Source organism: Haemaphysalis longicornis, unplaced genomic scaffold (genome assembly GCF_048455015.1).
Source record: "Haemaphysalis longicornis isolate Haplotype H1 unplaced genomic scaffold, Haemaphysalis longicornis Haplotype H1 scaffold_7, whole genome shotgun sequence".
NCBI classification, from domain to species: Eukaryota; Metazoa; Arthropoda; class Arachnida; order Ixodida; family Ixodidae; genus Haemaphysalis; species Haemaphysalis longicornis.
Genome location: NW_027526422.1, coordinates 45,756,513 through 45,878,408, shown reverse-complemented (window position 1 = coordinate 45,878,408; position 121,896 = coordinate 45,756,513). Strand labels below are relative to the sequence as shown.

Genomic DNA, 121,896 nt, shown 5'->3' with positions numbered 1-121,896 from the left:
GTTGATGAAGCATCTAAGGCTGCCGCCTTAATGAAACTCGATGCTGTGCACTGCAACCGTTAAAGGTGCGCGTGCTGTCGCCCTGAGGCTTTCATTTTATCAGTGGGCTGTGCTAGCGGCCCTACAATTGGCGCAGTCGACAGTGAGATGCAACTGCGCATGCGCAACACAGCGCAGAACATATTTTGATCTTATTAAAGATTAACGGATGAAAAAGTTTATGCGGAAGTGCATTTATACTGACATGTCCCCGACTCCCCTCGAAGCCCTAGCACGCACGTCATCACAGCTACGTAATCAAATCAGCTTCAAGAGTATCCGTGACCTTCACTATATCGGCTCTATCTCATGTCGTATCACAATGGAGTGGCCTTCACATTGCTATCGCTTCCATATCAATTCCTAATACTTTTGTGTCAAATCAACATTCCACTCGTTCGAGAGCTGCGCCATTGTATCTCATTTGAATTTGTTGCATTTCACCCTTCATTGGTTTCTTCGTTAATGTATTGTCTACGATTGTTAGCCATGAGATCCCGCTAACAAATGTAAAATGAACCCGCCGCGGTGGCTCAGTGGCTAAGGCGTTGTGCTGCTGAGCACGAGGACGCGGGTTCTATTCACGACCGCGGCGGCCGCTTTTCTGGTGGAGGCGAAAAGCACCCGTGTGTACGAGGCATAGGTCGGCAAACTCACTCACGAAACATCCCCAGGTGGTCGAAATTAATCCGTAGCCCTCCACTACGGTGCGCCTCATCGCCTGCGTTGCGTCGGCGCGTTAAACCACAATCAATCAATCAATCAATCAATCAATCAATCAATCAATCAATCAATCAATCAATCAATCAATCAATCAATCAATCAAATGTAAAATGATGTTTGAACAGTTGCCTTATAAATTTCCTGTCCCATAAAGTTTCTTCGTTGTGTACACGTTGCACCTCCCCCCGCCCCCCTCCACCCCCTCTTACTTGGTGCTCCGCCTGGAGACTGTCAGATGCTTCAAAATAAACGAAGAAACAAATAAAAACTTCCAGCGTTGGCTTATCTTCTGGATGCACCAACTGCTACAGCTATGCCAGACGATGACCACCGAAATTAAACTGAAGCGCTGCTTAGCACAGCATACTTTGGTTTTTGTTTACGGTTAAAAGCACCGCCAAGATGTCGCAAAAGACCGCTCGTACGGAAGGCCCCCGCGACGAGCGAGCGCCAGCCTCGGTAAATTTAGAACTTCTTGCTCGCACAACAGATTGTGCCACCATAGCCAGGAGCTTCTTTTTAAACGCCCGTGAAACGAAGACACAAACCGCATTGCAACCGCAAGGATATGTGCACGAAGCCAATCGTCGTCCCCAGCCAGCGCGCCGTAACGACACGTTCAGATAGAGTGTACTTAATTTAATTGACATCAGGGTGCATCGGGGGGTGACTGGTGTCTTCGTTCGATCAGGCGGCTGTCAGGAACCGGCGTCTTCTGCCAGGTGAATAATTGGATGGCAGCAGCTTGCAGCCCGGAAGGGGGGGGGGGGGGGGGGCAATATAAACTTTGGAAGGGAGGGGGGGGGTTAATGCGCTGAAACGCACTGAGCAGCATTTGAGGCCGCTGTAATGGAGGACTACGGGTTAAGTTTGCCGCGTTTGGAGTTATGGTTTTTCACTTCCATCAGAAAAATGGGCGAAGCTTGCACTAAGTCGCTCAAGGCTTGAACCATAATTATGAAAGTAGAAAAAACTGCTCGTAAAAGACAGGACCGTGACAAGCAGACAGGACAAGCGCAGTCCTGCCTACTTGTCACGGTGCTATCTTTTACGCGCAGTTTTTTCTACTTTCATAATGCTGCACCAACTAGCCCAACAACATGCTGTACTAAGCTTGAACCATAGCGAAGCTGCAGGATTTCTTTCTACGCGAGCAATGAAGGACACACCACCACGCATTGCGTTAGGTTTGAAATTGTTTATTTAGACGTTCCATTGTCGCTTTTCACTGTGGTAGTAGTAGTCATCGTCATATACATCTATCGTCTTCTTCCTCATGCATGATTGGAGGGCCCGGACCATTTTGTCCGCAGGCTTTCATATTTCTCCCAAAGTGGAAAGCGTCAGCACGTGCTAGAACCAGCGGCAACCGGTTTTGCGAACTGGGCGTCTGTATCGAGCTGTCTTGTGCTCCCCCCTTTGAGGCGTGGACGCACGTGAACTGTTTTCTTAATATTTAATTGCGAGCGCCATGCGCAAGCATGGGGCCTAATGCTCAAGAAAATGGGAGTCGTGCTGAAACGGCGCGATAGCGCCATGCAAGTGCGCGTGTTCTTGGCTGGGGCGCCTCTTTGAGTTTCTGTGGAGGCGCGAGAATGGCCCGAGCAATGTAGCAAGGGCGCAAAGCGACAATCAAAACGACGGGGGGTAGTCCGCGTCGCTTTGCGCCCTTGCTACAGTGCTCCTCTGCAGGGCCATTCTCGCGCCTCGACAGAACCTCAAAGCGGCGCCCCAGCCAAGAACACGCGCACTTTCATGGGGCTGCCGCGCAGTTTCAACACGACGCCCCCTTTTTAACACGAAAGTGTTTTATTCCTGGATACACAAATATTCCACTGACGTCATATCCGTCACGGAAATGACGCCAGTACAACGAAGCAAGCTGCCTGTAAAGGGTGCACCCCTGCACACAGGGTCATCTTGCGGGGAAGCAACCTTTAGTTCTAAAGAGTACATTATACTTAGGGTTGTTCATTTTCGGGTTTTATATGTTCACAGGAAAGTGCTTTATGCCGGGGTACACCAAGATTTCACTGACGTCATATCCGTGATGGAAATGACGCCAGGGGCCCAATTCTCTAAAACGACGGGGCGTCGCTTCGAAACGACGGGGTAGCGCCATGGAAATGCATGAGTTCTGGGGTTGGGGCCGTCGCTTTGAGAAGCTGTGCACTCAGTGTGAGCCGCAGAAAAGCACTGTGGCAAGGGCGCCCTTCTCAAGTGCACAGCTTCTCAAAGCGACGGCCCCAACCCCAGAACACATGCATTTGCATGGCGCTACCCCGTAGTTTCAAAGCGACGCCCGTTTTTTAAAGAATTCGACCCCAGTGCTACTTTGACGAAGCGACCCGCCAGCAGGACGTCGCTCGCCAAGCACACCCACAAGACAGCCGCCGACCCGCTCCGCTGTTGAAACGGCCGACGCCGCCGGGATCGAAGCCGCATGCATCCCTGAGGTTTGGTAAAGAAAGAATATTGGTAACTTTAACAAAATCCTTGCGGGAAGTGGTCACTCCAACTGCGCGGTGCGGGACCATATTTGTTCCACAGCGCCCGTTTCCTTTCTGGTGTGTTATCGCGCTCTCTTTGATATTCAGCTGTGATTTTTTACTACCTCATTGGTATTCGGTTTGCAGTATAACCGCCATAGTCTGCAGTACAAACCCGGAAGACGGAAGAATGCTTTTAGAGCGAAAAGTCCCTATGGCACTTACCACTCCCTTTTCTACGCAATTAGTTAACTCCTGTCTGGTGGCAATGTACCGATGATCTTGGTGGTCTCATTAGTCCATAATCAGCGAAACGTTTATCCTAACACAACGCAATTTAAACCTTCGGTGCACTTGAGGAAAAACACACTAGACTTAAGTAGTTGCCATTCAAGCTAGTCCCGCGCGTCTGTAGGCGCCATTTTCAAAACTTCACAACCGTCCTATCTACAAATTGATAAAGCGAGGAGCGGAAAGTCTTGTGCGCCTATGTGCAAGGTGGGACGAATATACAGTTCCAGATAACCGCCTACGTACTGGGGTGCAACGCTGCAATATTCCACAATGCATCGGCCCTTCTAAGTGTATCTATAATCACACGTTGGTGACGCCACAGTTGGGTTCTCACAAAGTTTGCACATTGATTATAATGAATCAACCTTCATGATCTTCCATTCTCGACACGGCAATAACCTTCCTGCTTCCTCGTGCTGTTGGTCGCACCACATCTCTTGGCGTAAGCAGCGACCGCGCCACGTATCCTGGCGTAAACATTGACTGCATCACGTCTCTCGTAAACATTGTCCGCCACTAAAATTCCGTAAACGTAAAGCCGCCTTCACAAAACAAAAGAAAGAAAGCACGCGGCTTAAGAGCACTAAATCGTTTTTTTTTTTCGTTTTAAGAACCTTCGTTACATTGTACTACGAGTCTATATTAAATCGTACTTGCAATTGTATTTCCCAATGAAGGAACAGATGTCCTTGTAGTAAGCATAAGATGAAGCGACATATATATTTGCTTTTAGCCACTATTCAAGTACCGCATTCAGTCTTTCTGTTCGTAGTAACGTTATATCAATTTGTGACCACATAAAATTAATCACAGGAATGTGTAACTGCGTATGAACGTGTCCACGTAATCTTCCTTAACCAATAATTAGCCAGAGCTATATAACGCACTTGAGTATCCCCTTTCTTCGCCAAAACAACATCTATTACCTTAACTCAACAGGAATTGCGGAAAGCAGACAAGTAACTTTTCCGGATCACCACTACGGAACTGTCTACCTCCTAATGTCAAATAATCACCTTCTGTGACACTGTTTAAAAGGGACGTTTGTTTGTTTTTGCTTATGGCCAGGCAATGCTTTTATAGCTGTGTTTTGTATTTTCAGCTCAGGCATCATTAATGATTCCTTATGCTGCTTCCAAGGGCGTAGCACTAGGGAGGGGGGGGGGTCAGAACACCCCCCCCCCCCTCCCCGAAATTTTATGATGCATTCCATTCACTCCTATTGGACTTTTTCCGCCCATGATTTTTACCCACCTCATTTCGAAATTTAAATGTAAAAACGAGAATAAGATAGGAAAACGAAAATAAGATAGGAGAACGACAGCCTGGGCGCAGACTATCTTTTTTAAAATTTTTTTTGCGATTTTTTTTTTGGCTACGCCACTGGCTGCTTCCAGTGACACTTTTTTATTTCTTAAAGTCCCCTCTCTTCATTTCTCCATGGCGCCCCGTCCTTCTGCAAACTAATCGAAACATGATGCTATCTACTTGTTGACTTTCTCAAAGCAAACCTCGAAAACCCGTACACCGGCCCGTAAGAAGAAAAAAAAAAAAGGGGGGGGGGGGGAAGCGAAATCGGTCGCTTTATCGCGCATGTTCGTTAGCGGACTCTGCAAACTCAGCAGGTGGCTGAGCTTTCGCCCTTTGACGCGGTAGAGGGTCTTTGTTTTTATTGTCGTTTATTGGCCCGAATGGCGGGCGCACCGCTCAATTTATTGGAGGTCGTTCGCTCGGCCGTGTGCCGCTTTTATCTGACGTAGACGAGGTCCTGCTGATGCAATGGAGGAAACGCTTAATACCCGCACACTTTCCACGCGCACCAGCCTTCCTTTTGGTTAGTTCATGCTAGGGGGGAAGAGAAAAATAAAGCTTCTCTTTCCTCCACGGGTTAGAGGGTTAGATACTGCTTCCCACACCGCCGGCCAACCAACCCACTAAGCCGCCACGAAATTGGCTTGGGCCCAGTTCACTTCTTTTCTTTTTTTATCGCAACGCTTTTTCTTTTTTTTCCCGTTAGGAAACGTTCGGTTTGTTGCACCGCGCCCAGCGAGAGCCGCAATGTTTGGGGTTATTATGTTCATCCCGCAACAAACCATTAGGAACGGCGAAGGCTACTGGCCGCCGTGAACCGAAGCATAGAGAAGGAAAAAACCGGCCCGCCTTGGCTGTTTGTCGCAGTCGAGGCTTCCGCAGGTGCGCCCAGGTTGAACGTTGGCGCGCAGCTCGCGCGATTCCTGGAGGCGGGGCGCGAACGTAATAGCCCGTCGCGGAGACGCAAGTGTGGACGCAAGTGAGGCGAGGAGGAAAAGGGGGAGGAGGTGAAGCGCGCGACGCTTGTTCACGTGCTCAGCACGTGCTTCGCGCACTGCGCCAGCCGGAAACGAATAGACTCGGAGCGGACGCGCTGGCACCGATCGTGGCCTCAGCCTCAGTGCGGAGCAAAATTGCTGTCTTGCAAACGAGGAGGGAGGCAAGATGGTTATCGAAACGGGACGAAATGATTACCTACTACGCACGCGGTTTCGTGCAGCAATAAATGCCGGATAATGAAGCACGCCTCAAGGAAAAGATGTGTGTTCGTGCCCCTTCACCGCACTCTGGAGGTGAATGGTAACGCGGTACACTTTTGGGAAACGGTTTATCAACGCGCCTGTTCTTAATCTCAAACACCGTGGTCCGAGCTCACAGGGCTACTGCCGCGCATTATTAATTGCAGGTTAGTAGGGTAAATGGTACGGTTCTGCGCCAGACCAGCCTTCGTTTTTATTTCACCGTTGTCCACAATAATTATGGTGAACGTTATATTGTAAAAATATAAAAATTGTAAAAATGTTCTCTTACAATGAAAAAAAAGTATGTGACACCATTTTAACCACGCAGCATTTCTTTACTGTGTCGTTTTCTGTCGAAGTGTGTAGTGATTTTGCACAGAAATGTTCTTATAACCTGCATATAATTTTATGGATCCGGTCACTAGCCGGTTGGCTAAAGGCCAGATGGTGTCAAGACTGGAATAAACTTTCGTTATCGTTATTTCTACGTCAGTCTAAATAACCATAAATACACACTATATAAATTAGTAACACGATTCCGCTAAACCCGCACTTACAGTCGTTCCTTCCAGAAGAAAAACACGCAAAAATTGCCTTTAAACGAACAAAATAAATGTCGCGCACTGCCTGATACACTCAGCTTGGAGTAGGAATGTTAGAACGTAACGGCCGCCCAAGCCATTGGGCGCCTGTCCAAGTGCTATCCGCATTGCGTAAAATACAACAGCGCCGATGACGCCCCGCAGGTAGCAACGTTGTCGCAGGCTGTTAGCGCTCGCAGCCTTTTTCGCTTCGCAACAAGCGCGGCAGAAACAGAACGCCATCGTCTCGCCCTTGAACCTAGAGACGCCTGGCGACCGCCAAGGGCGACCGCACAGCAGGCACACGGGGGACCAACCCACCTCGTCCGTTGCGGCTTCGCGAGCCCGCCAGTGCTGTAAGGTCGGCACTACTGAAAAAGAAAGCAAATGACCGCAGAAGCGACACACCGCCGAAGCGAGGCCAAACACAGCGAGGAGAAAAACAGCAGTAAACAAAAGATCAGCAAAGACGACCGAGGAGGGAAAAAGGAGTAGTGGAAAGTTCCCAGCTGAGCGGCACATATCCACAGTATGGGAGACGAAAAAAATATCACCTGATGAGCGCGGTCGGCCGCCGCCAGGGGGAAGCGAGCGCGGAGACTGGCTGGCCAGCCGCGCACGACGAGACCTGATTGGCCGCTCGGAATCTATTTTACGCTACCGTGCCCTGATGCTCAATCTCTTTTCCAGATTCCTGGCCATCCGTGTAAGTCTGGTCAGTCTTCGTTTCGCAGCCTGTGCAGATCGCCTCGTGTACACTGCCGCCTGCATGCGACGAGCGATTTCGTCTGCTCGCCCGCACCGTCGTCTGCTAGAGTAGACGCTCGAGAGCTTTGGCCGCGCCTCCTCCTCACGCCACATCAGCTGACCGCTTTCCTCTCTCGCTGTGCGGACGCAGGCGGGTCAACAACGGCAGTTGTGGAGTCAAGTCGGCGTCAAGCTGAACAGCGCAGCCAGCCCCAGCAGCACCATGCCAGGATCCGTGCCGGAGACTAACCTGACCGAGGGTCAGACGCGCGCCATGTGGAGGGCTGCCGACTGCGTGTGCTTTGACGTCGACTCGACGGTGTGCATGGACGAGGCGATCGACGAACTGGCCAGGTTCGCCGGCAGGGACAAGGAAGTCGCCGATCTGTAAGTCTTTTCGCGAACGAGGGTTGCCTTTAGAGATTGTCGTTAAGGGCCCCTCCGCCCGCCCACGGTCTTTCTTCCCCGGCGGAACTGCATACGCTCCCCCATCTCACGCTCATCCGGCCCATAGCGACTCATCAGCTCCGGCCTCCTTCCCTCATCGCTAACAGCTGGCGCTTTAGCAGCTGGCGCGCTTTTCTGTCCCAGCTGGATGAAAGAGGCCGCGCGTTCGAGGTGATTTGTCCGGAAACCGCATTTACACCATCTTTACATCGAGGAAAGAAAATGCAAAAAAGAGAGAGATCTAAAGCTTCTAATCCAGCAGAATGAACCGTCGCGTGAAATATATCGTCAGAGGTGACTTTGCAAAAAGTGAGCCGGGTAAAAGCGACTGCGCGCATCCGATGTAATTTTCCAGAGGCCTCAGCACGAAAAAAAAAAAAAAACACCTAAGTGATATCACCAATGAATCGTAACCATTGCGCGAAAAATAATTTCGTCGGTGGCGACTTGGCAAAAAATGACTTCAAACCTTTCGCTTGCTCGGGAATAAATGTTGATAAATGGTAGATTGTTGAACACCTTTTTTTTTAAAACCGCTTGCACCTCTGAGCCGAATGTTTGCGCGAAGGTCACATTTTATGCTTATTTTTATTTTGTTTAGGGACACAGATTATTGTTTCAACCCTGGACCTGTGTGCGTGTGGTCATGCACACACACACACACAAGCACACAAATATGTATATATACACACACTGATGCACACATATTGCTATGTGATTTTGATATAGAATCACAGCTAGCTACATACATGCATGTCGAGCTCATTCTGCTTTTTGTTTGTATCCATTTCTGGCACCGATTTTTTTGCCAAGTCGATTGGGTCGCATTACAACACCAGCATAACACGCTTCCATAAAAAGCATGTGGCTAGTTTTTTCTTTGTTTTTTGTTTTTTTTTTACTTGTAAATAGCTGTCAATTAATGCACCTATACACTTGGCAATGGGGGTGGGAGTTGCATTCCAGGGTGAAGTTGTGCAATTAGTATCCATTAAAAAACTCTGACTTTTATGTGGAAGAAAGCTTGGGCAAGAACCTTAGTACCTGGCACATGGAGCGGCATTGTCGCTGGGTGCGTTGCGGCATTCATGGGTTCCAGTTCATATAGGCGTATGGGCATTGCAGGTTTATATTGCGACATATACACTGATAGCCTACGTGCCTGCCTAATGGCACAAATAGATGGCTAGAACAGTCATTATTGCTCCAATGCTTCGTTTGTGTTCGGCAATATATCCTCATGACAAAAAATTTGTTCCCATACAAGTGTCTATACTGGACCTCATCGAGTTCTTGGTGACAAACACAAATGTATTGGATCAATACAAACTTCTGTCAGGCGAGACAATACAAACTTCTGTGAAGGTAGACTTTCCGGTTTTATTTTCCATATCATCAAATAAATACAAACTAATTAAGTCCAAAACAGTCCATTATTTGGCTTGCTTTGCTGCAGACCATATACAAAATGTTGCATCTGTTTCACATTCAAACCACAGGTCGAGGGGGCAGGAAAGAAGTGGTAGCTTATACGGGTCATTAATGCCTCCACCACCACTCTTCATTGATGAACCGGTGCACTGAAATACGATGCCCCAGTTTCGCTCATGTAGAAAGGCAAATACTATATAAACGAAGTGGAATGCACCAATTAAGACTCATAAAGAGAATTAATCACCTGCAGAAAAGCCTTGTTCTTCCATTTCTGTTTATTCTTTAACTTCTTGGTAAATACTTGCACATTTTCGTGGAAGACTATGCTACAAGTGGGATAACATAGCGCCACATTCAATTTAAAATGGACACCGTGTGAGCACTGGACTTTGAGCTCTTTCTGGCCTTTTAAATCCGAATCATTCCTTCGCCAACTCTGTTCCCCACCCTCTGATTTCTGTCATTGCACACGTGTGAGAAATATCGGCATTGTTGTGGCTACTGGTAATATTTCTGTTATCCACATGAGTTGAAAAATGCCGTGTCTGTACTTGTTGCTAGTGATGGATGCAGTCTCTTCTGATAACGTGAAGCCAAGGGGACTCTACAATGTTAATCTTGGTCAATTGTTCACAAAGAAATGCTGTACATTCCAGCCAAAATGAGTTGCCTGCTATGCTAGATGTGAGGCTTGTATCAGTGAAATGCCTGGAAAAAAACACCTTGTATTGCGATGCTTACCGTTTCGCTCCTCTTTGTTGCCTTTTCCACAGGACAAACAAGGCCATGCGGGGAGGAATGACATTCAGGGAAGCGTTGGAACGGCGGCTAGAGCTCATCAAGCCGACAGCACGCATGCTTCAGGAGTACATCGAGCAGAACCCACCGAGGTTGTCCACTGGCATTGAGTGAGTGCACTGTTGTTGATAGACTCGCACAGCTGGCACTTCCCTTGGAACTGTTCTGAAACAGCCTGTTGCGGAACAGACGTAATGCTAGTTTTGTAGGTAAACTCATTGTGCATGTCGCGTGTGCGTGCAACCAAATTACAACCAAGGATATAAGTGTCCTCAACTCGCACCTACTCGTCCTCCTCCCTATTGGCCCTGCCGAAAATCACGCCGCCTCTTTACCCCTTGCTCCTCGTGGCCATGAGAAGACTCTCTTGTGTCGGGAAGGAACATTGTTCTGACCACCCACTGGGTGCAATCGCGCCGCCACGGTTGGTGCGGTGCAACGGGGAATGGCAAGCATGGCTGAACAAAGCCGGCCTTCGGATTAGGGGCTGCTATCAAACGATGTCGCCAATAGATCTCCCACACTTGCCAGGACACCTCAACCTGCTCTCGACGGAAGGCTCCAGCGTGTCTTTGCGTACCTGTAACCTATCTCACCATTTCGTGTCCGGGCACTGTTCTTGGTTGGCAACAGCGAGAAGGAATAAGCAAGGAAACACTTTTGCCACCAGCTTCAGGCACAGGACCAAAGCTATGGCCAGTTTTCTTTTCAATAGGCCTCCGCCCGAGCAAAAGTTTCAAAGGTCGAGCAATGACCCTGGCTATTGCATGCACCGCGACCCGACAACACAAGGGGAGCACAAAATACAACTTATATAAACACACCACAATTAGAGCAGCACATGAACAAGTTCAGAACATACAACCTATACAAATAAGATTCACACACAAATATATAGAACAAACAAAAACTCGTACCTCTTCTACAGTAGTTTCCCACACAGTAGCTGCATGCTTCAAACTTTCGTTACTAGAAGTTTTGAGTTTATTTGGCTTTGATGGTGAAACACAGCGACTGTGCTTTCCGATCTTGTTTGGCTTGTAAACAGCACACCAGAGCGAGCACCCAGATTATGGAACTTGTTGACTCCAGCAGCAGGGGCTGATAACACGAGACGGGCAGCACATGCAGCAAGCCCTGACTGTTTCTAGTTTGCAAAAAAGATTACGTCCTGTCAGGTTACATTGTAGTGTAAACGATGTGTCACAATTGGATATGTGACAGCGCTTTAAAGCAGAGCTTTCAACCTCTCATTGATGTCATCTGTTGTCCACCCAAAATGCATTGCAGGAAAGCCAACTTTTTGTGGTGACGATGATGATGGTGGGTGCAGTGAAGAAAAATAAAACTCTTACCGTGGCGGGAATCGAACCTGGGTCCTTTGCATCATGAGGCAGACGTCTATCTGACTTCGCCATTCCGGCGTGCTCGAAGCAGTTTGTATTGAAAGAGGGGTGCATGGACGGGCAAAATTAGACAGAAAATGCACCTGCCCATCTAACTACAACGATGGTTGAATGTTAGGAAAATCCATGGAATACCTGTATCAGTAAAGCACAATCGCAGTGCAGTAAACTGTCTGCTCACTCCTGGGTTCGTTCGTTTGGTGTTAAACTTTATTTTGATGTGCTTTGCATTCCCCCATCGTTATCGGTTCAACAGAGGGATAGTTGACTTTTAGCTTGCTCTCAATTACATTCTTTGGCACAGATTTCCCTGCCAGAATAATGCATGCTCACTTGCTTGCAAGTGCTCTTGTGTTTCCCTTTCCTATCCTTTGTCTTGTCCGCGCATCCTTCTTGTGGGCTAAAGCAGATGCATGCATGCACGTTATCTTCCACAACATGTACATTTAGTGGATGGTCTTTCTGGTGAAAAGGTAGACGTCAAGCTTGACTGGGCTAGATAACACAAGCGTCTTCTTCTTGAAACAGTCCCCAGTGTTGGCATAGCTGAAGGAGTAACGGGTTTTAATGCTGGTTTCTTGGTTTCGTAGTTGTGTGTTATTAGGAGTTCTTTTACAGCTAAAACGTTGAAGGCACAGGTAAGATTTACGACACTGTGCTTTTTTTTTTTTTTTTGCAGAGAACTGGTGGCACAATTGCAGTCTCGTGGTGTAGCTGTCTACCTCGTCTCTGGGGGCTTCCGGTCAATCATCGAGGGCGTGGCGGACGAGATCGGCATTCCCCGGAAGAACATCTTTGCAAACCAAATTAAGTTTTACTTTAATGGTGGGTATAGTTCAGTCTGTACATGCCACTGTGCACTCAATCTGACACAGTACCCTCTGTCAGGCTTCTGGCAATTAGGATGCACATGTAGGCAGTACGGCCGAATCTTGCTGCTTTGCTAAAGCAACTGTTGAGGACAGACAGAAGGTTGCCTTCAAATACTGCTTATGGGTCAGAGATGCTCGTCGTCAGAGAGCGTGTGTAGTTGAGCTAGCTTGCTGGCTTTGGGTGAATCTTTGTTACACCTGATTAGCAAGTTATATGCTTCACCTGTCAATTTTAAGAGCCATTTTAGAATGCACTTAAGCAACAGCCGAGCCTGTGCACTTATTAGTACCTTGCAATACATAAAAGTGGCGAGTAGCCCTAAACAGTACCGCATTGTACAAGTTCTTGAAATAGTAGTTAGCTTCTCACTATGATTATACCACTTTTTTCTTCCAGGTGAATATGCGGGCTTTGATGAAAAGCAGCCAACGTCGCATCAAGATGGCAAGGCACGGGTCGTGTCATTCCTCAAACAGAAGTATGGCTACCAACGAGTCGTCATGGTTGGCGATGGGGCCACAGACATGGCAGCGTGCCCTCCAGCGGTATGCAATGTCAATTGATTCTACGGGGTTAGGAGTCATCATAGGTGTCCCTGGAACGCTCTGTCAACAAAAAGGCTCGCTGACATCTTAGTTGTTTCCATTATCAGTATATTAACAAAGTTTCAGTGCTTGTGCAGGCATCCAACCGATCTTGTTAAGTCGGTTGGATACACATGCGTATCAAGGCATGAGCGAAGAGATACCAACAGCCAGTGCTGGTAAAAGTGCAGCATGTTTAAAGAAAAAGAGAAAAAGTAGTAGTTTTGGAAATATATAGAAGCATGGTGAATGCCTGCGCAACAGTCAGTTTAACATGAATGTGAAAAATTGTTACAACAGTGGTTCCCAGCCGTGAGTGTGCCCAGGATAGCTTTTGGGCTTGCAAAAATGATGGGGGATGTTATTATGTCAAACATTTTGCGCCTGCTGCTTGAAGTCCCCTGCACACCTATTCGATGCCCACCCTTTTTGGCTGGCCCTTGTGCTGGTTCATCTCATTCTGTCATATTTGCGTGTGGAGTTAAAAATTCACCCAAACACTTATAATATGCCTGCCTTTGGGGCGTCTCTGTCTGGCTTTTCCGCACAGCTGGCGCGTTGCGCAAAAAGCCTGCTTTAGAGGGCTTGCCATACGAAGGTTAGGCGTACGTCGTGGAGTGAAGAAACTTTCTTTCATTGCTGGAGAGGTTTGGCAAAGAGAAGAGTAGGGTAGGGGCATAGTCAAAAAGGGCTTTGCAGATCCCCATTCGAAAGCCACTACTTTAAAGCATCTCTGCAGGAAGTAGTCTAAAATGGAGCTGGTGAGCTGTGGAAGGCATTAGCTGATGTCAGCTAGGTTTGTGAAAAAAAGGTTTTGGGGAAATCAAAAGCTGTGAACTCGCAGAAACAACACTGCATTTCTTCAATTTGTCATGTTGAACTCCCCGCGAACTTCTCAAAACTATTGCTGACCGACAAATAAGAAGAGACCAAGTTTGTGCTGCATTTTAATGCCCATGATGCCTTCTTTTCCCCCCTTCTTTGGCTTCGCAGGACGCATTTGTTGGATACGGCGGGAACCAGGTCCGCGAGAAAGTCAAGAAGGCAGCTTCGTGGTTTGTCTACAGCTTCGACGAGCTAGTGCAAGAGCTGAATAGGAACTGAGCACCCTCCTGTTCATTGTGCCGTGTATTTATTTTAATTGTACAGTACATTTTAATTGTTCTTGTAGCTTGTCTGCAACGTTTTGCCTCTTCTTCTTGTTACCTTCTTTTTTCGATTTTTGTGCACAACCTTGGCGAAACAAATCTTCATCGCAGCTGAGCGCCACAACTTTGTTGCTAACTCTGGTGCCGTTTTGCTTCAGGCATACGATTAAGTTATGAACGTGAGGTTAACAGTTCCAGGAAGACAGGCTGTTCCTGTTAAAAATGGCTAAGAACGCACAGACTGCCTAAAGGAGTGTTGCCCAGCAAATTTTTCTCATGCATTTTTTATCTACCGTGATGACGAGGAGAGATCTGTTTTGATACAAACGTAACCCTTCCTTTTTACTTCTGTTTTTTGGCAAAACAAGAAACAATGACACTGTTAAGCACACTGGGTGCTGCTGCTGTTTTTTTTTTTTTATTCTTACAAGTCAAATGGTACCTGAAGCAGTTGAGAGCTAATTATGCACGCACGCCGACTCTCTGTTGACATGGGGGCTTCAGCCAGAAGCACAATGCCTTTGCCCTGTCGGCCACTTGAAAAGAGCAAAAAAGAAACTGGAAGGCATCTGCCGTTGGTGCCAAATAAAATCTGTACTGATTCATGGCTTTCTCTGTCTTCTGTTATGCTTGAAGTGCAATGCTGATTACAGGGACACTAAAGTCAAAATACAAGTTGCTCTAGCTTGATAGATTAGCTCACCGAAAACAAGAATATACGACTCTTACGCGTAGATACTTTTGAAATAAGGCAAAAAATAGTAAAAACGTGAAGATGGGTGCCATCGCCACTGGCTATACCATTGCAACTTGCACTGAAAAAGGTCAAAATGTCTGGCATGTGCAACGTCTTTCGTGGATGGCCCTGCTCGGTCATGCTTGGGGCAGCGGTACCACTTTTCGGGGAAGCATGCGATATGCGCACGAGTGGTTGGTTTGATGCCAATATTTTCAGGGCCTCAAAAGGACTTTTTCTTCAACAGATGTCCCACGACGGAGCATAGTGCTTCGTGGTCCGGAGCTGCAAAAGATGTGGGAGTTCGGGAACGCACGAGTAATTTGACAAACTGGATCGTTCTGTATGTGGTAGCGTTGTATTTAGTTGCTATGCATCACCGCTGCCTCGTTTGCTTCCAGTTTATTGCAACTCAAACAGTAGCTGCAATTGCTGTTTGCATCACATTTGATTTGTGATTTCTCGGCAATTAATTTTTTTCGGCACCGAATCAACACTGATGTGGCTATTGGAAGGTCAGACTTTCATTTGAAATCATGGAGGAAGAAATCTTCCTCCATGTTTGAAACCAACTTTTTTGCTGGTTGCTTCAAGTGTCCCTTTAAGTAATTGCTACTGAAGGATAAGGAATATAAGCAGTCTCATGTTTGCCAATGTACTGAAACCTTTTTAAGCCCCGCATTTCAGAGACGAAAATGTTGTCTACAAAATTTTCATACAGCTACCAGTTTGACTGAGTTCCAAATCTTGGCCATGTGATATGGTACGATTGCTATGGTACATGATATGATATGATGTGATATGGTACACTTTTATGTAAGTACATATGTTCTAACAAAATTTCACTGCGTTAAACAAAATGTTTGCATCTAAGACATCTTACGAAAGGTGTTGTAAAATGCTTAGCAATATGGCATCCACGAGGAAAACCTTTTTTTTTCTTCAAATGAATGCCTAATTGGTAAGCTGGTACCGCATTTGTTTTTTGTTTTTTTTTTTCATTTGCAATAACTAGGTCGAGCACAAGAAATCTGTGCGGCTACTCTGATGCCTCCACAATAGCAACCGAGCAATATAGCTAGTAAAGCGGGAAAGGAAGTGCACGCGTGACATGGCACGCACCGCGCATGCGCAGTGGTGGCCTCTGCTATCAGCAACACGACGCTAAGAAGAAAGAGGCACCTCGCCAATAAAGGAAATTTGGGCGAGCGTTGCTGAAAGAAGTTTGATCGAGCAAGATCCATTTGGGCCCGCCGTGACGCAAATGAACCAAGTGAGGCGTGCTTGGCATGCACGTAGAACGAATTTGCATCTGCTCACCTTCTTATTTTCTTTGAGTGATTGTTAGTTTAACGAGCCGACGCAACACAAGCAATGGCGTGCCGTAGTGGAGGGCTCCGGGTTAATTTTGACCGCCTGGAAATCTTTAATGTGCTCCGAAATCTCGTACACGCGGGCGTTTTTGCTTTTCGCCTCCATCAGAAAGGCGGCCGCCGCGGATAGGAATCGAACCAGCGTCCTCGTGCTCAGCAGCACAATGCCTTAGCCACTGAGCCACCGCGGCGGGTTTATGATTTTCTTTCTTCACGAAAGGAAATGGAAGAAACCAGACAGCAGGATACGAATTCTCTAAAACGCGGGCGGCGTTTTGAAGCGACGCTGTTTTAGCATGCAAATACACGTATCCTTGCGTTCCTGGCGTTGGGGAGTCCCTTGGAGTGGCGGGAAACATAAAATTACGAGGGGAGTCCCAGGAGGACAAGCGAGAGCATGGCGCAAAGCGGCGCGCTAAACGACGGAAATCAGTGCGCATCGCTTTGCGCCATGCTCTGCTTGTCCTGGCAGCGTCATTTTTTCCCGTTTCCCCTACTCCAAGCGACTCCCCAACCCAAGAATGCATGTATTGTATTTGCATACCAACAACACGTCACTTTAAAACGACGCCCGTGTTTAGAGAATTCGGCCCTTGGCCACGAAGTAAAACGACGCTGAGGCACCGACTCCTGGGACCCAATTCATCGGAAAAAAACTGTGGTTGATTACTCTGTCACAGGAATCAGTAAAACACGAAAGTGAAATGTGCAGCGAAATCTGCAGCTGAGCATGATTTGCGGGTCGGCGGCTGTCTTGTAAGTTGTGGGTGTGCTTGGTCCTTCTGCCGGGCCGCTTCGGCAAAGATATACTGGCGTCATTTCCGTGACGGATATGACGTCAATGAAATCTTGGGGCATCGCGGCATAAAACACTTTCGTGTTAAAATATAAAACCCGAAAACGAACAACCTAAGTATAACGTACTGATGATGATGATGATTGTTATTGGTTTCCCCTTTGTATCGGGGTGATGACATGTCATCTTACCAAAAAGGACTAATATACTTATGTTTTATACTCTTGGTTTAATACTAGCGCTGCTTAGGACAGGCACAAAAAGCTTATTAGGCATAAAATATTTTTTTTTCTGCTACAGGTGGTAACTGTTCTAGGCAATATTGCCCTCTATGCTTTTCGTCCACCAGCATTCTAATCTTCTTTTCGTCCCCTCGACAGCCTTGAAGTTAACTTCCTCTGTGCTACCTTTAAATCCTAGGGCTTCTGGAAGCCTAATATTTCCCTCGTAGATTTTGATGGATACCCTCACATTCTAACACTATGCGCCGCATAGTTTGTTTCTTTGCCGCAGACCACGCATACTCCATCATTTTGTCAATACTTCCCCACAAAGCTCTTAGTTCGCAAGCAACTTGCTCTAGCCTCAAAAAGCAAAGCACTGCTCAAGGAATTATCGTAGAAATTTTCCTTTCTGATGTTCTGTACATCTCTAACGACGTACATCTCTAACGACGTTTTAGCTTCCATTTTTCTCTCTCCATTTCTTATACCTAAAAGAAGACCTCCTCGACCACCTTACTTCTCACAATCGCTATACAATCCTGGCACTTGATACTAAAGGCGCATTTGACAATGTGTCCCATGAAGCCATACTCGCCGGACTAAATTCGGCAAACTGCGGGCAACATACATTCAACTACGTTAAAGCATTCTTGACATATCGTACAGCCACAGTGGGGTTAAGCCACCTACGCACTGCCCCTTTTCCTACACGACCACAAGGCACGCCCCAAGGATCGGTAATTTCCCGTCTTCTATTTAACCTGGCAATGAAAGACCTATCTCCGCTGCTGCAAGCCCTTCCGCACCTCAAACACGCCATCTATGCGGATGATCTCACACTGTGGACCTCCATTCCATTGGAGAACAACAAGACACCTTACAGCAAGCTGTCATGCAACAAAGATGTCTGACATGTGCACCCGAAAAATCATCGATTCTGACTCTTACAAAACGGACCTCTCATCGCGTCAAGGACAAAATTTCTCTACCGATATATAGTTACCTTGAACGGACAAGCAATCCTAATTGGTACGTGTGTTGCTGTGTGGGGGCTGCTTCGCTTGCGACTGCATGCGCAATTTTGCTGAGTTTGTCCAGAGCTGCGGCCAAGAGCAGTCGCATCAAGACTTGCACTTGTGGCAGTTTCTGGGCGCCAGAGCCCCACGAATTTCTCGCCAACCGCGCGGCGGTTCGGCACCCTTTTTGGCCCCCGGGCCCCCATCAGGGATCATGCCGCGATACCCTTTTTGTGCGCTGCGGCGCCTTTTAATTGTAATCCAGTTTTCATTGTCTTGTGTTATCTTATGTTCATGCTTCGTCGCCTCCTGTATATAAGTGTAAATAGGCTTTTTCTTCATCATCTACTTGCCTCGTCTCATCACCGGGTCCTTCACCATCCTCCACGACGACACCACCCACCTCAACAACGAACCAAACTTCACTGGCAGGTTTACGGACCCCGAGCTGCATTCCCATGAAAAGACCTCGAGAACACCGGGGTTCGGCGAGGAAGGGCACGGAGTCAAGGTGGCCAATGGTCAACATAAGAGAGACGGGTGTGCAGCGGGTGATCGGTGAAAATGAACCCGGGCCGGGCATCTCGACGGACACCAACCAGACTTCTGGCCGAGAGAAATTTCGGCTTGAAAATTGGACTGCGAACTGTGTCTTTGTATTAGAGAGGTTATAAAACGCCGTGTAGATATGATAGCTTAGTCTCGCGATGTCGAAGTATTGTCAAGGTGTCGGCAGAGAGCAACGAGTTTACTTCACCAACGGGCCGAACGAGAGGACAGAGGAGAAGCTCATTCCGCCTTGCAGGACAAGCCACGCTGCAACGCCGAGGAAGAGACAAGGCGCATCTCTGGATATAACAAGGTTCTTTACAAAACTGCCCTAGGTAAGCGCTGACACGCTGGCGCTTGTTTTTTATCTACATTTACTGCAGTCCAGTGCGTCTCGATGCTGCAGTTTCCGAGGTCTGAATTATTTGTGCTTTGAATGGCAGACCGTTAAACGTCGAACTCTGAGGGTGTTTAGGGTAATAAAACGCGGAATTAGGCGTATGACATCTAGGCGTATGACAGCATTTTGTTTCCTTCCTTCAGAACTAGTAGCCACACCTTTTGTTTGGAGAAAAATATGGAAGCGCAAGAGGTTTGCCACGGAGATCTGAACTCTCGAGTGCCTACATGCACTTCCATTTCTGCCGACTTCGATTGAATATATAACGTGTAGGATGCTCCTGAAATATGCCTTAACCTTAGCAGAGGGAAGGTATAGTTACTGTGCAGTACGCGTATTTATTCCTGTAAATATTTTTATTAGTGCCGTTCTTTTTTTAATTTTGCAAACTTTGCTCAGGGATCTTTAACGTGCGTAAAAATCTTGAACACACGAGTGTTTTCGCTTTTCGCCTCCATCACAATGCACTTTACCTCAATCCTGGAAACACGCAAAAATCACGTTTATCCCCAAACCAGGAAAACCACTCACACTTAAACATCTCCGACCGATCTCGCACACCTCCTGCCTCGGAAAGCTCATGGAGCACAGTACACACAAGCATTTACAGCGCAAACAACTCCTTCCTCACACAATGATTGGTTTCCGACCTAAACTATCCACTCAGGACATTCTTCTTCAACTGTCTCACGACATAATCACGCCACAGCATAAACATGACAACGCCGCTATACTAGCATTAGATTTAACTAAAGCCTTTGATAATGTTTCACACACAGCGATACTCAAAGGCTTGCACTCCATAGGCCCAGGACCACGCACATACAATTACATCCGAGGTTTTCTCACGAACAGGACAGCTATTGTACAAATCGCCGATACACTTCCACCACCCTGACTCTCCCTTCAAAAGGCACGCCACAAGGCGCCGTCCTTTCCCCTTTATTATTTAATCTCGCCATCTTAACCGTCCCCCAACAACTCCAACAAATCCCTAATTTTAATTTTGTTTTGTACGCCGACGACATTACACTTTGATCAACAAAGGCTGCGACGCTGAAATAGAGAGCACTCTACAAAGAGGAGTAGAAATAGTGATAGAGGAGGCTGGCGGAGCAGGTCTCACCTGTTCGCCAGCCAAATCGCAGCTGCTCATACTCCCACCAAAAACGCAAAACTCATCCCCCCCCCCCCCCCGAATATCCACATAAACATGCGAGGTGACCCCATCCCGAAGGTTGAAATAATCAAAATCTTGGGCTTAACCATTCAACATAACAGATCAAATACTCACTTCATACGCCAGCTCGAACAACACGCCACGCAAACGATAGGTTTAATTCGACGAGTTACCAATAGACACAGAGGCCTCAGGGAAGCTGAACGCCTAGCTCCGTCTCCTTCAAGCCTTTGTCCTTAGCAGGCTGACCTACTCCCTTCCCTATTTAAACCCATCTAAAACAGAGCTTAATAGAGTGAACATATCATACTCAGAAAAGCTTATAAAGCAGCGCTGCAACTGCCCCTCAGCACTTCCACTGCCAAATTCGAAGCTCTAGGTGTGCATAACACGCGGAATAGCTCATTGAGGCTCACCTCGTCAATCAAATCACCAGACTCTCAAAAACTACCACTGGCGCTCATATTATCCAGATGTTACGAATATCCCCTTTAGACCCCCCAGAATACAAAACCACACTCCCTCACGACATCCATTCTAATTTAATTATCAGGCCTATACCCAGAAACATGCACCCACAATTCAACACCAAAAGGCGTTCGCAACGCGCACAAGCATTACATAAAAAATACCGCGACAAACATGACGTTCATTACGTCGACGCAGCCGAATATCGGTGGCAGGGTGCCTTCTCAATCGTCTCCCATTGCCCTTCCAATCAAGTACAGCGGAACTTCCTGACCATCCGCACCACCAACCCAGCCACAGCGGAAGAGGCGGCGGTAGCATTAGCGCTAACGGAAAAGCCGACCCCTTCCACAATCATCACCGATTCTAAAACGGCAGTTCAAAATTTCGCCTCCGGCTATATTTCACCCCAGGCACTCAAAATTCTCCAACAAGCAACCCCAACGTCCCCCGTAGAAATCATCTGGGCTCCGGCGCATGCTGGCAGAGGAATGAAGTTGCCCACAGTATGGCTCGAGAACTCACCATCCGAGCCGGGCCCAGCTCGTTCACCTGCCATGGCGCCAGATCCGCTAGAGACCGGATGATCACCTATATACGATGAAATTACCACCAACTACCGCCTCTCTCGCCGCGTATACCCCCCGGCAAACACACAATTCACCATCCAGCAAGAACATACATGGCGTCTTTTACAGACAAACGCATTTCCCAATCCCGCTAAATTACACCTAATTCAGCCAGCGCTATACCTTTCACCTGGCTGTACTGCCTGCCAGTCCCTCGGCACACTTCAGCATCTTATGTGGGGATGCCCGAGAGATCCCTATCCAAAAATAACCTCATGTAAGCCGTGGGAGGAGGCGTTGCGCTGCCCAGACCGAGGCTCAAGCTTCACTGGTCGCCCGGGCGGCTGCGGTCGCCGCCAAAACGGCGGCCACCATCGTCAACTAACTCTACTCCCAAATAAATGTGTTTCTTCTTCTTCTTCTTCTTCTTCTTCTTCTTCTTCTTCTTCCATGGTCGGGTGGGCCGGCGGCGGCGGCGGTCTCCGACTCCGGGGCATCTCTCGTGTTTGGTTGGCGGTAACTTTTCCCCGTCCTTCCTGCATTTGTCTGCTCGGCGATCCCATGCCCGCGTGCGGGCAGGGGTGCCGCGTACGTGCAAAAGACAAAAGCCGTGGAAAAAAACAAAACATATAGCAGCCTTCGCGACAACGGGCCGCAGAGCAGTTTCGAGCATACGAAATTGAAGAGTGCGCGGCGGCCCATACGGCGGCGGAGCGGTGGGGTCACGTGGTGCAGTGACGCCTGGGCCGACTTCGATTTTACTTTTTATGTATAGGCTTCACGTTTCTCCGGTGGCGCCGTCTCCTAACTTTTTAAATGCAGAGCATTAGGATAACTCACGATGTCACCCGTGCGTCGGCGTCCACAGCAGCCAGCCTCCCCCTACACTATAAAAAGAAATAACAGTTACCGGCGCCTGGTTTCGATCCCACGACCCTGCGGGCGGAACTCAAGGTACATGGTGCTCTACCCACTGCGCCACAAAACCGACACAGAATCAAAGGCTACGAACGCGCCTTATATCCTTGACTCATTCAAACTACGTCGTCAGCGGCGTGCGTTGGCGACTCAGCGGCGTGATATCTGCATGGTGTACACGTGATAGCACCAACCCCCCAAACACTAAACGTTAACGCAATACACCCACCCCCTATGCGACACATTTACTCGAATCCCCCTCGCGGGGAAATGGGCCTATGTTTTCTTCCTCCGTGCGAGTGGCGTTGCCGGAGGCGCCGTACGAGATTTTTTGCCAGCGTTGCGCTCCCACCCTCGTATTGTGGAAGTACTGTCGCTGTTCAAAGCGACACGAGACGTAGATCCCATACTCAGGAAGCACCTTCACGAGCTGCGAGCCGAATTTGACGCTTACCGCTGGAACCACGGCCGGCTTTGCTCGAACGCGCCGCTGTAAACATTCACAAGCACGGAGCGGCCTACGGGTGCGTAGTGTTTGCCAGGTGTGCTTTGACGATTGCGTTTGGAATTCTGCTGGGAGTTATCGCGCCACCTTCCCTTTACATCATAGCGCTGTAACGAGTGTCCCATCAGCTGATAGGTGGTGCGAAAAGCTTTGGTTTCGCTCGCGTGCGCATTTGCATACATTCGCCTTATCGGTGCTCCGGCATGGTAGTTGGAGGCGATTAATGGCAACGTTGCCAAAAACGAACGAGTGCAAATAAGAAACGAAAGGACAAGCGCACTTTCTTGTCGTTTCTTCTTTGACCTTGTTTGTTTTGCGCAACTTCGCCATGTATAGAAAGCCGCTACCGCCGCACTGCGCCCTCTAGTTCCAGCTCGTCGAGTAGCTGCGAATACCTCCCGGATGAAGGGCAACTTGTCCGCTTAAAACGCCGACGTGGGGCAGTATTACTTGTTCAGGTTTCTTTCACTTCTAAGCCCGCGCACATAACCGGTTGCCGACGTGCACGGCTTGGGGGGAGGGGTGCGTGCACGCGGTCCTTACTGATGGCGCCTCCGTTGTGCTGGCGGGAGGTTTAAACGCGGACGTCAAACGGCCCAATGCGACTTGTCCGGTGTCCTCTCAGTGATCGAGCGGATTGGGTGGGTGTATTACACGAACAGTGAGATGCCTACGAAGCGGGAGTCAGCTCCTAGCTTGTCCGCGAGACTGAACCTTGGGTCCTTCCAAGTTTCATTCAGCTAATTGGCTAGGAAGTATGCTCAGTCGCTATTTACGAACAAACGTGTTTCCTTTCATGCACTCCGTGGACTGCGCCCAGCTTCGCAGGTCATTTTTCTTCACAGAGTGGAAAGGGCACTAATTTTCTTACAGCCACGACTCCTACGCACCCGCCGCGATGGCTCAGTGGCTAAGGCGTTGTGTTGTGTAGTCCCGGCCGCGGTGGCCGCTTTTCTAGTGGATGCGAACCCTAGTAGCACAGAATGTTGCCCGAACATTTCCACAACGTTTCCCCTTAACGTTGCCAAAACGTGGCTAATGTCCGCTTTTTTTAACGTTAGTGCAATGTTTCCCAGAAACATTGCGTCAACATGATATTAGCATTGCTCCAACATGGGGGCAACGTTTTAAGGGTGTTGTTTTAATGTTTGGATAACGTTGTTTCTGACGTTCGTCAACGTTGCTACACTCTTGGAGCAACCTTCCAGCCACGTGCGGGACACATTTGAACAACGTTATGAGACGTTTTCTGATGACATTGCAGCAACTTTTCAGCTACATTTTCGCAACGTGCATACCACATTTAAGCATATCCCTGTACCATTCGGACGTTGTGATAACATTGCTACAATCTTGCAGCAACTTTAGATCCACACTTTTAACATGTAGTTAGCATACAAAGAACGTTGCTGCAATGTTCAAGCAATGTTTTTATGAAGTTGCAATAACATTCCTACAATTTTGCGGTAACTTTCTAGCTATATTTTTGCAACGTGCGGGTAACATTTAGAAAACGTCGCTATCATGTTCAAGCGATGCTTCCTACAACGTTACCGCGACTTTACAGATACGTTTTTTCCCCACGAGGGCCGCATCCGCGCACTGTTGATATGACGTTCAAGCAATGTTTCTCTTACGAAGCGATGATATTGCAGCAATGTACAGGTAACTTACAGTTACATGTATCTAATATACATGCAACAATAACTAGATGAAAATATTATAAGTTAACTTTTTCCTAGACAGACGATTGTTGACTGCATGATAAGCGAGCACTTCAAACCTCGTCCTCATAAACTCCTGAAAGGTATAAACTGGCATTTTAGACTGCATGTTCATACATTTGATCCCTACACTGACCAACACACACAATTAAGGCAGTCCGGCAAAATAACAAACTAAGAAATGGCGGAATTTTAAAGCAAGGAACATGCCAGCTAGCGTAAATAACAACACTGACACTCTTTAAGATGAAAGAACATGTGCGTTTTATTTTACCATTAACAATCGATCCGAATACGTATTGTGTTAAAGCAATTGAATTTCGCAAGTACGCTGTTTCAGCCGTTGTCTTCGTTTTTCTCCTCCTGGGCTTGCTTGTTCTTCTGCCTTGACAAGTCAGTTTGATGACATACTTGACGGCCATGAACCCAGTAACATGGGGTTGTTACTGCCACGCTTGAAAAACTGCCCCGAGGGTTGTTACTGCCCCGAAATGAAAAAAAGCTGTAGTTTAGGAGAAGTTGCAAAGTTGTTACAGCACAGACAATGTCTCACCTCTCAGAACACCAGGACTTTTGGCATACAATATGGCCTCATCAATTTTCTTGTACTGGCACTTCAAATGAGGTTTGACTGCCATTCCTGGAAAACAAACAAAATGGCATTGCTCTAACACACAGGGTGCTCAGAAGCTCACCTGCAGTTTGGATGACGCTTGCTGCCAGATGAGCTTATTCGTGTGTCAATGTTGTGGTGCTGGTAAATCATAAGGTATTTCTGAAACAAAACAGAGTGTATAGAAGTGGTTCAGAAAACTGAAGTGAAGCAAATTTTAGCTAATAGAGAAAACCTTACCTTTAGGAAGGAATATTATAGCAAAACAGGCCTCTTCACTTTTCACTTTGTCTTGCTTGTTTAACTTTTTCTAATGCCCGTGCCAACTTTATGACGCACATCGCTTGAGTTGGTTTCTCAAGCATCCCTGGAAAACAGAAAAGGACAAAATACTGAATTATATAAAATACCTTACAGCTTTCTTTCCAGGCCATTGAGTAATTAAGTGAAAAGTCTTCGATCAGATCACTTGCCAGAGAATTTTCAATTAACAAGAGAAGCCGACCAACTGATGACGACGTGGTACGTCGGCAATCATTGAAAGAGGACGATAATTACCTCAATGGCCATAAACATAAAAACGCAACGAACAAAAATTAGTAAACAGGCAAATGTAAAGAAGGGAAACATTACATGTACAACTAGATGAAATTACAACCGTGTATTTTCTTGGTTGCCTAATTTTACCTTTTGCTCTCGAAAAATGTGCTAAAAACTGGCTTCAGCTGTTTTATTTTCTTATTTTTATTTATTTTTGATCATTTTATTTATTTATTTTTATTTGTCATTTATTTTCTTTATAGTTATAAGCATCCGACGTAGACCAGCCTTTCACATGGAAAATATGTGAATACTACAAAGACGTCAGGCGTTGTTTTACATCGTAAGATGGTTCGCATAAGCAGCTGATAACATATGGCTTAACTGCAACGCTAAATTGTGTTCCGTTACAGCATGCCGCCGAAACTCGCGTGAAATTAAACATAACAAAGTTATATTTATTAGTTGTATTTTTCGCGTTCGTGAGCAGCTGCGGCGAGAAGTAAATTAAAAGCCAATCGTACATATCAAGGTTCTTGCAGAACATATATACACTCGATTTCAGCATCATAACAAAAAATCTACTACTGAGCGCCCATCCTGATTTCTCATTATACTCTTTCCATAAAATTTAAGTGAATACGTGTTCCCCTTTTACAACCGTACGCATTCACAAAAGTAAGGATATGCTTAGAAGTTAGAAACGGGAGGGCAATCTTGTTCCCGCTCTTTTACGAAGTAAACTGCATTCGAAAGAACGAGGCGAGCTCAGAAAATCGAGCGCTTACCTTCACTGGTCGGTTGCTATGAACTTTCCGGCCCGCAAATATTCGCCGTAACATGCGGCCACACAACAATATTTCGTATGACATGGTTCCTTCTCCATTCCGTTTGATTGTCACTATGGCTGCTCCTTTCTGAAAAAAGCGCGCGCATTTCGTCTACTCTTCCCAACCCACCGCCGGCTGCCAGTCGCAAAGGAGCATGAGGGGAGGACCCCTCTGCGAGGGGCGCGTACGTGTGCGCGTGTGAGAGGAGGGTAGGACGCTGGCCAAGGACGAAAGCCTTTTCTTTCGGTCTTTTTTTTTTTTTTTTCGGCCATCCCCAACATCGCGCTCGGCTGCTGAAACTTCCTTCGCAGAAGGGATGGGACGGGACGGAGCGTCGACGAAAACAAAAAATAAGGCATGCAGGAAGAAAGGAATGCGCGAGACAGCGTGCCTGATTCCCAGCTGAAGTCTCGGAAAAAGGCGGGGTTCCGAGAACGCCTGGCGCCCTGCTGTATTTCGTTTCGCGCCAAGCAGAACGCGACAAGTGGTCGATGCATTGGAAGCTCTTACGAATAAAAATTACACCAGGAAAAATCTGAAGATAGTGTGTGCAATGCTATTGGAAGGGAACAAGAGCAAAAATTTTCAGGTTACTTGGAAGGTTCGTTTGTATAATGAGAAAAGATCCTTGAAATAGGCCAATGAGCTTTCGTACAGGCAGTATCTCCCGGAAAATGGGTGTCACCAGGGTTAGGTCTTTGTTTTGTTTTATTGTTTCATATATGTTACAATATCATGGTGCTCTGACTTTCGCGCTCGAGGTAGGTGAAATGTCTATGGGGAAGTTGAAATATAAAACAGCCCACTTCATGTTGTCTATTTCAAACAAAGGTGCAAGGTGTGGACTAGTTGGAACGTTCGCTGATCAGAGGGGCTATAACAGTGACTAAATGTCACAAGAAGGGGGCAATTTAAAGTACATGAACTTTGGGCTTTAATCTATTTCATAAATCAACCGTAATTACTGCGGCAATGTATATATGAAGGGAAAACACACGATTGTAATTAGCTGGCGACATGTATACGGTTCGCACACCCATATGATGCACAGAAATTTATATAGCTTGCATATAAAATTTCTCCAGTAAATTAATTTTTTCGAGCAATTATGAGGATCCAGCAACAAGGCAATGTTTGAGCCTTCTATCTAGATTATTTTTGTTTAAGTATATACAGGCGGCAACATAAAACAACCCGGCCATGCATGCTTTAAAGGGGCCATAAATAGGCTTCCGAAGGTCGCCATTGTAATCGCGCAATCGCTAGAATACCCATTCACGGCAACATTTACCAAATATTACACCTATTACACCTAACGAATAAAAACATGAAGCAAAAATTTGGTGTCAGTACTCCTTTAAGAGAGAAAGTTAACAGTGCGAGTCGCTTGTGCAAAATTAGCAAAATGGAACTGGAAATTTTCCTTGTCGATGCACGATTACCTTTTTATAATGCAACCGTTTACTACCAAAGGAAGGCGCGCAATGTTTTAACAATAGGAAAGGAAAGTTGGGAAGTCATTTCTGGATGCTGTTTTCAGGCAGTTATGAAAGAAATGTGCGCGAACTTCTTAAAGATACGGCCAACACGTCGAATGAAAAACACGGCGTATACCCGATAACTTTGTCTTTCCATATGGTGCACGTTTCCCAAAAGAACACATCTCCATTGTAAAGAGGCCGCGTTAAATTTCGGTATGATGTCATGGTGAAGTGAGCGGCTATGGAACGTAAAGGAAGCCAAGTCGGAGTAGATACCATTTGACGATGGCATAAAAAGCTATTTTCTTGTTGAAATTCCAGTTTGTTTATTTATTCAGCAAATAATGATTGCAAAATAACACACGGCAATGAAACCCAAGTTCTCATTCGTGCCTCACGACGTCGAAATGCTGCGCCGTCCGTTTCACGCGCGCGTTGGGTTAATTAGCAGGCGCTGTGCATTTGGTCAGTTTCCTGGATATATGCGGCATGCACATGGACAAAAACGCACCCGAGTGGCATTTGTAAAAGACTCACGAAAACAGCCCGATAGTTGGCCATACGTGACAACGCACAGTTGAGGGTGAAAGCTGCGCGGCTTTATCGGTGCTCAGCAGCTGTGTTTTGCTCTAAGTTTAATGATGTGTTAAAATCGCCCTAAAATATCTGATTTGACTGATTATGAGGTTTCATGCGCCGACGCTACACAGGCGATGAGGCGCACCGTAGTAGAGGGCTCCGGATTAATTTTGACTACCTGGGGATCTAATTAACGTGCACCGAAATCCCGAACACACGGGCATTTCCGCTTCTCGCCTACACACACACACACACACACACACACACACACACACACACACACACACACACACACACACACACACACACACACACACACACACACACACACGCACGCACGCACGCACGCACGCACGCACGCACACACACACACACAAAGCGGCTGCCGCGGCCTGCAATCGAGCCCGCGTCCTCGGCCTCAATCCTTGGACTCAGCGCTAGCACAACAGCCACTGTGGTGGGTTTCTAGAATAACTAAATCACACTATAAGATGAGACAATCGGTATACCAATTGCATGAGCGACACGGCCTGCAGGGGCTGGTGCGAACCGTTGAGCGCACGGATGTTCCAATAAGAGCGCATTCGCAAAATGGAAAAGTTGGTTTCGTACATCAGTGAAATTCTGCTTAAAACACGTCATTATTTGGGTGTCATTTACACGGATCTAAGTTGATTTACACTGCAGGTATTGATTTTTCAGAGCGTGACTGTCGTGCCTAATTGATTGGCTTTTTACTAGGTGTGGCACAGCGACGCTTCATTGCACACGTTCACAAATTTCGCGGGGACTGGACTTCACGGAAACGCGTCCATAGCCAACAAAAGCGGCCGCTTAGAGTTATTGTAAGTCCAATCTGTCCTCAAGAAACTCATGTGTCAGATGCACGCCGCCAAGAAATTTTTGCGTGTATACGTCGTATGCGTATATACCTTTAGGAAAAGTGAATGAAAAAAAAAACGGGTATAGAAATAAGGTGCTTCGTTGTTGAGTCATATCTTCAAATTATTGTGGGCACCTCACCGTAAAAAAGTAAAAATGTGTTCATCAACACCATAAGAAAAGTGCGACTAGCACGACGAGTATAGAAAAGTCATGATTGCTTTTGAAAGTGACTGTTTTTGAGCGATATTACAAAAGCTGAAGTTCAAATGGTACATATAAATGGAGCAGGGATAAGCAACAAGTAGGGGGCGAGGGGGAACACAAACTTCTTGTTATTGCATGTTTACTGATGAAAACAAATAACGCGCTGCAAAGATTGTCTTAAACTGAGCTTGCTATTCCGTAAAACTAAGAGGAAACATGTAGAATACAGATACAGTAATCCCTCGTTATAGCGAAGTCAGCAAGACGGCGAAAAATTTCGTTATAAGCGGTATATTGATATAAGCAACCACTCGAGAAAAGCTAAACCAGTTTAGCTTATTATACGCCACAGCTGCGAGGAATCAAACCATAATGTATTCACTGAAGCAAAACGTTATTCAGAGTAAGCTGTGGTGGCTGTTTCATGTTCTTGCCGGGCGAGAGCAACTCCTGCTACAATTTGACCATTTGGCCAAGCAATGCAGGAGGCTATGGTCGCCACCCACAAAAATTGGCAGCGGCAGTGCCCCTTTTATAGGGGGGCGTGCGGGCGTCACGAAACGCTATACAAGAGTTTTGCGCTGAAAAGCGCCGCAGATGCCGTGGCTCGAGACGGAGGTTGTTTGTTGAGCTCAAAAAATAAATAAATAGTAATAATAAAAAGATTAACCGCTCATTGGGCGTACAAAGCACAATCATGAAAACTGATCGGTTTCGCATTAGGGGCATTGCATGATCACTGGGAATTGTTTTCCCGAGTTGTGCAGCCGTGAAGTTTGCAACACAAGAGTTCTTCGGCGCCTCGTTGTCGGCGACACTGCCAATTCTACGGTTCGATTGCCAGTGTTCGCGCACCGTCGTGTCCACGCCCTTGACCAATGTGTTGCGACTAAGTTCAATGACCCTACCACGCATTTGGACCGTTTGCCCAAAATGGGGATCACCCGAATCGAGCATGACCGGCTCGAGAAAACCGCCGGCGAAGTACCAGCTTGTGTTGACCTGCCATGTTGACAGCCTGACTCGCCACTGAGTCACCGCGGCACGGCGACACCTCCGCTCGCCACTTAATTCGCTCTAAGCGGGTCAAGCTCTTCTGGCGCTTCGAGTAATGCGGCCTAAAATGCATCCGTTTGGGTTGGGACCAGAATAAATTTCGAATGAAGCGATATTTCGAATAAAGCGATTTCGTTATAACGAGTGACTACTGTATTTATATTTATTGGACGTAGTTTTTCGATGATTATAATAATTACGCCTGCGTGACTAATAATAGAAGTTCGATTTCTTACACGTGGAGGAAATCGCCGCGGGCCCATGTGCAACACAAAGAAATGCCACTGCCAACACGATCATTGCGGGGGAATTTGCGGATGACGCGAGCTCACGCACGACACTGATAACTTAGTGAGGCTAGAAAGTATTGGCTATGATCGGGAATCTGCCTGCCTGACCTGTTAAAATTCTGTTCTCCAACGTAAACGAAGCCTGTTAGTGTATTTTTTGCTTTACAAAATGATACAGCAATAAATGAGTGTTTTTGTAAGTTTTTCCTGAACAAAAAAATATTTTGTTCGCGCTCAACCTTCCATCGAAGGGGCCATATTTGTGGTATATTTTCATTAACACCAAGAACGGCGATGAGATTTACCCGCTTACTAAAAAAATGAAATAAAAACGAATTTCATTCATGGAAGAGCCGGCGGCCATCTTGAAAAAAATGACCGTCTTAGAACGGTGCAGCACCTGGCTTGTAACGCACGATGCGCGGAATGGCGGTATTATTTTATTCGAGGCTGCATCCACTCTAAGATAATATTGTGTGATCATCCAACAAATGAGGGACTAAAATAAACGGATCTGCCGCCGAGTTTGGCTACGCCATCCGTCGGACCGGCACCACGCGTTTCTTTCGTTTTGAGAAACGTTCAAACGTTCACGGTTCCTTTAAGATTTCATGGGGGAATCTACACGCTCAGCGTGACACTTCTCCACATGCATTTCTGCAGTTTTTCGAGAGCTGTGTTTCTAAATGATCACACATCGATGTAGGGTTTTTGCAGTCTGCCTCTGAACCCAGCAAACCACGAAAGTCCATAGGATATCCACAAATGGTCACACTATCCAATGTCATTTCAGGACATTCATGTGATGTCCATACAGTATGTTTCACCCAAGATCATCTGCTTGTGGACATCCATGCGATATCACTGCAAGTGTGTTATAACATCATTACGCGATATCACTAGGACGTCCACAAATTTACATTTTTCCTTACACTGAGAATTCGCATTCATAGCGTGGTGTACATATAGGGGCCCCAGCCACACAAAGTGTGTCTTAGTTCAAATCTCCCCTCATCCCCGTCTTTCCAGCTCCAAAATATTTTCTGGCCTGTTTGTAACTCATATTTTAAATGACGAGCGGGTAGTTATTTGATTTGGAATTTGAGCGAAATCTGGTTTGCCTTTATGTTTGATTCGCGAATTGGATTCTATATTTTAGGCTGCTTGATTTATGTGGATGAAGATCAAGTGGGACTGTTGATCTTCTCATTCAGTTGTAGGTGAGCACTGGTACGGAGGCTGCAGTACGGAGCCAGTTACGGAGCCTGCTGAGTAGGCAGGATTCTTGTCACCCAAATTTCATGCTTGGGATGCGAGCGGGTGCATTGCATGATGCGACCCACGCGTATGGGTATTGCTTGTTTGGTTCTTGCGCGATGGAGTGGCGGGCCTCGTCCAGTCTTGTAACGTCGGGGGAGATGAGGGTGACGGCCGAGTAATTTTGCAGCGTTTTACTGCATCGTGAATAGCCTCGTGGCGTAAGCGGTCGAAGGCTTTGCGAATGTTCAAAAGGACGACAAAGGCCACGGTTTTTGGTAGCCTTCGCGTTTTCTAGTGCAGAGACAAGGTCGGCAATTGAATCCAATGGCACTGCGCTGGCGAGGAAAACCCGTCTGCGGCCCAGGGTTCAAGTTGCAGATTCGTGCATACTTGTAATTCGAGGCGTGCGAGCGCTATGGATTCGAGAATTTTGGAGGCAACGCTCGTGAATGAAATAGGACGAAAAGAGGAGAAAAGTTTGGGAGATTTGTTCTTTTTTAGGATGGGAGGGACAAGTGGAGGCCAAATTGAGCAGGGAGGGTGCCGGAAGGCAAGTGGAAGTTGCAAAGTCAAGAAGGCGCGAGTGCTGCCTCTCGGCTACGGGCGCACTTTCCCTTTTTGCATTTTGAATGACCCGCACGGGCTCGGCCGCCATGAAAGGAGCTTCAAAAGCCGTGCTCAGGGCGAAGGAGGGAGCCGGCGCGGGGGCGTCAGATTCTTCGTTTTGGGCTGCGGCAGGGTTTGCGCGAGAAGAGAAAGCTCGGCCACGTTTTTTCCCCTTGCGATGGAGCGGGCGAGGAGAAAGGGTGGGGGGGAGGGGGGGGGGGGAGGTTGTATGTCGGGGCAGGTCGGGGTCGCGGAGATGGCGCGAAGCAAGTGCCGTGCAAGGAGGAAAGAATACTTTTCGCAGTGCCTATTCTGTGGACCAGTCCACAGGATAGTGTTCAGCTTTATTCTGTGGACCAGTCCACAGGATAGTGTTCAGCTTTATTCTGTGGACCAGACCACAGAATAATGTTCAGCTTTATCCTGTGGACCATTTGAGGCGGCGCTTGGCGGTGCTGTTCGGCGCGGTCGTGTCGTGCAACATTTTTTTTTTTTAGATACTTATTTCAGTTTCGTAACTGCGCCTTCCAGGGCGGGCGCTCCGGTCGCGTGTTGCGCGGTGTCGGCGGCAGCGCGGCAGCGTTGACGGTGTGCGCCGGTCCGCTGAGCTCTAAGTTGCGGTGTGTAGTGCATGCGTGTCTGCTCTACAAGTTTCTTCTTTTCGCGTGCGAGAACAATGCTTCTTCAGCGCGCGGTTGTGCGGCCAACTTAACTTAGCGTTTTCTGCGTGGTTTGTCCACAGGTTTGTGATCTGGTTTACAAAAAACCTAGGCTATGAACCTAGTAACACATATTTTTGATGCCGATTTTGAACGTACTGCAACATTTTTTTAGCAAGCCTGCCCCGAAGTCAACTGAAGCCACGCCAAGCTTGTTGTTCTATAATAAACATTGCGACCAGAGTTACTCAATTAACTCTGATTGCGACTACATAAGTTCGCGTGAGACAAATACGGCACAAACTGAGCGTCCTGTAGCGTTAAAACGGTCGGCATCATGTCATCGGGAGTTGAAGACGTTTCTTTGCCCGCCTAATTTTTGTGAACGTGAACTCGGCCGCATTTCGCCGCATCGTGGTCGTCGTGGTGTGGAACGTAGGGCTCGCCGCTTCGGAAGTCTTTGTTGATTTCGTGTGTTCTGTTATGCTGTGTACTAAATGCCTGACGACGACATTACGCTACCTGCATCGCTTGCTGTGCGTAAAGGGGAATGCTGTTCTGATTAACGGAGTTGAAACCGTCGGGGAAGGGGGGGGGGGGGATAGAGGTATACAGCTTTGCTGTAAAAGTCTCTTGTCTTCGAAGCACGAAGCGTTCTAGCTCGAGGCGGAAAGGAGAGTCTCTGTGTTTTTCTTTTTTTTTGTTACTATGCTTTTTTTTTCTTTATTGCATATAGAACAAACAGGCACGTGAATGACTACGACGCTGGTTTAAAACACATCAGTGTCGGTTTAAAACCCGCTCACCGAACTTTGGTGGTCAAAAACTATCATACACATCGAAAGAAGACAATTCTTCTAAAATTGGTAACCACGTAAGCTCCGGGCACTGCATATTAATTACGCGTTACGAAGCGCTCTAGCGCGAGGCGTAAACGAGTGTCCGGGTGTTGTAGCACCGTGACATGAGAGGACGATTACGACGACGGGAGATGCCAGCCCCAGCCCCTAAGCGGCTCGGCCCCTAAAAAGAAGTAGGTGCCGACAGAAGTAACTGGAGCATGGGAGCTGTGGCCGAACCGCTTAGGAGCACCGTGTAGTTGCACCGGCGGTAAACGAAAGGGGCAGAACACGCATGCGCGCCTGCCGACGGTGATAGCATTAAGAATTTTTCGATTTTTCTTCATTAGGCTGCTTGGTTTTATTAAAAGCTTTTTAGCAAGAGATTTCCTCCTCGTTCATATTGTAAAAGACATAAGCATGTGCCCCATGCACAATCTCAGCCATCTCACAAGTGGGCTGGGAAATTATATGTACTGTTCCTGTAAATAAAGATTCCTATTATTATTATCCGCTCGTACAGCCGGCTGTGAGGTAGGTCGGGGCGCCAAGACAGCACATGAAAGAAAACAGCGTGTTTACGGAGTCACGAAACGTTTTCGTCCGCGGTCGTACAACCGAATGCACTGAAGAGGCAAAGTTCTCGCACAAGGGTAAAGACAAACGCAAGCGAAAAGAAGAAACTTGTAGAGCAGACACGCAACTACACACCGCAACTTAGAGCTCAGCGGACCGGCGCACGCCGTCAACGCAGCCGCCTAAAGTCCCTCCAACTCGCGACCAGAGCGCCCACCCGGGAAGGCACAGTCGGCGCAGTTACGAAACTGAAATAAGTATCTAAAAAAAAAAAATGTTGCACGACACGACCGCGCCGAACAGCACCGCCAAGCGCCGCCTCAAATGGTCCACAGGATAAAGCTGAACATTATTCTGTGGTCTGGTCCACAGAATAAAGCTGAACACTATCCTGTGGACTGGTCCACAGAATAAAGCTGAACACTATCCTGTGGACTGGTCCACAGAATAGGCACTGCGAATACTTTTCTTTCCTGCATGGGTGAGGCCCTCGTCCTGCAGTAGACAGGCTGACGATGGGGATTTCATTTATGTGCGTGCATGTGCGTGTAAGTGCCGTATTATATGCAGCTAAAGTACAGTAATTAAAGTACACGAGGCGATGGTACAGTGAACCAACATTTTCTAAACCAACCTAATCTAAAAACGTTGCAGTGAACTGTGGCTAAGACGTCCATTGGGCATAACCATTTGAACTTTTATAGGCGACGTACTTTCTCCAAAACATGGGTTAGTGTGGTGTTTCACATAATAAATAAATGGAAAGCTGCTATACATTCAACATTCCTCAATATTGCGGCAACCTAGATAAACATGTACACAGACAATGTTAATTTGAAGGTTTTTCGTGAGCATTGCTAAATATGTAGAAACTGTACGTACGCGTTGATCACTTTTAACCACACTCCCGAAATTAACGTATCCTGTAACTATATCGCAAACATTCAAGTGTGCTGTACGGGATCATTTGAATTTTTAGGCAGCTTATGTAACTCCACGTGAAATCGTTTATCATCATAAATATGACATTTGCCAACATTCGGCAACATTGCTGCAACGCGAAAAAAGCGTGTAAATGGCAGTTTCTCATGCGTTGTTTTTAAACGTTACATGAATGTATCCAACGTTGGCCCACATTTGGCAACATTGCTGCAACGCAAGAAAATGTGCATGTGGGCAACATTGCCTATGCGTTAAACGTTGCGTGAATGTTGTTGGATGCGTCCAACACTGATTTTACGTTGGCCCACATTTGGCAACATTGCTGGAACGTGAAAAAAAGTGCATACGGGCAACGTTGCGCATCCGTTGTTTGTAAACGTTGCGTGCATGTTGTTGAATGTCTCCAAAGTTGGCCCACATTTGGCAACATTGCTGTAACGTGAAAAAACGTGCATATGGGCAACATTGCCTATACGTTGTTTGTAAACGTTGCGTGCATGTTGTTGAATGTCTCCAACGTTGGCCCACATTTGGCAACATTGCTGCAACGTGAAAAATGTGCATACGGGCAACGTTGTCTATACGTTGTTTGTAAACGTTGCGGGAATGTTGCTGAATGTGTCCAATGTTGGCCCACATTCGGCAACATTGTCACCACGTTGTGTAACGTTGCCTAACGTTACACAACATTGGCAACACGGCAGAAACGTTGCGGCAACAATTTGTGCTACTAGGGGAAAAGCCAAACCGCCTGTGTATATACGAGATTTCGGCGCATGTTAAAGATCCCCACGTAGTCAAAATCAATCCGGAGCCCTCCACTATACGGCGCGCCTCATCGCCTTCATTTTGTCGGCGCGTTGAACCTTACAATGACTCGTACGCAGTAGCATTTGTGTTCCAGCGCAGTCGACTGTTTCTTCAAGACGTGGCGTTTTTTATTCGGTTTCAAAAGCCGCGGAAGACGGTCGGTTACGGCGGCCGCATGACCGAGAGCCCATGCAATCGCGCCAGCCAAAGCCCTCTAGCACACACGCAATGACATCGCGACAGGCAGGCAGAACCACCGAGCAAGAAGGTTCTCTTGCTTCGTGACGCAGCATAAAATGCCTTGTCATGCACGCTCCAGTGCCCGCTCGGCTGCGACTTCATGCGATAACTACAAGCGGAAGTTGTCTTTTTCGGTCGTTTTGTTTTACAACTGGCAGAATGTTCTGGAATGCGATAGCGATGTGAAAGAGTGGGCGGGTAGGCGGTAGCCGGCCAGTATCAGCGCTCCGTAACGCAGGGATAAACGCGTTTTAGAACAAGGGAAGCGCCATGTTGCACGCCTGTTGCGTATCGGCGCGCTGTTGGCGTCGATGGATGGGTGAGTTTATTTCCACGCGGTATATTGGGGAAGTTTGGTTCGCGCTAAGAGTTGTTTAAACTCTATAACTGTTGTCGTTTTCTTTTTTTGCAGTCGTTTTTCTTTGTGTCTGTGCCATACACCGCTCCCGACCGGCTCGCTCGGACAAGCGCATCCCGGAGGGCCCTTCAATTGCGAACTTCCCTCACGTCCGACCTGCGTAGACAGCTTCGCCGACAACTCTTCCAAGTGGTGAGTTCCGTGGCCGAAGGCCCGGGGCGACATGCGGCGTACCCACGAAACCGGCTTTTGTCTCGTTCTCTCGCGACGCCAAACCTTCGCAAATTTGGATTAAGTTTCAAACCGGGCGCACATTCGCCTCGGAGCCGGACGTTTCGTGGGTTGTCGCGATGCAGGAACTCCGACTGTCACCAAAGCTTTGCGGTGCGCGTTAGGCTCTAGCTTTCGGGACAGCGGCGAAAGCGCGGTGGAAGCCCTTCGTCGCTGCCTCTATTCTGGGACTCTAAACGCGGTGGTCTTTAGCTCGGTGGCCCTGTTAAGCTGTGGTGATAGTCGGTCTTCCTTTCCGAACGCCGCGATAGCCGAGGCGTGACTTCCGCTCGCGCGTCCTCGGTTCGCGCGGCGTTCGGAATACAGTCGCCACCTTCAGCGAGCACCACTGAAGCACGGAACGCAGCTCTGCGGTCCGCGGCTCCAAATTGGGGTCGTGGCAAAGGCGAGTGATGGAATTGGTGTCCTTGGTTCCTTTTCAGGTTCGCGTCCCGCACTGCCTCCGCCCTCCCCTTTCCCTGACCCTTGTGTCCTGTCTAATTGCACTCGCTCCTTCACGCAAACATGCACTACTCTTCTGGCTAGGCAGGTACATGTCTCCATCTGTCCTATCTAGCTCGACAACGCGTGTTTTGTACAGAGGTGTTTTCTGGTAATAAAAGTGGTTCTGTCGCTGTTCGTCTGTTACTTTGCCTTTCAGCGTCCCTTCCCGTTCCTGCCAGGCGTAATCATGGTCTCCGCATTCGGTAAGCCGTGATTACCTTCGAAATTACATTTCTAACGTGCTCTGCCTTTTGTTCCAGACCGCCTCCTGCCTATGCGTACCGGCCACCGCCGAGCAGGACGGGGCCGTCATCGAGACGTCCAGAATGCCGTTCGAGTCGAGCTGTACATGGCTGCGCCTGTCTTGAAATCATTAAACCCTGTTTGCAATCTGTAAGCAATGGTGATCTCCCAAAACGTAACATTTTTAACGTGATTTGCCTCTTGGTGCAGACCGCCTCCTATCTATGCGTCCTGGTTACCACCTTGGAGGGCGGTGCCGTCATCGAGCCTTCACGGATGCCGTTCGAGTCGAGCTGTTCGTCGCTGCGGCTGTCTTGGAATTAAACCCTGTTCGAAACCGGAGTACTGCCTTTGTCGTTTGTACACAGTCGATGCGGCTCGCTGGCTCTGTCGGCTCGAGCGACATCAAGTACTGTGTCGGTCTCTTGTATCTCGTTTCGAACAGTATTTTAGCAAATCCTAGTTGCCATAATGGCGCTCATTAAAGTTGGGAGAGAAAGAAAAAGAGCGAACAAGTTCGCTCTCCTAGTGAGCATAATTCCAAAAAATGATTCGCTAGGAGTGCGGTTAGGGACAGCCCTTGACCCCGTGTAACCGTCGCACCGTTCATGAAAAGCGAAGTTCTTACTCGGGTACTTTGTCCTCTGGCTGGTGTGAAAGTGTTCATTCTAGGCAACGTGTCCTCCCAGGATTTGGCCCCGGACGGCGAAAAAGGTAAACGGACTGTTGTGTGTAACTTGTTCGGCGTAGCCGCCGGCAAAGTAGCATGCGGACAGAAGTCCGACCGTTCTTGTCGTCACTCGTAGAGTTGAGTGTAATACTCGGCGTACTGTTTAGTTTTCTCAGTGGCTCTAACTGAACCAATTTGTGTCCAGATTAACCATGGCGTGCCATACCAGAGTGTTATCAGATGTAGCTGCTCAAAGATTAGCGATTCAGTATCGACAAGTGTTGTACGTAAATGTGCAGTGAAGGGCTCGATTATGCATGGTGGCAATGCGAAAAACTGTCGCAAAGCGCCTCAGTGACGCTAAGCCCCAAGCAGATCGTCACAGAGGAGACTAGCAGCCCTGCCAGAGTGGTGCATTACCTGTGCGAAGGATGTGAGCCTGTGGGGAACCCCGACTGAGTTTTCACCCCCAGGGGGACGTTTGCTTCAAACTCACCGGAAATAGTGTGCGCGCGTTCCGGTGTTCGTAGTGATGGCGGCGTCAGTGTCTGTTGACGCTGCCAAGAGTCAAAGGCGTTTGGTTATGTCTCCCGCCTACTTGCTTGGCCAGCGGGCTCCTTCATCTCGAAAGCAAGTGTGCCCTGGCAGAAATTATATTTCCTTCGTGGTCAATAAAAATGCATAAAATGATTCACGATTGTTGTCCTCCCTTGCTCCACTCACCAAAGCGTTCATCACTAATCAGAGGCACCGAAATCGCAGCGGCAAACAAATAATGTTCAAAGACGACGAAATCTACCGGCCACTGTATACCGCCATCTAACCTCCACACGTCATTGGCGCAGAGAAACGCCCTCTCACGGACAGACTCCGCCATTAAATGGCTCTAATAATGTTCCCTAATGAGTGTGGAACTAAACACATGAGTAACTTGCCTGGTCAAGCTAAGGCTGAAAGCTTCAGAACTAGCGCTACTAGACACGGGTGTACTAATGGGGACGAAATGCGTACGTCTCAACTCAGCCCGCATGCAGTCTTTGCCTCCACGGGCGCTTTCTAACCATTCCGACGGCGCCGAAACGGGCAAAGGTAGGCGCCTAGAGGCACGATTTGCGTCGCCGTTATCAGGAAAATCTTTTGCTGATAAGGGGGGTATTTTCAAGCATTCTTTAGCAAAACTTTTCACTCGAAGGTGTAACCATGGTGTAACATTAGGGTGCGCGAAAAGGTGTAAACTTTGACTCCCTTGAGGGTGTACGTGCTGACTCTCTTTTGCAGGACTATACCTACACCCTTCGAGGGAAAAGTTTCGCTAAAGAACGCTTGAAAAGACCCCCCTTATCAGCAAAAGATTTTCTTGATAACGGCGACGCAAATCGTGCCTCTTAGCGCCTTTCTTGCGCCTTTTGGTGCCTTCAGAATGGTTAGATAACGCCCGTTCAGGCCAAAGATTTTCGGGGCGCTCAAAATATACGCCCCTTTACATCCACAAGCCTGCGAAGCTGTAATTAGCCACGCATTACCGAGTTTCGCGTAATTAATTAACGGAGACAGTAATTTAGAAATCCGCGGACGTTTCAGCAAACTTGCCGTGTTTTGACCATAGTGCACAATACTTCGGCTCGAAGGGTGAGAACTTTCATGTTATTGGGCAAATCTTTTACTGATAAAGGGGGTCTTTTCAAGCGTTCTTTAGTTTAACTTTTCACTGGAACTGTGGAAGTATAAGCCCCGCAGAAGGGTGTCAGTCCTTGCACCCGAGAGAGAAAGAGAGAGGGAAATATGTTTATTGGAGAGGTTGGCCTAGGAAAGTCAGAATTTGCTCCTTTGCGTGCAGCGTAATGTTAGACCTTTTGAGGGAAACGTTCACATCCCGTGTGTAATACCCCTGCTATACTGGGGTCCAAATGTTATTTGAACCAAATGTCATTTGACTCAAATGGGTTGCTTCAAATGCCATTCAGAATCCGCCCTGCTACACTACAATTTCGATGGCATTTGAAAGCTTTCACAACTGTTCGCTGTGCTGTAGTGGCGCTGTTGTTGCCCCGTTCCGTTTTCGTACACTAATACAACAATCAAACTTAGGAGCAGTCCGAGGCAGTAAAATGATATCAAATTAGAAGAGACACCAGTTTTGACTCTAAATATGGCTGTCTTGCGTTGTTTTTGTTTGTGTTTTTTGCAACTGACCCACTGGTTTTGAGAGTATGAAAATTAAATATGTTGATTTCGTATTTTAAGTAAATAAACAGTGAACAAAGTTTCACAAACAACAATATTTTGTTAGTTTTACGTACGGAAGTATTATATTTTTTATTGCCGATCGAAGACGCTGCGTCCGAGAGTGCTGGAAATGGCATTTGGAATCTTAAATGTCTCTCTCGGTGCTCATTTGGCTCAAATGTCATTTGAGCCAAATGGCATTTAAAGACCTAGTGTAGCAGCACAACTTGGCATTTGAGCCAAATGACATTTGGTTCAAATGACATTTAGACCCCAGTGTAGCAAGGATATAAGTTTTCTCTTCGACGTGAGTTTTCATGTGATCTTATTTATTCGTATTCAGAGATCTTAGTGAGTGAGGGTTTGTTCTAAAGCGTAGTTTCCCATCCAAATTCCCTTTTATATTCATATTTTTAATTTTTTCTTTTCAGTTCTGTACATACACGCCACTGTGCTCAAGCTGGCGTAGCCAGCGAGCTCAGGAGCCTTGATAGAGGCAGAAAATATTTAGAAAACTCTTTTATTTTCGCAATTGAAGCAAGGAGTATGCGCGACAAGGCGAGATGCTACGACGTCATGTTTTGGCGGCGTGAAGGATTGCAAGCTTGTACAGAACACGGGCAGGCTTGGGCGCGCTTCAGGTTTGGAACTTCAAAGAGGTGTCCTGACTTGTCGAACAAGGCCAGCGCGCTGAAGCTAAGTGAATGCAACATCTGAAAAAAAAGAAAAAGAACAAGAAGATACGCTGTCGAGTACCCAAGTTAAATAGGTATTTACACAGGTCTCGTCTGGCGCCAACAGCTCTGTGCAGCTATTGCAACGAAGACGAGTCTGTCGAACACTACCTTTTGACATGCCGACGTTTTTCCCGACTGAGACGTCAGTCCCTGGAGGTGCCGCTTTACAGTTTGGGGATATCCCTAACAGTGCCGGCTATACTATCGTTCGGGGCATCCGAAACGGGGTTATGCCGCCTGGATGTATGCTCTGCCCTCCTGCGCTACATTGAAAATTCAAAACGATTCTCTTTATGATTGCGATTGGTCACCCTCGCTTTGATTTTTCAGGATTTTTATTTATTTATTTTTCTTTTCCTTTTTTTTCAAAACTTTTTCCAACCGGTCTAAATTATCTTTCCTAAGCGTCTCGTGGTTAGATAAGAATTCGATTCTTTTTAACCATCCTCTGTTGATTGGCCGATCCCCTGATTGGGTATGTGCCATACCTAAAGGCGCAACAACAACAACAACAACAAAAGCCAAAGTTACACATATGCAGCAGTCAGGAACGGAACTGCGGGCTGGCGGCAGGCACCACAGATTACATGAAATTAGTTTTATAGACTTTCAGTCATGCTTCTACGAGGTCGCGGCTTCGATTCCCGGCCGCGGCGGCCGCTTTTCTGATGGAGGCGAAAAGCAAAAACACTGTGTGTACGAGATTTCGGCGCACGTTAGGCGCACGTTAAAAAAAATGGCGAGGGTGCGGAGTACGGGGACCGTGACATCCAAGTTGCACCCCGAGTGAAATCCGATTTGCTCCCCGACCGTCATTCGATTTTAGTCACTTTGCCTCCGCTTGCCGCGGTTCGTATTCGGGGAAGCTCGTGGTCTTTGTAGACGTTAGCAGCAGCGTGACGCGTCTTACGTTCGTTTCCGTCCATGGCGGGAAGAGGGTATGGGATTTTCAGAACCCGCTTACATACGCGGTGCACCGCGCCGCCATCTCCTCTTTCCGCGTAGCGCCATTTAGCGTAGTTCGATGCAGTCACTGTGTATTACAACTTGATCACAACCTGACTAGACCGGTGCTTTTGCGCGTTTTCTCGTATGGACACCAGGCCATTCTTCCTTCGAGGGAAACGAGGCGGCACACGCCGCTGCCCGCGCTCTTACATTCCGGGCGTTTTCGTCGACGGAAGAGGACCCTTCCGAACCCTCCATCTATCCCCCGGTCTCTCCCCGATTATCGCCAACTGCGGCTTCAATACCCTCCTCCTCACCCATCCCTCAGCACACAGGCGGCTCGCATTTGGCGTCGACTGCAGACCAACACATTCTACAACACCACGATACTCCACTACATCTCTCCCTCCACTTACCCCTACAACTGGCCTTCTTGCTCCGTCCCAAACACTACCTACCACCTGGTGTGGGAATGCCCCTACGCGACAAACCACCTCCCTTCCCCATCCCCTGAGCAGTGGGAGCGCGAGCTGGCCAGCTCACGATGCGAGGACCAAGAACGCCTCATCACTCGCGCCCAAGCAGTTGCGCTAGCTCGCGGCTATCTGGACTGAGAAAGCCACCCACTTTTATGCTCAATAAATGTTTTCCAATCCAATCCAATCTCGTTGCTAGATTATGTTAGTGCCTGTTTTCGAGTGTTTTGGAGTGTTCTTGTACTCTTTTAGATAGTTTCCGCCCAGATTTTCGCTTACTGGTGGTGTGCGCACGGATTGACGCGAATGGACATTGGGAGGTCCTAAGATACTCCGCACCCTTACAGGCGAGGGAGTAAGCCGTTTGGCTCTCGGGTACTAACTCACGGTCGTAGCCCAATGGGTAAGACGACTGACACTACCTCTGTCTGGTCTACCATACACAGGCTCAAATCCTGCCGGTGCCTGTGTGATTTTTTTCGATTTTAAATGTTATGCGCACGGACGAGGACGGACATTGTGAGGTCCTGAGGTGCTCCGCACCTAAAAAACGCGCCTCGTCGCCTGCGTTGCGTCGGCGCGTTAAGCGATACAATCAATCAAGCTTTACAGCGCAGGGTATACAGAGCAACACTTCGCCTTCTAGCCAACCCCTCTACAATACGCTTACTCTCAACTGGCACCGTTAACACGATCCCTCAGCCCCTCGAAGACCACCGCCTTAGCCAACTTGCTTGTCTATCCACAACCCCCTAAGGTTCGTTCCTCCTGCATTAACTGATATCAAATTAGAAGAGACACCAGTTTTGACTCTAAATATGGCTGTCTTGCGTTGTTTTTGTTTGTGTTTTTTGCAACTGACCCACTGGTTTTGAGAGTATGAAAATTAAATATGTTGATTTCGTATTTTAAGTAAATAAACAGTGAACAAAGTTTCACAAACAACAATATTTTGTTAGTTTTACGTACGGAAGTATTATATTTTTTATTGCCGATCGAAGACGCTGCGTCCGAGAGTGCTGGAAATGGCATTTGGAATCTTAAATGTCTCTCTCGGTGCTCATTTGGCTCAAATGTCATTTGAGCCAAATGGCATTTAAAGACCTAGTGTAGCAGCACAACTTGGCATTTGAGCCAAATGACATTTGGTTCAAATGACATTTAGACCCCAGTGTAGCAAGGATATAAGTTTTCTCTTCGACGTGAGTTTTCATGTGATCTTATTTATTCGTATTCAGAGATCTTAGTGAGTGAGGGTTTGTTCAGGGTTTGTTCAACCTCACTGCTCCACTTCGACAAGGCCACTGAATTCTCATATGGATGACTTTTGAAATGCACGCTGGCTTTCTCTCATGATACCTTTTACGGCCCTTACGAAAGAACTTCTTATGTCAATCGGTAAGTTGGCTTTCCGAATACGGGGTTGGTGAGCCTCACTACGTTGGAACTGGAGCGCACCAAAGGAGCATCGTACCTATGCGCCTCCTGGACAACGTCGAGAAGGCAGAGAGGGGGCCAGCTGGCAGGCACCTCTGCAGCATCCCAGGAGGCTGTTGATGCGGCGACCCAGCCTCGCGTGCAGGGCCTTCGCAAATCGCAGTCCAAGTCTGACGCCCACGATGGAGAGCCTGTGTGTTCATGGTAACCACAGAGAGGTGTTTTACGTAAGCTTTGCCATTGCCGCAACAGTGCCGCAAATGGCTATGAACCAACCCATCTGGTCCACATCGCGTGCATCTCACAGGGAGTGGACCAGCTGCTGGCAAGGGCAGGGGGTGCTCACACCAATGAGCCCTCTCCATTACCAGGCATGTACGGGCTACCAGCACTACCTTCAGGGCCGAGCAGTGAAAAGCCCTTGCCTAGCGCGATCCGACACGTCCACACACGGGGCTCCCCAGGCGCAGAACCTTTGCCCGAAACAGGCAGCAGGCACGCCCAGCCCCAAGCCCTCCAGGCGGCCCTGCGACATGTATATATAGAGCGACTTCAGGTGAACCACGGTGTACCCGATTGTGACCAGCCCACGTCCCCGGGACCATCGCCATACCTCGACTCCGAAGGTAACCCAAGAGAAAATGTAACTGGTCCCAGGTGGTGTATGGTTTAATTCCCATTTGGGCCCAGCTGGTCTTTGCTGGTCCCAACTGGTACCAGCTAGTTCCAGATGGGAATTTAACCATAAAAAGTGGTACCAACTACTATTTTCTCTTGCGAAGGTCACAGTTCTGCAGCAAGAATGAGATTTTTCCATTTAGTTGTTCTTGTCCCAAATGCAAAAGAAAAATTTTGGCATATAAGCATTCTACGCCCGTACATCAGCTTCCAGTGTAAGGCCAATGGAGCTCATTCTGTGCAGTCTACATCGAATTTATGCACTTACGTTATAACATAATTTACGTTACTTTAGCCTCTCATTTTCTTTTTAAGATAAGACCTGCACTACAAATATATGTGTAGCACAGGTGCTTTGCTAAAAAAAAACGACAGGCTATGAATCATGCATACAAGAAGCGTTATATCGCTAGCAATGATTTCAGCAAATACCAACCCTAAACACACAGATATAAGCACAAGAACAGCGCTAGCGTTAATGCCGAAAATTACATGAACATGGCAGGATTACCACTCACGCAAAGCGGAATAATTCAGCCATCGGTATTTGTCAAGCCATGCCAGTTGTGATTTCCGTTTCTGTTTTGAGTCTCTAACGCAGCCCATCTCGTAGCTTCTATCAGAGCTCTGAGCGAACATAAGAAGCTGGTCGACATTTCAGTACAGCCCAAATGTCAAGTCTGCTGTACTGAGCTCCCTCTTGGGGTTCTGAAATAGTTGCATTATTCTCTGTCAAGTATTCAATGCTTCGTGCATAAATGCCCTATAGCCTACCTGAAGGCTCGTACTTTACAGTAACTTTTCTGGGGCGGCCATCCCTTTAAGTGTAAGAACCACTCCTGGATAAGGCATAGCAAGCCACCGCTAAGTTCATTATTCAATGCCATATCAAACATTAAATTTAGCAAGAAAAAATAATAACACAAAGACGGCGGTGTGTGACCATGATCTTGCGGTTAGGCATGTCCTGTGCAAGTCGAGCAAAATCTTGCCACATTTGGAATTCTGTCGTAAGATCTGAGGAAGGAATCATAATAAGGTTCTACCAGTTTGGTTTCAAACATTAATGAAATGACAAACTTTTGAGCGCACTCGTGCACTGCCATTGTTCAGCCGAATACAGACTGCCGGTTTAGTCGGTTTAGTCTTTACAGTGTAAAAGCATGGACGGTTTTGGAATGTATAGGGCGCATGAGAATTTTGTAGTTTTTGTTAGTGACACGGGAAATGGAAATTAAGTTGGGAAGCTCCTTAGTCCACCAAAAAACAGAGCATTGGACAGTCGTACACACAGCATGACCTTTGGGCATGATGCGATGCTCGAAACAAGTCAGCATTTTGTTTCCGGAGTGCACCAAGAAAACATGCGTAATGGCATGGTCACGCATACATAAATGTTACAGACTACCACGCTTCAGCATGAAACGGACAGTAATGACACAGTTAAAGTATTCCATTGGATAACAGAGGCCCTGATGTTCAAACTGAAGCATGGCTACAGGATACAACATGATAGACACAGAAGAGGCTACAACATGATAGAGTGGCTTAAACTTGCAGAGTTGATAATTTCTCTGTCATTTTGGTTACTGAAGTAACGCTGACGATTGCTCAAAATTTCCTTCATGTGACATTTTAGAATGTATACGTAACCGTTGTGGATCCAGGCAGAATTACATCAGCGCGCGTGTGGGTTATGTGATGCACACACATTTGGGGGGGGGGGGAGAGGGGGAGGGCAAAGGTGTGCTGGTGCTCTTGAGAGGGCCGGTGGTCTAGACCACCAGCAAAATTGGAGCGTCCGCCAATCTTGCTGGTGGATGCTCCAGCAAGATTGTGTTTTGTGTGTGACCGCCTGCGTGTATCCGGCTCGGCGGAATATCATGCCGGGAATTGTGTGGGAGCGGCTTGTTTCAGTGACAATGTCGCGCCTATTCATCGACCTCATACGGAAAGAATCGGCACGGCGACAGCTGGACACTGCCGGTTTCAAAGAAGAGCTCATTCGGTGACTGGAAGCCGACATTCGGCAGCAGCATGAAGGTAGCCCCCTGGTTGAAGCGAAGGCTCCTGCCTCGTCCGCCGCGGTGCCTTTGACGTTAGACCCAGCCACGGTACTTAGCCTTGCCAGACACAGTGCCACAGACTGCCTGAAACATGATCCGTTGCCTTTGCCAGAGCAGCAGCCATAGCAAGTGTTAGTAGCCCAAACATTGCCCCCAAGAAGTGCCCCTGTCGCATGACACCGTCGCATCCGACGCGGTGTTCGCGCGCCATCACCCCAATATTCCATCATCCCGCTTCGCAGCCAGCCCACTCCCAGGCAGCACGCAGTTATAAAAGGTACATTGGCCGAACACAGAGCTGTTTTTGCTTGCCACAGCGATGATCTTGACCATATCACTGATATGAAGTTCCGTGTTTACCTGCATGCTAGCGCGTTGCCGTATACAGTTGGAGCTCATACCGGTACGATGCAGAAGGAAAGCAGTTCCTGAAAACTCAGGGGCCCTAGTGAACCATATGGCTTTTAAAGGGGAATGTAATGAGCTACAATCAAAGCCATCATCCGTGCCTTGCTCATCGCAGCCAAGCAACCGCTAACTCTACAGCTTCTGTGCGAATTCAAAACGAGTAAAGGCCAGGAGCTTCCATTCAAACAGTACGGCTTCTGTGGCCCCCTCCGCTTCCTTCCGAGCCTCCCGGATGCCGTACGCTTGACGCGGGTGGGTGGCGAAACCAAGTTCTGTCAGGCCAGTTCTCACAAAGGAAGTCAAGCACACACAGAATTCCTTCAACAGCCAGAAAGGGTTCATACTGTCGGCAAACCACCTGCCAACTACTTTCAGCCCAGCCAACAGCAAGCCCAGCATGCCGAAAACTTTGTCCATGGACAGAAAAAGTGAAAAACGCTTGTGAGCCAGCCACCTACAGGTTCCAAGCCCGTCAACAGCGCCAACCAGCCGCGACCTGTGCAGCAGCCAACGCCCTGGCCAACTCGAGCCATCTGTGGAGACCAAGGACAACTTGTGCCGCACCTGGCTGACCACTTCGTGAGTGGCATCGATGTACTTCAGATGGACAAAGCCCATGCCCGAAAGTTTGGCAGCAGCATCGACCGTTCAGCATTTGGCTACAAAACGAGCAAGGACTTCCTGCGTAGCAATTGTGGCATACTGTGTGCCACATGCAGCTCCATTTGAGAGGGTGTCGGCAACCTCCTGTCCAAGGACAACTGGCACGCCTTTCACGAACCTCGAAGCCAAGGCTAAGGCCCTTACCACGCTTCAGTGTGCATGAAACTGCCAGTGCAAGGAAGCAGGACAGTGTAGACTCACCTCTGCAGTCAGTGCAGCCACAGCTTAAACGGTACAATGCGCTTATTGGCTGTCTAGCCACCTAGATGACTTGGTGCACGAGTGAAGCGTGCGGCAGTGTTTCCCCCGCGTGTATGAGTGTTGTGCCTGTTGTGGACAGTGTGCGGATATTACTGTCCGCGAGACGTGGTCAACCAAAGTGGGGCGGGGTGCGAGCAGCCAGCCACATGTGCTGTAGTCATTGGGTGATCACTAGCGTCACCTTCAGTGCCATTACGCCACGCAGCTCAAGGCCCATGCGAGGTCTGGGACACGCTTGCTTGTTTGTGCTTCATTTGTGCCTGCCTCCGGTGTGGTCAATCGTGTTGTATAATGTTCAAATAAATGCTTTCCTTTAAATAACTCCCATTCGCCTCGCATTGCCTCCTGAATGCCCCAGCCTCCACGCCCAGCCCTCACAGTACTGCATACGGTGCAATTCATGAATTGCGAGGAGGACCAGAGATAGCGCCAATTAAAAGTAATGTGGCTTTAGCAGCACAATTTACAACAATCAAGGCCTAAACCTGAAAAATAGCTGCAGTGATTTCATTGAATCGGCAGATTTGAAGATCCACGGCGGGTAAAATGGATCACAAAGAAAGAATCTGGCTTGGATGTTTTTAAAAAAGCATAGCAGAGATAGAAAATGTAGGCGATTTCTTGCTGAAGTTAGATGTCGGGATTTTTTACTATAGAAGTGTAGAGCATGTGTGTGCTTAAATTTGTTTTGAGATAAGGCGTGTTCAGACATATTTAAGCGCAAATGTCAAGGAAGGCATTTCTAGTAAATTTATCATGAGTGGTTTTCAAAGTGTCAAGACGCATACAAAACAAATAGGCTCGGGTAACACTTCTTTACCATGTCTCCAGATAGACCTCTCTCAAGAGACGTTTTTAAAACCTCTTGGTGTAGCATAAGCGTGTGTTGTTCTCAGCAAGACATCTTTTACACGTTTACAAATAAACTTCTCAAAACTGCTAGCGGTAAACGTTTGCAAGATGTCTTCCCGTAGAGGTAGACGATTGTAGCTGTTTCAGGCTGTTTCAAGACGTTTTCAAGACAACTTGTGTTTCATGGGAAGGGCAGATACACTCAATTTCATTTCTCTATGCAGGTTTACGCGCCTTTATGGTAAACGCTGGGCGTTCATCGTGTTTGTACTAGTAACGGCGGGTACCCTCGCCCTCCCCCCTAATTTGCATAAAAAAGTTACCTTGGATTACCCCCCCCCCAAAAAAAAAAAAAAAAAAAAATCCTGGATACGTGCCTGGCTATTGCACAGCCGAAAGCAGAGGTTTTGGAGAAGCCAAACTCCTAAAGCTTTAGCCCTGTCGACGGAGGAAATTTTGGGGGATGCTCTAAGCCCAGCTGATAGTGGAAATTTTGGGGGAGTCAAACTGGTAACGATGTGGCCCCGGGGGGGGGGGGGGGGTGCTTCCGAACAAAAAACGCTTATCCGCGAGCAGGTACAGGTTGCGGCAGAAAGCCAGAAACCATGCGATATATTGTAGCGGATTGCAAAGGTACCCGTCCAGTCCTCAGTGAGGGAGACATCCAGCTTCCGGAAGCCTTTGGCTTTCAGGTTAGGGGAAAGGTGAATTGGAAAGCAGTAGAGGTTACTAAGATAAGGCTAGAATGTTCGTGGGAAAAGAGCAGAGAAGAAAATAGGAAGACGTCCGAACTATGAAGTCAGACCAGCACAAAAGTACTATAAAGTTTCTTTTTTTTTATGGCGTTATGACTAAGGTCGCTGTGCAATGCCACCTCGTTACAAATGGGAAGCCGCTAAACATCATCGGTGGTGGGGGTATCGGTGAACCGTACACGCATTAGTGCGGCGTACTAATGCGTACGGCACACGCTGTGCAGCCGTCGGACGCGTTGGGGGCGTCGCAACTGCCACTTACGGAACCCTTCCTGTCGAGCTTCACGACGTGATTACTATCAGCCGTTACAATAAGCCAGGTGCAAGTCCGGTAAAAAAATGGCTGACGATCACTATACTCCCCAATGCGAAATTTGTGCGCAGCGCGAGCTGCTGTCTTTTCGGTCACGGCTGCACCGTGGTCACAGCGCATAGCTGCTGCGTCGCAGGAAGTGATCGTGATCAGCGAACGCACGGTTGCGCGCGCTTCGGTGCCATTATCTCACAGCGCGTCGCCGCCACCGAGCATGTCGTTGTACATCGTGTTTGTACCTAGCGCGAAAATGTCACTTGGCTATAGGATGAGCCACGCAACGAGGTTCATGTATGTCTCACTGCCTCCCCCTCACACTTTCGCCAATCGTCGCCACCGACAAGCGTCTCGTGCGGGCTCAGCATATTGCCCTCCCCCCTCCCTTTTCTCCGCTGCTTTCGTTCTGTCGGCGCTCGCTCGGTTACGACCCGCTGCCAAACCATAGTAGCGGCCGCCAAAGTTCTGCACACTAAATACCATTTTGCGGACTTGGGTGCCTGGATGCACGCCCTCCACGGCGTGCATCCAGGAAACTTAAAAACGATGATTATTAATGGTATCCACTTTGTAACAAGGTAATGACGCGTCATCTCACCAAAGAATCTATCTGTTGTACTCTTGGTCTAATTCTGGCGCTGCTTTAGGGCAGGCTCAAAATAAATTTTGTTACAGGTACGTAGCTGTCCTAGGCAATATTCCCCTCTGCTCTTCTTCCACCAGCATTCTAATCTTCTGAGTCGTGTTGACAGCCTTGGAGTTAACTCCCTCTGTGCTATTCTTAAATCCTAGGGCTTCTGGAAGCTGAATATATCCCTCACGTAGACCTGGATGGATACACTGACTATCCACACTATGTGCCGCATAGTTTGTTTCTTTTCTGCAGAGCATGCATACCCCATCATTTTGTATGTACTTCCCCACAAAGCTCTCAGTTTTCAAGCAACCTGCTCCAGCCTCAAAAAGTAAAGCACTGCCCTTACAATTATCATTGAAATTTTCCTTTCTGATGTCGTTTCTCTGCCCTGTACCTTGCTAACTGCATTTTAGAGCTTGTTTTTTCCCTTCATTTGTTTCTATCTGCTTTGCTTCTATTTTTTAAACAGTATCGTAATGCCATCTATGAAGGAAGGCTGTAACCAGGCTAACGAAAATTGTTTTTGCCTTCAGTGGCAGAGTTGGTTTACGGGTTTACTAGCTTCGTTTAAAGTACCTATCCTGCATACGTCATTGTCAGCATCACGAAGCACCCAATTCAGTGGGGAAGAATTAGAATTCTGGTTTTAATTGTAAAATTCTACCTGAATAAAGCATAGTTTGTTGCGGGCAAGTGCTGAGGGCACTATAAGTCACAATTTTTCAATTAAAACAAACTCTTATTTATGGCCCTTTAAAGTAAAAGAGTAAAGGACACAAACCTATGGGTGAGGTGCTGTTGTAAGAATGTGTGCACCATTGCAATAAAGGTAGCATCAAACAACATGCTTTTTACAACAAAAAAATAATGCGAGATACAAGGGTGAAACCTCTGGCATAGAAACCAAACTAAAATGCTGCAATTTCTAGTACAGGTACAAAAACAGACCTCTCTCCCTTCTCTTCTATACAAAAAAAAAGCAAAATAATAGGCAAAAATCATTTGCACACTTGTTGAAAGCAGAGCATGGGCCTGAAGGAGACCAAAGATCCACCATTTATGCTTCCACTGAGCAGCGTTTAGCAAAACATGCTCCCTATTGTTTCAGTGTCTTTTTTCGTTTTTTTTTTCTTGCATCGCTGCGAGTCACTTCTGCAACCAACATTGGAAACATGTAACAGCTTTGGGTAACAGTGGGGCCAGGATTCAACTCAAAAAAGAAATATGACTGTCAGCGTACGACACATCACTGGAGCAGCAAGAATTTGATCAGTCTTGCGAGAAGTATGGCAAAATATTTATTTGCAGAAATGGCATACTTGTAATAGGAAAGTATAGAGAGTGGGCCAGAGTGGGCACAAGCATAATTCTGTGAAGGGGACAGTCAGAACTGTTCACTGAAAGAGAAATTAAATGCAAGAGAAAGTCATAGAAAGCACACTAAAAAGTGTTTGTACATGCATTAAAACAGTAGCTAATTATCTCTTGGACGTCCCACTTACGCATGCTGTTTTGTCGCTTTTCTGTTCTGGATTGTGCCCTTTTGTTGTGTGTTGTGTCACTATACTGCCCCCAAACAGTTAAGTGATTTTTTTAAGAGAAAGGAATGCACAATTTGTGCTGTTTTTATAAACATCACAAACTAGCCTAGGCTCGAGCCATTGGCAAGAAACCATGTCAAGTACCACTAAAGATTCAAGAACCAGCAATGCATAGGAAGTACTGGAAGTACTTTGGGTATGACTTCCACACTGACGTCGCAGTTTATGCAAGTTTACCCAACTGCGGGGCATTGTCAGGACACAAACTGACGGATGAGAAACGTGCACAAAGAAGGCTACAATAGTATAACATATTTTAGGTCATGAATGCCTGAAATGTGGCTGTGACCACCGCCCAATAGTAATATAAAAAGTGAGTAAATAAGATATGATGCCACATTGCAATTCCTCGCTGATAAAAACATCTACGCTCCCATAAAGATGGTCAATCTTAAATAAACACTGTTGACACATTAACATGCATGTCTTGTACAGATTTAAAGCATTTAAAAACTCTTGACACTTAAATACGCATGCTTCCCTTTCATCATGGCCCGTTAGCATGTCCTGTACTGTTGCCTGGCGGGCCATTAATGCTGCTGATGTCCGACGGGAAAAAATCCTCCACCGGAACATGCTCCTCTAACAACCCGCCGCTGCCATACTTTTCCAACATCTCCAGCAGTGAGCCCGCATCAGAGCCGTCTTGTGGGAGGTCAACACATAGTTCGAGTTCGTCCAGTATGTCCTGAATGTCGGGCAATTGGACGCCTTCCTGACTCGCACGTCTCGGAGAGGACGCAACATGTTCGCTCGCGAGTCTCTTGCACAGCGGGCTTACTTCCAGGCTTGTCTTGGCTGTGCAGCTTCTCGGCAACACTTGACGCGCATTCCGTTCTTCAAAGCAGGTGGGCTCTGGCAGCAACTGCTTGCTGCTCACTTGCTCTGGGCTTAGTGCGTGCTGTTTGGATTTTCTTTCCTGTATTTCTTCGTAGAGGGACGTCAAGTGGGCACTCAGGTCCAACTCCGAGGTGGAATCGGGGCCATCGCCGGATGATTTCTTTTCCTGTACCTGCTGGTACAGCCGCTCCATGCGAAAACTCAAGTCCAGCTCAAAGGTGTCATTTTGTCCCTGCTGGGAGTCACCCTCGTTGAGGATGCTCTTTGATGTGGCCAAGCCTGCTTTCTCCTCCACTTCCAAGCTGTCCTCAAATACAGCGCTTGCAGGCTCAAGTGCAACTGCTTCCCTGGCCTCCACCGCGTGTTCTGCTGGGTCCAACACAGGCATCGTCGGCTTGCACGTGCTTGCACGCATAAGCATATCACCAGAGCCTGGGGAGCTCCCCAGCAGAGATTCCTTGGAGCCACACAATGTAAAGGTAGAAGAGACGAGTTTCACCGACGCTGCAACTTTGCTAGCAGCCTCCTGATGAGCGGCAGCTGGCACTTGTGATGTTTTTTGGTTGAACAATGAAGAGCAAGAAGCAAAAGTACTTTTCTTGGTACGTGCACAGAATTCTTTTGGAACTGTTGGTTTAAGAGGTGGAGCTGCCTTTTTACATGACTTGGGATTAGCTGGCACGGGAAGGATCAGGTTATGCTGCTGCGACGTAGTCAGGACGTTCATTGTGGGCCGCTGCACCTAAAGCGAAAGAGGAGCAACAAGAAAGAACAAATTCACAATCTAGCTTAAAGGAGCCATGAAGAGAAAACAAAAGTTTGTTTTATTCGAAAGATTAGGTGTTTCATAGTACCCCAAGCGCTTTCCCGGAAGCAAATGATGCTTTATTCACTGATAAATAAGGCAATTTAAGCCAAAATTTTAAATCTCCCGCTAAAATTGAACATTCCGTGACGTGTACAATGGCGTCATAGAGCCGGTCCATGAAACAGATACTTAGTATGTCGACTCCATATAGCACCCACACGCGGGAGTCGATCGAGACGGCGGCCATTTTAAAAATACTAGTAAAACCTAGTGCACCCGCAGCCCTAGTCATGGAATCGCCTGATCCGGAGAACAAAACTCTCGCCGAGGAGCTCGGGCTTGCATTTAACAACCTCACACCACAAAAACGCTCAATGCTTCTAAGTGCACGAGCGGCAAGAGTTGTGGGAAAAGCGGTGGACGTGAAAGCGACCATTCCGCGATAGCCACAACAGACGAACGCCCAGCCGTCGGCACCGCTGCCTCGTCAGCCCCGTCGCGACGGACGAATATAGACTGGTACGTATGTGCCGTATTTTGATTACGGTTAATAATAGTTCAATTTCAGTAGCAGTATCACTTATGCCAGTTGGCCGGTGTCGTGTATGGAAAGCCGTTCGCGCGAGCTCTCTGCTTCGACCAGAAAGATACGAGCGTCAATGCGCGGTGTTTACGGCATTTTTTTCCCCAAGGTCAGAGCGATTTGACGAAGTCGGCAACGAGCGCCAGCATGTTCCAGGAGTGAGCTAACGTAAGGGTCCCTGCCGTAACTGAACAAACTGAAGTTTTCAGTGGTTGTAAACTGGAAACGAGCTCGTAACGACAGCAGCAAACCAACACCATTCGAAACTTACGCGACGACTGGCACTATCTCGTCGCTTCTTGCTGTTCCTTACGCCCCTCGTTTCTATTTTTACCTTTGCTGGTTGGCGATATGACGGCCAACCTCCTGTGAAGGGATTACGATACGAAGCAAGGTCGCGGCTGTGCGTGCTGGAACGGTTCGTTGGCCCCGAAGAGCCTCGAACCCGAAAATTCGTCTGCGCGACGGCGAGATGCCGAGCTCGGCCGGCGCGCTAGTTTCGTACGCATTGGCGCACACGCTTGCGAGTTCGTTCGGACCTTCAACCGTTTATTCCACCGTTCTTTGTCATAAAAAGAATGTGCAGTATGTTTCACGGGCATTTAGCTCGCTATGCAAGCTGTAAGCCCTGCCTAACATGCGTTTGCTTTTGCCGGCCTCCGCCAATCGCAGAGCTTAGCCCATGTGACGGCATAGGTTCTGTTGCGGGAAATGAGCTGGTGGGTCGCATGACCATTCCCGTTTTTCCTAATTATGTAGCTTATTTGAGCGAAGTTTGCGTTATAAGTGGTGTCGTTATGGTTCTAACGAGGCAATCTTTCGAATGAACCAAACTTGTGTTTTCTCTTCATGGCTCCTTTAAGCAAGACGTTTAGTATGTTCAAATTTTATTTTCAGGCGCAAGAGCTTGATAAAATTGTAAGTGAGCCGGTTGGTTTTTAGTGCCCTGCACAATTGCAAGCTAAACAGATGCGCACGAGGACAGGCACCTGCCTCATTTTTTTCCTGCACGTTTCTTTCACGCCAGTACTTTCAAGTGTCCTAGCCATTACATAGTCAGTTGCATTGATTTTGCAAAAAAAATTTGTTTTACTAAGTGGCGCTAAAATGTTCAGACTAACAGCAACCTGATAATGGTATTTGCTAACAATTTAGCCCATGTTCACTGTTCAAAGTAACATATTTTCTAATAATTTCGGATCAATCTATATCTCACGCTGGTCAATCTCTGGAGCCACCCCCCCATTTGGGTTTTCCTCCCCGTGTATAACATCTCATTCAATCTCAGTACATTCTCATTAAAACAGGATACAACAAAATTTGCCTGGTGTACACGAAAAGCATGCTCATTACTGCTAACGAACTTGCACTTTATTTGGATTGCCCGAAATGGTCTGTCTGAGCAAGGTTAACGCCACATATGCATATCCATGAATTAGGAAAGAAGCTTCATCGACCATCTGTTACTTGGTCAGGCAACATATATGTGCAACCGCCAAGCATTAATGCAGCCAAAACTCTCATAAATGAAGGGGCTGTAGCATAGTACGAAGCAAAGGTAAATGTCAGCTAGATGAGGTCATCACTGAAATTTCCCTTTCGAGTGAACTGGTTCAGCTTTGCTGTAGAAAGCGCAGGAGGCACTAAAGTAGCGTCGACCGCCTGAAGGTCTGTTACGTGAACCAAGCAAAGGCTCACCCTGCGAACTGGCTTCGGGGGCTGTGACTTGACCGTGCCGAGTAGTACGCAGCGCCCCTTGAAGCCCTTGTGCGAGGTCACCGTCAGGGCCACCCGTGATGCTGCCTCCTTTCCGTCGGGCTTCCAGGCGAAAGTGACCAAGTGATGCTGCCCAGGAAGAACTTTGAAGACTTGGGCATCGACAGAGAAGCCCTTCTGGCTCAGCGCCCCGCTCAGCGTGACCATGTGCTCCGACTGAGACGGGTTGATGACCCGGAGCTGCCGCACAGCCTCGCGTCCCACGGGCACTCGTTCAAAGTTGATCTGTGGGGCCTCCGAGAAGGGCTGCAGGAGCAGCACAGCCTCTTCCACTGCGGGCTCGGCTGCCTTCGCCGGTGGGGAGAATGTGAGCAGCTTGTTGGCCATGCTCTTCCCGCAAAGGCAGATTCCGCTCACTGCAATAAACACACCCAAAATTTGAGTACTGGGTGGTCACTACATTGTTCGAACAGCCTGGTAACTGTTAATAGAGCTGTCAAGTAGGAAATCAGCACTTTTTCGAACTATTTTTCGTACTGCTTGATTATTCATACTTCTTTACCTCTATGCCAGATCTGAAAAATTGGCCTTTAATAGGCACAACATAAGCCGTACAGCCTTTCCAGGACAACTCGTTGACACTATGCTCCGCACAAATTTATTTATTTATTGGTTCTTCAAGGGCCCCAACATGGGGCATTACATGTGGGGTGGGCGTACATGCGGCATATGGTACATGGTAATGTCACGAAACATCATGGGCATGCTTCAAAGGCCCGCTTTAAACACTGCGAATCGATGATAATGGCAGTTTCAGCAGGCAAGTCATTCCAGTCTCGAGCAGTGCACAGAAAAAACGACTGCTGAAAAGTAATGGTGCGGGCATGCTTCGATGGGCAAAGAATGAAAAACATTGTGATAAAGACAAAGACGCAAGATCCTATGGCAGGAAACAAGAGTGGGAAGGTTAAGCTGGGTTTGGAAGGCAGATGTGCTAGAACCACAGGAGTACTCGGAAAGTATAAACGTCATTGCGCAATTTTGGATAGATTCAAAAACATTGATCAAGTTAATTTGGTGGGGATCGAAGACGGCGGTAGCATACTCGAGTTGAAGCATACTCAAAGGGTCCAATAAAGGGCATGTCTGTTCAGTAGCAATGGTAGATACAATACATTCTGGACAAGTACTGATATGCTTACAGCACACGGTGACCCCCCCCCTCCCCCTTTCCCCGAAATTTGACCTGGACGTCTTACGGACGCACTTCCTTTTTTTCCCCCCGATTTCATCTTTACTTGTGCTTGAAGAGGACATTCCCATAATATTCGTTGTTAATTGGCAATGGCATTGCAGAAGTGGCACATAAGGGGGTATATCTGCCTTTCCACCTTGCACAAGGTGTAATCCAGCCTGTGTGTGTAGTGCACTGGCTTGTGCCCGTCTGAATGTGGTCTGTCTGCGTCTTTCTGGCTGTAAGTGCGGTAACTGCTACCTGGATTTCCTGTAGTCCTTTAGGTGAAGCTGTAGTGGGCTTGATTCTGTTTTGCTGCAATTATTGCCGCCGTTGTTGGAAACCAGCAGTGCGCTTCTCAGGTGAGCTGATTTGCTCTTTCATTTGCCAGTACACCTGCATGCGTGACCCAGAACCCAGTATTTACCTTCTCAATGCCTTCGACATGTCGAAAGAGATGTGCCACCACGGTTTAGGGGGTGTATTATAGTGCTATTATTAGGAAGGTTCTCTTGCTGACTAGATATTTAGGGGGTGAGTCGGTTGCCTGGGATGGGACATTGCTTTTCCTATTGTGTAGATTTCTGCCGCTCCTGCCTTCTAGAAGTGCATGTTGCTCTCAGTGCAAGATCGGTTGAGTGTGTTCCAATATGTCACTGCCCGCATGTTGTTGGCTCCTGCTGCATCTTCGTAGGCATGCACTTGGTCCAGATCATTCTTTGATTTCTTATTAAATTATTTACTCTTATGGATCTCCCTTCCGTGTGTCATATTGTATCCATATTGTTCAGTACGTAGCCGTCTTGATTCTTTGCCAGTCTTGTGGTTTGTATGCAGGCAATAGGTGGGGCCTCTTGGCTGGCCATGTCTAGATTCCAGAAGTTGCCTGCCTCGTGTGGTTTGGTTCAGTTTTGCCAGTTTGTTGTGCTTGTAAACAGTGACCATTTCGCCTTCGGTCATTGTTGTTCTCATGTCATCCAAGACCGAGAAAAAACAATTCATGTAGGATACTGCCATTCCTTGTGTAGACTTCCAATTCTGGGATATCGACTCATTTATTTTACCACTCCACAAAGTACTGGCCACTGCATGTGTGAAAGCGACAGTCAATTCGAAGGGACAGGAGAATATGTTGCCGAAATATTCCAACTTTGGAATTTTCTTGAGCACTGCATCGAGTGGTTTGCGTACACATGGTTGATAGGGGCAGTGCAAAAACTGAGCTTTTTACAGGATTTGCCCGCACGCACACGTGTGTTCTGCATGTTATTCTTACAGCGTGCCTAAAGCGCAAACTTCATGCGGGACCCGTTTTAACTATTACGTGCTAATTACTTTTGCCAAAACGCATGGTTCATTTTCATTTTGTGCGAGTCAACCATCTTATACATTCTATGCAAGCGCTAAACAATATAGGTTCAAGATGACTTTTTCTTTTACTGTGCACTCGCTAGCACGGTAAATTGGCAAGACTTGCAAGACAATAAAAGATTGTAAACTAGGATGAAACATGAACATAACGCCTGTAGATACCCTATTCTCGTATTTCGTCCAAGTTTGTGCCCTTTTATTTTCGAAATCACCTGTACGGGGGTTAAGTGTTGCAATTTAAAATTGGCAGTGGAATTTCGAGCCCGCAATTTGCGTTTTTATGGAAATATGGTCAACCATAGAGGTGGTCTACAACCACGTATTCAAGAATTTCTTGACTTTTTGAAGAGCCAGGGCTCCATTAGCCATTGAGTGGACCTGCAGCTAGCGTTCAAGCAAGGGTGATAGTTGCAAGAATGCGTTCTCCAGCACGTTTGGCCTCTAATTTTCGGCCCATGCCTTCTGGCGTTAACACTGCTCCTACGTTTTCACTCTACACTCCAATAACATTGTTGCTGCAGACACCGAGGTTTAGATTCTAGACTAACCCCCGAATTCATAGATGTATCTTCTTCTCAACTTAAACCGAGCTTAACTTGCCGCCGTCTAAGTCGGCTTCCCTCAATTCATAGACCCAACCCGCTCTTCGATCGCACTTCAACCGTACTTCGACTGATCTTGGTCGGCCGAAATTGAAGTCTACTTCGTAGCTACCTTGACGGCTTGAAGTCAACTTCGTCGCTTCGTTATTCCAACATGGCGCCTCGGCAGCGGTAGCGGCGCGACGTTGCGCGATGGATCGCCGGCTTCGAGGCAGTCTGTCGTGCCACTGATGTTGTGTTTGGTGACGCGTATACGACGAAAAGCCGAACTTGAAGGCAACTTCGTCGCTTCGTTATTCCAACATGGCGGCTCGGCACCGGTAGCGGCAGCGGCAGCGGCGCGACGTTGCGCGATGGATCGCCGGCTTCGGGGCAGTGTGTCGTGCCACTGATGTTGTGTTTGGTGACGCGTATACGACGAAAAGCCGAAAATACCGCTGCAATCGTTGAGCGGCCACCAAAGCCGGTGTACGATGATCGCCGGGGACTGCCACTGCCTACACTGCAGCAGCTGATGCTGACCCTCCGTTTTCGCCAGTTTTTACGGCGCCGGCTCCTTTCAAGCAGCTACGGGAGACTGGTGAAACCTACTGTGTGCCACACCGTAAAGAGGGTGACGGAGCTGATCGGAAAAAAGACACTTTTTGAGCGGCTGGTGCACTTCCCGGTCGCGTCGAGGTAGTGCTGCAAATAGTATTATTGCCATCCACGGCCCTCTGATGACTGATATCAGCCAACTTGCTTTTGCGCTTCGGTATCCCTTGAACTTGTCACCGAGTATACCTTGTCGCATCCCTCCCGAAAGTGGCTTCACGTGGTTAGTTTGAACATTTCCTGGTGTTGTTTTTTCTCTTTGTTGCAACATTGTGTGATTTTTAACAGTGTTTTTGGTCTACACAGCAAATCCAGCGAAAAGGGAATGTTGTGCAGGTTATAGTGCGCAAGTTTCTCCTTGAGAGGGACCATGTATACAGCATACATCTTTGTTTTGCATTAAAGGACTGGCCTTCAGTTACACCCAGTTCTTCTGGCCCCAAAAGTGGTCTCACATGCACAAAGAGTTATTGCAGCTCCAATTTTTTTTACTCTACAGTGTAATCAGTAAGGTCATTTGTGAGGTAACCAAACAGCGTAGTTGGCGTGTTTACTGCATGCTAGCATTCAGGCAGCACAATCCAATGGAACCTAGGGCCCAATACAATTACACAGTCATGTTTATTGAAAATGGCTTTTGTCGACCGTGTACTACAGCACTAGTCCAGTCCCAGTGACGACACGGGCAGTGTGAGTTGCTGGCTATAGTCTCCACTCCGTCATCTGGGGACGCCAACCCACACTTACCAGTTACGACGTGCTCGCTGAGATAAACGGGTGGTAATTTCTTGAACAATTATAACGAATAGCCTGATGTTACACACAGTTATGTGGAGACAGCACTGAAGTGCTACTTTTTAAGCAAGCCGAAAAGAAATTGTGGGGAATGCTTCGGTGTCACTCTTTTTTTTTCTTTTGCCGCCTGAATAGCTGTCATGTAAAGACTGGGGAACGCTTCATCTTCGGGCTAGAACAGCAGTGATTGTTCTTGGCTTGCTGAACTAAAGAGGCCACCCACATTTACTTCATTTTAATCGGCTTAAATAAATGTTTTTGCAACAACTGGGTTGGCTGGCCGCAAACTCCATCACTGATATCGTGTGATTTTCACATGTTCCTCAAACCGTTATTTTCTTGTGAATTGCAATATCCTGCTATAGCCTTCTTGTGGGGTTTGTTAGCTTGATGCATGATAAAATTGGATATTGATGACTGAACTTGGGCAGCGACTCCTACGTAGATTCAATACTGTGAGCTGGGGAGGCACATATTCACAAAACGCTGATGTTGCTCAAGCAGCAAACATCACTGCAACGCACCTACATGAACATCCACGTTTCAATTCGAATCAAGCAAGTAGTTCCCTGTCCGCTAAGTATTTCTGTATTTTATTCTAAATTGCTCGCCATTCTTGTTGCCCTTAGTGCAAAAAAGCTGCCACTAGAGTGTGCAAAGAAAAATACCAGACCAGTAACAAAATGCCTGTACGAAGGCATTTGGTTTTGTTCAAGTACTCCTAAAAGCTCTAATAGCCACATTTGTCAAATAAAGGCAGCAGACTGAAATCACAGAGCTTACACATACTTTTATTATTTCTGTTGCAAAGCCTTGGCCATAAAAATTAAAAAAAAACACTGGCAAAACAAGAGATCCAAACCTTTCAAAGACAAACACGTTTTGGTTTGCCTATGGACAACAAAACTCTAGAAAATTCAAAATGTCGTTTGTTTTTGTTTTTAAAAGTTCTTCGGCTGGTGTCCAACACAGTCCAACAAGAAACACCACTCCAGAAAGGACAAGGCCCTGACAACATCCTCCTGCTCGCAATACGATAAAATTCTCTCTCCCTTCATCCCGACTACACGGGCTCCTGTCGAATTCTCACTCCAAAGCCTGGGCGAGCAAAGTTTTCTCACGCTTAATTTTATACTCAGGAGCTCTAACTCAAGCTCTTTTTGCTGGTTTATCAGCTGGTCCTCTAGCTGTATTTTCTCAGGTGCACCTCCTTATCAGCAGAAGGTGCAGGTTGTGCTCCTCCTGCAGGAGCTCCACCCTCGTGTTATCGTCAGCCCAGAGCTTTCACTCGAGGAGAGCCTAATGACCGTTTGGATGCCCTGCGGCCTCCGTAGCGGGCGCTGCTGCAAATGCCGGCTGCGGAAGCTGTAGCTGCCGCCACCAGACTTGGCTCCCAAAGAGACTCTCGTGGTAGACTGTCGTCTTGCGCTGTCACAGCCTATGTTTCCCCTGGAGATGAGTCTGGCTTGGATGAGTCATCTGAAATGAACAAGCAAACTATATCTGTTGAATGTGAAATCTTATGCGATATGTGAGTGCACGGAAGGGTAGGTGGAGGTGATCTTCCTTTCAAGGCAAAGGTGACGCCACTGCCTATTCCACGATACACAAATTGGCTGCCTTACTCTTTACACAGCCATTTGAGTATGTACGGGGAATTAAAGGGGCCATGTGAGTTACCACTCCGTTTTTTCAGCACATGGCCTGGGGCAAAACTTAGAGTTAGCTTAGAGCGTGCCATGTGACAGGTAAATGTGATGGCATGCAAGTAAAAAAGGTGCGCACTGTAGCTGCGGAGAACTATGTTTGTGGGGTAGCCGCGGCGTGACGTGTCGCCAGCCTGCTTATCCAAGTAATTCGCACCAAAAGACAAAAAAATTAAAGTAAAGCAGTGTTTGGGTTTTCAACACTGCGTCCTTGTGTGTGTGCAACGTCTATTAGAGAGCAGTATGCCACACGTGAGGCTGGTGTGCAGGACACGTCACTCCATCATTACACCGAAGTGCAACTGAGGTGATTACGAGACGCACCGTAGTGGATAGCTAAGAAGTTAGACCACCTGGGGGTCCTCAAAGGGGCCATTAAGACAAAATACACCTTTCTTCTATGTTTATGTATTCACTTGTAACTTCTACTGTTTACCCAACACTTGCTACTGCTATAAAAAGCATGTGCACTAAATGTAAATGCAGAGATCTTGTTCTGCAAGCTTTGTACTTTGCATCGGATTTTGTCGGCCTCAGCGAATTGCAGCGAGCTGCCAATAATACGTCGTCAGTTCAGTGCGGAAAAGTAGCTAGGGTATTGCAAACCCATTATCTGTTTTCCTCATTATTTCATTTATTTAAGTCAAGTCTGTGTTAAAATTTGTGCAGTGTTATTCTAACGAGGCAATCTTTCCAGTCAACCAAACTTTAATTTTGTCTTCACGGCCCCTTTAACATGAGCTGACCTTTCATTTTTCAGCCTCAACCAGAAAACAGGCTGCAGCAGCCTGCATTAAACCTGCATGCTAAAAAATGCGGATGGCCACTGCTTTTTCTTTCTTCTGCGGCAAAATGGATTCACACGTGATTAGGCCCGTTTAGAAACCAAAGCTAATTAATTCAACCACGAACCCTCACTGCACTGCAGCTCAGAGATGTTGGACAGTTTTTTTTCCCTAAAGATGGAAAATTTGTACCCACCTGTGGCATAAACACTGTGTCCCTGGTGCTGTCTCATTGCCTGCACCAACTGTAGGACCAGTCGACTCTGCACAGGCAGCAGGTGGCGTGTTCCGACCAAGTAATTCTTGTTTTCAGGCCGTATGCCAACCATCTCCATGGTCGGCGACATGGGTTGAGGTAGTGGTCCTCCCCCTAGAAAGCAATGCGTAACACACCGTCAGTAAAAAAAAAAAAGGCTGGAGTGAATGTGAGCACTGAAATGGCTCTAACAGCAGCATTCCAGTGAAAATAGTCACACGCACACACACATATACCTGTGCTTCTGTGGTCACATTTTGACTTCTCTTTCAAACTATAGTAGACAGTAGTTGAAATGTGAAAATGAAAGCTTCACGTTAAGGCTGCTGTGCTATAGCTAGGGCAGGCCTCCACGTACTGCAGTATGCTGGGGTTTCACAGTACTGCCGATAAGCTCTCAGTACCTGGATGTGGACAGATTATTTGTCAGGGTTCAGAAGCTGAACTTGGCTGGCACACATTTCCTTTGTGCACATGATGCGCGGTACACTACAGGTTCGGTTACTAAATTTTGTATATCCTTGTTGAGGGGAGGTTTTTTATTTTGAAAGGCTTGAGATTCAAAATTCGGCTACGTTGAAACGGATTATTATTATATCCAAGAACGAAACAGGGATGACATAACATCCGCGGCCCTTAAGAACCGGCAAAGTTCTTTTAACACAGAAAAAAAAATCACAGCAGGACGCGTGAAAGAAGCAGCTTTCGAATGTAAGGCGCGACGGCAGTAACATCTGTCGGTAGCGCAATGCTAGGGTCTTTCAACGAAATTGCGAACGTGTTACTTACCGGCCTTCAATTCCTCTCGCTTTCCGCGGAACTATTCCTCGTTCCACTTCTGCTTCATGTTGTTCCAGCATTGTTCAGTCCTGCCGCGTCGCGTTTTGTGACAGCAAAGACGGAGTTAAAATTCCGTAGCAACATCTCGCCACTGGGAAGCTTTCGCTGCAACGGAAGATACGTCGTCCTTGCGCTATAATTTGCTTCGCCGCGTCTTTAAAACCAACACAAGAAGAGTCTTTTCACCTTCTGTGAACCTTGGTGCAACTTTTCTGCGCATTTCTTGGATCCTTTTGCTGCGCACGCACAAAAATACGAAGAAACGAACATGAAACCAACGAAACGCTGTCGAGAACGCCGATGCGGCTCGGTTGCGAGCGCCCGGGTTGCCAGATCACATTCACTAATGTCTGAAACACGCGTTATGCTTTGACTGTAGATGATTGGGGATTGCTATTTGCTTAAAAAGACCATTGTTAACAATTACTATGGGTGGTTTTTAGTTAAAGGGACTGTTTTATGACCTTGATTTGCATCTTAAACGAAATAATCCCCGGTTACTCTCGATCCCAGCCGCGTCCGTCGCCGCCCCGCTCAAGTCGCCCCCTGACTTGATGAAGCAAGCTCGCTCCAACGTCTATGAAACGCGAAGGTCGTCTTAGACCCGTTCAAGCCGCCTGCTGTCTTGGAGCGGACTTCATGAAGTACGCTCGCTGCTTAAGTTTAAGATAGGTCTATGAATTCGGGGGTAAGATGCCTTGCAAGAGGATTCCATCTATTGTGCACCCATTGTAAAATTACAAGCACGGGGAAACAACACAAAGTGAAGGAAGAGGGCAAATGAACAGCACACCTTGTGCTTTGCACAGTTGTGCGTGTTGCGCTTTCGCTGTTCTTCGCGCTCTTTTCACCCTGTTCGCCCAATGCACCAGCCCACTACAACTAAACATTCCAGCGTTGAACATGAACGAGCGAAGAGCACTAGCGTGCCAGTACAATTTATCGCAAAGGCCCATGGAAGAAAAACACCTGAAGCCGCAGACACAAGTGACAGCCCTTAGGAAATCAATCCGTAGACGGCGGCACCATGCTGCACGAGTTCCATGGGTAACTATAAAAACGCGGCAATCACCGCGATAAGCTTAAATCGAGACCAGCAGAGCTGCGACTGCACAGCGGGACAACAGCAAACGTTCGAAACCCATGGCTCGAACCGTGCAGGGAACCACCCCTACGGATTCGGAATTAGAACAGGAACAATCTGCGCACAGAAATACTGCGCGCCATCACATTGGGAGCTAAAGGCACTACGGCACAGAACAGGGAGGATTTGGTACGGCTACAATGGTCATAACAGTATAACAAGAATTCTTACCTCGCAGTTTTGAATTTCGAAACGCACTGACGTCGGTTGCCGGTCGCTGCGGGAAACGTGATTGGCGCGATTGTGGATGTAAATGGATCTGGATGTGGCTATTTATACGTCATATGCGGCTAGAGGCTTTGGCTAGAGGCGGCTAAGGAAACAGAAAATAGAATTTAGTATTATTATTATTAAGTTATTGCGTCTTATTGAAAGCACGTACAAAAAAAAAAAGCGAACCTGGATAGACCTGCCCTGGAAAAATGACCTAACTGCCCCATTCGAATGCTTTGGCCTTGAATTAAAAACCGCCGCACTCCTGTTATTTGAAAAACTATGGCCTAGGCAAAGCAAGGACAAATTTACTCCTTCCTTCACCTGAGCCGCACCGTTTGATTCACGTGTGGTGCCGATGGGAGCAGGACAAGTTCATGGCTTTGCCTGCAGTTTTTGCCGAGAAGGTGCAGCAGACTGAAAAAATTCCCCGCATTTCCCCGAGGGGAAGAATGTGAAAGTGCGAATGCACGAGTTGAATTTGCGCGGTTCGGTAATGTTCGCGAAGGAAAGATCACACACACACACACACACAACTACAAAGAAAGAAAGATGCATTTATTCACAGACACCTACTTGTGTTGTCGTTGTACTTGATTGCTAGAGCGGATCTCAGCTTTGAAATTTCGTGTCAGTACTCCTTTAAGCAGGTGCATTAGCCCTTCTCACGCCCGATTCTTGGCCAATCCCCCACGTGGGTATGTGCCATGTCAGCGGCCAGGCAGCGCGCGCCCATCTCCCCCCGTTGCCAAGGAAGACGAGGAGATTCCTGGCCAATCCCCCACGTGGTTATGTGCCATGTCAGCGGCCAGGCTGCGCGCGCCCATCTCCACGTGCGCGGACATCGCCGGTGGACGCAGGTTCAGGGTCGCTTAAGAAGTGCATTGCACTTAAAAAGTCATGGAGGAAGTGCAGGTTTGGTTCCCCCGATTACGCACGATATAGGAACCGGCTTTGCACTGCTGTGAACTGGTTCAAGAGGTGCAGGGTGAATCGAATGGCGCCATAATTTGCCTTCCCCGCCCATACGGAGTGCATTTTTTTGTACCATTGTTTTCCACTCTCAAGTCCTGGCTACTCCCCCTTACTGGTTATGCTTCATTAGTCCCAAAGGAGGAAGACAGCAAGACCATGCATCCTGAAACCAAGGTGCAAAACACTACGAGGTCACTTTCTTTTATTGTGCAAGTACGCCCTTGGCATTTCAGAAATGATTCAGAAATGCTGTCTGTTCCGTGGTTACCACGTTGGCCAGGGCCAGAGTGCACCTGCAGGTATAGCAAGGACTCTTCCCACCGTAACGAATGCGCAAGTGCCTAGACGGGTCCCGGTCAACACGGTACGCAAGTAAAACACTGAGCTTACGGAGTGCTATCGGCATGTGGGTTACAAGGCATGCCGTAGCGGAGGGCTCCGGATTAAGTTTGACCTCCTGGGGATCCTTAGCACGCAGTGCAAATCTTGACACACAGGCTGCGTTCTGCCTCCATCAGAAAGGCAGCCATCACGGTCGTTATTAAACTTGCATCCTTGGGTGAAATCGACTAGTCCAGTCTCCACAACAAAGTTCAGCAAGGGCCAGTATTGGGGACCAAGCATGCAGCAGCGAAGGTCAGGCAGCCATCCTTGGTGGTACCCGAAGTCCATGGTTCATCATGTGGCGAACTAGGTAGTACTCACTGAAGACCCCAACATGTTTCCAAGAGGTGGTTCAGTCACCTCAGTGGCAAGGACATGCTTCCGGGAAAGTCATCCAAGAATCGCAAGGGCACACATGGAGACTTGTTATGAATAAAGAGGGTGTCTCGCTAATGTCTGCAACGAGGTCACCTAAAGAATGCCTTGTGATCTAGTTAATGAGAAAGCATCAGTGTCTAATCGCCAAACGCGTCCTCTCACATATCGCCTCCCCCCCTTTTTTATTGCACTTTACATGCAGACACACTTTCATACACTTAGGCCATTTTTGTTGAAATGGAGTGAATTCTCTCGTTCGCACTGCTCACGAGTCATTTGTTGGGTCAGCATGCAGCTTGCATTTTTAACGGTGCTTTCAACCCAATTCTTTACACCACCAATTGAACGTTGTCCCCGATTAAAGGACCACTGCTACTGTTACGCACTTGCATTTCGCCACAAATACGCCCAAGGCTTTCTTAGCACTGAACTCGGACAAGTGTGCACCAGGCCACCAGCTTTTGTAGGTGAAACAATCATGCCTAATTCAATTAGGGTTAAATCACTTCCCTCTATTTTTATTTTGAGCCGTCGGCCATTTCGTGCCGAGTACATTGGATTTCCAGCCTATTGATGCAACTAAGGCTTCTGCAGTAAAAGTGAAACTTGAAGACCCCATGGCATGTTCTCAAAGCACTGTAGCATGTGTAAGCCAGCTAGGGGCGTTGTGAAAATCCCCCCTATTCAGCAGTTGTGTCCCATTGTCCAGGATTGTAGACTGTGGTGTCTGGGGGGCGCAAGTCCTAAAATACACTGTTGTTACATTGGCCGAGTTTTTTAAAATAAGGCAACGCTTGACCAGCTCTCAGCGACGAAGCAGTATCATAATAGTGCAGAAATGCGTGCTGCAATGTGGTACAGCGATTTAAAAGGCAATCAGTGTCAACACTATGACTATCCACATTGCGTATAGATTGTACAAGACGGCATCATCACGACAATGGAAAAGGAGGGGGCCGGGTGCAGGTGTACGTCAAAGCACTGAAGTCTCATTAACAGTGCTATACATAGTAAGAAGAGCACGCTTTGGCCCCTGCAGGACACTCACAGTGGTGCTTAGTAGTGTTGCCACTGACGAAACTTTATAGCTGTTGCTCAATGTTTTGTCACTGGGGAAACTTTGCTTGTAGACAGTTTGCCGACGCATACAAGTGCAGCTCTCGTTGTTTGTGAGGAAATGAAAATTGGGCATGCTAGTGCTCTGTTTACATCAACTGCACGTAATCTGCAGTGCCCACCTTTAGTCGCAAGCAAGAAGCACTTTGGATTCTTCCACGAGCAGTTGTTCAGATTGCGGAAACTCGGACGAGCTGCGATTATTTTCATCATTGATCCTGCAGGCAGCCAGAGGAGGTACTCACTTCAGAAAGGAAATGTCGTGTATGGTTGTGTAATTAGCAGTTCTTGGCTGTCGTGGGCCGTGTAGCAGTGCCGACGAACGCGACACTTTTCCCACCTCGTTTTGCAGATTTACAGCCACAACTGAGAAAGTCACGGAGCACTTTTACAAAATCAAGGCTGAAGGTCGTTTATTATAAAAATTCGTAATCTTTTTACAGTATACCAAAAGGCTGGCTTTTAGTTATTACCACAGAGAACTGCTAACTGAATGTTAATCTGTTAAGAGGTGCATTACCATTGTTAGGAGGCTCATTTAAGTATTTTCCTCTTTGCAGTAACCGGAGGCCCACAGGAGTGGGTGAGGGAAAAAAAAAAAGGAGGGGACGCAAGTTTCTATTTTCACACAACAGCAAATAAATAGTGTTGCATCCTCAAAATCATCTCGCTACAGCAACAAAGGCCACGCTCAAGCCCCATTTTGGCGCAAGCAAACTTCCCAGTAAAAAAATCTCGGATGCTGCGAAAGGAACGTCTGAAGCTGCAGGGTGAACCTTCAACGCACACACTTCATAAACGGTGTTTCTGCAACAGCTCTTGCACAAGGGGAACATCCGTAGCTCAATCCCGGGATCTAAATCAAGACTCTGGCACAATCCTGGGGCGGCTGATCCACTGCTTGCACTTACTCACTTGTACACTTGACACTGCAACAAGCAGGACAACTAAAGTTACGCATTTAAAAAAAAAAAAAAAAAAAAAAAAAACTCATCCAGAGAGGCCGAGAGGCTTCCCACAACAACAAACTCTAGCAAGGACGCACATCCACTCCAATACTGCGGTACTTGGCTAACAAAGTAAGGCTTTGGCAGCGGCCTCGCACTCCTCGCCTGGAGAAGGACGCGCTGCCCGGGACCCTCTTTTCCGTGGAGGCAGTTCGAGAGGAAAATGCGAACAAAAGAAAGACAGAAAAGTGCTGGCAAGCCACTTGTTGCTTCGATACAAGAGACGTGGCGTTCTCTCCCTAAAACAAGGCCCACACCGATCCCCCTTTGGGCAGCTGTTGTTCCCCTGATGGACTCTGCGGGCGGAGGCCGCTTCCCAGACTTCCACAGCGAGAGAAGAGAGGCGCCCAAAGAAGAGGGGGAGGTGGCGTCCTTGGCCCCTGGCAGTGGCCCTCCCTCCTTGGCAACTGGCAATCCTGGCTGGCGATGTCTCCAGAGACAGCCCCCCTATAGGAGGACGCACCGCCGCTTCGGCTTGGGCTCTGGGGGCTCCAGCGCTGCCAAGATGGCCTCGTCAAAGACGTTCTTCAGCCCTTTCTGGCAGAGGGGGAGAAGACACACAGCCACCACTTACTTTCAACGCATCGATGCGCCCAAGAACCATTTTCCGCCAAAAAAGGATCACTGCATCAGCACACGGGTGCCGAAAGCACTTCACCACCACTCAATCCCATTCTTACAACCGGTTGCCAGTGGCTATGGGTCCCAGCTGTAACAGACAGTCCCTAGTTTGATTTTTGGCTGTGGCAAAACCTATGAACACCCCTATGTAGCAAGATCATGGACCAAAATAGGTTCGCACTAATTTCTAGCGATTTAGCACAATGCAATTTATAGCACAGATGCAGTGCAGGCATTTCAGCACCGAGTTCAACTGCAGCTCACATCACTCGAAAGAAATTCAAAGGGACACTGTAGACAAATTATCAACTGGTCTAGATTGATAGATTACTTCACTCGAACGTGAATCGACCACCATTACATGCACAGCAGTCGTAAAATAATGTAGAAAATGACGAAAACGCTAAGCCTCGTCACCTCAGCGCAATGGCCAGGCAATCACAACAGCAGCAGCGACTGACCAACTTAAAACACAGAGTGAAGAGACACTAATGGTCAGCGCAATTGTTGACCTTGCCTTGGCAGCCCACAAAAACAAACAGCAGAAAGGCTCACCTTGGCTTTCAGCCTTAACTCTTTCGTTACGGCCGTTTTTGAAAATCGGCCGAAAAACGGCCGATTTTGAGTGCTTCCACAAAACGTTTTTTTTCTCGAGCTACTGGACACACTTAGCCTTGCTATGCATGAAATTGTAGCTTATAGATTGCTCTTCCAAACAGAAAGCAACAGTTTTGTTAAAGGTACAATTACTTACAGTTTATTCGTCAAGTAATCATAAAAAAGCATCCAAGAAAAGTATACGAAAAACACAAATCGGCAATTTTACCGAGACTAAAAATTATTTCAGTAATTTTAAGACATACAAATTGTTCCTAAGTTCTTTGGCTATGATTCAATATATAAATCAACAATGTACATCACGTTTTCAATTTTTGAGGGCCCGTCAACCTAGCGGAACTGACGGCTGTACCACGCCGCGAAGGCACTCAAGGGTGAGTGAGTCTCTGTAAAATGCGCATCCAAATATACTCTTTGTGTTTTCGCACAAAATCCTTATCAGTTCGGTAATAAAAAACAAGAAAAAAAATGCAGCGCTCCTGAGAAGCGTCGCACCTAAACCCTGCAGCGCTAATCTGACACGAGCGCCAGGTTATCTTGAAGGTAATAGTGCGATATGGTGCGGTGCATTTGGCAAAATATCCTGGCCGTACGTTGTCGAGACCCTAAACACAAAATCAAAACCGCAGTCGTCAGATAAGAAGCACGTTTTGTTTATAAATACAGCGCGGAGTCACAACGAAATGACCTGCCAGCACTTGTTGAAGTGCGAGGCACCTGAACCGGAGCTTCATCATCGGAACTGAAATCTGAAGATCCCACATCATTGCTTGACCCCTCACTGCTGCTGGAATCAGAAAAATCGACAGCAGGAGCTGCCGAAGTGCTTGCTACAGCAGTCCAACTGTGCGGAGCGCGGCGCAAACCCGACGCCATTTTTCCTCCCGCTCCCCTCTACCTTCGGTTCAAATTTCTCTTGCTACACCGCCACCATACGAGACACATAAACAAAACCGAAATTGAAAGAGAAGTTGCCAATGAACACACCAGATGGTGATAATTGTCTGTGGAGCGCGCATTTCAGATTTTGCGGGAGATTTGAAATCATCGGACACCGGCTTCCGATGGCCTATGGCACCGCCGTGGAAGAGTTAAATGGCAGGCCTATCGGAATAGGATTACGGAAAGATGGCAAAGCTCAGGGTAAGTCTAGACTGGGGCTTCTGTACAAGAATTTGACAAAACGTGCCTTTGCAATATTGTTTGTGCAGCTGGACCTGCAGCCGGGAACATCGGCAAAGGAAAAAATGCCAAGGAAAGGCCTTGGCATCGCTTTTTGTGAAGCAACTCCACTAGTTTAGGATGTACAAAAAACCAACCGCCCTTTCCCATGCTACTACTCTCTTCTCTGCTGCCACTCCTGGTTAGATAGCAACTGACCAGACGAGTGGCAAAATACCCGGTGGATGTCACCAAATGTGCCGGAAATCAGCCAGAATACCACGAGCGACATTAACGCTTCACGAACATACTTGGAATTACAATAAGGTCAAAACTGAACCCACTCTCACGTTTTTTTCCACCTAGAAGCCTCTCCTGACTATTCCTTTTCCCATGGGCACAAGAATAACCAGAACAGTGACAGAGCGAAATCATAAAGTAACCAAAAAAGCCACAGCACAAACGCTTGTTTTAAAGCGCTGAAAAGATGCAAGCATGAATGTTCAACAAGCAAATCTGAATCTGCTATGTATGCTGCAAGTCCAACCGCTCGGGCGGATCCTACATCAAAACAGCACATACAAAACACGTTCATTATCCACCTCCTTCCTCAAATGAGGGCTTCATTACCTTGATGTGGGAAATGTCCACACCGTGCATATAAATGTGCACGCTGCACAATGTGATGGCACGTACTGAAACTTCCGTACATGAGCGGTCAGTTTGACATACGTGGAAGCTAACCCTCTCATTATTACATACAATTCCATGCTCTTCTACAAACCATCAAACCTCACCACAAATCCCAGATAGACAGTTTTTGCTCACTAGTATATAGCTGCCAAGGACATGAGAAATTGGGAAAGCACGACCGATTCCACCAGGAGTGATGAAACGAAACCACCGAGTACAAGGTATAACTAGGGTCCTGCGTTTTCAGATAAATCCGATAAAATCCGAAAAACACTCGCCGGTAAAAATTTTGTGAACTCGCATTTATCCAAAAAACTGAATTCAGGGACCGCCGCCTGTGAAAACTAGACTACCCTTTATCATTCCCTGGGATGCTCGAAAAACCTTTCCTGTTCTATTTTCATGTTTCCACTTTTGTTAGTTCCACTTACGTTCGCAAGCTTCACAAAGGGAGTCGCTTTGGACCCTTATAAAAAACCAGATCTCTCCCCACAACAATAGTCGAACCAAGGTCAAACACTTCTCACCATCCCTGCCACTCCACTTCGGGCCTTTTTCCCTGATATGTTATTTTTCTAGAATTTCATTTGCCCTTCTCTGACCTCACTTCACTAAAGATTAAGCGTTTGAGTAAGTGCAAAGGAACAAGGACGAACGAAGTGGATGGGACACAGCGCTACTACCAACTCGTTTATTTTCACTGTAACGCCCGATTTTATACGAGACGGTACACTGCGAACGAAAGAAAAGAGGGAAAGGGGAGGAGCACAAGCAAATACAATAAAAACTAAAAAGTGGAGGATGACAGTTCAAACACCCGCTTAAAAAAGGCACTTTAGGAAGGCAAAAACTAGTGATTGGATAAGAATTTCAGTTCTGTCTTTGTCCGTGTTATGGAAGCTGTGCTAGTGCATTTGTCTTTCAATGAAACAATTTGGTAGGACTCGATTTCTCTTGTTAGCTGATCCTCGTGTCAGCTGACAATGCTGGTCTTATCAAAATTTGGCCAACATTCACAATCTTATTCGATTGTGTTCGATATTCGTTTCCTTTATCCACATGACCTGCTTGTTAAGCTCATTCTTAAAAAAAAAAAAGAAAAACCTCGAATGAAAAGTGCTCTCAATAATCAAGCTGAATCTGAATCAATAATCAATAAAGAAGCTGAATCTACATTGGTGCATGAGGTCTATTCCCTACTTGCTGTGCGCCTGAAGGCACTGTTAAGCCAATGGACTGACGCCTCAGTGACATGTTTTGGCGGGGAAGTCAACTGCATGCTCGACACTGCTGACGAGGAGAAGTGCTTGTACACTGTTAACAGCTTCCATGAGTACTACGGTGCTGTGGCCGAGAAGTGGAGCCAGACCGTCCAACAAAATATTGCGGACGACTTGCAATACACCAGCGATTCGTTTTGGTATTTGGTGCAGATCTTCAACCCGAACGTGAAGGCAGAACTACCTCACACGTTCTAGATCTACAAGCACTTGTTCACAGTGGTTGTGCAGCGAGAGCATGATATTACCCAGCTAGAAAGAGAGTTCCTGGCGTATCAGGCCTACATTGTGAAGGAAATTGTGGAGCCGCTACAGTTTTGGTGGATGCATGCACGAGACTGGCCCACCCTTTGACGTTGCGCACTGGATTTGCTGGGTCTACCCATATCTAGTGCGAGTGTCGAAAGACCATTCTCAATGTATCGAGTGGTCAGTCATAAGGAGCGTGCTGCGGTGACGGACACTAACATTGGAAAATATGCCTGCATATACTACAAGTTGTAAATGGATTTCACCACGAATGTTGCAAATATTGACTGCAATAAAAATGACTCTGCCGTTTGATTTCTTTCATTATTGTGCATGGCATTTCTTAAAGATCAATACTCTGCGACCCTAATAATCCGAAAAACTCAGATTTCTGTGTACTCTGAAAGGACGCTCCGAAAAACTCAGAATTTGCAAAAACAAACAAACTCCGAAAAACGCCCTCCGAATCTGCTCAAAAATAAAATCCAAAAACGCAGAACCCTAGGTATAACCCTGTATCTGGTTGCTGCTTACTGCACTGCTGCCTCCCTCGGTTCCAGTTCACAGAGATCCACACAGAAGCCACTTGTTTGCGTCATATCCTCGTTGTGTGAAAAGTAAAGGTGCTTAATTAGCGATTTCTCAGCTAGTGATGCAGCATCTTTCGACACTGAATAAATGCTAAGGGGACCATGGGAAGCCAGGCTTCTGTTTGAAACAAACAGAACGGTTGTCTTCAGAACCCTGCACTGATGCTATGTCACACACAGCATCCCACACAGCACAGTCCAAGGAACCTCCTGCAATGGTCGTGCTAAAGCGGTTAGCATTAATGCAGTTGTCACAAACTAGAAGAACCTTTATTTCTTCACCTCCCCCTGCACCTCTTGCAAACTCTTTGAAAAGAGGCATAGTGGCAACACCAGTCGTGTGGCATGCACGACCCTGCGAAGCCCACCAGTCGTCCCCTTGTCTCGCCCCCTGACGGTGATGACGATGGTCACTTGACTCACCTGAGTGAGGGCCGAGCACTCGACGTACTTGACGGCCTTGAGCTCCTTGGCGAGCTTGTCCCCCTGCTCGTTGGAGATGGGCTTCTGCTTGTTCTTGGCCAGCTTCTCGAGGGTGGCCGCGTCGTCCCGAAGGTCGATCTGGGTGCCCACCAGCAGGAAGGGCGTCTTTTGGCAGTGGTGTGTGATCTCGGGCACCCACTGGAGTGGCAGATGCGGGATGATGCCGGGATGGGGAGGAGTGGGAGCAAAGAAGGTCAGACCGCTGCTACCCTCACTTGGAGGAAACATCCCCTCCCCCTGCTTTGCCGGAATGGTGAGGAGGTTATTAAAATGTCCAAAGGGAAGTTTCCGTGGCCAACACTGGGCTCAAATGTAGATGCTCACCGATAGTATTATCCTTCCCAAGGTTTCATGAGGCTAAATGCAAAAACCTCTATCACACGCCTCAACCATTTCATTTTTTGCCTTTGTATGAGAGGAAGTTTAGGACCTAAAAATATTTCCCACGAAATACAATTTCTTGTCGCAATTATTCACAATTAAAACAAAATCCTGCAGCAGAAGCTTGGACTGATGCTGGATGACAGCGAGCATTCAATTGAATGAACTTGTGGAAGCCAAAGAAAAAGTTTGGTTTAGTCAAACTCGGTGCAACGGAATGCAGAACAATAGGGTGTTTAAGATAAAGTTGACTAGAGGAAAGTTTACTGGTCACCGCTCGCATTACCCCACAGGCTTTTCCATCCTGCAAAAATGTGGTTCCCTTTTCCTGCACTATCGTATTCAGCAAGGCTGCATTGACAAACTGACCATGCATGCCTAAATTCTGCAGCCCCTTTGCTGTCCCAACAGCCTGCAAAGCGCTCAGTCGGCTTCTCTAATGTCTCCCACACGACGCTTTGAAGGAGCACTGACACCAATTTTCAACGTTAATATTATTGCACAGTTCGCTTCCTTCACCCAACAAAATACCCTGGCTGAAATATGAGCGGCCTGCGACGCGAACAACATAGTTCAATTGGATCTCACTTATCGCACCAACGGAGCAGCGCGCGGAGCGGCACTCAGCAAATAGACATCAGCGTGACATCATCCAGTGAAAGCCAAAAGAAGTGACGCGGCAGCGCTCATCAAAAACTCGGGACGTCACTACACGCGCGCGGCCCCACGAGCGGCGAGCAGGCGCAACACCCTCTCAAGCGGGCGCCGGTGACAGCTGCACAAAGCGGTGAGGTCAGTCAGGGATTCTGTCATATGCGCCGTTCGGGATGAAAGCGCGGGAACTTGAAACAAACGATTTTCAGGCCGTTCAATATAAATAACTATCGCGCACTGAAGTATTTGAAGTGCTGTTTCAGGTTGGCCAGGCCATTAAGCATCGATAAAAGCAATAAAAGTGTAACCTAAAATTTTTGTGTCAGTGCTCCTTTAAGTCCAGCCTATGTCAATCTTTTTGTTCAGCCCGCTAACAGGACCCAACCCCGTTCTGGCTAAAGCTAGGTCTACACACCAAATCTAGCATGTCTAGCATCTTGCAGGTACAGTCCTTGCAGGTACAGTCAAACCTCGTTACTAGTCTCGGGACAGCAAATTAGTTCGTTATATCCAATATTCGTTGCAACAGTACAGGTAAAAATCGGCTTAACAAATCGGAAATCTGGCTCACGCAAAAATACTTGATACGGAAATGCATCTTTTTAGGCTTCCATTCCACTATAAACAAGGTAACCCTCACCTTTCTCCTTGCTGCATTTCAACCTCAGTGAACCAGAACATGAGTACGTGAAATTACAACAGAACAAAGCTCACTTGACAAAACAGGCCGGCGCTTTTATTTATTTGATGAAGGATGCAATCTTCATCGGGTGGATACTCGCAGCACTGTGAAGAATGAGGTCTTCCACAGTGTCCACGAGCAAAGGGCCTTTATACTTTTGCACTTTCGGACTACAGGGGGGTATTAGCCTATTCGTCAAACATCTCTTCGTTACATCCGATATCACAGGCGGCTCTCACGGTTTCAGTTTCATTAAAGAATAAGTGTCATTGAAATAAAGCGCGACCAACCAAAGTTTGCATTTAGTTCGCTACAGCCGATAATTGGCTATATCAGTGTTCATTATGACGAGGTTCGACTATACCAATTGCTCCATAACCTGGGCCAAATTTTACACCACTCACAATCACACATAAAATCGGCCAAAGAAAAAAAAATTAACATAAAAAGATGGTTGTTCGAGGAATGCGAGAAATCGAGTAAGGTATATAGGCGTTTTGCTAAAAATTGTCACTTGAACTCAAATTTTTTCCATGAAGAAAAGTTTGTTTCCACTGAAGCTTATTCGCATTGGGTGCAATGCCATGTTTACAAAATAGATTGTGGAATCGTTTGCTTATTTGAAATGTTCTCGGGCAAACTTTGTTCACAGCTTTATCCTCTTACTGCAGCACAGCTTGCGCACCAACCAGGTGCTGCTCACCTTTTCTCTGACGTTTTCAAACGAGGACGGGGAGACGACAGAGAAGCAGACCAGGAAGACGTCCGTCTGGGGATAACTGAGTGGCCGCAGTCTGTCGTAGTCCTCCTGGCCTGCTGTGTCAAAAAGTCCTAGGGTGTACGGCTCACCGCCAATCATTACAGTCACGGCATAATTGTCGAATACCTGGGAAAAAAAAAAAAAAAAAAGAGCCAAGTTTAGTAGTGAAATGGCTGCGGAGCCTGAGCAGCAAACGTTCAATGGGGCAACAACCGCTGGTAATTTTTTTACAGACTACAATGCCCCCAGAGAGACAGTTAGCCGTTGAACTGAACGGCGATCAAATAATGCCACGCAGCTGCTTTCTACGGCAATCTATTTTGATCATTCTCAAGCCCCATGAAGCTCAGTAATGGTCAAACACCATTCAGCCATTTGAATGTATTCATGTCCCAACTAAACAGCCAATCAAAGCCTCAAACAGCTCTGAAGTGACAACATATATAAAGAATTTTTTTCTTTTCGCCTCCTGGCTGACTTCACAAGCAGTACAGGAGGTTGTTTTGCATGGGGTGATGTTATTCGATGTGGATGTCCGGTAGTTTTAAAACGAATTCACGTGACAAAGCTGCAAATACTTCATTTTTAGAGGGAGAACAACAAATCGAGTGTACGATTACCAGTTGCAGCTCACACTCCCTTCATTTTAATCTTTTATTTCCGCTTTTGGTTGGTTATCTGGTACGCACAAAGCAAACCCCGGGCTCCAGGGATGGCTGTGTGACAGCAATGATTCCGCCCGTTCATAACTTAAATTTCTTGTTTTATCTCTAGTGCTATGCAGCACAATATGGTATGCTTAACGGAATTGCCAGCTGCAACAAAGCGCTGCAATGACCAGACCTTCAGTGAACACAATCGTTGACATTGACGCTAAACTTCACTCAGCCTGCCTCCACATTCCACAAAGGGCGGTACAATAGTGTTTATGAGTCGCACCCAGCATGATTACACGTATAAACTGAACTCTAAATGGGCGACACGCTGGGCAGAAAGGCCCGCTCGCGCCCCGAAAGCCATAAAGACCGTGACATGTATGTTTACAGGTTTAGGAGCAATACCCGCGAGATCACAAATGAGTCTAAATGGGCGACACGCTGGGCAGAAAGGCCCGCTCGCGCCCCGAAAGCCATAAAGACCGTGACATGTATGTTTACTGGTTTAGGAGCAATACCCGCGAGGTCACAAATGAGAAATGAAGGAGGTGGGCTTACCGTGGGGACGTATTCTGATGGAAACTTGTTTGTTGTGTACGAAATCAGCAAACATGTTTTACCAACAGCACCGTCGCCAACCACAACACACTTGATGGTCTGCATGTTTCGCCACTATCCTTGCAAACACAAGCCGGAGGGATGCTTAGTCCCACGAGACAGCGGGAGCGACCGGCAGCTCACCTTCCTTCGAGGGAGAGCCTCGCTGAAAGGCAAACGGCAGCAATGTCAGAAACGGACACGGCCGGACACTTTGGTTTAGCCGCACAAAACTGTGAGGGGCGGGCAGTCGTCAAACGCGCAGATGCGAACGGAACAAGGAAACGACCCAAGAGCGCCGTCCGAGGAATGCCGGCACACCTCCGCACACATAACACTGAGTGGGCGCAGGCAACAAACAACCCAGAGCAAGCACTCCACGTAATTATCCTACCTCCACAAGAATACCGGTAAAGGTAAGATAGCACTTAGCTTTCCGACCGCGAAGAGTAATCAAAACGCACCGAACACTTCTCCCGAGATCGCAAGGTTTTAGCTAGAGCAAAGCGGCTGCTCAGCGCTAGGACACCTTTAGGCATTTGTTCCGGGCTAGCCGTAAATTTTTATTTGCGTCCTTTGGCGAATACGTAGAAGTATTTTGCGGCAACGTGTGCTTTTAGCAAAACACTGACAATTTCATTAGGCCTAGTACTGCTCAAGTGGAATATTACGGCAGGCCGCCATATTGATAGCATTTAGCTTTGTCAAAAAGGGGGCAAAGGAACTCTAGACAGCTTGTCGCGGTGCACCTCGACTACGAAAATCGCCCATTTACGAGCTCCGTTAACTAAACGTGAGAAGTAAACGCGGGAAGGGACCCACCTTAGGGAGAGACCAGCGATTTATTTCGCACCCGGCCTCCAGAAACTCGCCTTACTGGGCGTAACTACTGGAGTGGCGTCACATCCGCCGATGTCAAGCGCGAGCTTCCTTCAAAAAATACTTCCACAATGGGCATTTTTTCTGCGGTTGCTTACGTATCCAAGATTCTTCTGCTCATATCCTAGCTTTGCTTTCTTTTTTTGTAAATGCCTCTTAAAGTGAGCCCAAATTGACAGTTTCAATCACATTTTTCGTACACTTCTGGTAACGCACGCAGATGCGGCGGCACGAGCGACAGCGGCGATGGCCGGCGGCAAAATGTGACATCACGCCGATGCGGTAATGTGAGGGAGCAGCGCGTTGTGGAACGTGCATCCGCAGTTACCTAAATTATTTGGCGTGGTTTCTGGCTGTCCTGGTGAACTATATTCAGCTTGAAGGAACTCAAATTAGGTTGCGATATTTTTTCTCAGCTTAGAAGGCGCTCAAAGGCATAGAGGGAGAGAGAGAGAGGGACGAAGAAATAGAACGACTCTGCGCGCGCAATTCTTCCTAGTTGGCGCATGCGCACACCCACGAGTTGCAGTCGACGCTACTCGACCTCGCAGCAGAAATTTATTACGGCGAAGCTGTTTGCCTGCAGTTCGTGTAAGCATCCCCCATTGTTTTGTACCCAAGTCGGGAAATGTCTCCGGACAGAACGGTAGGGAAAGAGGGCGAGACACAAGAGAGTGGAGAACGTCGTCGGAACCGCGGGTGAGAAGGAAGAGTTTGAAGCCGAACGCGACTCAGTCGCTCCCGCCGCCAATCGCAGTCGCCGCCGGCCGGCAAGACGGAGCAGTTGCGTAGAATATACTGGGCACTATATTGGTACGCTCCTCGGAACTGTGAACAAAGAACGGTTTGGAAATCAGTGTTGCCCATAATGCTACTTTAGCCTTCAAAATCTAGCCATTGACTGAAGTCATAATTAGTAATGTTGCGTTCGTTCGGGCAGTTTATAGATTACAAATACTCACATTTCATTAAAATGTCGCCCTTTTGTTAAAACTGTTCACCCTTTACCTATAGCTATTGTGGTTCACTGCATTTTGCATGCGGCGAGGATGAGGGTTGAAGTGTTAAGGCAAATGAAAGGCTTCCTTTATTTGTGAGATCATCTTCAGTGCGTAGAAATGCTGGTAATCAGATGGAAGTGCTTGTTGGATGTCCTTTACAGCCTTGACCACTGATGTAAGTGCTTTGCTTGCAGGGAGTGGGTCCTTGTTTCCGTACGGATCATTCTTGTCGTACAGTTCTGTGTCCAGGTTTTTCCAGAACACATTCACGGCAATGCCAAAGTCCAAAGAGGTCATGCTGTGAAACCACAATGCTATAAAAAGAGAAATGTGTGCTTAAAATGGAGTCTTAGCTTTCTGGAATGGAAGCCTTACCAGGTATGAACAAAACGTCGCCAGAACTCAGAGTAGCCTCGTATCGTGTAGCCTTCCCAAACAGTGGGAATTTTTTCAGATCTGGCTGGTCAACGTCAAGAACGAGAGATTTATCTCCTGGAACACAAAGAATTCGAACAACCATGCAGCCAAGAAAACCACAGTGTGATGCACCAATAATGGTTTCTGACATGCTACACACATGATCACAACTTGCCTTGTATGTAGAGGTACTCAAAGTCATTCGGGGAAAAAAGTACTGCCTTCTTTTTGCCACATACTTGTACTAAGAGGTTGTCCATCACCTGGAAAGATACCTTTTTTGAAATTCCATCATGTGCTGATACGCTCATGCCTGCTCAAGTAGCATAAGAGAACAATGGAGAAAGAAGGGAGTGGATACATTGTAGGGGCAATTAGATAGCACCAAACCAAGAGGCTTAGCTGTCTATCCAGCAATTTGACGGAAAGCTGACCTACACATTAGCCATTGTTCGCTTTTGCCGTATTTTGGGCAAGTTGATCCCCACGTCTGAAGATTACATTAGTCACTGAAAACGCATTCTAATGTTCCACAGCACACGGATAAGTCTGAATACACATCACCATTGCGTCATGTGGTCACGCAAGAGTGTAAAGCAACAACAGCACTTGGGTTAATGTGCACTAATCTAGATGATAGCAACATACAACAAACAAGCCCCAGTCAACAAAAGGAATATTACGTCTCATTTAGCAACCATTCTATTTAAATGTTAAGTACGTACGCTTTTCTGTCATAGAAAAGAAAAGCATAAGTCCATGCATAAGTCCTCCACTTTACCCATTCGTGAAACTTTATCTGGTATAGAAAAAAAAAGTCTCAATCCTACTAGCAGCCTGTAGCATTCTTCTGGGATTATTGAAAACCATTTGGCTTTATTTTCTTCGTTAGGGTCTCTCCCAATATCACTATAATTGCTTTGTGAATTTTTCAGCTTGCAGCTGTCGATGCCCCAGAAGGCTATTCGGCAGGCTGCCACGCCTGTTTATTGAAAAAACTTCCATCAGCTATGAGGCAACTGTTAAAATTGCAGGGACGATTAGAGTATACCATCCCTAGCCAACCTGGAGAGCCCAGGGCCAAACTGCCTCACAAAGGCTTGCGATTTACATGTACGTAAGTCCAGCTCAGGTCAGCCCTAAATGGAAACACTTATTTTTGGCAGTTCACCGGCTCTTTTCGACACGAAGGCCCAACCACACCTGCCTGGGAAGCAAAAAATAATTGCTGCACAGTTTTCATTCCTACAATTGAACAGGACTTGGGTATGCTGGAAACTTCACCATCAGTGAGGAAACAAAAGTAGGGAACGACGTGCCATCACTCCGACAACGTGATACGCGACTATCCCTGTGGGATGTGAAACATGTGCCCTGGATCTGCATTGAGCAGCATGCAATAGCATAAGCCACGTGCACTGGTGTTCCCTTAAATGTTCTTAAGATCATACATCTCTCCAGGACCACTCAATATTGGTACAAGAAAAGGAAGTTCTAAACACAGTATCTTTGATATCACTCAGGCCTGAGTAGGAAGCAAGGACTGCTTAGTTCATCCTATAGAGTTTTAGTTCATCCTATATAGATCTGAGTAGGAAGCAAGGACTGCTTAGTTCATCCTATAGAGTTTATTCATAGTTCATCCTATATAGACCTGAGTAGGAAGCAAGGACTGCTTAGTTCATCCTATAGAGTTTTAGTTCATCCTATATAGATCTGAGTAGGAAGCAAGGACTGCTTAGTTCATCCTATAGAGTTTATCCATAGTTCATCCTATATAGATCTGAGTAGGAAGCAAGGACTGCTTAGTTCATCCTATAGAGTTTATCCATAGTTCATCCTATATAGACCTGAGTAGGAAGCAAGGACTGCTTAGTTCATCCTATAGAGCAGCCTCTTGCAAAGCGTCATTCACTTTGCAATTTCAATTGATGCCAAGTGATGTTAACATACATCGTAGTGAGTCCACAAACACAGCCCTGGTGATGCAATCCGGAGTACACTGGAGAAGAACGCCTCCTTCGGGAATAACTCTGGTAATGAGAAATCCTTGGCAAGCTCTGGAAACTGAGCAGCAATGTTGGCAGGCTCTTTCCTTGCGTCAGCACCCAGTGACCTAAAGTAATACAATTCAGTCTGTCAAAAAAAAGAGAAAAATAAAAATGACACAATCCCTGTAAAGCCAATGCTTGAGGCAACTATAATCTAAAGATCTGATTTATGCTTTAATGTTACATTATGACTGAAAAAGAAAAAAAAAAATGTTTTCACAATGCGCAGCTAAGGTTCAGTCTCACAGAACGAATTCTAAGTTTTCTCATACATGAACCTAGAAATAAACATGAAGCACACCAAGCCTGAAGCTAGGAAGTTCAATCAACACTGTACGAAGTAAAACTCAATGCATATGATGGCTGCTTGGTGGGTATGGCAAAAATGCAAGTTAAACACCTTTTTCTTGAACAGTTCATTTTATTTTTCAGCATAGTTTCTGTTGAGGTCTACATACAGTAGACTCGCGATAAATCAAAATTTTGGGTAATCCTACAAGTTTTAAAATTTTGGCTGGCCCACTATGTTTTCAGTGTATTTTAAACCTGCTTAATTCACACTGCTTCATGACTTAAATTCGATAAATTTGTACTTTTTGTTTGTCCTTGCCGCAAAATATTTGCTGCATTTGCCACATCTAGCTGCACATTTGCATCTTTATATCACTGACAGTCACAAATAAAGCCGATTACCTGCATACACGTATCGAAGCAATGAACTGGCTCCCTTTGCTGGCGTCGATAACATTTTTGGACTCTCGTTCAAAGGCAAAACAGTCATCTATTTTTTTTTTTTTTCAAAGTGTGCATAGCCCTTCAGTATTGTGTGTGAATGTTGTGTTATTAAATATATGTGAGTATTTCATTACAACACAAGTTGGTATGTTGCCCAGAGTCATATTTATGAGAACTTCTGATAATTCAAACAAAATTCTGGGGTCCCTTCGAGTACGAATTATCGTGAGTCTACTGTACTTGGTACAACGAGCTTTCAATATTTTTAACCCCACCACACAAGTAGGAATGGTCTAGGGCAGCAAGACGGACGTCGACCGCAGTGATGACCTCTTTATTTCATAAAAACGTTTTCCACAGAACCAAATTTTCCAAGTTTGTGAACAAGTATCAATTAGACAGGAACAAGTCCAAAGGGTATGGGGTGATGAAGAACCAGTTAAAAGCTAAAGTCATGCAATTTTTCCATTTTGATGCGCAATCTGTGGGATCATGCACTGTCTTGGTGAAAGAGCACTTTCTTTTGTGCCAGTCTGGACTCTTTTTATATTAATTTTCAGCTTTTCCTTCATACAGTACAATATTTGCCTGTTATGGTTTTGCCATTACGCAAGCAGTCAGTAAGGATTATTACTTGCTTTTCTTTGCAGCACTTTCACCTTACAGTGTCCACTACTTTGACTGCTGCTTCGATGTGAGGGTGTAGCAGTCAACCTACATTCCGTCCACGGTCACGAATCAAAGCAAAAACTACTACAGATTTGCTATATATTTACCAAATTTATTAAATGACCCTTATATTTCATCAGATCCTCCTTTTGGCTTTGTTCCAGAAATTCCCAAGCTACACACATTTAAATTTACGTGAACAGATTAATGTCCTACTCCATTTAAGACAGCCCCTTGTGCTGCTTCCTGCCACTATTCGATATAGTATACAATATGTCGCCAGACCGCCTGGCCATGCAGGCCTGCCGTGGGGCTCACCTCACTGATGAAGAAGTCGTCCTGCTTTGAACGGGAGGCCCTTCTCACGAGCTCGGAGAACGGTAGTGTTCTGCATTGAAGGGAGCTTTGCAGTGCAGCTCGCTGTACAGTGGCCGCACCTGATGGTTTACCTGTACACGAAGTTTTTGGAGAGGAAATCCATGTGAGGGCTGGGTGAGACGTGAACCTTGACACTGCGAGTGCCAGCTTGAGTCGAGCAGAGGTAGTCCTTGTCCCAAGTGGAGGTGCAACGCCCAATGGGTAGCCCCCTCAAGACGGCAGGTTTCCTCTGCAAAGCAGACACCGAAAGCACGCATGCAATAAACAAAAGACCAGGAAAAGAAAGATATAACGCTTTTTCGACCGCCTTCCCCTCAATGCCGCTTGGGTTGACCATCGAACGCATAAGGAAGGCCTGCATAGGCGGCCACGTCTTCGGCGTTAGTTGGCAACTAAAAGTTTCGCTCTACAGATCTTCAACCACAGCTCAGCTGGAGTGCACTGCCGTTACACAAGGAGCCATTTATTCTCAATTTTACATTTATTCTTTTAATGAATTCACGTCTACATCTCAATGAGATTTTTGTGCTGACAGTGTTACCGGACTGCTGATCAAAGATGTGTCGTTGCGTGCGTCTTTGTCCCGGAAAGAGAGCTGAAGCTGAAAGGTCAGCTTTTAGGTTGAGGTCAGTTGAGGTTTTAATCGCCCTGCATCTGATTTTGTTTGGCGGCTCCGTTTTCCCGCTCCAGACCAAGCTTGATTAAGCACTCCGTATGCTGGCATAACAATCACTGTTAATTTGTCGATTAGTTCCCGCGCCCATTTTCAGTACTAGAGAGCCATTCACTGACATCCCGAGATCACTAAGCGACGGTATCGCTGCCGCCAAGCAGGTGGAGTGGATACCGAACTTTTTTGTTGAGACCAAGCATATTAAATGAAAGAGACGTACGGCCGGATATATTTCCGTGCGGAAAGTTTCTTCATCAACGTTATCCCAGCAGGTGATGGCCCGTACAGCACTTTCCATTGTTCTTACAAGTACTTCACCGCTTCCAGAATACAGGGACCTTATGCATTAACTCTATGTCCTATGCATGCCACCCTAGAACGATGGTAGAACGCCTATTTGTACCATACGCTTGCTTAATGCACGGTTAGCTCGGTTAGAGTAACTGCAGCTCAGTTTTGCATGGGCGCTGCCATGTTCTGCATAGAAAAGCAGAGAGGATGATGATGATGATGAAGTTTACGTCCATAAGTCGCCGATTTTTTACGCGATGCAACATGAAAAATAACAAAAAATAGGGCTCTTGTCAAAAAAACCAAAATAACTTGCAAATATTTCCGGGGAAAACCTTTTTCTTCTTTGCAGAAAATGTGCCTCAGTCACGTGACAAAAAACGGTATGTCGTCTGCTATGCGCATTGTGCGTTCTGTGAACTCCATAGAGTTTTCTTAGTAAGTGTACTGTACGAAACTCTATGTGTGAATTCGACTCGCGTAGCCGATCAGGCATAGGAGGCGATGGGCATACGAAGCGACCAAACGGAGTGGTCGGAGTTTTTTTCGCTGCAGTTGTGTGCTGCGGTGAAAATTGAGATGACAGCTAGACGACCTCCCGGCATTAGATTTGGTCTGAGACCGAGGTTTTTTTGTTTTTTTAAACAATAAGGTAGGCCCGGCCGACAATTGTCTCGGTTGCTCAATATTTACTGGACGCTGAAGCAACATTTTTTCTTTCCGGTCCCCGCATCCAACAGAGTACACGTCACACCCACATCAGTAAAAAAATGGTTCACTCACCGGGATTTCTATTACCTTACATTTTGGTTATTCGGTTCCTTTTCCGCGCTATCAACACAAATAATATGTTTTGTTAACTCATGTTCGAATGAAGGCACGGTTTACTTTACGGTTTACGCCGCACACTTCTCACAGTTACCAAAAGATAGCCCCACAATACCTGAGAAGTGAAAGTGTATACATGGGAAATGCGAGCACATTGAGCAGGGGTTTCAACAACGCGACGCCTCCGCGTTTTGCTGGGGTTAGCCATTACTACGCACATACCAAGGGTACGGCGCGCTGCATGCTGTTCGGGCAAACGCTTGAAGCGTGCATGCGCATATGCAGCGACTAAGTACAACTGGAGCTTTCCTCTCTGCTTCAGCAAGTGTGCGCCCAGCAACTCTCAAGCGAAAACTGCAGGAATAACTGACTCAAGAGTCGTAAGTTTTTCGATCCCAAGAATGGCTTTCACAAATAGCTCCCTGTTCACCGATTTCTTATTTCTAGAGTAGCCCACACCATTTCTGGATAATTGGGTGCCTTACTGGCTTTCACATTTACACCTCAGCAGCAGTGATTTTTTTCAGTCGTTCAAAGCCCTGGTTGAAATGGTCACAAGTGGTACTTACACAAGGCTTTACTTGACCTGCTACACGAAGTGCCTGCATATGTAACTTCTTTAGTAGGGTTTATTGCTGCAAGGGCACCCAAGGCCAAGAATGCCAGTACTATGCTGAACAAAAAGCATTAGAACTGCATGAAGTTGCATACGGTGTATAGAGCCATGGTAAATAAATTCGTAAGCTTTAAAGGTTACGAGGCATAGAATATGGCAAGACTGTAATCGACGAGGGTAGTCTGCTACCTTGTGAATCAAACCTGCTATAAAAAGTTTGATCTCAGAGAAATTATAAAGCTTTCTTAAAATCAAATTGGCGCGCTATATGGTAAAAAAATTGCGGAATACACCCAAATCCGCTTATATGTAGGCAAAAGCATAGGTGCACTTTGTGGTGTTTGGCAAAATACTTTTGCGACATGACTGTACAAATCAGTTGTGAAGTAGCAGTTTCTGTCAATGTGCAGGCAGTCAATGGCGTCTGCAGTTGCCAATTTGTTGAGTTAAACAAAATACCTTCGACAGACAGATGTAAATTTGAAGACATTCTCTGCAGCACCCAGATACTGTCTTTGCCGAACATAAAAAGACAAACAAGCCAGCCCTTTCACCACACTTCCCATACAGTGCCTCCGGCTGTGTCTCGTGTCTCTTTGCCCCAACGGTTCTCTAGTGGGCACGCAGGCTCCCCTCCCTGAAGACCAGGTATTCAAGTTGGCGTGGTGAAACAAATACTAATGCAGTGCAGCCAAACTTATGGGAACCATGTTTCACAGTTCAAACCAACTAGCCCACATTTACGCATTGACTAGCGCTAGTCCTGCGTGGTCTCTACTTTTGTCCCGTCCCTACCGCGCTACTTAACCATGTTTATGGCTACGAGTCGACCCAAATCTACGTCACATTCCTGGCTTTTGGCTCCCGTAGCCACAGCTGGCTTTTGGCTACGGGACTACAAGGTGCACCGTAGTAGAGGGCTCCGAATTATTTCATACCAACCAGGCACGAGTGTCGGCAGGGTTTTGTCATGAGGGGCAAACATGTTGCATTTAAGGGGAGAGGGAAAGGGCAGGGCTCCCGGAAGGGGACTATTGTTTCTGGCATGTCTTGGGTGGGGCACAAGTGCCCCTTCTGCACCCCCTGCCGATGCCCATACCACCAGGGTACTTAACGTGTGCATAAACCTTGACGCACCAGCTCTATGAAGCCTTTGACCCTTAAGTAATACATAGTCAACACATGGAACAGACCCAAGGCACAACACTTAGGAAGTCTCTGTTTATTCCTGGTACTTTACAGAAGGAAGCATCCATGAAGAAATGGGAGAAACGCAACAGTGATGATGAGCAACAAGTCTGAGTGCACGAAGATGCTCAGGCATACAGGTCTTCCCGGTCGTTGCCAATGGAGTCTGGCTCCTCCAGGCTGCTGAAGTTGAGGAAGTGGGACGGCCGGTGAATCTCGTGGTAGAACTCCTTGGGGTTGGCCAGCTGCAGCTCATACTTCATGTTGGGGTCGTGCCGAACGCCTGCAGGGGCAGAGAAGAGGCGCACTCAACGACAGAACCTCAGCCGCCCTTTTCTCGAGCGCCTGCCCCGAAAAAGCTTGACGAAAACAAAATTCTTAATGCATCAAAATGCACTGATGACAGCCGTAACTTTAGCATGACATACAAGAGATTCTTATTTTAACTCCTGAGCACACATAACAAGTTAAGGTCAGAGCCTGATTATACTAAACCACTGAGGCCACAAGGTTCAGAGCTCCCTAAAAGATCACCAAATGTCCTAAATGTACCCCTCTACTACGGTGTGTGCCTCATGGATCAGGTGTAGGCATCTTGGCATCAGAAGTGGCAAGCCAGCCGAGCAGCGTACCCATGAAGTTGTAGTTCCAGGGCCCCTGGGCGGGCACCATGAAGAAGCCGAGGAAGCGGTCCGAGAGCAGCATCTGGACCCGCTCGTAGTGGGAGGGCAGGTAGCCCTTGGGGTTGTTGCCCCGGTCAGTGTTCTGGCGACCCCACTCGTAGCCGCTAGGGGTCAGCTTGTAGGCGGTCAGCGAGCACGAGCCGGGCGTGAAGCTGAGAGAGAGAGAGTGGCAACGGGGGGCTCGGTCACAAGCACAGCTCTGGCAATGCTCTCCTCGGAGAGCAGCCTGTACCGAGTAATGGAATACTAAAAAAGGTGCGTGTAGGCCTCCCCGATTTACCAGTCCTGGATGGTTTGTAGGCACTCTGAGGCCTGCCTTCATACCAAAGGTCTCATAGTATTCAAATAGATGGGAAAATCAAACGCCAGATCGCGTTCTGCGCAGCCTGTGGATGATCCGGGGCTCACAATCTAGGAGGCCTAGTAATCACTTGCAGAATCAGTGTAGGTGGGAGTGCATACTGAAAGCAATCAGGTTATGTCACTTCTATCAGTAAAGAGAACAGCGTGCAACCATGGTGTACTGATTTAGTGGCAATTACGAGTAAGAACCTCCAGGTTGATTGATTGATTGTAGGGTTTAACGCGCCGTAGTGGAGAGCTCCGGTTTAATTTTGACCACCTGGGGATCTTTATCGTGCGCCGAAATCTCGTACACACGGGCGTTTTTGCTTTTCGCCTCCATCAGAAAAGCGACCTACGCGGAATCGAACCTGCGACCAACTCCAGGTTGCACTAAGCACCTTGAAAGCAAACTTGTTAGTTTAACAAGGCAAGGACAGGAGGTAGACAGCAGTGAGTGTCAAACGGGGAACACAAGACAGTGCCTGGCACTAAAATTCAACAGGCCCCCTAAAGAGAAAACAGAGCTGCACGTACGCAATCAGTGAAGCATCCCAATGGCACAAACTTATAGGGCAACAATGCAAGGTGCACCCCACGAAACAAAGGCTTCACCCACTGCTCTACGTGACTGGACTCTCAAGACAAGCAGCAAGTTTTCTGCGTTGCACGTGTGAATGTTGGCACGTGAAGTCACGCATCTGTGTGCACAAAGAGCTGAAATGCTCAGTGTGAGCTTGCTCACCCGACTAAACACAGCTAACACTCAATTAGCTGAGAAGGATGGCAACACTCAATTAGCTCTTCCTGCTGGGTAAAGCGCATTGCATGTGCTAGCCATATGCTGGCAGCACAACTGCCAAGGAAAAGCCCCCCTCTTCCTCGCTGGGTACCTGCAGGTGATGACGACGGTCTTCTCGCCATCCCAGGCTGGGTGGTCAGCCATGATGCGGGCGTGGGCGGTGACGTCCTGGGGCGACAGCTGGGGCAGCTCGTTGGGCTGCGTGTGCAGCCAGCCCAGGGGCTCCAGGTCTCGCAGGTGCTCGTGCTGGGGCAGCGCTGTGGGCAGCTGCACACCCTGGTGGCTTCCACACTGGGGCCCCAGCACGATGCAGCGGATCTCCTTCACCTGCGGGTTGTCCACGGGGCTGGCCCCGTACAGGTAGCCTGCGATCTGCGTCCGCAGGTCCGACACCGTGATGAACTTCTTGAGGATGTTCTTGGGCAGGATGTACGTGTAGCCGGCCTCCTTGATGTCGTCCGAGGACACGTAGATGTGGTTCGTGCGTAGGTGCAGGTTGGTCGCCGAGATGGCCCGCACCCGCCACTCCGTCTTGCTCGCAAACGACTGCGTCTCGTAGTTGCTGCAAAAGAAGAAGAAGAATGAGGAGGCTTCGTTCACCACTGCATGAGAGAAAAAGACTGCCTTCTCGTCACAGTCAAGAGAGGAACAAACCTGGTGGTAGAGGTGATGATCTCGTCGCCGTGCTTGTTGACAGTGCGCGTGGTGGTGGCCGTCAGCTGCGACTGCTCCTTGGTCTGCTTCTCAATCTCGGCGATTTGCTGCCGCTGGGCTGAGGGGGCCGAGATCTCCATGCCGAGGATGATGTCGCGGATCTCGGACTGGGTGAGCGAGGCCACGTTGACGTTGTTCTTCTTGCCGTAGTCGGCCAGGATGAGGTCCTTGAGCTGCACCTCCACCTTGATCCACTCGTCGTCGCTGAGCGAGGGCCAGATGTGGTGCGGCTCTGTGAGCGTGGTCTTGTCCGGCTTGAGCACCACCTTGGTGCGCTCGTTGTTGACGTGCAGGGCGCGCAGGATGAGGATGAGGCGCGAGAAGGCCGTGTAGGACGAGATGCTTTTGAGCCAGTCGTCGTACAGGTTGAACAGCACCATCTGGGGCTCGGTGGCCTTGAGGATGAGGTCGCCGAACTTCTCCACCTTGAGGCACGCCTGGAAGGGCAGCTGCAGCTCGCTGCCCTTGATCACGATGTTGGGGAAGTCGAGCAGGTGCACCTCGAGTGGGTCCAGCATGCCCTTGCGCGTGACGATGATCTGCTTGGGCTGCTCCTCGACGGGCAGCGAGCGGATGAGCGCGGCCACCTCCTCAGCCGTCTTCCACTTGGCCAGCTGGCCCAGGCGCTTCTGGCCCGCCCACACTGACGTGTGGATGATCTTCAGGAACAGCTGCCCCGTGCGCGGGTTGAAGATGAAGATGGCCCCGTTGATGGGCTTTGTCGTCAAGTTGCCCTCAAACGTCTGCAGCACAGGGAGGAGAGAGGACAATGAACAGTCACGCTGAAGGCTTCTCACAAGGCAGCCGAAATGCACAGCAACAATATGTAACCAGTGATGCTCTGTACAAGGAAAAAAAAAAAAAAAAAATTCCCAATTTTAGGTTCATAAATTCCCTATTTTTAGCATTTTTTCCCCGCAGGTTTCTCAACAATCTAGGCACTATGCCTAGGCACAACAATCTAGGCACTATTTTCTAAGCGCTCAACAATCTAGGCACTATATCTAGGCAATGTAAGCGTGCTGTTCCGTAAAAAGCGTGAAAATTATAGTCAAGTGCTGCTGAACGGCAGCTGCAACGAAATTTAATTCGCGTTGAAACTGATTCTCTGAACCAACATTCCAGTAATGTTCGCAAACCTTGCTTGAAGTAAAGCAAGGGCAGGTGTGGTTATCATGACAGTGCAAACGATACACACAAACTGAAGGGTGCCTACTTGTATTTAGTTTTTTGTGTCTAAGTTAGAGGAGCGAGGGGAGTGCACGCTGCGTCAAATGGCTGAATCCACCTTCCTGTTTTCTTTTTTGTGACCCTAAAACGATGGCCCAGCTGTACTGGTTAATTAGCGGACCCGCCGAACCGCACTGTAAATGGTATTGTGCTTTGGGCAACCACATTATAAGCGGTACACTTATGCATTGAGTTCTATGGGAGGCCGACCGGTCTACATTGGCCTGCATGTGAAATGGCCTACACTGTACTAAAAAAAATGACACTGAAAGGATCAAGTGAAATCATTTAAGAAAACTAAACAGAGTTCAGCAAAACATTTCCTCACAACCCCTCATTCATAATTCACATACCAACTAATTCAACGAACTTTACACAGCACACTTGTCAGACCAAACAGATTCCACAGTTGCCTCATCCGTACCTTGTGGATGGTGACTCGGTAGACGTTGGTGTCGTCGACGAACCAGATGATCTGGTTGGAGAAGAGCTCACCATAGTTCTGCGAGCTGAGGTAGGGCTCAGTGGGCTCGGAAGAGTAGAGCTGGAGGCCCTTGCGGATGCGCTCGCGCAGCACGTACAGCGCCGGGTTGGCCTTCATGATCTTGGCCATGGCCTGCTGGATGAGCGGCTTGCAGCCCGGGTACCAGTTGCCGTAGGCACTGTGCAGGTTGTACGCCAGGTCGATGGCAATCAGCACCCCCGTGGGCGACGGGTAGATGCTCATGTTGTCCGTCGTGTAGTCCAGGAACTTGGCCCGAGCGTACCGCTCCACGTCGTGCGAGTCGTAGTCGCCCCAGCGCAGCTGCACGTCGATCCAGTACTTCTGCGTCGTCGTGCCGTCCATGGTGTCCCTATAGCACAAAAAATTAAAGCCGTTGCACTCAATGTGAAAGCTGTCGGAAGTGCAGAGCAACGATTCGCCATAATAGGCTGTGGCGCCGTTATCCGCTCACTGCTACTACCCAATGCAATTCAAATTTCTCCCCTTTGCAGTGTGCGCCAGCGGGAGTTCTGTTCTCTTTGTGCTTGCTTTTCCTCACGCACGTGGCGGCGTTGCACTGCCACTTTTTTTCGCTTACTGTTGTCAAAACCAACCCAACGAGTGTTCCTAACTAAATGAACGCAGGCGCTGCCGGTTAATTACATATTTTGCGTCAAATGTATCAGCAGTTTTCTTTGTGCTAAACAACGTGGAGATGTATGACAAGCGCCAGCAGTTCACGAGTTTCGAACGCTTATGACTATATAAACCGCTTGGCTTTCGAAAACTCTGGGTTACGCCGCAACGACAGAATGCCGTGTGGCTCTACTTGGGTCCAGCGAGCGAGCTATGACGACAAGGCGAGCCCCTGAAGTGCTCTGCACTTACAAAGGGGAGACAGTCACCATTAGCCATGAGGGGTCGCTCCCACCTTCTTCTCTGGGGAATCACCACTCACTTTGAGTCGGCCAGAAGGGAGGGCCGGGACACGTTCCACTTGTAGGTGGCAAAGAGCAGCACGTCAGCACAAGAGCTGTTCATCTTGTAGGATTTCCGAGGGTGGATAGTCTCCTTCTGTACGGTCTCAATTTCCAAGGCGTCCAGCTCTTGGTCGAAGACCTGCGGTCGCGGGAACAAGGCGTGGAAGAATTGTAACTACCAAAGTACACTTTGATACAAATCGAAGCAAGCAAACTTTGATTGAGGGGCAACACTCTCTAATGAAACTGATGAGGTGACTTTGATTGAGGGACAACACTCTCTAATGAAACTGATGAGGTTAGCCTGGCATAGATGTCTGACTTGCTATGTCAGAAAGCAAATTGAGTACAACAGCACAGCCTGGGACGCTAATGTGACCAAGAGCTTTCGAGACCACGCTACCAATAACGGCAAGTGAAACTCCTGGTTCAAAAGGCCTCTTGTCTATTTTGTGCACAGTGCACAGGGCAAGTAGATGATAAAAAATAACTCACAAGTACAGTTTTGTATCAAAAGGCAAGAGCTCCTACATCCAAGTACAGTCGAGCCCACTTACAACAAACTCGGCTCTCAAAGTTCGTTACGAGTGTAATAAGCGTTTAAAGGAGCCATGAAGACAAAATACAAGTTGGGTTTATTAGAAAGACCGCTTAGTCCCGATAACAATGATACCAATATCATCGCTATCTTCGAACAAATAACGGAGATATGAAAGAAAACGTGTGAAGCAGTCGCGACCCCCTAGGCAATTTCCCGCAACTTTTCTATGACGTCACGGAACCTTGTTTGTGCAATTGGCGGCCGCCTAACTGACCTGTCGCGACGACACAAGACTGGACGTCTGTAAAGGGGCCTCTAGTTCCATTTCACCACATCACTTGAATGCTAACGTGCAGTTAACGCACTGAAAATTATGATTTATTGTTGGCCCGTGTGACGTCATTCTTGCTCATAACACGTCACTGTGGCGCAAAATTTCAAAGTTTTTAAATACTTCTTGCTTTTTTTTCGTTAAAAAGCATCTTTTGTGGCTCTAATGGAGCTGAGTAAGATACTGAATCCTAGTTCTTTCAAATTAAACGAAGTTGTATTTTCTCTTCATGGCTCCTTTAAAGCGCGTGAAAATACTGCATGCATACGGCAGGCACACTGATGCGGCGGCCGCCGACATCGCTTGGACAGTGCGCGGCGCTAACAGGGCGCTGGTTGGAGCCATGAAACGAAGTTTGCCGCTCTCCTGCTGGAATAAAACTCCTGGCCTAAAAAATGTGAGACAAACGGAAACATAGCTCATAATATAAGCATAAATGTCCTATCAATTGTCATTGGGGCCGTTGCGCTTCTTGGTCGACGGGTCAGCATTGATTCCGCAGGCGGACAGTGGGCCAGACCACTCACTGAACAGACGCAAGCAAGCAGGCGGGTACTCGCGCGCAGGAGTTAACTTTTGATGGCCCCACACAGCAGCAGTACGCCTACGTGCCAACCGCAAGAATTCGAAGTTCAGGTGGCTGGCAGACCGTGAATTTGAAGCTCTCGCTGAGCCGTCGGCGAATGCAAACACACACACACAACGCAACCCCACCGCGATGACCAAACGCCCGCTTTCCTCACCTCCTCCGTCCAAATTTCTTCCCTTCACGACGCTCGCTCTCCATTAATCTCTGCTCTCTGCTGATCAGTGTTTTTCAATGTGGCATTGGCGCTCTGCTCCCTTTTTGGCCGCCTTTTTTCCGTCGCCACCTGGTACTATCGTTCGTTTCGTTTGGCCTTGGCAGTTTCACACTTGCCTTTTCCCCCCGCTCGATTTGCTCGACCACGTCGGCCTTATCTTGTGCGCGCAAGGTGCGGGGCTGGAGTGCTATAAATAGCGCCGGACAGCACAGGGGTTGCGAAGCGCATGGAGGGAAGGGGGGCACAAAATAGAAGTTTCTTTTTCTTTTTAACTTGGGATTTTAGCTAAATGTTTGCAAATCACACGAGAATGCACTAGATATAGTAGTTTAAATAAATTCTTAGCCCACCTGTCACACGAGATTGTCTACTAGGACGGCATTTACCCGCACCCCGGTCACGCGACACCCCGGTTCACACGACGCTTTCGCGCGGTCCCTTAAGGGGGGACACTGGTCTTAAAACAACTTTTTTTATTTTCAAGTAAACTCTGTGAAACTTGTCAGTCTTGCTGCTTTTTTCCCACTGATTTCAAATATGCCAGTATTTTTTCAGTTGGTCAATTAGTTACCAAGATAATTAGAGATAATTAGCCATTTTGCCCCAACAATTAACAAAACAGTGTTGCTCACAAAACTGTAATCTTTATATTTTCCATTACTATGAACCCTGCTGAATGCAATCTTGGAAACAGTTTTTTGATGCACCGCTTGGAACTAATTTTACGGCTCATTAAACTTCGGTAGCACCAGTGGCAAGGAACCATTTTCAGTGCCCATTTCAAACACCGAAGTTTAATGAGCTGTAAAATTAGTTCCAAGCGATGCATCAAAAAACTGTTTCCAAGATTGCATTCAGCAGGGTTCATAGTAATGGAAAATATAAAGATTACAGTTTTGTGACCAACACTGTTTTGTTAATTGTGGGGGCAAAAATGGCTAATTATCTCTAATTATCTTGGGAACTAATTGACCAACTGAAAAAATACTGGCATATTTGAAATCAGTGGGAAAAAAGCAGCAAGACTGACAAGTTTCACAGAGTTCACTTGAAAATTAAAAGAAATTGTTTTAAGACCAGTGTCCCCCCTTAAAGGGACACTGAAGTGATATGTAAACATTGCGGGATTACTAGCGCAAATTGTAGTCCGGAGTCCCCAGGCCATGTTTCGACCAATCTAGGCGCGTTTACGCGATTTTATTTAGTAGAAAAACTAATTCGAAAACGCTGTCCTCCTCTCTTTACGCTCGCCCATTTTCTGTGGCGTTTTCGTGTGACGTCAGGAGGGGATGAGCTGGCAATTGGCTGCACCACGGCTGCGCTACTGCACGGCTCCCCGGCCGACAGAGTCAGTCGGCCCAGCGTTTCGTCCGCCGGCCGCCGGCGGGTCGTCGCAATCAAGGAGGTTAAAAAAAAATTGCTTGGTCGCAATTCGTTCGCTTAGTTGAAACGAAGCCAGGACACGTTTGTGAATGGAAGAATGTGCCTTTCTTTACTTGGTTTGTTTGTACACTGTATCTAGCTCCAAGTCAAGGTCGCTTCACACAAGCGCTGCACATGCGACGCTTCGCTGACTGGTACGCCAGTAGGAAAATATAAGGCCTCTTGAAGGCGGGAGAAGAGTCAGCGAAGTCAATATAGGTACTAAGCAAATAAAATCAACTGATATTTTTACCGTACAGCGTAAAACTAGGGCGCGGGAAGCACTTTTTTGCGCTGGGCGAACAAGCACAGCGGTCAGCAGCACGACTACGCATCTGCGAACGCTTTTCCGTCTACGAAATGCAATTGCTAGACGTGAGCTACTGTGGAAACTCGGGCGACGCTTACTGCACGATCGCAGTACAACAAATAGTCACCTAAGCGGCTTGAAATGCCAAAACTAAATAAAAGTGTAAACCGGTTGTACAATATATATCCTATATTAGCAGAGCATTCGCGTCCCGCTCCGTGGCCTAGCAGTCTGGGGCGCTAGGAATTTGACCCAAATGTTTTGCGAGTCAGGAGTTCGAATCCCCACGGGTACGTGCTTTTTTTTTTTTTTTGTAAGTTAACTTTTTTGTTTTCCGCCGATGTTTTCTATATTGAGTTCACCTTTTTTGGGGCCGCAACGTTCATGGCTACACGAACTAGTTCACAAAACGCGCGCAGGCTGGCACTGGCGCGCTAGCGAGTTCTCGTTGGCGTGCTGTTGCCATAAGCACCGACTGCTTGCAGGCAGTGGGCACAGGCCAGAATGAACAGACCCTTGGCCTGGTGCGAACACGCTTTTTACGATACAGGCATGAGGGAGGCAAGCTCCAAATATGGGGGAAAAGCGCATGACATTTGGGCGTCTGCGGGTACGCGGAGGGCGTTCATGCACTGCGTAGGTCTCGGCTAGTGAATGCTACGACTACAAGCCGTCCTGGGAGGCTTATCTTGTGCATTTTACAGCCGACAACGTGGCAGGAGCGCGGTACGATGATTACTGAGATATTGAGAATGCCCATCCAACAAAGCCATTTGTTATGTTTTACAGAACCGAAACCGAAACCGAAACTTGTGTGATGGGCATCGTCCAATCACGGCGCCCCTCCTCTCAACGTCACAGCCTTAGTTGGTGCGGCCGCCGCAAACCGCGCATGGTAGTTTTTCTTCTTTCGCGCTTTGTAAAATAATTACCGATTTGTCAACCGGATAAACGATGAAAAGTGTGCTAATTTGAGCCAGTCTACGCAGTGCAAGCAAAAACGCAAAAACGGGAGCTTGACAAATTCACTTCAGTGTCCCTTTAAGGGGACGTGCTCTTCCAAACAACTTTTTTTTTAATAATGAAGTTAGGAGGCTGAAAATTTCACAGCTTATAGAGATTGAGCTCCTCTGGTCATATATGTAATCAGATTTTGAATAGCTTCTCCGGATAAAATGTTACGCAGCATGACTTTCACAAAAATGGCTTTTTTGTGCACACTTTTTTTTATAGTAAAAATTTTTTCTGAAACTTTTAAAATAGCCTAGGTGGTTCCTTATGAACTGCAGAGTGCACAAATCTACCTAAAAAAGCCTCATCATCATTTTCCTCACCACAAAAAAAAAAATGACTGGTAGTGTGCCTTTTTTTGTTCTGTATATTTTTGTTTTATGACCGCCAGAAATATCTAAGGACACAAATTGCATAATGAACAAGATTTGTGCACTCTACGTGTTATAATGAACATTTGTGCAAAATTTCATCCTGATACGACAACTTTAACTGGGAAAATAAGTGTGCACAAACTCAGAAAACGGACAAAAACAACAAGCTGAGAAAAACGCAATTGAAAGTTTATTTCTTTGGCAGATTCAGAAATTCTTGCTCCAACAACATGAAATTTGGTGGGGATACAGTCTGAAATGTCCACATTGAGGTACTAAAACTAGAATGCTCCTGCTGCATAAGTTGCACCCTCACGGTTTTTGCTGGGGTAGTCCTTGGTGTGGGACCGTTTCACCAGGCTGCGGCAATGGGGCTAGCCTTAGCAGTCAGCTTTGCACACATCTGCCTGACCCTCCGCTGGTCACTTGCATTGCTTAGTCTGACCAGTTCTTCTGAAGGGAAGATTCCCAGTTCTTGGAGAACTTGCTCAAAGCTAGTGTGGCCCCTGTTGAACCACAACCCTGTGAGGGCAGTGGCAGTCTCCACTACAGTGAACTAACTGCAGGTTGTACGATAGCGTCCTGTGCCAGATGCGCAGTGCTGCTTCCGTCTCCATGGCATGGGATGAGCAGTCAACATTTTTTTCACACACAAGAGGCATGAAAGGCTTGCCACACTTCCTCCTCTTGCTCATCAAGCTTTTGGTGGCGGCTAAAAGTACAAGTAGTTTGACAGCACCTCAAAATCCAGGCAGAGACCAGTGTCAAGAGAAATGGCAGTGCTGCTGTGTCTCATGTCTTTGCTTCTGCCAAGTACCATCAAAAATCACACTGAGGTCTAACCAGCTTGCAACGCAGTTACTTGCCTAGCTTCAGCAAGGTTGTCAGAGACGCCTTTTGTGGCCGCAACATGAACTTTCTTGGCAGTGTTGTAGAACGTCTTTTGATTGTGTGGTTTTGGTAGACCAAGAATGGCACAAAACCTGCATAGCTGATCGTGTCCGATGCCAACCGCGCGTGCAGCGAGTACCGCTTTCACATTGACGGCGAAACTATCACGGGGAGGCCACAAACCGGAACTGCAGAGTTCCGGTTTGCGGCCTCCCCGTTCCGGTTTGCGGCAAACCGGAACTGCAGAGTTCCGGTTTGCGGCCTCCGCGACCGACGGCGGCAGCGCGCTGCGACGAGTAAACAGAAGAAATCACTCCCGAAGCCACTCCCGCAGGGCACTTCTCGTTTTTGCACTTCAGTTCCAGTACCGATGCGAGGCCCTTCCGCTTGTTCGCAACCTCGACTACGACGAGTTCGCACTTCCCGCACGTCGCGCACACGGCGGCACTCAAGGTCAGTCAGAGCGCCGACTCCACAGATAACTGCACCGCTCCCGTGGCTGGCTGTCTCCTCACCTTGGAAGGCTGCCGACTTCTTCTCCGATGCGCTTATAAAGTCGATATCTTCGCTGATAAAATCAGCCCCGCCTGGTAGAGCCGCGCTTGTAACGCTTGAAGGCCCGGCGCCGTTAGGCCTCACGGTGCCGGTCGTGCCGGCATTGGCCGTGGTCGTCACAATGCTGCGCCGCTTGCGCTTTCATTTGTACCGGCATGAAGTACGCTGCTTCCGGCGACAAAAGTCACGCTTCTCCTCACCGTTCACGATTAAAAACACACGATAAGGAAATAGAAAAGATAGCGCGAAGTAGCGAACGGAACGATGCGGGCGATGGCGGCTCACAAGCGGCAAGAGCCAATGGCGGTCCCGCTTTCGCGTCACGTGATTTAAATGCCCAGTGGGAGCTCGCAAAACAAGCGGGAAGAAACTTTTTTTTAATTTTTTTTACGCGGAGATACGAAGCTGGCGAGCGGCTCAATCGAGAGAAGAAGGCTTGATCTACCTCTCTCAAGTGACCAAAATGGCGGCGAGCCACGCTGCCGTGCGGAATAAATTCTCAAACCTGGCCGAAATTTGGCTTGATTGCGCGATTTCTTGGGTCACCGCGAGTCATTCAGACACATTTTTCACTAAGTTCTCGTTCGTATTTCGTTTTCATTTTTTTACCCATGAAAGAAGGATAGTCAAAGATGCTAATGCAAGGGAAAACAAAAAATCGGTATATTTCGAAAAAATCGCGTTTTTTCGACCCGCGTGTCCCCTTAAAAGTCATATTATCGGAATTCCACTGTATCAAACAAAATGCCATTGTCTCAATGCATGCTGTGACAGCCATTCCGTGTTCTCGTTCGTTATAACTGCGGCCGTTATAAGTCGGCTAGACTGTTCGTTATGTAAATAGACATGACAGTCAGCTGCTCAACAATCACGAGCTAGCAGCCAACACGTGTGGCCTGCGAAGCAGAGAGAGGCCCACCTGGCACAAGTCCATGACTATGCTCTCATGGATTTTCTGCCACAGGTGAGCTCGGAAGATCTGGATGAGCGAGATCTTGAGCGTGGGGATCTTGCCGTGCATGAAGATGCCCGTCAGGTCCAGCTGCACCTGGAAGCCCACGTACACCTGCGGCCGCGGAGAACAACGCACCCATCCCGTCAGAGAAAAATACTCCTAGGCAGCCAGAACCGAGCAAGGGACAGTAATACGCACATTGGCACGGTTGATGGTGGGCGACCACCAGAGGGTGAAGCGTCTGTTGGGGATCTGGTTCAGACCGGAACGCTGGGCGTTGGTCAGCTTCTTGTACTTCATGGACTCCTCGAATCCGCTGGCCTTCTCCCTGTGAACAGACAAAAGGCGGGCAGGTCAGCTGTGTCGCCAAAGAGGGAGGGCAGGGCATTACACACCAGAAGAGACCCTCCCAGGTGGGGAAGTAGGTGCCCTTGAAGAGGGTGTGCTCCAGGATGCCCTCGACGCCCCCGAGGGCCTGGATCATGTCAGTGCGGTAGTTGTTGAGGTTCCAGAGCTTGCCGTCGTGCCGCTGGTGGGTCCACCAGAAGGGGTTCTGCTTGAGCACCTGGTACTGCTTGAAGTCGGTGCGCACCCGCCAGCCCTTGTCGTAGGCCAGCGTGTGGCGGTCCTTCTGGAACAGCGTGTTGATGCGCGGGATGCCCCGGTCCCAGCTGTCCTCCAGGTCCTCCAGGGTCAGCCGCCGGTTCTGCGCCAGGGCCTCCTGCCGCTTGAGCGCGTACTCAGCCCACACCCGCTGAGAGTCCACAAACTCGCTCTCCCAGGGCTGGATGTAGCGGTACAGGTTCGGGATCACCTGGTCCTCGTCGTGGCTCATGCCAGACCGGAAGTGTGTGATGCCCACGTCCGTCTGCCGCGACCACCGCAGGTCCGACTGCGGGATCAGCACGTGGCCCATTGACAGCATGCCCAGGCCCCCCAGCTCCTTGGGCGTGTAGAACACCACGGGCGGGAAACGGCTCGGCATCTTCGAGTTGAGGCCGATCTTGATGCGCGTCTGGATCTTGTTCTCGCACTTCACCAGCAGGTCCAGCAGCTCCTGGGTGTTGACCACCGCCTCCCGGAAGTAGGTCATCAGCCCGATCAGGGCAGTGTTCCACTTGTTCACGATCTGCGCAACAGACGGGGATCGACTTAGAGTTGGACAGCAACTACTCGGAAAGAGCGACTTGGACAGTTCAAATACACAGCAGTGTATCAGGCCTGAAAAAGCGAAGAAGAGCATGATGGCCATCATTGGGCAACAAAGAAGCTAGCAAGGAAACAAGATGGTGAAAAAAGTGGTGCCAAAGACACGCACACACCCACACTAAAATGAAAGAAGGAAAAACACCGGTCTTCAATACTTACCTTGGTGAAAGTAGTGGAGCCAGAAGCCATGAGGATCTGGCGGACACGGTTGTGGAACCGCTGCATGGACTCATCATCCACACGGAGGAAGCACTGTGCTGTCCTCTCCTTGGTTACCTGGATAGGGGCACAATTACCTGGTCAAAACTAGCATACCTCAGACGTGCCACGGAAGAGAAGGTGCAAGGTTGGTGGCAGCCCGTTCCCAGTAAGAAAGAGATGGGAAAGGTAAAAACCTCAGGCTGTGTTCAGTACTTAGCAGTACAGCTGCAAGGATTGGTGCAGCAAGCTTTTGGTCACACCATCATGGCTCCACTACCCTTGCTCCTCACTCTAGCCAAACGTCTTACCAGTTCCGCTGCAGAAGTGATATCGATATATGGACCCCTTTAATTAAAGGGGCCATGAAGACAAAATACGAGTTTGGTGCATTAAAAAGACAGCTCGGTCCCTACAGGAATGATACCATTTATCACAAACTTCAAAGAAATACTGGAGATATTAGGGAAAACAGATGCCACGGTGGTGACTCCCAAGCAACTTTCAGGCGATTCCTTTATGACGTCACAGAATCTTGTTTGTGCGGCTGGGTGGCGCCCACCCAAGCCACCGCCAAAAAACATGAGCGATTGCAATTTCTAGTTTCGTTTGATCACAGTGCCAGATTACTACCATGCCGTTCACACCTTGGTAAATACCGTATTCACTCGCATAATGAACCCTCCCCCCACTTTTCTTCTTGAGAATTTACTTTTTTTGTCACTTTGAATAAAAATTGCAGCGGGGATATGTTTTTATCTCAGCATGGTTGCTGATGCTGTAGACGATAGCAGTAACTTGATATCATGCCACAGTACACGCAGAAATGCCAAAAACGCATTCCAACAAAAAGAAACCACGCCAGTAGCCGGAGACATGAGCAGGAATGCTGTGGCTCACAATTGAAAAATTGCGCGCTTGCGGTGCGCCACCTGCTGAACGCATCACAAACCTTGCGCCATAAAAACGTTGCGGCGTACGAAAAAAGCGCAAAATGTACTCTGCACTCCTTCCCTGCTCTTTGCCATTCTGGCTGGTTTTGGCGTCGTGCGAATGAAGCACTAAACCTACTCCGCTCTCTACTCTAGCTGTTCCGCTACGTCACCATTACGCTCCGTGGTTTTGTTTCTCAGCCGTGTTGCGACCTTTTTTTGAGCTCCTGGTGCGCTCTGTACGACGGGCCAGTACATGAGCTACACAGCCGGTTTTAAACTGAAGGTGGTGCAGCATGCTTTGATGCACATGGAAACCGCGCAGCTGGGCGGCACTTCAGCGTTGACCCAGCGCGTGTACGCTACGGGCGAAAATGAGGTTTTTGGGCGGTGAACAATGTCCGCCGTGTGTTTCGTGGGCCCAAAAAAGGGAAGTTTCCGGGTATGAGAAAAGAAGTTTTGGAGTGCCTTGACGGCACGGAAGACGGTGTGCTGTGGGCCGACTACGAATGTGAAGCCACTAGTGATTTCAGTGAGGAGGACAGCTCCATGGCAAGTAGGGGGCCACTGGCATGTTCAAAATAAAAAAGAAAATCTGTTACATAATCACCCAGGTGTTTTTACGAAAATGGTAAGGCTCTAACGCGCTTCTCTTAGCAACTTTATCGTGTGGAATTTCAACTTTAAAAAAATCTGTTGCAATTTTTTTCCCACATAATGAACCCTCCCCCAAATTCATGCCGAATTTTCTGGAAAAAAAGTGGGCTTATTACTCGAGTAAACATGGTATGTTTTATTGCTGGCCCATATTGTGTCACTTTTGCCCATAACATGTCACGGTAGTGCGAAATTTGAGGGTTTTTCAGTATTTTTTGCATTTTATAGGTTAAAAAAATGCCATGGCTAAGATAGAGCTTAGTGAGTTAGAACGAGCTAACTCTTTCAAACTGAACAAACTTGTATTTTCTTCATGGCCCCTTTAAACTTTATTTTCTCTTGTTCAAAAAAACTTCAATTTCACACCAATTTCACAAACCCGTGCCCAAATGTCGGCCTTTTGAGCTCCAGGAAGAGATAATGAATGAGTAGTACCTCATTCTGGAGGTTCCAGACGCCGTCCTTGTGGCTGAACTCCTCGTGAGTCATGCGGCACTTGGGCAGGATGCGGCACTCAAAGCCGCCCATGTTGAACAGCAGGTTCGGGTTATCCTTGCTGTACACCGAGACAAAGCTGCTCTCCCACTGCACTGTGGTCACCGACCGGGGAAGCCGGTTCTTGATGTCCCAGAACACCGCACGGCCCCTGCATTCAAAGCGATGGCTGGTTGACGCGCGGAGCAGGCCGGGTGAATCGGGCAAAGCACCACTTGGCTGACTGGGCATCAGCAGGAGCTTAGTGTACCACATTTCTCAGTAAAGCACTGCGGGGCTCAGGTACAAGGATGCTTCAGCCTTTAGCAAGCACCCACCCAGAAGCTAATTTCATTTGTTACGAGACTCATAAGTGAAGAGTCCCCCATGTTGTTGGAAAACAAAAGCGAGGTCGAGCACCACTCACAGGTTGACGTCGTGCTTCATGAGGCGCATGCGGGCGTCCCGGGGCCAGCACTTCTTGTTGTTGTAGCCGACAATGTTCTCGTTGTTGGGGTCCGGGTGCTCGGTGAGGTAGCGCTGGATGAGGTCCCGGGCCTCGTCCGCCGTGAAGCGGAAGAAGAGGTGGACGCGGTCGACGTAGCGCGAGTAGAGGCGCACGGGGTGTGCCATCTCGGTGGCCACGTCCTGGAAGGCGAGGAAGTCGTTGGGCACCTGGGGCGGGCCCGCCATCTCAGCGGCCCGCTGCAGGCCCAGCACCAGCAGGTCGAGCACCAGGCCGTAGTACTGGACCACGAACGAGGAGAACTGCAGGCCCCGGATGATGCCGTACGAGTTGGTGTGGTTCATGTCCTTGTAGTTGATGATGACGTTGTTCTTGGCCGTCATGTAGTCGGCGATGTTGTGGTCCACGATGAGGCGCAGCAGCCGGTTGAGAAGCGTCAGATCCATCTTCTCGTACATCTTCTCGAAGCGCGACTCGAGCATCACGTTGCACTCGCCCTCGGCCGTGTCCCACACATCCTGCAGGTTGTTCACCCCTTGGCACCACTTGTACACTAGCAGCGGCGGCGGCTCCGAGTCGGCGGGCTTCACCCAGGGCGGGAAGAGGCGCCGCTTGTCCGCCTCGTACCACAGGTACTGGTCCAGGTAGGCGTCGGTGATCTTCTCCAGGGGCTCCACGTCGTACACGGGGATCAGGTGGCTGTACAGGTCCATGAACTCGATGCCCACCTCCTTGAAGGCCCGCTGGGTCAGCAGGTGACGCTTGATGCGCGACAGCGCCTCGTGCGGGTTGTCGTACGCCTGCTCGATGAGGCCCAGTTCCTCCCGCTGCGACTGGTTCAGCCGGCTCTTCACGCTGCAAGGAGGCACGCACTCAGCACCCCCTCAACGAAACGCCAGCTGCCAGCAACCCGACTCACCTGTAGGCCTCCTTGAGCCTCTCCAGAGCCAGGATGAGCAGCTTGGTGTCGTGCTTGTACGACAGTGGAGGGAACGGAATGGGCGAGAAGCGTCGGCTCTCCAGCCAGTGCACAGTCGTCGTGTAGATGGCCACCGCCTCTTCGGCACTGATGTACGGGCCATCCTGCAAGGGAAGAAATGAAACTGCTGCATGCCACCGACAGAAGATGTGGACACAAGTTAGGGCACACACGTACCTTGAGGTAGTTGTGCTGCCTCTCCTGCTCTGCCTTGAGGTAGAGCCGGGTGAGCCGGCCCAGGTTCTTCTTGCACACCGTCTTGTCCACGGTGGCTCCCCGGCGGATGCGCTCCCGGTTGTAGTGGGCCGTGTTGGTCCACCAGTCGGCCTTCATCTTCACGTAGCGCAGGATCATGTTCTCAATGGGGATGGGCAGGCCGGGCACCTGGTGCAACGAAGAGAACCATTACTCACCGTCCCCCCACCGAGAGGGTGAGGGAAAAGAGGTCCCACCCACCTTCCAGGGGATGTTGGCCTTCCAGCAGCGCCACGCCTCGGACAGGTGCTGCAGGATGGTGCGGGCCTTGTTCTGCTTGATGCCCTCGGGCATCATGTCCAGGATGTCGTGCATCACCGAGGCGCGCAGCTCCAGGTCGAAGTGGCTCTCGACGCGCTGCTTGGTGACCGTCTTGGCGACGCCCTTGGAGTGGCGGCCCTCGAACTGGCGCGACAGCAGGTTGCCCAGCCAGCGCTCCAGCAGCGGCGTGATGCCGCGCATGAAGAAGAGCCACACCCGCCAGCCGGGCGCCCAGAAGCCGCAGCCGGGGCCCTTGCCCACGGGGCCCGTGTTGAAGCGGTAGTAGACCAGGTGCTTGAGGTCCTTGCACATGCGGATCTGCCGCATCAGCTTGTACTTGTACCGGTACATGCCCGTCAGCTGGCCCACGTGGGCGAACACGTACTGCAGGCCGTCGGATAGCTGGAAGGCGTCGACGTTGTTCAGCCGGTACTGCACGTGGCTGTCCACCACCAGTTTGGTGAGGCGCAGGATCTCGCGGCAGAGGTGGAAGGCGTTGCCGAAGCGGCTCTTCTTGCGCTCCTTGGTGGTGAGCGTCTTGACGGGCTTCAGGTTGAAGTTGTAGTCCAGGTGCAGGTAGTTGAGGTTCTTTCGGTGGATCAGCAGGTTGAGCATGTTGTAGCCCTGCCGGCACACCTGCAGGCCGGCCTCCACCCAGTCGATGCTGGTCGTCTGGAAGAACTTGGTGCACTTGAATGAGCGGAACAGGTAGCGCTTCTTCTGCGGCTTCGGTGGCCGGTGCTTGAGTGCGTTCAGCACAAAGTACTTGAGCAGCTTTTGGTACGACACGCGCACCTTGACGGGCATGCCTGGGGGGCAGTGCTCCCGGTACCTGCGCAAGGCCAAAGAGTCGACCACATTAAACCTTTAGCTCTTGTTTTCTAATACACAAAGAATTGTCCACACCCCACTAATTGCAGCCAGCAGTTGTAAGGGAACACTACATAATTGCTCCCTTTTTTGCATTGCAAAGGGAAACACTCCCATCCACTCAAGTGTTGAGGGAAGGTTGGTCTTTTTAGTCACTTTTTAGTTTTTATGTAGACACTGTCAAGTAAAAAGCACCATAAGTTCGTTGTGAAGCCACCATGCTCACTTGAGATGCCAAAAGAGGGGACAAGTTTCCCACCCATGTTCTACAGTACTGCTTGTGGGAATGTGTTGACCCTCCAGGGTTTAATGTTCGCCTGAAGCTGGGAGGTGATGACACACGAGATGGCAATGAGAGAGGGGCTTAGATGCGACACGAGACCCAAACATGAAGAGGTCGGCTTCACATCCAGCGAGCAGCGGTTGTTGGCACATTATGTGCAACATCTTGTCACAACGACTTTGTTACGATTCCTAACCCACCTATGTCAGTTTATCCCAGGAGGTGGGATCATTTTCATTTTTGCTATGTGGGGGATGGCTACTAGACTGCCTGCTAGCTTTATATCTCTGCCAAATGTACCCTCTAACCCAGCCTACTTCAAGCCGAGGCTCACCAGGACTTGACGAGTGGAATGTCGATGGCTCGCCGTGTACGGTCCGAGCGTAGGTTGAAGGGCCGTGGTGCCCAGAGCAGGGCGATGCCATTGGCCGTGTTGTCCGTGTACAGCGGGCAGTCCTGGAGGAAAGGCTGCACGTGCTCGGGCAGCTCAAACTCCTCCTCGTCGTCGGGCAGTGGGTCGGCCGTTTGCTGCGAGGCAAGACAGCAGTCCCCTTGTCCGCCCACTGTGCGACTCCAGGGTCACCCAACTTTGGCAAGCGGCCCACCACAATTGTGGGCCAGTTGACAATTAGTGCAGAACAAGAGACAAGTGTGGATCCCACGCAGAGCACACGTTTTCCTAATCTTATTCTTTTGCATAATTTCAACATCCTTATTTTGAAGAAAAAAAAGAAAAAGGGAGGAAATGAACTACTTTCCCAATTTCTTTTTCATGCCGTTCTTGACTGCCTGGCTTCCTTTTAATGTTCATTCAACAAACCCAGCATACCTAAGATACTTTCACATATTTAAAAACTCGCAAATGATTAAACAAAAAAGTAAAGCACTGAGAGCAAATTAGTCTCTATCATGTCCCAGTGAGAGGGCACTGGTGACAAACAGCTGTTTGCCCGATGGTCCTCATTGTGGCTGCAGTAAGCCACACTACGGGAAAACCAGCCAAGATGTTAAATTAGCTAATTTTCTACAGATCATAGTGCATGCAATATCCCAATCCATTGGCCGGGGCTAAGACAACACTTTGCAGAAGCTCTTGTGTCCTGAGAGGGGTCACAAGAAGAAGGTTCACCTTGGTGCCCTGACGATGAGCGATGGGGTTGATGAGGGGGTCAAAGTAGAAGGCCGGCAGGTCAGGATCCTCTGTCTTGATGTACACCACGTTCGGTGTGTGGTACCTGCATACGGACAGTTTGCTTTTTCCCGCAGGATGCAGCAGCAGGGAGCCAATACAACAAGCCACCGCCGGTGACGAAGGGTGCGTATTCATACACCCTTTCTTCTTCCCAACTTCAGCAGATCTGTTGCCTCCTCTTTACTGCCCTCTACCCCAACAAGTTGCAGAACGATTGTGGTTTTCCCATACTTGCACGTGAACAGAAACACAGACGAGAGCACAATTTACAGACCTTTAGAGCAGAATTCGCAGTGGAACCCCCGGTAATACAACTTTCAAGGGACCGCGCGAAGGCATCGCATGAAAGGGTGGTCGTATGAATGGGGTACAAGTAAAATGCCGCCCTAGTAGACGGTCTCATGTGACAGGTGGGCTAAGAATTTATTTATATACTTAACCGTTTTTGAACCTAGTGGCAACGGAAAGGGAAGCAAAACGAATGATATTATTACGTGGCGGCGATGGAAGAAAAGGTGGGAAAGAAAGGAACAAAGCAGCAACGTGGCTTTGGAGGCGTCTGCCGGCCACCCAGACGGCGATTTCTTGCAGTTGGGGTGTTGGCACTCTCCTGCCGTATGAGCTCCCCACTGCCAGTACTCGCCTGCTTGCCTGAGTCTGTTCAACAAGTGGGCAAGCCCACCATGAACTGTTTACCTTTCCACATCAAGCAGCGTCAAACGGGAGTTATGAAATAATGGTCGGGATAAGGCGCCAAAGCGGCGTAAAAGGTGGGAAAAATGTCGGTCAATCACCGCAGCGTCTATTGTATGAAGCAGACCACGTGCACCCCAGCGTTGTATAATTGCGGTTTTTAGTGCATTGTTTCTATGGGGAGTTTCGCCAGGACTGTGGTTATCCGTTGTACGAAGTGGGTTGTCGCCGCGGGACGTATAATCGGGGTTCCACTGTACTTGGCGAATAAAGACATGCCCCAAATATTGCAAGTTTCCTTTTTAAGGGGGGACGTGGCTTTCAAAATCAACTTTTTTATTTCTTTGTGGATTTTGATGAAAATTGGCACAGCAACTGAAAATCCTTCTGTGATAACATCATTAACATTTCAAGGTAATATTTTCATAACTTTTTATTTATTAAATTTTCTTTCTGTTCTGCTTGTACCGAGCTTCAGCGACTTATAAAACATGATAGAAAACTTGTTCGGAGTGCTTTGCATTCCCAAATGAATGGACGAGGTCGTGACAGTTTTAGAATTTTTTTTTTCCAACACAATGTTTTTTATTTTTTATTTTTAGAGGTTAATGTGCAACAGGCATGTCAACTGTGAACGATTATTTGAATAAAAAAATCACAAAAAACAAATCTGGAAAACCAAAAGTGTCACGAATGTAATGCAAGAAACGGAATCAAAATAGACCCAGCGGTCAAGAAGAAATCCCTGCAACAAGCGACACAGGTGGCAAAAAAAAACTGTTTTGAGAAAACAGCTTCTGAAGTTGCAACATAGGTTTCACTTATCAAAATACATCACGGTTGTAGCCTTGGCTTTTGGAAGGCCTTGCCTTGAAATTGGAGTGCCTTTTACAGCCTTTCTCTTTCCACAAAACATCATTTTCAACTCCTCTGTGAAGAGTACATAGCCCAGTTAGAATACCAAACGGAGGGGGGGATGGCTCTGGACAACTTCCCCTTTGCAGTGTTGTCCCCATGGCAACAAGTGAAGGATTTTTTTTTACTTATATTTGAAAATTTCTGGCTTCTCTCATGTTTTATTACTTTGCCTGGCGCAGCGACTTAGTACTCATATGTGCAGGTGTTCATTGCCAAAAGTTTGCATACCACAAGGATGCAAATGAGCTACTTTGAAGCTTGGTGTAATATTGTGCATAACTCCAGCTTTGATGGAAGGGTTTTTCTTTTCACTACTTTTGACGTTCAAGGCATCTAATATTTCTCGCAGCAGTGAGTATGCCCTAAGCCACAGATTATATGCATTAGTATCAATAATTTCCTTAAAAATATCGCTGTTAAATGCTGCGGCAGTAAGGTAAATTTTTAACGCAGAGAGCATATTTTTATTCCTATATTACTAACTCAAACCTGTTTGCATGAAAATTACATTACAAGTGCACGGGAAACGTTGCGCAAGAAAGGCGATATGGCTCGCGCGCATCGCAGCGCACGCTTACCGCGACATATCGAACTTTGATTATACCTGATATGGCTGGTCAGGTCGCTTTTAAGATTAAATCTAACGTCGCAGGCATTAATTACAACTACTGGCGTTCAATCGTAACCGGTTGCCCAGTCATGTGATGCTCCAATGCGCGTCGGCTATGCCGTGCGCGCCGCAGCGTTTGACACGTCGACCGTTTCTTTCCCAAGGCTAGCGAGCCCACAATCAAAACACAGCAATAACTAAGCGTGCAAACATCGCAAATCCGACTAAAAGTTCACTTCACGAACCGCTATCACAAGCGTGCACACCGCGTCACTCTCTGGGGTCTGGCGACGGTAGAGTCACGCGCACCACGAAGCGTTCGATGACCTCCGCCTTTCGAGCCACACAACTTCCCGTAATCTGGCTCATGATCTCAGGCCTTCCCATGGCGATAACGTCCATGTTGAATACCACAGACTGGACAGAAACTTGGCCGAGCGAAGCAGCGAAAATGAACTCAAACCGCCCACGCTACGCAGTTCAGGTGGCCGCCATCTTGCATTGCGCCGCGACACCCGATGACCCAATCAGGAGGGTTGTCGTAGTGCGCCCCGACCAGAGGACAAATAGCGCTTCAGCATCTATTTCTAGCTTCATTTGTGCGTTGTTTCTTTTCTGCCGCTCGTGCGCTTGTGAATGAACGAAGATAAAAGACACTAGCGGAACCGGAATGACGAACGCTCGGCCGATCGAACGGCATCAAAATGGCTGTGCCCGGTGGCACCGTTGCGGAGATACAGCGCTCCAAAACTTGCCATTTTTTCGCCCTTTTGCGCTGATAGTTTGTCACCGCGCCAGGCAAAACTATTTTTTTTTATGCCACTTTGCGACGGTTTTCAGCGGAAAAACTTTGCAGACGCACAGAATAGGAAACATAGAAGCCGAATATGTGGCTTTAAAAAAAAAAAACGATGTTTTGGTCATTTTTCTGAAGTTGAAAGCCGCGTCCCCCCTAAATACTCCACTACATATCAGGTCCAGTTTTCTTGTGGCGACCACAAATATGCGATTACTCTTTGCAAAAGTAAAAAAAAGCTCCCCAGATCTGAAAGGAGTCTACCATGCTCACTACGGCTACAATCAGCCAGCCGAGAACTTTGGGATCAATTCCGCTGGGAAAGCCACTTTGAGAAAGCTTCGTGCGGCAACCAGAGAGCCAGATAACATTGTATGGTATGAACAGGTCCCTAACTGGCTTCAGGTTAATGTGCGTGTCTTCAGCATCTTGCCAGTTATTCTCAATGAGCAAGCCAATATGCGACAAACAACATTTGATTTTTCCCCCAAGTGAAGGCACAAGTCACAAGGCTCGAGTTGACAGGGGCACTTCAGGGGGACTGCGCAAGGACAAAAGCAGCATGCACAGCTGCTACAGAAGTTCAAATGATGAAGCAAATCCTGCCAGCCTGGACGACTCACCACGACAGGTGCACGTAGTGGGGCATGTTGTTGTACAGGTAGGGAAAGGCAATCCTGTACTCGGTCCTGATGGGCTGCCGGATGATGATCTTGTTGATGTCGTTGAACTCGTTCCAATCCTCATCCCTGGGTGGACGAGTAGGAGGCAATTTTCAATCCCAAGCAGAGCAAACACATCTTCTCTCGACGTGCATTTAAAAATAAAAATCCAAGATATCGTATATGGTAGGTCCTACTCACGCCGGGTTCATGTCCTTGATGAGGGGCTCGAACTTGGGCCCGCCCGGGATAGACATGTTGAGGGCCTTGGCTGTGAAGAAGGACTTGAGGTCAAAGAGGTAGAAGTAGTTGTCGTCCACCAGGTCTGTGAGCAGCTGGTTGGCCAGCCGGTAGAGCGTCGCCATCTGGGGCAGCGTCAGGTTCCAGTGGCGGTACGTCACGCCGTTCAGGTGCCTGGGCATTCACATTGTGCGTGAGGAAGAGGTGTCACTCAGTCCCTTCTGTCACCGTAACATCTGTTGGGGCTAAATTCAGCCATTCATCCACAGCTGCGTAGCTTTACCCCAAGAATGTACAGTTCAAGGTGAACGAGCAACACCCTATCCAGGGGCCGACAGGCATTGAAATGATCATGCAGGTTGACATTAAGACCATTTAGAGGGGAAAAGAACGTGAAATCAGTCTAATTGTCTGTTCTATGCTTGATGAAAAAGAACACAAGACTGGTATTAACCTGCTCAACTGTGGCACATACCCAAAACTAGGGGTGCACGAATAGTGAATGTCAGCTCAAACTGGATAGTTCCAAGTAACAGGGGTAAGTGGATGTGTGTGTGTGTGTGTGTGTGTGTGTGTGTGTGTGTGTGTGTGTGTGTGTGTGTGTGTGTGTGTGTGTGTGTGTGTGTGTGTGTGTGTGAGAGAGAGAGAGAGAGAGAGAGAGAGAGAGAGAGAGAGAGAGAGAGAGAGAGAGAGAGAGAGAGAGAGAGAGAGAGAGAGCTTAGGGGCGACGGGGAAGGAAGACTTGTGTCATGAATTGACTGGTGGATGAATGAAGTTATTCCTCCTTCCTCTCCCCATGGGCTAAAAGTTTCCCAAACACCACAAAGCCTTTGCGACACGAGCGTGCCCCCTTTGAGGCAACCTGAAATAACATAATTGTTGCAGACAACCAACACCCTTGCATTGCCACCAAAGCAGGGGCAGGGTATGCGAGTAAAGTGCCTCCCCGGCTGCACAGAATTCCCCTTCTTCCGGTGACAGCTGGCCTCACTGTTTTGTTTCCTCTAAAGACGCCAATATGAGAGACCACATGCACGCACTTGCTCTCGGCTAGGGGCTTGTGGTCGTAGAACCACTTGCAGACGGGCGAGTCCTCGTCCGTGTCCAGGTCCATCTGGATGGCCTCCAGGGGCTCCACATCCAGCACGTTGTCCGCGTAGTCCAGCGGAGGCTCCTCGTCGTCAAAGGGCGGGAACCGCATGCGCTTGAAGTGCCGCCGGTCCCGCTTCTCACGCCGCATCATGATCCACATGGTCCTGCAAAGTGGGCACGGGGGGGGGGGGGGGGGGGGGACACGTCAGAACAACCAAACATGACAAGAGGGGCCACCTGCACATCCTGCTGGCTGCCCAGCTGCAAAAATCCAGTGAATCCATAAGCATAGCAGTTCTTCCTAATCAAAAGCAGATATGTCACAATATATCCTTTCATGTTGGTTTTCCACATACTTCTTCATTGGCCTCTGAAAACTACCTTCGAAATCGGTTTGGCTTGCACATGCTCCAAGACAATTGCGAAAAGGAAATTACTAAGCATAGCAACCAATTACTAAACACTGCCGCACTGGCTGACACCAAGTGCTGCATACACTATTCAGAAGTGCAAAATGCAGAGATTTACGTGTAACACTTTTTTCACCTGACAAAATATTAATGCTGCTAAATATTTATAATAACTTTCTAATGAAACTACAGCCCCAAGACAATTTCACATGCTTTGAAAATTTCCACCTAAATTACAAAACTATTTATAAAACACAGAATATAATGTTAATGCAGTGTGTACACAGCTCACATGGCCAACTCCCAGATATTCAATTGACAGCGTTTTTTTAAAGCATTGTAGTTTCCACTCATGATGAGTGATGCTCTAGAGCTCCGCCAGCCCAGAGAACAAGCCGGCCTGATCGACAAAGTTCTCGATTCGATTTGATGTCCCCAGAAAGATTGCACTCTTCCACAAACACAGACAAACCTGTGTGTAATGAAGCCAGTAAAATTCGTAATTTACTTGGTTACACTGAATTTCGCTACATTGAAATTCGCGGTTAAAATGACGTGTTCACCATGTGAAGCAGTTTGTGCAAACGAAAATGTGGCGCGCATACACAACTGGTGCACCGTTTCCGTTTCCGTCGGAGTTTAACCGTCTACGTGGGCATTAGCATGAACCACATGGAGCGTTTTCTACACGCAAAAACGCAGCTTGCAAGCCACAGGCGCGCTGACACACCCGCGGAGACCACCCGCACGATGCGGGTAGCTCCAGAGAGCACTTCTAACTGCTTGCTGAAACCGAACACGAGGGGCAAACGAAGTTGTTCATGGAGGAAAAAAGTTTACAATTTGGGTAAAATTTGCACTTTAAAACAGCATACACACCCCTTGGGAAAGCGCCCATCTAACATTTTTCATGGTTGTAAGCCTAACTGTCTCTGGGGGGACCAGTCGGCATCCCCGAGTGCTTTGAAGCTCCCGCTATAAGACATGCGCCTCCCCACTGGCACAAGTCGTCAGGCTCCTCCCACTGCCGCAAGCGGCACGAGTCACTTTTGGCAGCAGAAGCAGAAGCCACCGCTTAGGCCCGGACAAGGCTAAGGCAGGCCTGCGGAACTAATCCCCCTACTGCTACAAATGCCCAAGTGCCCAGACGAGTCCCGGTCAGCACGGTAACTACGTACACGACGGAACAGACGGACTGCTAAAACTCTTATCAAATTTAAGGGCTCCGCAATTGTGGCGTTTTTTTTGCCGTTTTGATGCTAAAATTATTATTTTTGTAATTCGAGGCTGTGTTGTACGAACGACTGTAGTCACGGAAACAGCTGAGCAACTTCGAGCTAACGGTCGCATAGCCCAACCAGCATAACCCGTTTCAGTCCCCGGGGCACAGGTTCACCCTATGGTCATTTGAGTAGCGTTACTGTTTAGCCACCTCGATTTTGGCATTCAATTTCACCTTGCATACATCAAGTGTTATAGTCGCGCTCTATGGCATCCGTGTAGTCGTGGCATGAACAGGTCGCGGCGCCGCAGCACAGCCCGCAACTTTCGTGTCGGCCGTTCCATCCCCGAGGCTCGCGATCGCGCTTCGAAGCACAGCAACACCTCAGCATTTTATAACACCACAACGAGCCAAAAAATTCACTTCACGAACCCGATTATAGACGCGCGCACCGCGTTTCGCACTCAAGGACAAACCACGCCGAAGTCGTAGGCCCCACATTTCAATGAACTTTTTTTTGAGCCGCGCAACTTCCCGTAATCTGGCACCGATCTGAAACCATATCCCCGTGTTAACGTCACTGTTCAAAGCCACAACAGATAGAATGAAAAGACTGGAACCCAGCTGATAGCGCAAATAAACCAGGGAAAATATCGGCGATGCGCAGTGAGCGCGTTGGTAGCAGCCAGATCAGGCGGTGGCCATGTTTGTTGCCACAGCGATGCCTAATCCAGAAGGCCATTTCAGCGAACCCGGGCGGAAAGCGAATCGAGTTTTAGAAGGTATCGCTTGCTTCGTTTCAGTCTTTCTATTTGTGCCATTTCTGTATTTGCGATTGACAGACGATAAAAGCGATAACCGGGATGCGGGAGGCTTTCGTCCCCGTTGAAACTGACATTAGCATCAAAATCCGTGCCGTTGAGGCTCTTCTGGAGCAGTCTGGCGCAATTTTCGCCATTTTCATTCGTGCTTTTGGAGCAGCTTGGCGCAGAAAAATGGAATCGTATCAAAAAGGCGCAATATGCGCAGCTGTCTCGCCCCTGCTCTCTGCATCCGCGGCATTGGGTGGCCTGGCCCCGTGTCACCGTTAGTGTTTTATCAAGACCCTATGTCAACGCTTGCATCTCCCAAAATCTACTTCTACAACTAAAATTTCGTGTCCAGTTGTGCATAAAATTTTAGCATACGGGACTTCATTACACAGAGTGTGAAAATACATTGCGTGCCTACACTTGAAGTTTCAAAAAATTCCGTGGTTTGTTACATCGGGGGTTTTGTTACATTGAAGTTTGTTACATCGAGGTTTGACTGTACATGCAGACGTCATGCCTTGGCATTTGATTTGCCTGTTCTTGATGGTGCATTCTGTTTAACTGCCTCTTTTGAAGCGCAAGTGAATTCAAATGCAACCCAGCTTTGGACGTGACAACAACTGCGCCCTCTCGACTCACCCCCACTGGGCGATGTAGACTGCCTCGATGACCCAGGGGATCTCGTTGACAAACGTGATGGCCCCCGTGATGTGGTAGAGGACCCGAACGTCTCGGATCTGCTCCCAGGGCATGGGCATGTTCTCCATCAGCTTCAGCACCGCATGCGGCATGTACTTCAGGGCCCTGGGATAAGGACGGGAAGAGTTTAAAGAGTGCACAGCTCGCATCTCCCCACAAAAAGCACATAAACAGCAATGGAAGAAAAAGCGTCCACAACTGCCAGCTACCCCACAACTGTGAGAAATGGTGAGTCCCCGAGAAAGGCTTGCTCACCCCAGGTAGACCCGCTTGTCGTGCCGGTACTTGCGGCTGCTCATGTCGCCGTGGTCCCGAATGATCTTGCGGATGTGCTCGGGCGGCATGTCCTCCTTCTGGGCGTCGACAAAGCCAAACTTGCGCTTCTCGGCATAGCGCTTGGACTGCAGCTGTTGCCACTTGCGGGCTGCAGGGAGGGGAGAGGGGAAGAACGAGAACGATGATAGCACACACGCACAAAAGTCATCCCAGGTGACTCGCCCGGAAGAAGCGCACGAACTTTTTCCAGTGTGCTTCCCCCCAGTTGCGAAGCACGCACTTTTGTTTGTTCCTTTCCAGTGACAGGGGTAAGCTGCTCTTCCACAGCTGGCACTGTCTCTGAGCTTGGTACCATTTCTCCGTGCGTTTTCAGCTTCTACGTACTAACTGTCTGAAACAATTGCAATTCTCTACGATTTCTGTTGTAAGTAACCAGAGGGAAATTGCCCAGCTTTGTGAAGTATAGATGCCTACAGCAACCTTGGTTCTTGTGAAAGTGCTGTCTTCTCCCAAGTTTCACGGTACCTCTACACCTGCCGTGGTTTCCAACGGATCCGACATTTTTCATGCCATAAAGGCAAAGCACAGCAGTGTGTTGTATCCAGCACATTTCTTTCGTTACTTGACGACATTAATTAGGTGCACCATTGAGTAACCCTCTTAAATTCCAGCATACTCGCATAGTCCAAGGTTTCTTATTATTTTAGCAAGAAGCTAACAGAGCACAAGCACACTTATGGGCCAACAATTTCCTCGCTTGTTGACACCACCTTCTGTGTGTAGCGAAATTATGGTGCCACTAGCTGGGAGCATTAGGTGCACAATTTTGTGGCCCATAAGTAGTTGTGTTAAAGAAAATACGTCTGGCCAACAGTGCTGCCCACACCCTGCCTGGCCCATGAAAAGATAAACGGTGCAGCCAGTGCCGTGAAGATTCTGCAGGTATGCGGCGGTACAGCATCTCCAATTCAAACCTGGGGTTGAGTGCAGCAACAGTAAATTCAGGCCATGAGGTATGCCGTAGCTACTACAAATTCATTTTGAACCCCTGGAGGGTCGCACATGGAAGGATCTAAACAAAAGAGACTTGACCCAAAATTCTTGGCTATGCTCTGCTGGCCAGACCCCTCCTTGCTAGGAAAACGCGCAAAACATGACCGTACATGTGGATCGTACTTTAAAACTGCACCTTTTTCTCGCAACCACGCCCACATAGGGTAGACATTTGGGCGAGTTTAACAAAGTTCATTTCTGATAGATGTAGTGACAACGACCAAAGGGAAGAGGGAAGAAAGAAGAGCAGGAAGACAAGAGGTTAATGACAAGCCTTTATCACCCTACCTCTTCTTTTTTTCTGTGGTTATTGGTGCTATATATCATTTTACAGTGACCCCACGTGTGGCCTCTTCTCGCTTCTGAAAGGTAGAGATGCACGCACACCACAATCCAATGCCAGCCCACGACCGTGACGACGCACCTTTCTCCTGGAGCTTTTCCTCGGAGACGATGACCTCCTGCTGCCTCTGCTGCTGCTGTTGCTGCTGCATGTGCTGCTGGTGCTGCTGTTGCATGTGCTGCTGGTGCTGCATCTGCGCATGCACCTGGGCGGCCAGCTGGGCCGCCATGGCCTGCTGCTGGGCCAGCACGCCCATGACGTACGGCTGGCCCAGCATGTATGGCGGGAGGCCCGCCATCTTGCTGCTGGAGCGACCTTCTCCTTAGGCTGGGCACAGAAGGGGAGGAAGGGGAGAACTACAGCATTACCCTGCATTGCACTAGGCCCAGAAACCAGACCGAACCCACACAATGCGCATCATGAGACCAGTTGCCCGTACGTGCACACTGCATAAAAACACACACTAAACGGGAGGGTTATTAAACAGCAAGCCGTAGCACTGCCCCTGACAGCATTAGAAAACCGAGTTACAAGTGTACTGCTGACAACCATGAAGCCGCAACAGTATGCAACTTATACCCAGCTACACTAGGGTCCGAATGTCATTTAAACTATACTCAGTTACAACTCAAGAACGGCACCACCTCATGTAGTGTATCACTCCGCCAAAGCGCCGGACCCGTGACGTCAGCGTGCACGCGTTTTGAAAGGGGGTTTGCTATGAATGCGCGATATCGTCTGCCTTGTCTCACGCAGTTTGTTTGTCATCACTGGAGTGTTTATAAGCATATTAAGTCCAAAAAATCATGGGAACGGCTCACGCCATGTTCAAAATATTCCCAGTGACGCCCTACTTGCGCCGCGCGGAGAAACATCCGGCTACGGTGATAAGGCACAGCGGCAAACTTCCGGTGCCGTTCTTAAGTTGCCACCGAGTATAAATGTCATTTGACTCAAATGGGGTGCTTCGAATGCCATTCAGAATCCACCGTGCTCCACTGCAATTTTGGTGGCAATTGACAGCTTTAACAATCGCTCGCCGTGCTGCATGGCGCTGCTTCTGTAGGTTCTGTTTTTACACAATAACGCAACAATCAAATTTAGCGGCAGTCTTTGGCATTAAAATGGTATCAAATTATCACTAACGTAAGAAAGACGGTTTTTGCTTAATTCTGAATCGCAATCGAGGTTTTTTGTACTGTCTGGTTACACTGGTTTGTCGCTTGCTCGCACTGGTGCTTCAACGTACGGAATTATTACATCTTGATATCACGATTTAAGTGAACGAGAAGTAAGAAAAGTCCTACAATTAAGAAAATTTTGTTTGTTTTAAGAACGCCAGTAATGTATTTGTTTACGCTGACTTGGAACACTGTGCGCGAGAGTGCTAGAAATGTCATTTGAGAGCCCAAATGTCTCTCTGGGTGCTCATTTGGCTCGAATGTCATTTGAGCCAAATGGCATTTCAAAACCCACTGGAGCAGCACAACTTCGCATTTGAGTCAAATGACATTCGGTTCAAATTGACATTCGGACAATACCGTAAAACGACCTCTTCTGGTCCAGACAAGCTCATCATGCCTTGGTCTAGAATCTGCAGGCTTATACCCCTGTCACACGGGCACTTTCAATCGCGATTGAGTCGATCCGGATCAAGCTCAATCCAGATCGGGCACTGCTACAAGGCAGTTTCAATCGCGATCGAACTCGACCCCACTATAACTCAATCCTCGTGTCTCAAGCGCGATCGAGGCTTCGAAGCACAATTGAACGAAAGCGGCGATACTCTCGTCCCCGCTCAGTGATGGCACAGAAGGTGGCAACTTCAACTAACGCCACAAATTGTGTCAAATAACTTGACTTAAGCGTGCAGTAACGTTTACACAGTTAGCTATACCTACGACCCCGCGAAGTTACCAGACGATGGCCGCAAGTACATTGTTAGCGCCATCTGGCGTACACGAGTGCAGCCGGTGCCACTTCTCGACCGCGATTGAAATGGGCCGTGTAGCAGCGGCGGTGCGTAGAGCGCGCTCGGAAAATCGATCGCGATTGAAAGTGCCCGTGTGACAGGGGTATTATTGCCATTGGTCTGATTAAGCCATATTCTGTTCATGCATTTGGTATGATTGTGAGATCACCACAGCACTGACCAATTGGGCAAGAATATTACAGCGCTACCAAATTGCCAAGCACCAGTAACAGTCATGCGTGTCAGCTCTGTGCCACTTTGTCTCTGTCATGTAGCAACGTTGACACACCTGGGAGAGGAAATGGGATACACT

At 47.9% G+C, this 121,896-nt stretch overlaps 5 protein-coding genes and 3 long non-coding RNA genes across 13 annotated transcripts in view; 2 read left to right on the top strand and 6 right to left on the bottom strand.

Moving 5' to 3' along the window:
* Positions 1–7,232: 7,232 nt before the first annotated feature.
* Positions 7,233–14,149, top strand: Aay (phosphoserine phosphatase). Of its 2 annotated transcripts, none has more exons than XM_077677097.1 (6): positions 7,233–7,384; positions 7,577–7,812; positions 10,080–10,214; positions 12,190–12,335; positions 12,780–12,928; positions 13,961–14,149. In XM_077677097.1, exons 1-6 carry the CDS (start codon positions 7,349–7,351, stop codon positions 14,069–14,071), a joined length of 813 nt encoding a protein of 270 aa, XP_077533223.1. In that variant the 5' UTR covers positions 7,233–7,348; the 3' UTR covers positions 14,072–14,149. The 2 variants fall into 2 exon arrangements, with proteins under 2 accessions (XP_077533223.1, XP_077533222.1); XM_077677096.1 differs by having other exon boundaries at positions 7,334–7,393.
* Positions 14,150–24,813: 10,664 nt separating this feature from the next.
* Positions 24,814–26,725, bottom strand: LOC144145466 (uncharacterized). Of its 2 annotated transcripts, XR_013317503.1 has the most exons (5): positions 26,515–26,725; positions 25,427–25,553; positions 25,269–25,348; positions 25,127–25,213; positions 24,814–25,027 (listed from the first exon to the last, which is right to left on the bottom strand). It is a non-coding gene; the product is annotated as an uncharacterized LOC144145466 (long non-coding RNA). The 2 variants fall into 2 exon arrangements; XR_013317502.1 differs by having other exon boundaries at positions 25,127–25,348.
* A 10,164-nt stretch (positions 26,726–36,889) lies between these two features.
* Positions 36,890–38,701, top strand: LOC144147422 (uncharacterized). Of its 3 annotated transcripts, XR_013317923.1 has the most exons (6): positions 36,890–37,302; positions 37,396–37,533; positions 38,055–38,161; positions 38,273–38,318; positions 38,376–38,508; positions 38,569–38,701. It is a non-coding gene; the product is annotated as an uncharacterized LOC144147422 (long non-coding RNA). The 3 variants fall into 3 exon arrangements; XR_013317922.1 differs by having other exon boundaries at positions 36,892–37,302; positions 38,055–38,318; XR_013317924.1 differs by lacking the exon at positions 38,055–38,161 and having other exon boundaries at positions 37,103–37,302.
* A 3,057-nt stretch (positions 38,702–41,758) lies between these two features.
* Positions 41,759–45,750, bottom strand: LOC144147421 (uncharacterized). The gene is made up of 2 exons (XR_013317921.1): positions 44,890–45,750; positions 41,759–41,967 (listed from the first exon to the last, which is right to left on the bottom strand). It is a non-coding gene; the product is annotated as an uncharacterized LOC144147421 (long non-coding RNA).
* A 6,358-nt stretch (positions 45,751–52,108) lies between these two features.
* On the bottom strand, positions 52,109–66,686 carry LOC144145465 (uncharacterized). Its single transcript, XM_077677095.1, has 3 exons — positions 66,529–66,686; positions 57,013–57,446; positions 52,109–54,665 (listed from the first exon to the last, which is right to left on the bottom strand). The coding sequence occupies exons 2-3, from the start codon at positions 57,415–57,417 to the stop codon at positions 53,571–53,573; spliced, it is 1,500 nt and encodes a 499-aa protein (XP_077533221.1). The 5' UTR covers positions 57,418–57,446; positions 66,529–66,686; the 3' UTR covers positions 52,109–53,570.
* A 3,133-nt stretch (positions 66,687–69,819) lies between these two features.
* Cdc42 (Cell division cycle 42) lies at positions 69,820–81,123 on the bottom strand. 2 transcript variants are annotated; one of them, XM_077677093.1, is made up of 5 exons: positions 80,678–81,123; positions 79,817–80,021; positions 78,546–78,728; positions 76,066–76,263; positions 69,820–70,967 (listed from the first exon to the last, which is right to left on the bottom strand). In XM_077677093.1, the coding sequence occupies exons 2-5, from the start codon at positions 79,919–79,921 to the stop codon at positions 70,878–70,880; spliced, it is 576 nt and encodes a 191-aa protein (XP_077533219.1). In that variant the 5' UTR covers positions 79,922–80,021; positions 80,678–81,123; the 3' UTR covers positions 69,820–70,877. The 2 variants fall into 2 exon arrangements, with proteins under 2 accessions (XP_077533219.1, XP_077533220.1); XM_077677094.1 differs by lacking the exon at positions 80,678–81,123 and adding an exon at positions 80,320–80,341.
* A 660-nt stretch (positions 81,124–81,783) lies between these two features.
* On the bottom strand, positions 81,784–87,142 carry LOC144145463 (tRNA wybutosine-synthesizing protein 5-like). Its single transcript, XM_077677091.1, has 7 exons — positions 86,879–87,142; positions 86,057–86,214; positions 85,926–85,995; positions 84,106–84,288; positions 82,328–82,415; positions 82,111–82,227; positions 81,784–82,049 (listed from the first exon to the last, which is right to left on the bottom strand). The coding sequence occupies exons 1-7, from the start codon at positions 86,954–86,956 to the stop codon at positions 81,799–81,801; spliced, it is 945 nt and encodes a 314-aa protein (XP_077533217.1). The 5' UTR covers positions 86,957–87,142; the 3' UTR covers positions 81,784–81,798.
* Positions 87,143–89,600: 2,458 nt separating this feature from the next.
* Prp8 (pre-mRNA processing factor 8) overlaps positions 89,601–121,896 on the bottom strand; it is a 34,647-nt gene continuing 2,351 nt past the window's right edge. The window contains exons 2-24 of the mRNA XM_077677090.1: positions 119,693–119,938; positions 118,195–118,363; positions 117,880–118,044; positions 114,745–114,960; positions 113,666–113,878; positions 113,426–113,551; positions 109,723–109,828; positions 108,928–109,121; positions 107,381–108,272; positions 107,102–107,308; positions 106,865–107,028; positions 105,907–106,800; positions 105,441–105,651; positions 103,378–103,494; positions 102,405–103,138; positions 102,208–102,337; positions 101,974–102,120; positions 94,795–94,955; positions 93,777–94,206; positions 92,063–92,865; positions 91,500–91,970; positions 90,214–90,416; positions 89,601–89,864 (exon numbers count right to left, since the gene is read on the bottom strand). Of these exons, the coding sequence (XP_077533216.1) occupies positions 89,710–89,864; positions 90,214–90,416; positions 91,500–91,970; positions 92,063–92,865; positions 93,777–94,206; positions 94,795–94,955; positions 101,974–102,120; positions 102,208–102,337; positions 102,405–103,138; positions 103,378–103,494; positions 105,441–105,651; positions 105,907–106,800; positions 106,865–107,028; positions 107,102–107,308; positions 107,381–108,272; positions 108,928–109,121; positions 109,723–109,828; positions 113,426–113,551; positions 113,666–113,878; positions 114,745–114,960; positions 117,880–118,044; positions 118,195–118,363; positions 119,693–119,909 (7,125 nt within the window). The 5' untranslated portion in view covers positions 119,910–119,938 and the 3' untranslated portion in view covers positions 89,601–89,709. The remainder of the gene's footprint in view (positions 89,865–90,213; positions 90,417–91,499; positions 91,971–92,062; positions 92,866–93,776; positions 94,207–94,794; positions 94,956–101,973; positions 102,121–102,207; positions 102,338–102,404; positions 103,139–103,377; positions 103,495–105,440; positions 105,652–105,906; positions 106,801–106,864; positions 107,029–107,101; positions 107,309–107,380; positions 108,273–108,927; positions 109,122–109,722; positions 109,829–113,425; positions 113,552–113,665; positions 113,879–114,744; positions 114,961–117,879; positions 118,045–118,194; positions 118,364–119,692; positions 119,939–121,896) is intronic.

Bases quoted from the DNA above. Each gene is read 5' to 3' on its own strand.
- Aay (XM_077677096.1), top strand. From the start codon at position 7,349: ATGCTCAATCTCTTTTCCAGATTCCTGGCCATCCGTGTAAGTCTG. The intron at 12,336-12,779 runs GTGGGTATAGTT...TTTTTCTTCCAG, and splicing joins AATTAAGTTTTACTTTAATG to GTGAATATGCGGGCTTTGAT. The intron at 12,929-13,960 runs GTATGCAATGTC...TTGGCTTCGCAG, and splicing joins TGGCAGCGTGCCCTCCAGCG to GACGCATTTGTTGGATACGG.
- LOC144145465 (XM_077677095.1), bottom strand. From the start codon at position 57,417: ATGGCCAACAAGCTGCTCACATTCTCCCCACCGGCGAAGGCAGCCGAG. The intron at 54,666-57,012 runs GTGAGCCTTTGC...CTTTCGCTTTAG, and splicing joins CCCCGAAGCCAGTTCGCAGG to GTGCAGCGGCCCACAATGAA.
- Cdc42 (XM_077677093.1), bottom strand. From the start codon at position 79,921: ATGCAGACCATCAAGTGTGTTGTGGTTGGCGACGGTGCTGTTGGTAAA. The intron at 78,729-79,816 runs GTAAGCCCACCT...TTTTTTTCCCAG, and splicing joins CATCAGAATACGTCCCCACG to GTATTCGACAATTATGCCGT. The intron at 76,264-78,545 runs GTGAGCAGCACC...CTGCCACTCCAG, and splicing joins TTGAAAACGTCAGAGAAAAG to TGGGTGCCCGAGATCACACA.
- LOC144145463 (XM_077677091.1), bottom strand. From the start codon at position 86,956: ATGGAAAGTGCTGTACGGGCCATCACCTGCTGGGATAACGTTGATGAA. The intron at 85,996-86,056 runs GTAAACCATCAG...CCTTCAATGCAG, and splicing joins TCCAAAAACTTCGTGTACAG to AACACTACCGTTCTCCGAGC. The intron at 84,289-85,925 runs GTGAGCCCCACG...TTTTTTTGACAG, and splicing joins ACGACTTCTTCATCAGTGAG to ACTGAATTGTATTACTTTAG.